Here is a 144,179-nt window from a genome sequence, read left to right as displayed (position 1 = left end):
CCAGTAATGCTGTGGGGTTGGATGGCGCGGTCATGCTTCGGCGGCGGGCACTGAATCCTGTCCTGGCTCCCCTCTGGCAGGCTCCGAGTCCACCACCAAAGAAGGCTACTCTACAGTATTACAAGTAATTTGTTGCTGCAGAGCTATGTACATAATATATATACATATGCACGTGTGTAACACTGTGTGTGTATGTGTGTATATATATATATATATATATATATATATATATACACACATACATACGTGTGTGTAACACTGTGTGTGTGTATGTATGTATGTAAATATATATATATATATATATATATATATATATACACACACACACACATGCGGCCCTCGAATATTTACTCGAAGTGTAAAGCAGCCCCCCAGCCGAAATAGTTGCCCACCACTGGCCTAGATGGTATATCAATTTAGGGGTGCAGTTCTTGTGGGGGAGTAATGGGTTAGCTTTCCACTGGATTCAAAAATGTATTTTGTACGTAGATATAATTACCACTGTGGGTCACCTGGGAGTCTTGTATCCATTTTAGGATTGCATGTATAGCTGTGGTCTCCGTTGGGTGAGGTAGATGAATCTTTTCTCCACTTCAAGAATCACGATGGTTTGTGGAAAGAGATGGAATTTTCCCAATAGGCAGTTCTCCGGTGTTAGGAGAATGAAGGCGGCTGGTTGGATCCAGAAAGTGCACAGTGCAATAATGGCAGTTAGGGGCCTTGAGAGTAGCAGCTACCAACGCGTTTCACTGCCTCTAGGGGCAGCTTTTTCAAGGATATGATATCCTTGAAAAAGCTGCCCCTAGAGGCAGTGAAACGCGTTGGAAGCTGCTACTCTCAAGGCCCCTAACTGCCATTATTGCACTATGCACTTTCTGGATCCAACCAGCCGCCTTCATCCTCCTAACAGCGGAGAACTGCCTATTGGGAAAATTCCATCTCTTTCCACTAGAGATGAGCGGGTTCGGATTCTAGAGATCCGAGCGCCCACGAACTTACCTGATCCGAGGCCGGATCCAGGGAGTTCGATGGTCGCCGCCATTTTTCTGAGTTCAAAACGAGGCCGGATGTAATTTTCCCGCTGTCGGATTCTCGCGAGACCTGGGGATATATAGTTCCCGGCGGTCGGCGCCATTTTCAAACAGGCTGGTGATTTCAGACAGCACGGATGTGTCCGTGGTGTCTGCCGAGCTGAGCTGCTGGGGAAACATACTGGGGGGATGAAATGTTGGGGGGGGGGGGGGATGATTTATGCATAGGGGGCTGCTGCTAGTGCTACATTATTTTAATTAAGCAAAAAAAATATATATTTTTTTTAAATGACTGCTGCCAGTGCACAGTATAAGTCCAGGGTGCCCGCATGTGTGCTGCATCAGTCCAGGGTGCCCGCATGTGTGCTGCATCAGTCCAGGGTGCCCACATTTGTACTGTATCTATCCAGGGGTGCCCACATGTGTGCTGTATTTGTCCAGGGGTGCACACATTTGTGCTGTATCAGTCATGGGGTGCCCGCATGTGTACTGTATCCATCCAGGGGTGCCCACATGTGTGCTGTATTAGTCCAGGGGTGCCCACATGTGTGCTGTATCAGTCCAGGGGTGCCCGCATGTGTACTGTATCCATCCAGGGGTGCCCACATGTGTGCTGTATTTGTCCAGGGGTGCCCACATGTGTGCTGTATCAGTCCAGGGGTGCCCGCATGTGTGCCGTATAATTCTATGGGTGCCCCTTGTGTCCTGTATCAGTCCAGGGGTGCCCGCATGTGTGCCAAATAATTCCATGGGTGCCCCCATGTGTTGTGTATCAGTCCTGGGGTGCCCGCATGTGTGTCGTATAATTCCAGGGGTGCCCCATGTGTCCCATATCAGACCAGGGGAGCTGCCCTTTTTTTTAATGAAAATGAAAATAAGGTGTTTTTTTTTTTTTACTGCAAGGGCTGTTAAATGCGCTGTAGTCCAGGGGTGAGCCAAGAGTGCTGTATAATTCATGGGGTGTTGCTAAGTAAGGTGTGCTGCTCTTTTTTATAATTAAAAGAATACACATTTTTATTTTTACTACAGGAATTTGTCTGCCGTATAATTCCATGCCTGCCGCCATGTGTGCTGTATCAGTCCAGGGGTGCCGCCATCTGTGCCGTATAATTCCATGTGTGCTGTATCAGGTCAGGGGTGCTGCCATCTGTGCCGTATAATTCCTGGGGTGAGCCAAGTCTGCCGTATAATTCATGGGATGCTGCCAAGTGTGCTGTATTAGTCCAGGGGTGATGCTAAGTGTGCCGTATCAGTCCAGGGGTGATGCTAAGTGTGCCATATCAGTCCAGGGGTGAGCCAAGTCTGCCAAATAATTCCTGGGGTGTGCCAAGTCTGCCGTATAATTCATGGGGCGCTGCCAAGTGTGCTGTATTAGTCCAGGGGTGATGCTAAGTGTGCCGTATCAGTCCAGGGGTGATGCTAAGTGTGCCGTATCAGTCCAGGGGTGATGCTAAGTGTGCCATATCAGTCCAAGGGTGAGCCAAGTCTGCCAAATAATTCCTGGGGTGAGCCAAGTCTGCCGTATAATTCATGGGGTGCTGCCAAGTGTGCCATATCAGTCCAGGGGTGATGCTAAATGTGCCGTATCAGTCCAGGGGTGATGCTACCTGTGCCATATCAGTCCAGGGGTAATTCTAGGTGTGCAGTATCAGCGGGTGCCGGACAGGTTCCCGACAGTCGGGATCCCGACAATCATTTACCCGATGTCGGGATCCCGACTGTCAAAACGCCGACAGCCGGGTGCCCGACGGCCACCCGCTATTTTCCCTCGTGGGGGTCCACGACCCCCATAGAGGGAGAATAGAATAGGTGGCTCGCGTAGCGAGCCACCGTGCCCGCAGCGTGGCGAGTGCAGCGAGCCCGCAAGGGGCTTTTTTGCACTCGCCATGCTGTCTGACTCTGGCCAGTCGGGATCCCGACGTCGGGATAATGACTGTCGGGATCCCGACTGTCGGAGTCCCATACCACACCCGTATCAGCCTAGAGGGGATGCTAAGTGTGCCATATCAGTCTAGTGTTTGTGCCGCACTATGGGCCTTATTCGAGTTCACTCTTTCTGACAAAATCCTTCTTAGATGGACAAAACCATGTGCACTGCAGGGGGGCAGATGTAACATGTGCAGATAGAAATAGATTTGGTGAGTTATTTTGTTTCTGTGCAGGGTAAATACTGGCTGCTTTATTTTAACACTGCAATATAGATCTCACTTTGAAGTAAAACCCCACCCAAATCTAATTAGATCTGCACAAGTTACATCTGCCCCACCTGCAGTGCACATGGTTTTGTCCATCTAAGAAGGATTTTATCTGAAAGAGTGAACTCGAATAAGGCCCTATGTGGCTTATCATAGTTACCCAGCTACCTCGGTGCAACCTTTTGCCTAAAAACAATATTGTGAGGTGTGAGGTGTTCAGAATAGACTGGAAATGAGTGGAAATGAATGTTATTGAGGTTAATATAGCGTAGGAGCAAAAAATAAAAAACCCAAATTCTGCGATTTTAGGAGGTGTTTTGCCAAAACCCATTAGAACCCAAAACCTCAAGGTAATCAGAACCCAAAACCCAAAACCCATCGTGATTCTTGAAGTGGAGAAAAGATTCATCTACCTCACACAACGGCGACCACAGCTATACATGCAATCCTAAAACGGATACAAGACTCCCAGGTGACCCAAAGTGGTAATTATATCTACGTACAAAATACATTTTTGAATCCAGTGGAAAGCTAACCCATTACTCCCCCACAAGAACTGCACTAAATTGATATACCATCTAGGCGGTATTATAGGAGCGGATCCTAACCATCACCCACACAGTGGCTTATAAAGGGCCGTATATGAGAGTTTTTATATTCATTATATGTCTATGTAATTTTTATTGTTATCTATATGTACATTAAATGTTTTTTACTTTAATTCCTCATTGGTGAGCGCTACTTTCCTTTCCTCCCCCTTTTTTTCTATATTTAGGGACCTACTCAGTCCCTCAAGTAGCAGCTCTATTTTGACCTCACACCCCACGGCAGCGCCCATCTGACCGCCCTAGGGTGGTCTTGTGTTTGTTAGGTGTGAATGAGTTCCTGAAACACCCCCACTATCCACGTGAGCCCAAAGTGTGGCGAGCGGACGCAGTTCGCGTCCTCCCGACCTGTTCATACCCCCAGTATCCACATCGGCGTGGAGTTGATCTTATAAAGATGAGCCCGAAGAGTGGCGAGAGGACGCGGATAACGAGCGCGAAGCGTGGTGAGCGCAGCCAGCCCCGTGAGGGAACGCGGAATACTTGCCGTGTATTACATGTGCGCTCGATACACTTCGGGCTAGTTTTCCACGTCCCCTCGCGGGGCACGCTGCGCTCGCCACATTTTATAAAATCAACTCCGCTGTGGATAGTGGGGGTATGAACAGGTCGGGAGGATGCGTACTGCGCTGCGATCTCCACGCACGGGGCTGACTTGGATAGTGAGGGTTTGAAATGGCGGCATTTGCCAGTATATAACATGGAGCACTGGCAAATGCATCCTTTATTGTTCATGAGCCGCACTTACGCCCGCACACATCCTTTGTGTGCAAGACGCACGCGTGACCGAACCCCTAACCCTGACCGCCTCCCTGAAGCGGACACGGGCAGGTTTGCTGTACCCTGCCGCACGAATTGCACTTGGGACGAGTTTTGCACCTCGGGAGAGGGGACATTGTGGACTTGCCCCGCCATTTCTGAATATTGGATAGCGGTTATAGATGTCATCGTTTCCACTGATATCCCCTGGGATACCCTTACCCCTACCGCTTGTATTTTATCTGTTATAGATGAGGAATCACTAGAACGAAGCGCTAGACAATATATATTTAATTATTTATTATTTATTAATTAACAGTTTCTTATATAGCGCAGCAGATTCTGTTGCGCTTTACAATAGTAGACAATGATAAAACAAACTGGGTAACAACAGACAGACTTGGAGGTAGGAGGGCCCTGCTGCAAGTTTACAATCTATAGGGACATAGGAGGGAAACACAGGGACAGGCACCAGTAATAGCATAGCAGTCCCACCAAGTTACAAGTCCAGAAGGGAAGCTATATAATACATAAGTGCCTCCGAGGGTTATGTGTGTAGAACTTAAATATGATAGGCTTGCCTGAAGAGGTGAGTTTTCAGGGAACGCTTGAACATTTGGATATATACAATCTCTGCACTATCGCTAAGGAATGCATTGCCAGGGGTTATGGTATATTAGATCTACAATGTCTAGGTCTACAGTCATATGGTTGACCCCTAATGGTCGACAGTGAAAAGGTCGACAGGGTCCAAAAGTCGACAGACAATAGGTCGACAGTGTTTAATGGTCGACATGAAAAAGGTTGACATAGGTCGACACACTGTCTAAGTGTACTGCTGTGCTCGACATGTTTCGGGCTCGGTGTCTCGCTGCGCTCGGCACACTGTCCACCTTTAAACCCTGTCGACCTTTTGACTGACGACTTTTGGACATTGTCGACCTTTAGACCCTGTCGACCTTTTGACTGTCGTACAATAGTGGTCGACCTTATGACTGTCAACTTAGAGTCAATGTAGGATCAGTCCGGATACCATTGCCAGGACGTGGATGGCCGCTAATGGCCCAGTGCTTGCTACTTGGAAAGCTTTTGTCAACAATACCATGGCCCATGAAAAATATATATACAGGGCTAGGAACATAGGCCCTTATTCTGATTGAGTCAGACGGCTGCGTGTTTGGTCAGACGGCCACTGTTTGGTGTTTATGCATGTGCAGAGGCGTATTTGCGGATGTGTGAACGCCTCGCACATCCCAACACGGCGTGAGTTATGTGCAGAAAACCATCAGTCGGAACTATCCGAGCAGGGGGTGGGGAGGGGCATGAAGGGATGTTTGGGCTCATTACCATATGCGCACGCCCTGCGTTTCATGGGCGTTCCCATGAAACCGCTGGCCGTACGTATGGTAATCCGGCCGTGACGCACGTGTGGGGGGCGGACAGCTGACATAGCCTGATGCCAGCTGCCCGCCCATATCCCTGCTTTCATTCGGTAAAATGTCCGAGTGATCTGGAGCACTCGGTGCTGACTGACCACTCGGTCCATCATTCGATGGTCGGCGACCATCGGAGAATGGGGGAGGTTCCCACAGATGGGGGAGGTGTTCGCAAGAAACATCCACTCGCGGTCCATTCGCTCGGTGTCTTACCGCATTTGGACGGTGTGAGCGATCCATACGGTAGGCGGGGCTAAGAACACTCGGTGCCCGCCCGAAATACGCATCCGTCCGATTCAACTAGAATAAGGGCCATAGAACGTAAATTCCACAAAGTCTGGGGTAGATGGCTAGAATCTTCATACGCCACTTGACCTTGAACACTTGTCTTTCTTTATTTCTTCATATTGTCATATCATGTTCACATGTGCACTGAGTTTAATGGTCAGCGGAGCGCGAGGATCCTATTTGTTCTGCCCCTCCGCTGATACCTACATTGTACTATTTCCTTGTTTTTACTCTGTATACATGGAACACATGATTGCTGTGTAATGTTTATAAATGACACTGTACCAATTACACCAGATTTTGTTCATGCTTTATTTGCTTATGTAGGTTAACGTAACTGTTTTTGTCTTTTTGAAAAATTAATAAAAAAAATGTGGCGAGCGCAGCGCAAAGTGATGATGACTCCTAAAATAGGAGTCATCATCACTTTGGATCACCTGGAAACCTAGTCAATTGGAGAAACCAAGGAGCTGAGTCTCAGGTTGGTTATAGATTTGGAAGGACTCCCTCAGGCACATTGTACTAGAAGTGCCAACCATCCCAGGCACCATTGAAACTGCTAAGGGTTAACTTGGCATGATGCAGGATGTAAAGTTTCTAGTAATCCTGTATTGACCTCCGTTCAGAGGTGGGATTCAGCCGGTTGTCAACGGTTCTAAGGACTGCCGTGGACGCTTTAAGCAACTATGACAGCCGGGCAGAGAGCTGCGTGCTGCACGGCTGTATACACAAAGCAGGTCTGCGGCTATTTTTGAATTCTACTGCTGGACCACGAGCCAATAGAAGCTCACAGTCTGGCAGCCAATAAGGAGCGGTAGTGGTGGCTCATTATTGGCTGCCAGGCAGCAAGCTCCTATTGGCTCGTGGTCCAGCGGGAAAATTCAAAATAGCCGCGGACCTGCTTTCAGTATACAGCTGGGCAGCATGCAGCTCTCTGCCCAGCTGTCACAGCACCTTGTGAGCGTCCGCGGCAGTAAGATGTGGCCGCATTTCACTCCCCCTTGACAACGAGCAATTTACTCCCCCTTGGCAACCAGCATGTATTCCCCCTTGACAACGAGCAAATTACTCCCCCTCGACAACCAGCATGTATTTTCCCTTGGCAATGAGCATGAAGCCCCCCTTGGCATCCAGCATGAAGCCCCTGGCATCCAGCATGAAGCCCCCCCTAGCAATGAGCCTGTAGGTAAGTGGCACTTATGTTTTAAATATGTAATGGGCATCATGGTGTGCGGCATAATGTGTAACTGGCATCATGGTGTGTAGCACAATGTGTAATGGGTATACGTGTGTGGCCTTATGGGTAATTGTCATTACGGCATGCGGCTTTATGCGCAATGGGCATTAGGACATAGAATCTGTTGTTAATTTATTTGAATCCCACCACTGCCTCCGTTATGTAGAATGAATCCACCTTCAATCCAAATTAAACTTCCTCAGGCTGCCTGGAGCCAACCAATCCAGGATGCCTGCTGTAACTTGCCATATAAGGTGAGATAAACTGGCAGCCTTTAATAATAAGTCGCCCAATGCTTAAGGGAATCCTAATGTAAACCAAGCCCTACAAAAGTAGACCCAGAGTGGGGGTAATAGAGTTCCTTTCCCCACCATCACTTTCTTTCCTTCAAGCCCAGGACCACAGTTCTTGGGGATTGATCTGATGTAACCATATATTCAATGCTGCCATGTTCCCTCTGTGCACCCACCAGAATGATGACAAATTTGGACACAGGGGAAGATGTATTACACCAACTACAGTTTGTAGTAGCAGTCAAGTGCAAAAGTGGCTCATAGCAACCTGACAGAAGGACAGTTCCTAAAAAAACAGGACTGTCCTACTAAAATCGGAAGGTTTGCATTGCTCCCAGCAGCATTGATAACTACATTGTTGTTGTCTCTCCTACTGTATCCTCCATCCATGTCTTTAGAATCAATACATACATTTATTTATTATCAGTTACTTATAGCACATACATATTCCACTGCGCTTTACAGAGACCACTGCATTCGGCCACTTCAGTCACATTTATTTATTTCAGGTGCCTTAGTATACAGTGTAGATCGGAAGATGCCGGACTCCTTGTAAAAATGGCCACCGCACCATTTTCCTGTCGGTCTGCACATGCACAGTAGAATCTGAGGATTCTAGTGCTCAGACTTTTGCGCTGGGTGGTGCAGCACTCTGACAGAGAGGAGGGTGCCCAAATGGAGGTGGCTGTACGGTCCTCCTTCTTTCTTAAGGATGGTGGCTGACTTGCAGGCTGGATGGGCAACAGGTTCAACCTCTGGCTCAAGTCTGATGCACATGGGACCGCGCATTGGATCCTGAGGGGGACATCAAACACATCTGATTTCTCTGCCCATCCGACGGGTCCAGGTGAAATCGGCCCAAATCAGACAAGTGTATGGGCACCTTTAAAGCTCCCCTGAATTGGAGGTAAGCTTCCCTTCCCTCAGCCAGATTGTATTTTAGTTTATATGAATCCTTTGAGTGTCAAGTGAAGTTGTCAAAATAGGTGTGAAAATTGCTAGGCAAACATTTGTATTCATCATAATGATCTGTAATGTTTACCTTATATAGGAAATATAGGGGGAAATTTACTAAAGGAAATTTGTAAAAAATAGGTGTATTTGTATCCAGAAATACACTTATTTTTTATATTTACTATCCCGAAAATATGGCAATTCGTAGTCGTATTGATGTGCTATCAATACGAATACGAATGGCCGTATTTTCGGGATAGTAAATGTCAAAAATAAGTGTATTTTTGGATACAAATACACCTATTTTTTACTCATTTTACATTTTCCTATGTACTATTACCCGGCCGCGATACCCTATGGAAGCCTATGGGCTTCTTTTCGCCACCCACCGCCTCTGCCGCAACCCCGCTGCCTCGCCGCCACCCCCTCTCCCCCTCCCTTGGGCTTACCTTCTTGCAGGTCCTCCTGGACCCTGGGAAGGTAAGCCCTTCCTCCCCCTAGCAACGCAGCCGGATGTTCTTCCGGCTGCAGGGGGGAGGAGGCACCGGGGACAGCCACGCTGAGCTGTCCCGGCTGCAGGGGAGAAGCAGGCGGCTGGGAGGTGATGGATACCCCCCGCAGACCACAGTACAGGTATTGCGGGGGGGGGCCTCTGTCATTGCACTGCGATGCCAGCCTCATATGTTAGTACATATGCGCTGGCAATGCGGCGGGGGCATGGCAAAGGCCGTGATGTATATTAATACATCCCACACTTAAAGTAATTCTGGCTCTATTATAATCTGTCAAATATTTTGCATTCATCATCTAATTTTTTCAGATGAAACTATTCAGGCTCCTGCCAGTCAGCAATCATGTGTTATGTCTACTAGATCACTAATAGTTAGCCCAGAGTTATGTCTGATAGTCCAGTATCTATTTACAAACACATTGCTCCCCATTTACCGTTGTAGTGTTGCCTGGTTGTGTGTCTGTCAGTGATTAATATTAACCACACCACAACCATTGTGGTTCAGGGTGATGTTACACATTTGAATTTTTATTCCTTCATTTAACTTCTTAATGGTATATTGTTTATCAGTAGCACCACAATGTTTTTAGATTTGGGGAGGGCAAGTTACAATTAAATCTTTTTGCCCACAAATTTCTGAATGTAGTGTGGAGTTACGGAGTCTGGGACTAATTCTCCATAGTTGTAGTTTTGCAAAGATTCGCAAAGCTACAACTGCTGTCACTTGGCAAGACCACCCTGCATGCCGGATTCCTGCGATGCGATTGATCATTTTGCAATCGCATCGGAGAGATGAGAATGCTTTTCTGAATAGCAAAACACTTGAATCTTCACGGTAGCTCCCTGCCTGCGCAGCCTAGCTGTTCCGCAGCAGCTGTGTGCGACATCACTCAGCTGCCACAGCACGCCCTGCAGACCGTCCGGATAATTCCCCACCAACTCCGAGAAAACCTGTAGCCGATTCCCCTAGAACACCTGGGACCTTCCCGAATGGCAGGATAGCATACTATACATCATAGACGGTCCTTTTGGATATGATGTATGGTATGCAATCCCTGCAAGGCCTGCTGGATCCGATAAATCTATAGCGCAGGCCTTGTGATATCCGGCTTCAATCTGGGACCATGCATTGGATCGGAATTGGAGCTGAAACACATGCGTTTTGACATTTTTCATCTCAGGGTCAGGGTCACACCGGGACTTCAAAACTGTTCTGTCCCAATGCGACCCTGCATTTTGCTCTTTCTGGCCCGCTTCAGCAAACCGGCAATATTGGAACCGGCAATAAACAGGAACAGTCGCTTCACCTGATTACAGAAAAAACACACCACTGGAAACAGCGCTTTAGCAAAGTATAAAGTACATTTAATATAATAAAAATTATAAACACACTGAACAATTAAAAATACAGCCTAAAAAAACTGAATTTCTATCCCTTTAGTAATGTAATTAATCCCCTCCAACTTCCCTAATCAGGGTAATGCATGCACGCAATTAGCTTGTTAAATATCCAACTTGGGCTTTTTAATTTCCGTGTTAGAGGTTAGTAGGATTATTAACCTGTTCAAACTGCACAGCAACCCGGCAACGAACCGGTAAGAACCCTGCATTTTTACCGGTTCGTAATCCTGGGTTGATGCTGGGTTGCTTAACGCAGTAAACCCTTTCAGATCACACCTATTACCGAGTCGAACCGAAAACAAACGGCCTGAACCTGGTAATTCAGTGCAGGTGTATAAGTGATATGATACAGGACAATGGAACCATACCAGGGCAAATGTATTATCCTGCGAGTTGTGGCGTGGGGAATTTGAGCTTTAGCCATGAGATTTACAGTAGAAATTATATTTTTAAGGCAGAAACAACTTAAATCTTGCCAACTCCCAGGCTGTTACATTTCACCCACCTTGGAGGCATGAATATAACATTTAGGTGTGTATTCAATGCTTCCTGCGAGCTGTGACAGTGAGCAGGGTTGCCTGCTCGCTGTCACAGCTCGCAGGGTCAGTATTCAACTGACCCCATGCACACGCAGTTTCTCCCTCGCTAGGTTTTTGGAGCGAATGGGAAACGACGTATGCGACCGCTAAAACAGCGAGACTCGCGGATACATGCAGTTGGCTCCCTGCATTAGCCGCGAGCCTTGCTGTTTGGGGGAATCCTCGCTGACCCCTAACAGCAAGGATTCGTCCGGAATGTTTTCGGCGATCCCTGCCGTTTAACCCCCTTGCTGGTCACATTGAACACACCCCAACCTTTATAAACACACTTATGTCATACATTCCCCAACTGTATCAGCGCAGGATACAGTTGGGCCTGAATCTGGTTTACTTGCAAAAGCAAATTCTCTCTCTAATGTACAAAGCCATGTGCACTGCGGGGGGAGGGGGGGCAGATGTAACATGTGCAGAGAGAGTTAGATTTGGGTGGGGTTTGGACTTCAAACTGATATCTATATTGCAGTGTAAAAATAAAGCAGGCAGTATCATACCCTCCAACATCTGAAGGGCAGATATATCGGTACAACTCAGAAAGGGGCATTGCCAAGGGAAGGGGGCGTGGTCATGCCTCCTTTCCTATACTTTCAATGGTACATTTGGAGGGTAGTATTTGATCTGTTGTTTAGAGGATCAGAGCTATAACACGTCCGGTCACTGCTGGCCTTGCACGGTACATTACTCCCGTTACCTCATCTTATACCAAACCCCACAGAGAAAGCCATAGTGCAATGCTTCTTCACCAGGAGAGCACTGGGCATCACCACCATCGCTGTTGCAGCCACCCCCCGCTTATGAAGTGCGGGGAGCCTTGGAGCACTTCCCCTTTATGGGCAGCTGGCTGGCTGCAGTGCTTTGCATGGATGCTCCCCCTTTGCCAGTAAGCTCTAGCGTCCCTAACAGGGCAGCCGAGAGGAATGCCGGGTCCCGGAAAATTTTTAGGGGCGTGGTCTAAGTGTGGGCACCTCCCATACTTAAGACACGCCCCAAAATGATTAGAGGAGGGTGAAAGAAAACTCTAAGAACTGTAATCTCAGCAGCAGCACATGCCTACAGCATGTGCTGTGCTGACAGCAGGCTCAGCATGACCTCTCACGCTGTCAGCACAGCGCATGCTGTAGAAGTGTGTGCTGCTGTTGCTACCCAGGAGGGACGGAGGGGCCCTTCCAGCAAGCCTGGGCCCGGGTAATTAGTACCCGCTCCCCCCCCCCCCCTCTCGACTGCCCTGATCCCTACGTCTGCCAACATTTTTGTCGCTAACCCAATGCACTGATAGTGCATACCTTATCTGTCCTGCTCCATGTCCCCCATCCGGCGCCGGTGCTCTCCCACCCCACAGTTGTACAGCCGCAGCGCCAATATACACTGTGCCTTGTGATTCTCGTGGTGCACCTCTGGAATTGTAGTCCTGTCAGCTGGCTACCCCTCACGCTACCCAGGAAACAGCCGGCAGTGTAGGAAACTACACCTTCCAGAGTCCCCTTGGCTACCTCGGGGGAGGAAGTGCTATTGCTTAAAAACGGTACATTTGGTACAGGCTTTGTTAGCCAGTGCAGGCCTGTTAAAAACCGGTACTGTACCGGCTAAAACGGTACAGTTGGAGGGTATGCAGTATTTACCCTGCACAGAAACAAAATAACACCAAAATCTAACTCTCTCTGCAAAAGTTACATCTGCCCCACCTGCAGTGCACATGGTATGGTTCATTAGAGAGAGAATTTGCTTTTGCAAGTGAATCAGAATCAGGCTCTATGTGAGCAGTGCTATTTTTTTTTCATAATCCTGACTTGTATACACCGGACAGATGGACATGAATAGTACTGAAAATGCATCATACAAATAAAGACATATATCACGCACACAACATAGCACACGCATATAAATGAAACCACGACACGGCTGACACAATGACACAAGTGACACACTGACAGACACACAAGAGGTAGTAAGAAGTGTCTGTAAAACGCTTTCCTAATCTCTCTCATTTATCTTAAGTGGCTGGGTTATTGCTGGGGGACCCCTCTCATGCGTGGCACTGTGTGTGCAGTGGGGGGGCTAGGCGGGTAGCCCCCACTCTCCCAGAGGAAGCATCCAACAGCAGAAAAATCTCATTTTCCAACAAATAGTTTGTCAGAAACTGCAGGACCGGTCATAAATCAAACAGAGGGAGGAGGGGAGGGGTATAGAGATGGAGACAGCTTGTGTGGAGACTCAGAGAGACAGGCAACCCAAGTACAGCGAGAGAGGGTGACAACTGGCCTGCCCTCAGCCTCTCCTCTACAGGACAGGGTTACACTTTGGGACAGAAGATGCACCATATCCTCACCCAATTAATATTACAATTTATTCATTGAGTGCTGGCATTGCTGTGTGCAGTATGAGAGTAAACAGGATTCCGATCCCATATAGAAAATAGACGGGTTTTTATTTATCAGAGTTTTCAATCTAGCAGTATTAAATTTCTCAACATTCCACGCTATATAAGTATAAATTTAGGAAATTCTATTTCACCAACCAGATCTCTGAAATCTCGACTGGTCGTCCGTTCTTTTCGGAAATTCAGTCCCTCTAATAATGTCTGGACAAAATCCAGTGACCCATGCCAATCTCTCTATACTGGACGGACCTGAGAAGTTTGTAGTAGACGTAGATCTCATCACTACTATAAATACTAATAGAGGAGAACCGTATTTCTAGAAAAGACTCTAATCTGCAATCCATGTAGCATTAAATGAACTATACAAAGGGACTAATTAGGAGGACCATATAAACAGATCAATCCCATATTAGCTAATTGTTAACCTTTAATGGAGGATGAACAATTAACCCCAATCCACCAACTGTCTTGTATCTGGTGTATTCAATACAGTCACTTCAAACCCCCCCCCCCCCAAACAGATGGCGCATATAGTTCAAACAATGGACCACAAATGGTCTCATCCTGGGTAATCAGCTTCCGGTACAGTATGGCAACCCAAAATTGTACATGTTAAATCATTTTCATTAATCATAATTAATAAAGTGATTCTATAAGAGAACTATAGTTATTTTGAATTAAAAGCAAAGTTCTCATATTGCCTTTATTGATGAATTTTAAGAAAAGTCGGTAGTGAAGTGCTGCCAAATTCCAGACTCAGTGGCAACCTAGCTGCATGCCTAGGACAGGGAACTATGACACGGAATACAGGACATGGGTGTGAATGTAACAGACAAATTGTAACATTACATAATTTAACCAAGAAGGCAAAGGAAGCTTCCTCATAGTGATGATCATCAATGGGCGTGTGACACCTCCTAGCAGATCATTAGTAATATGGCGCACCCCGCCAGTGACTTACGTGTGTGCGGAGGGATGGCTCGGTGCATTCAGCTACTGGGTTCTGTTACCCTCTAAATGTTCTGATAATACATAATACACACATGATGATCATAAGAAGACCGCGTATTATTACAGTATATAATTGAGTGCCTAAAAAATTTCTGTGGACTGGGTGGCACAGTACTAAGCTGGTTCCAATCATTTCTCGCTGGCAGGTCACAGAGGGTGTCATCTGGAGTATACTCATCTTTATCCGTGCCACTGCCATGCGGTGTCCTACGAGGTTCTATATTATCCACATGCTTTTTGCAGTGCGCATGCTGCCACTGGGGGAAATAATTAGGCGCCATGGCCTTGTCTACCACTGCTATGCAGATGACACACTGCTGTACTTGTCCTTTGCTCCCGGCTCTGTAAACCCAATAACAACCCTAAATGGTTGTCTAGCTGAGCTCCAGGATGGATGAGTGCTAGTTGGCTGAGACTGAATCCTGATAAAGTCCTTATGATAGGGCCTCAACATCCAAGGACAAGACCGCAGCACAGCCACCCAACTGGACTGACACTTGGGAGTACAGAATTACAGAATTCTGATCATGTGCGGAATCTTGGCGTGGTGCTGGATGGTGGCCTGACACTTAAACATCAGATATCAGCCACAATCAAATCCTCATTCTTTCATCTGAGGAACATAAAAAAAATCAAACACTTAATCCCAACTGAAAATCTGCCCAAAGTCATACGTGCATTTGTATCATCTCGTTTGCATTACTACAATGCCCTCTACCTTGGTCTCCCAGCAAAAGAACTGCACCAATTACAGCTGATACAAGTCACAGCTGCCAGGCTGTTAACCAACCAGCCCCGTTCTAGACACATCCATTCTCTACTTCCTTCACTGGATGGCATGGCTGCCCATAAAGTGGCAAATCCTTTTCAAGATCAACTTACTGAGTTTCAAAGCCCTACATGACCAAGGCCCAAGGTACCTGAACCAGCTTCTGATTCTATACTGTCCCACCCGATTACTGCGGTCTGATGGTCAAGCTTTTAGCTAATTCAGCTTTGATTTTATGGTACTCACTTCCCCGCACAGTTCGAGAGGCCCCCACTCTAGAATGCTTCAAAAACAGACTCAAGACTTTCCTGTTTACTCAAGTATTTCCTTCATTCCCTTAAGTATTGTTTATGAAAAGCTTTTCTGTACTTCATTGTTTCTGTACTGTATTACATTCATTCTATCTGTTAAGTGCCTTGAGTCCTATTGGAGAAAGAGCGCTATATAAATACAATTATTATTATTATATGCAATAGTCAGCAATAACAGCCTCTACCATTTCATTATTTGGCATCTTCTATTATGAAGGCAGAACGCCACCCAAACTTACATTTGTAGAGTAACCTCTCTAGAACTGTGGGTGTATGGTTGTTGAGGACCTCCAATACTTGTGGAACACTGACACCCTGGTTATTGGTCTCCGTCAATGGTCAAATCCCCTGATAGAAGCATCATAGCTGCATTGGGTATGTAGAGTAAACAAATCAGACCAAACAGTTTAGGTCATTTTATTTTATAAAAATAACATTGGGTACTTATGTAATATCTGGGCTCCCGTTTTTCTTATGAGACCGCGTCCCCTCACGGGGCTCGCTGTGCTCGCCACGCTTCGGGCACGGTGGCTCGCTGCGCTCGCCACACTATATAAAATCAACTCCATGCGTAGTTGGATAGTAGGAGTATGAAAAAAATGGGGTGTATTTAACATGGGAGCCCAGATAATACATAAGTACCTAACATTGGTATAGTACTATATATGTGAACGTTTTGGGCAACATTTGTGTCTACATGTTGTTTGTACAGATAAACTTAATAAATGCAGTGTTTATACATAAGTATATATGTTGCTGTTGTTTGGTGATTTCTAGATACATGATGGCAACCTGCTTCCAATGTGGCTGCATTCTTCTCTGTCACAGTCTCTTTACCCTTTGTCCCTTCCAGTGGTCAATGCTGATATCCGTCTTCTGTATGCGATCGGCCACAGTGGTCACCCACTGAGTCCACAGGGACCCTCTCTTCTTCTTGACACCAGTGCACCCCTGACATCCCACAGCGCCCCTAGTGGTGATATGGGCAGGGAGAAGGCTCGTGCTGTTGGAGAGGAGAGAGAAAGGAGCCTGAGAACTAGGGGGAGGCGCACAGCTCAGCTGAGGAGTCAGGATTTAATTCAATGCATCATTAACTAGTCCTCTGTATGCACTGTCCCCGATATATCATCCATGCTCAGTAAACAGCCGCCTGACACTGCATTAGCCTGGAAATGAATTCTCACTTTTATAGGGAAATTGCAAATCCGCCAAGAAGAAACAAAAGAGAAGAGTGAGAGAGAATAAGAAGAGATATCTACTGTATGGGAAGGAGAGAGGGAGAGAGAGAGGAAGAGAAAGAGAGAGAGAGAGTGAAAGAGATGTAAGGAATGGGGGGGTAGGACTGAATAGAGATGGAAGGTGAAAGTGAAAAAGTGAGGACTGGTAAAGAACTGGAGGCAGTAGAAACATGAAGAAGTGATAGAGTGAGGGAAAAGGAGAGGGGAATAATAGAAAGGGAGAGACAGGCAAGGAGAGAGAGGGGAAAGAAATGGGAAGGCAATTATCGAAATCATTAGGCGTGGAGTTTCTCCTCCGCGCGCCACAACACTTAATGTTTAACTCTTTCTTTGCTTTCAAGTCCTCTGTACAAAGGTTTTTCCCAGCTCCCATTTTCCCACATACCTGCCAGCAGCGGGATCATATTTCCTCTGCTTGTCCCACTTCATTTCCACCCGCAATAACCTGGGCAGAATGAAATAATTGATAAAGATATTTTAGCACTAATTCATTCATTCATTCAGACTTAGTTTAGTGCATTTGGGAAATAAATAGGAAATTAGGGGCAGACGTGTAACGCACTGCAATGTGGCATGCCGCATGCTTGGGGGGTATGCCTGTACAGATAAACACCACTGGCTTATGTTATATTGGGCTGATTTTCATTTTATGTTAGTTTTTGGGTTTAAATAAATATTAGTGAGTCATCCGCTTTCTGAGCACTTATAATGGGGTATGATTTATATATTGCACAGGAAAGGAAATGGGTTCAAAGAGACGTGAAAAAGGGCGAGCTAAGCACAATCCTTTAGAGGTACGGTTTGTAAAAATGTCAAATAAAATCAAAAATATTCATATTGTTGACACTTGTTATCACCTTATTTCTAATCTGGAAACCTAAATAAAATGTTGTATGCGATATTACTACTGTGATGCCTTATTTTACAATAGACAAACAATATATGGAACTTATATGGTAGAGGTAACCTGTGTCTTTTTAGCTGCAAGTTTTTTAGCTGCGTCTTTTTAGGACTACAAGTCCTGGCATGCTGAGCCAGCTTAAAAGAAAGCAACAGGAGGGTTACAATTCGGGGTCTGATTGGTCTTTAGGCAGCATGAAAGAGGAAAAAAGGTGCCCTAGTGGCAGAACTTGAGTCTCAGGTTCTCTTCCTTAAGGCCCATACACACTGGACGATTTTGAGATGAAAGCAGATCAGTTTTGTCATTTGCGTTGCTTACAGCTCAAAAGCCACTCAATGTGTATGGGCAAGGGATGAACGATGAGCCCTGAATGCCTATGGAGGCGTCGTTCGTCTGCTGGTTTTGCCTCCTGCAGTCACAGCGGCGAAAATTGTTAGGCATACACACTGAGCGATTTTTAAGCCCATCGATTTCAGTGATCATCGCTGTCGATACACGGTGGGCAAAATCGCCCAGTGTGTATGGACCTTTAGGCGTAAATTTACTAAAGATCAATTCTTTAATGTCGAAAATGTGTGATTCATGGTATACGGTCACTAGGTTGACATAGAAAAGGTCGACAGGGCTTAGTTTCGACACACTCAAAAAGGTCGACATGGCTTTAGGTCGACAGGTCGTTAGGTCGACACAAGCATTAGGTCAACATTGGGAAGGTCAAAACATGGGCTGCTTTTTTTGAGCCGGGATGTGCCGATAGGCTGTATTTCATGCCCTACCATACACAAGGGCGTGGAGGGAGAACAGAATAGTATGCCGAGCGCAGTGAGGCACCGTTCCCAAAGCATGGCAAGCTCAGAGAACAATGCAAGGATACAGTGTCCATGTTGACTGTATCGTCATTCGGGACAACATTTTTTTGAAAAACCCTTGTTGACTTTTTGACTGTCGACCTTCCCAATGTCAACCTAAAGCTTGTGTCGACCTAATGACCCTGTCGACATAAAGTCATGTCAACCTTTTGAGTGTGTTGACCTTAAGGTGCCCATACACGTTACAATTATTGTATCCAATATTGGATACAATATCATATCTTATCCCATCTCGGTTTTGCGATAAGATGAGATGAGATCTAGTACAAAAAGTATGTGCTGCACAGGCTATATACTGTAGTACAGATCTGTACTATATAGTCTAAATCGAACGTGTACAAAGCGCCATGCGATTTAATCCTGATTCGATTGAATAGAAAGTAAATTGCACTGTCTGTACACTACTTAAGACTTCACTATCAACCGTCCTGTGACACAAAGGACTGATTACACTGGGGAACAGTCTATCTGCTGCCAGGGATTTAAAAGTCAATTTTGATTAATTATGTGCTCCTGATCATGAATATGACATGCTTATTTTTTAATTGTCTCTAGTTATTAAGATATGCATATGTCTCCTCCCAGCGTTAGTGAGGAGATATGAATGTGTTATGTGTCTCAAACGTGACTACCAGCTACGTCATCACAAATATTATTATTTTATTGTTATGGTTGAAAGAAAGTGGTTGTCAAAAAAGCAAAATCTAAGTTGTTTCTGTTACTTGAGTCTCTGGAATCCAAATCCGCTCCGAACACGGGGATCCAAGTCTAGCTAAGCCGCGGCTTGACTTTTCCCGACAGACTCAGATCCCCATGCAAGGCCAAACAGCGTCTTCCCGGTGTCAGATGCTCACGAGACTTAGATCCCATACAAGTGCACGCTCCGCTGGGGACTCTGCAGATATACTTATTAATACTTTAACTGGACCATGAATTATAAAAATAATATAATATATTATACTGTCCTGGACCAACCCTATTTTTCTTTACTGTGACTGCTAGCCATTGGTGTCACTGCAGTGCTGACTGGCCAGATTTAACCCCACTGTGTGGTGTACGCTGTCACTGCTGGCTGGCAAGTTTATCCCATACTGAATGTACACTGTCAGTGCTGACTGCGAATTTAACCCCATACTGTATGTACATTATCAGTTCTGGCTGGCCATACTTAATTTAACCCCACTGTGTGCATACTGTACTGTGAGTCACTGCTGTCTTACCATCTGTGTATATTACTGTGACTGCAGGCCATACCCCAACTCTGTATGTATACGGCAGTGTGACTATCCTAACTCTGTATACAGCACAGTCACTGCTGTCCGTTTGCTCACAAAAATTCCAAAAAATATTTAATTTTTTTTTAAATATTAAACGTTAAAAGAAATCTCAGAATGGCATAATGAGCATCACGAGGGGAGAAGAGCAGCAAATAGCATTGTCTTTCTGCCTCCTTCTGGTTCTATCCGCTCCCTTATCTGTCAATGTCCAATCAGAAGAGCCCAGGGAGAAAGTCTTTCAGGACCCTGCTCTCCAAGTAACTGGGACACACTGGTACAAAAGGTTCCCACTCTGGCAAATGAATATGCTGGGCCACTGCTGACTGTCCACTGCCCTTACTTTCATATGGATGGTTGGTACCTGTGTATTATCAGGGCGCCCATTACGTAGTTTACGTAGTGGTGTATTCAGAATACCAATACAGCACTATGCTGGCTACGTAAACTACGTAAGTAGCTCTGGAGCTCTAAAAATACACAATGCTTAATATCCCTACTATCCACGTCATACCCCCAGTATCCACGTTGGCGTGGAGCTGACTTTATAAAGTGTGGCGAGCGCAGCGTGACACCGAGCCCGAAGCGTGGCGAGTGGACGTGGATACGAGTCCCCTCACAGGGCTCGCTGCACTCGCCACGCTTCGGGCTTGGTGACTCGCTGCACTCGCCACACTTTATAAAGTCAGCTCCACACCAAAGTGGATACTGGGGGTATGACGTGGATACTGGGGGTATGACGTGGATACTGGGGGTATGATGTGGATAGTGGGGGTAAAATGACTGGTCTATACTTACCCTCCTCCAGCCTGGGCACCGCGTTGATCCCCGCTGACTCACGCTGGGATCCACGGTGACTCCCCGGCAGTCGCATTCAGTCTCCCTGCTCCAGCACTCGCCACGGACGCTATACACAATTAGCGTAGTGCCGCTGGGGGAGCAGGGAAACCATGTGATTTGCCGCCAGCGGCACTACGCTGAATTACGTACAGTGTCCACTGCGAGTGCCGGAGGAGGGGGACTGAACGCTGCCGCCGGTGAGTGACCGTCGCTGCCTTTGGGGAGTAACCGTCATTGCCGCCGGGGAGTCATCGTGGATCACCGCCCGGAGGAGGGCAAGTATAAACCACACCACCTTTCTCCCACTGCTGCCTCCCACTGCTGACGTCGTAGCTTAGCTTACGTTAAAAACGTAGCGTAGCCGGGCGCCCTGATAATACACAAGTACCGGATGGTTTATCTACCCTCTCCCCACTGCTGCTCAGATGGGCCGTTTATTGGAAGAAAGTTTTCCTGAATAGCTACCAAACATTATATATCGCATATATACCTTCCAAATTCTATATAAATTTTTTAATGTTAGTTAATGTGTGTTCTAGCCATGGAAGTTCAACATCGATTAAGATCAATTTTAAATCAATCAACAATGACAAATATAAATACTTAAAAACACCTGCCCACAGTGACCAAAATTGACCTTTTAATAAATATACCGCCATGTGAGGCCACTAGTAGGATATCACCGCGTCTGCTGTGGATTGTGCTGCTGTCAGTGGACTGGATGTGTGATCACAAGCACAATATTGGTGATAACTGTAAGCTAGGTAGTAATATTAATAATAATAATATTTTATTTATATAGCACTCTTTATCCAATAGGACTCAAGGCTCTTAACCGATAGAAAGGATGTACTACAGTACAGGAACAATGAAGTACAGAAACGCTTTTTATAATCTATACTTAAAGAAAATATGGAAATGCTTGAGTAAACAGGAAAGTCTTGAGTCTGTTTTCAAAGGATTCTAGAGTGGGGTCTCTCGAACTGTGCAGAGAAGTGAGTTCCATAGACTCGGAGTTGCACGGTTAAAAGCTCGACCCCCAGATGATTTATAGATGATTTGTAGGAGATTCTAGGTACTGCTAAAAGTCCTTCATCTACAGATCAATTTATTTATGGATCATATATGAAATAAATAAATAAATGTCTCTCACTAATAGAAAAAAACAGTGCAAATAGATTTACTTTATTTTAGTTTTGAAATATTTTTTGATTCTTTATTATTTACTTTTTTATGATTTTTTTTCTCTATCCTGAGATGGCGACAGCAGCACGGGTACTTGCTCCACCACAATGCTTATTACATAGGCTTTCCCATGCAAACATAGCACAAACTGGAGAGTCAGATCACCAGAGTTACCACCAACTCTAAAAAACCCGTCATCGGCCATAACCTTCTTCATATATTGGCTGTACCATGATCTACTGCTGAACATTGCCCTACTGTATAGCCCTCATGTTTTGGCTCTGTTGGATAATGACATCGCAGGGGTAATGGGATAGCTTTGGATTTAGGAAGGTTTTTACTCAATACCAGAGACCAGTTAGGTGTTACCTGATGTTATCCCTTGTTCCCTTCATTCAGGTGTCATTTCTGACACATTGTGAAGTTCAGACAAAAGGATTTTTTTTACAATGTCTGCTAATTAGTGAGATCTAATTAGTGATAGCACATCCTAATAGTGGTTCCTACAAAAAGTTAAGTGAGTTCCATAGATAAGAGGTCAGGTGGGGAGATAGGAATGACAAACTATATAAATGGGATGTGCTGAAAAGAAAGTCTCCCACTGGGCTTTTTATATATAAAAATGGTTTGAACTAGGCCCTATGTGCAGAGATCCAATCGCCCAATCAGCCATTAGTAATAAGTTCTGTCCTATTGGTCAATATCAGGAGTTTCACCAGTGACCCTGGCAATGTGTGTATTATCTGGCAAAGGGCAGTCTTTTATCAGTGCACACTCACACAAAACTGATGGCAATGATTATCCTGATCCTATGAAAAAGGGTTTAGAGAATCTCCCCCAGTATCTGATTGATTGCCCATAGCAACATCACATGTGAAATATAACTCACAACTTAATAAATGTCCCCCTTTGTGTCTTATTGGGGTGGGTAGGCAAGTATTAGGTGCACATAAGTTATTGTTACACACACATAGGGTTTTAGTTATTAAGATGGAAGTTTCAAATGGGATGTTGCCCATAGCAACCAATCAGAATCTACTTCTTATTGATTTAGCACCTTCTAGAATAGATAGAATCTGATTGGTTGTCCAACTGAAGTAGAACTCCCATCTTAGTAAAAAATCCCCACATCCGCAATGTGCTACTGTGTGTTACTGTGCAGACTCCAATATTCCTTTTCTTTAGGGAGGCTTCACGCCCCATCCCAAGATGGCCACCCAAATCACTCCTAAGCTTTTGCGGGAGCTATCTCGAGACTATGGGCTTAACTCAGACCTGATCACAGGACAAACTTGTTCTCAAAATGAGCAAAACCATGAGCATTGCAGGGGGGACAAATGTAATATGTGCAGAGAGTTATTTTGTTTCTGTGCAGGGTAAATGCTGGCTGCTTTATTTTTACACTGCAATTTAGATTTCATTGTGAACACCGCCCACTCAATCTCTCTCTCTCTGCACATGTTACATCTGCCCCACCTGAAGTGCAGCATGGTTTTGCCCATTTTGAGAAAAAATTTGTACTGCGAATAGGTCTGAATTAGGCCCAATGAATAGAGAAATGGTGGGAAGCACCCAGCGACATCGTCAGCAATGGGACATAGCATCACGTGCATACACGCATGCCGATGCCAGTGTGCTGGCTGGGCAAAGAAGCAGCTGCTTCTGACAGGTAAAGAGAAGGGGGGAGGGGGTCTTGTGCCTTCCGCTGTTGTCTGCCTCTGCAACATCAACACCTGCACACACATCATTTCCTATATAATACACCCTTCAGGGGGTGTATCGCACAGTCAAACCTCCTCTTATTGGTGTTTGTTTAATGACCCCTGTAGTTGATAGCTGTGCTCATATTAGTAACACAGCTAAATGATATGGAAAGACGGCATATTTTCACATTTATTAACTGATATTTCGATTAGGACGGCTGCAGAACAGTACATTTGCTTTGGATCTTTAAAGGGAAAAAAGACGTGTATACAAAACTGTACATTTCATTTATATTCAATTTGTATTTAGTATTACATTTTGATCATGCACACCTCATTTAGAGGGGTATTTCAGAGGCCCCTAGAGACTCCTCCACCATTCAGCTCTGAAGAAGGTGTGTTTGCCACACTGAAACGTGTTGAGCCTTTCTCCACCACATCGGTTCCAGAGCAGCCACAACACCATCCACCGTCTCCGTACCACTTCCACCTTGTGAGGATGCCTTGCTAATACGGACTCATCCACTCGTGTGATTTGGGCCCTTTTTATCTTATTCCGGGCCAAGGAATCTCATGAAAAGGGCCCAAATCCCATGTGTTTAATCTCCGATTCCGATGCACGTTCTATGATGATAGCCATCCTGTCTTGATGTTATAGTACATTTTTGTTGTGATGATATTAAGTTGTTTATTCATACCCAGTGAAACTGTGCGCTTTACTATTCCCTCTTTATACATGATCCATGTGAGCTAATGTCACTCCTTCTATGTGAATCATGTATTTAGTAATAGCTATCTAACTTTGTGACTTGACAGCTTTGTGAATATACTGGGCGAAATAAATAGAAATGTCACTGGTCAGAGTAGATTGGTTAAAGTAAGATGACAACTTTGTTTTTCTTTATAAAGCACCAAACTCATCCACAACGAAGCGAGGAGTACATCACACATACAGGTCATTATAAATAATACACCATTTCAGCAGCTACGCAACATGGGACAATAACTTTAGACGACAAGTTTATATTCTTAGAGAACCGAAAAGTTGTCAGAGTGGGATTTGTTACATCAGCTTGGGGTATGAGATCTATTCTTAGATTTAGTTGTCAAACAAATGAGTATTTGGTGAAGTATTTCAAAGCTTGGAGACTGTGACTGTCTGATGAAATGAGAGAGTTCCGGAAAATAGGTGCAGCACAAGAGAAAACCAGGAGGCATAAATGAGAAGTGGTGACACGAGAGGAAGTTGTTGGAAGCACCTGAAGAATAATGAAGAGATGTAAGAAGAGACTGCGTTGAATTTGCAGGCTAAGGAGGTTTCCTATAGCTGTGAACATTTTTCTTATGAAAAAAAAATGTCTTTTTATAAATAAAATTTTTGCCCAACAGTCATTAATGGGCTAATTCAATTAAAACCCCTTTTTTTCACAAGACATATGTCCCATTTTTGGGCGATAACAAATGGGATCCATGATAAGTTTCCGGACCCATGTGTTATCGCTGCTTTAAGGGCTGGTTATCAGGGATTATGCTTTGAGTGCCTTATGTACGTGAAAAATAATCACTAATGTGCCGGTTGTCGGGTCTAATTGGTTGCCCTTCGACTAAGTGAACCCATTAGGGTGGATAATTGGATACCACACTAAGGGCGGGATGCTCTAAACCAGAAATGCGGTAAAAACCCTGTTATCTGGGTTTTTACCGCATTTCTGTATTCTCTATTGCCCCTCTGCAGTGTCAGCGCTGCGGAGGGAATAGCCAGCAACAGCGGGCACTTACCTGAAAAAGCCTATGGGCTTCTTACCGCAGCGCTGTGTGAAGGATCTGTCACGGATCCTTCCCAGCATGCCCCACGGCCGGTCCCAGCACTTTGCGCATGCACAGGCGGACTCCCGAGTCTCAGACCTGGAAGTCCAGCGCCGTGTTCGCAATGCAAGGGACAGCTCTTATCGCAAGAGCTGTCCCTTGTGTTAATAATCACATATGTTACAGCATATGCGATTATTAAGAATGCAAAGCCTGGTGGAGGGTGCGATAAATGTTAGAGAATCTCAACCAATAACTGGAAATGTACACTGTGTACTATGTGCTGTAAGTAACCAGTTTAGAATAAGGGATACATTTACTAAAGCTTCTAAAAAAAGAAAGAAAAAGAGATAGATGATGTTGCCCATAGCAACCAATCAGATTCTGCCTATCTTTTTTTATTGCATCATAGAAAATCAAAGACAGAATCTGATTGATTGCTATGGTTGCTATTGGTAACCTCTAATAGGTAAGAGTTAAGGCCGCCATACACTATGCGATTTGGCCCCGATTTCACCCGATCCAGATGGATCGGGCAGTGAAATCGGACCAAATCGCAGGTTTTGACACCCGGTCCGACCCGATGCACGGTCCCGTGCGCATCGGGCAGTGAAATCGGACCAAATCGCAGGTTTTGACACCCGGTCCGACCCGATGCACGGTCCCGTGCGCATCGGGTCAGAGTCGGGACGTCGGACCGGCTGCACATAAGATAAATCTTATGTGCAGCCGTGGGGACTCTGAGGACACCGGCGAGGGAGGGGGGCGGGAGACGCCGGCGAGGGAGGGGGGCGGCAGGGGGAGCCGGAGCAGGGAGCTGTCATGCTCCGTCCGGGTAGGGGGGGGACACGCCGCTAGTAGTGGGGACGCTGCGGGGGACACACGCGGCAGTGACATAGAGCCGGGCGGGGGGAGCCGGGAGCTGTCAGCACTGAAAAAAAAAAAAAGCCCATACAATGAATGGGCAGCCTGTGATTGGCTGAGCGCTCTCTCAGCCTGTCAGCAATTGGCTGAGAGAGCGCTCAGCCAATCACAGGCTGCCCGTTCATTGTATGGGCTTTTTTTTTTTAGTACTGACAGCTCCCGGCTCCCCCCGCCCGGCTCTATGTTACTGCCGCCTGTGTCCCCCGCAGCGTCCGCACTACTAGCAGCGTGCGTCCGTCCCCCCAGCCGCCTTGCAGCATCCCCTGCCCACCACCTCGATGTCCCCGGCCCCCCTGCTCGCTCCACATTGCAGCTTCCCGGGAGTTGCAAATGATACATCGCATGCGATGTATCATTTGCAAAACTTGGCACATCAAGTGCCAAATCGTTTGTCCCCCTCCCGGGGAGCTGCAGGGGGAAATCAGGTCCGACTTGTCCTTAGGACAAGTCGGACTAATGTATGGGGGCCTTTACACTTGAACATTTTATTTCACTATATAACAAGGTGGACGCAAATTCATTTCACAGCCTTTTATCTCTGTGAGATATGTCTTTTAGCACTGCACATGCACAGGGCATACTGACCAAATCTTAAGGAGGTGACAATGGGGGTGGCAGAGGGGGTGTAGGCACAGCTGAAGTACAGTAAGGGCCGAATCAGACAAAATATAGTGAGTTAGACACATGTGGGTACACAAACCCTGGTGCAACATATGATTGGCTGAAAGCATCTAAATCCCTCCCAATTATGGTAAGAGAAGCGAGGATACTGCTTCCATTCAAGCAGCAGCTACAGCCCCTCTGTCCACATCTGGTTCAAGCATCATGGGGCAGATGTATTAAGCTTTAAAAAGAGACATAGGTGATTAAAAAGTAATAAACGTTCAGCCAATCAACTCCCAACTGCCATTTTTCAAATACTGCCTATAACATAATAGGAGCTGATTGGGTGGATGCGTTTATATCTTTTTTTAAGGCTTAATACATCTACCCCTTGTGTCTTATTCAGCATAATCCCTTGAATGTTACCCAAAGCCCACCAATCAGAGGATTGTATTTTGCAAGATAGTCCTATCGGAGTAGCTACAACAAACCGTAATAAATTGGGTCCAATTTGGCTACAAAATTCCTAGTTTAACTACAATTCAGTACCGCTCCTCTTGGCTGTGAGAGGACACTGACATTGTCACATTAGTGGAAGACACTGCAACTTTTGCTTTATAAATGTGTGCGAGCTTAGCCCAGGTTCCTGTCTAATGTTGGCTGCTGCCAGTTTTATAAATGTCCGTCATACTGTGATATTAATAGAGCTCTTATTGCTGAGTAAAACGTGGATTCCATTATACCAGAGGGTTTTTTCAAAGTCATTGTTTAGTTAAGACAAAGTTGAATTTAATAACATCCCAGGTAGAATTTGGCAAGCAGTGCTGCTCCGTAGAATAAGGCCACGATGGGGAATCAAGAGAGATAGTAGGGTCAGGGAAGGTTAGGGTAAGGCACTGAGAAGGGAGGGTTAGGCTGTGGGATGGCGGGGTACAAGGGTTAGGCGCTAGAAGGGAGTATTAGGGTTAGGTGGGGGGGGAGGTTATAGGATTAGACTGCAGGTAGGGAGGGTTGGGGGGGGCATGGGCTAGGTAATTATACCTATTCCCTCCATTGGTATCTGTATTTTTTCTGATGGAGTGGCACATAATGCAAAGAGGTGCAAGATGGAATTGTCCTTCTTAAAAAAAGATGGCGATGGTGATTGCAGACGCCAGGCAGGAGACAATGTCACTGCATCTTTGTAGGAGCTGGCAAAGATGAGGATGAGGAGCTAAGGAAGAAAATGGATGCTCATAGTAGGCTGAGCTGATGAAGACATCCTGGAGTATTATATGGGCAGGTGTGAGATAATGTCACTGAGTCGTAGTAGGAGCTGGCAAAGACAACGAGGAGGAGCTGAGGAAGAATAATGGATGCTCATAGAGGCTGAGCTGACAAATACATCCTGGAGTATGATAGGGGAAGGTGTGAGATTAGGTCACAGCATCGTAGGGTTGTTGTTTCTTTGGCCCCCACAAAACAAGCTGGCAATGCTCCAAAGAGCTCATAATGCAAAGAAAAGAGGTGCAAAATGAAATTGTCCTTGGGCCTTCCCAACCACCCTCATGTTGCTTAAACAGGACATGCCCAGTTTAATAAACCCATCATTTCATTGACAGGTGGTCCCCCTGGAAAAAGCTGGCCAAGTCCTCATAATCATAGTTAGCTACAAACATATCACCTCCATATTTGATTACTTTTCATATTATGTATCCCTCCTATTACCCTGTAGATTGTAAACTTGCGAGCAGGGCCCTCCTACCTCTATATCAGTCTGTTACTACCCAGTTTGTTTTATCACTGTTGTTTCTAATTGTAAAGCGCTACAGAAAATGCTGCACTATAGAAGAAACTGTAAATAAATATTATAAGAAGAGGCAAAAGGAAGAGGACATTGAGAACAAAACAAGCTGCCAAAGACACAACATGGCAAGGAATGGTTAAGGCCTTGGCCTGTGTGTCTGCCTTTAGTCTTGCTCTAGGTTAACGAACCACATCTTTAATTTATGGTCTCCCCTTATCCCACATGTGTCTAGAATGTACTCCAGTCTGTCTTCACCAGATACTAGTTTTCTACACAGCAGCAGCAGCAGCAGCAGCAGCACCCCTGGACTGATAGGGCAGAGGGACACCGCCACTCAGGGGCGGGCTGGAGCGGGGGGCTAGGTGCCATGTGCCCCCCAGGCCGCTCTATCAGGAGTGCTGCGGGCCGCGGCCCCCTCCTCCACACTGTCGGCGGCCATGTTCCTGTAGGCTTTGAAAACATGGCCGCGGCTACAGGAACATGGCCGCCGGCCTCCAGTGCTACGTGGAGGAGGTCCCGGCAGCCTGTTCCCTTTGATGCGCCGTGGGTGACAGACGCTGGGTGTGGGCGCATGACGATGACGCCGCCCGCCCACCCACCCATGCGTCTGGAGCAGCAGTAGCCAGCAGGCAGGCAGAGGAGGAGTGGACGGGGAGCCGGGGTAATGAGGTAATGACGGCTGCAGGAACTTGGAAGCAGCAAACACTGTAGAGAAACTGGGAGCCGCCGCAGCAGCAGCAGCAGCAGGTGAGGATTAAACTCACATATATATTAAAAAAATGCTGCTGTTTCCTAAAGTGTCCTCTTTTTAATGTGTTAAGTGGGAGCAGCCTGTTGTGTCCTCCTGTTATTATGCAGGGGGAGCAGCCTGTGGTGTCAATAATGCCATGACACCACAGGCTGCTCCCCCTGTATAATAAAAATGCCATGACACCACAGGCTGCTCCCCCTGTATAAAAATAATAATGCCATGACACCACAGGTTGCTCTCCCTGTATAATAAATTATTATACAGGGGGAGCAGCCTGTGGTGTCATGACATTATTATTATTATTATTATACTGGGGGAGCAGCCTGTGGTGTCATGGCATTACTTTTATTATACAGGGAGAGCGGCCTGTGGTGTCATGGCTTTTTTATTATACAGGGGGAGCAGGCTGTGGTGTCCTGTTTTTTTACTCAAGGGAGCAGCCTGTGGTGTCCTGTTCTTTATTTATGCAGGAGAGCAGCCTGTGGTGTCCTGTTCTTTATTTATGCAGGGGAGCAGCCTGTGGTGTCCGGTTCTTTATTTATGCAGGGGAGCAGCCTGTGGTGTCCGGTTCTTTATTTATGCAGGGGAGCAGCCTGTGGTGTCCTGTTCTTTAGTTATGCAGGGGAGCAGCCTGTGGTGTCCGGTTCTTTATTTATGCAGGGGAGCAGCCTGTGGTGTCCTGTTCTTTATTTATGCAGGGGAGCAGCCTGTGGTGTTCTGTTCTTTATTTATGCAGGGGAGCAGCCTGTGGTGTTCTGTTCTTTATTTATTTATTGCTGCTGTAAATGAGCCAGAGTAAATGCAGCTTGTTTGCAGCAACAACCCAGAGTGTACAGGTCTTCCGTCTAGTCATCTTCCTGTTTGGCACATAGGCGTGCGCGAGGGAGGTGCCTGGTATGCACAGACACACTCTAATATAGGTCACCTGCCCCGCTGCAATGCTCAACTATCCAGCTGCCCAGGTTACATACCCAGGCACTGCCTCTTCCCCTTCTGGCTCCACCTCACTTAATTGCGTGACATGAGGTAATGACGTCATGCCACTCTCCGCCCAGCAGAATGGAAGCGCCGCTCAACTGACCTACGCACCCAGCAGAATGGAAGCAGTGTGACGGCCAAAGTAGGCTGCCCGGCTGTATACTCAAAGCAGGTCTGTGGATATTTTGAACTTTCCTGCTGGACTGCGAGCCTACGGTGTGGAAGCCAATCAGCAGCGGCAGTGGTGGTTCCTGATTGGTTGCCAGACTGTGAGCTCTGATTGGCTCGTGGTCCAATGGGAAGTTCAAAATAGCCGCATACCTGCTCTGAGTGTACAGCCCGGCAGCCCACCACTCTCTGCTGTCACGGCGAGCCTCTCTCCCCTATGGCAATGTGCATTAAACCCCCTTGGCTACGAGCATGTAATCCCCCGTGGCAATGAGCATGTAATCCCCCATAGCAACAAACATGTAATCCCCTGTGGCAACAAGCATGAAGCCCCTGGCATCAAGCATGAAGCCCCTGGCGATGAGAAAGAAACTCCTAGCAATGAGCATGTGGCATCATGTGTAATGGGCATTACAGCGCTTTGAGTCATATGTAATGGGCATTATGGCATGTGGCATCATGTATGATGGGCATTATGCTGTGTGGTATCATGTGTAATGGGCATTACGGTGTGGCATTATGCGTTATATGCACCAACATTCATCTTGCCTCCAGGTGCCTGGGACGAACTTACACTACTGGTTCTCTAGTATATACAGACTGCATATCAAAAGTAAAGGCACAATTAGGGTAAGTTCTACAAGTGTACAGTTTGTCAGTGTTAGGGATGATTTTGTCACGGGGCTTCCCTTGGCTTGGTGTGGCTGGGTTGTTGCCTTGGGGTGGCACACAGTTGTTGTAGAGCAGTGGTGGGGAACCTCAGGCCCGGGGGCCGTATGCGGCCCCCATAGCCGGTCTAAGTGGCCCTCCTACCCACCTGGCGGCTTTGCCGAGAGTCAAGTACAGGGGACTTCTTGTGAGAGGTCGGTAGTTCTTTCGAGATTCCTCTTAATTAACAGCAACCGTAGACTGTCAGTCCTATTCAGCGGCAGCCGCCGGAGCATGGAACGGCTGCAGCAGGACAATTTGTAAGATACATTTTTACATATGGCCCCCAAAGGATTTTTCCACAATACAACTGGCCCTTGGCACAAAAAAGGTTCCCCACCCCTGTTGTAGAGTGTGCATTAGCACTATATTTTCTTTGTAGAACTACATTTGTAGCACCTCTTATTAAAGGTGTAATTAGGGTGTGCATTCCAAGATCTCCCTCCCCCATATACCCAATGTTCAATAAGCAATAGATGGAGGTAAGACATGGCAAGTTACATTGAAAGTGCCTAGCAGGATACCCACTGCTTAAATAGCTCAACGACTTGCTCATCCTGACCTTGCCCCTCAAGCACCAGGCCAGACAGCCATCTAGGGCACACTACATAGATTACTTTGCGCGGTAGAGCAATACATAGCCTAGTAACATGCAGGGGGAAACTATAGAGAAAACAAAAAATACAGTATAAGTTGTTCCGTAGACCAAACACCTGTCCACACACAGACCTGTGAGTTATATGGAAGCGCACCATTACAGATGGCATCCAGTCATTAGATGCACAGGGTCTAGGTCAACAGTCAAAAGGTCAATATGGACAAAAGGTCGACAAAGGTTGACATGAATTTTTATGATTTTTTTTTTTTTACAACAAAAACCGACCTGCTGGGCATAGAGGTAGATTATAATGCGAGGGGACGTGGCACACTTAAACAGTGTCCATGTCGACCTATGTCGACATAAAAAACAAAAAAGTATGAAAACCTAATTTTGCCATTTGTTGCTCTTTTTCATGTCGACCTATGACTGTCAACCTGTTAACCCGCTGGCCGACAAATAACGCTACAAGGATCCCAGCTGCCTGGACGCCGCTACCCGAACCCGTTGCTGCACATAGGTGTATTCTTTTGCCCAGAGGCCCACCCTGATGTTAAGATGGCCCTGGATCCCGGGTTACAAAAGTCCGGCCACCTCTGCTGTATATATATATATCTATATATATATATACTGTATATATATATATATAGATATAGATATATAGATATAGATATATCTATATATATATATATATATATATATATATCTATGTATATAGATATATATATATACATATAGATATATATATAGATATATATATAGATATATATCTATATATATATATATATCTACAAAACGATGAGGCCGGCACTCAGGACTGCAGATGGATGCCAAATTAGCTTGCTCCGGTGCCCTCTTTCAAGAGGAGATGTGTCCTCAAGGAATATACAAACGAAATAAGTGGCACTCAGAGGCTGATAAGCGGTGAAGATAACAGGAATATTTATTCCTTGTGCAGGAAAACGTTTCGGAGCTCGGGGGCCCCGTCGTCAGTTCAGAAATGCACTTCTGAACTGACGACGGGGCCCCCGAGCTCCGAAACGTTTTCCTGCACAAGGAATAAATATTCCTGTTATCTTCACCGCTTATCAGCCTCCGAGTGCCACTTATTTTGTTTGTATATATGTATCTATATATAGTATGTAGTGAATCTACCCATCAGAACACACTAGCCGATGATAAATCGGAAGATTGGCTAGTGAAACTAGATACAACAATCTCCACTTTCAAAAAAGAGCTCGTAGCTTTTAAAAAGAATAAATTCGAGAAGGTTAACAAGGACTATGTGGAGCACAAGGTCTATGTGTGGACCAGGGGTTCTACTAAAAATTTCAGAAGGAATTTACGTCAACAACGCCAACCTAAGCGATGGAACTTGGAGACAGAGTCAAGTAGTGAGTCGGCTAGTTCTAACACTGACTCTCAACATCGCCAGGCTTCAAAAAACGAGAAGCGCCCACTGACAGGCGTCCGCACACGAGCAGGCATAGGAAAAGAGAGCGACCCCAGCGTAGGGGTGGGCAGGGGCGTCGGATCAAAAAGCAAAGGGCGAGGGAAGAGAACCTGATATTCAATCTATCAGATAGGACACTGACAGAGGTAGAGGCTCGGGTTTTGAGTTATGGACTTTCATTCGTACCCACTCAAAAGTTTGACGATTTTAGGTGGAAGACAGACCTCCATCGATTACATCGGAATCTCAAACTACGTGATTTCTTCAGCAAAGAGAGTGGTGGGGCTGGCAATGTCCAGGATCCCCAATACGCGAAATTTAAAAAGAAGTCTAAATTCGACCCCTACTCTAATAACACCTCGATTGCAGGCTTCATCAAAGTCCTAGATGCCCAGGTCCAAATATCGGCCCCCGCTGTCACCTCTCATTCTAATCTTTCTAAGGAAGAATGGGGTGCTCTCAAAGATTTAAGATCCTATGAGGACGTCATGATCCTCCCCGCTGACAAAGGCGGGGGGATTGTTCTGTGGGATGTGGAGGCATACAAGAAAGAAGTATACTCCCAGCTCACCAACCCTGTTACATATGACAAGTTGCCGGCTGATCCAACAAACCACTATAAAGTGGAACTTGACACCATTCTCAAGGAGGCGGTCTCCCAGGGATGGATCCCAGTTTCCACACAAGAGTACTTGACTACAGACTTTCCCAGAACCCCCATTATATATTGTTTACCTAAAGTGCACAAGCACCCTACGACTCCACCGGGTCGGCCAATCATTGCGGCCCGGGATTCGCTCTATAGTCCTATATCTACCTTCTTGGACTTCTTCCTTCAGCCAGTGGTGCAAAAATTGCCCACGTATATCCAAGACACCACCGACCTTCTGAATAAGATCACAGCATTTGGTGATGCCATCCCCGGGATGTGGCTATGTGCGTTGGACATTAGTAGTCTGTACACGAGCATTCCCCATCGTGAGGGGATACTTGCGACAGCTAGGATGCTCGAGTCAGATGCCAGCTATACCGGTCCCCCCATCAGCTTCATGACAAGACTACTTGAGCTCACGCTCACCAGAAATTTTTTTCTCTTCAATAAAGAGTTTTTCCTACAGCGGACGGGGTGTGCGATGGGTTCTCCCGTCGCACCCTCGTTCGCTAACATATATATGCACTTCATTGAGCAAGAACTGTTCTTTGATTCAGCATATGCTGCCAACATCAGCTTTTACTGTCGATTCATCGACGATGTCCTGTTATTCTGGACCGGGACTGAACTGTTGTTCAACCAGATGATGAGTGAGATTAATGCCCGGGACTGTCCCATTAAATTTACCCACAATACGAGCCAATCTGCTATCCAATACCTAGATGTCCATCTTGAGATCGAAGGCACTAGGATTGAGACATCGATCTATACCAAACCCACGGACAGGAACACCCTGTTGAGTGCCCAGAGTCACCACCCCCCTTCCCTTATTAAGGGACTACCCTTTTCCCAGCTGGTGAGGGTAAAAAGAATTACCAGCAAGAGTGAAGTGGTCTCCAGGGATCTGGATACCATGAGTGAGAAATTCCTGGTGAGGGGTTACTCGCCTAAGATCCTCGCAGCAGCCAGGTCTAAGGTGGATGGCATTCCCCGCAGTGAACTGTTAAAGAAATCAGCTCCTAAGGGAAACGATTCCGATAGGTTTGGTTGGGTCCGTGATTACAATGAAGCAGACATCACCATCTCAAAGTATTCCAAATTAAACTGGCCAGTTATCCAACGAGATCGGGATCTGAGCAAGCTTAAAGATTCTACCTTAATGCCCTGCTACAAGCGTGGCAGGAATATCAGAGATTGGGTGGTGAACACTGATATTTCTAAAAGGCTCGGCCCCAATACCCAAAGAAAACCAGGAGGGTGCTACAAATGTGTGGGGTGTACCACCTGTCGGGGCATGACGGGTTCCAAAATATTCTATCACCCTCATCTAGGGTACAAGATACAGATAAAGCACCCTGTGACTTGTACATCCACCCACGTGGTCTATCTGATAAAATGCCCGTGTAGCATGTGCTACGTGGGCAAAACAATCAGGACATTTCGCGAGCGGATCGCGGCTCACCGTTCCGCCATCAAAGCAGCTTTAAACAACAAGGAAAATGACCAGCCTGTCGCCCGGCACTTTGTGGCCGCGAGACATACATTAGTCGATCTCAATTATATTATAATTGACCATGTACCTGCTGACCTCAGAGGGGGTGACCGTGGCCGGCGTCTCCTCCAATTGGAGACATATTGGATCCATAAACTGGACACTATGCAGCCCAAGGGCTTGAACGAGCAACTGTCTTATAATATGTTTCTTTAATATGTTTCTCTGATATTTCAGTCATTATTGCCCTGTACCAGCACTGATGTTTTGCTACCCGTTGTTTTTTAGTCCTCATGTTTATTTTTCACTGTATTGGTGTTGTGCACTTATGATACAATCTCTTTCTGCAGATCTCCCTGTTAGCCGGCATCCAGCGGCGTCAGGTTACCTGGCAACCACAGTCCACCCAGGGTGAAGCAGGCGTCATGACGTCTTTACGTGGAGTCAGAGGTCGCCCGCAACCCGGAAGTGGTGTGGTGTACGGAGCGTCCTGGCTGTGGGTGCGGCGAGGCGGGAGGTGGTCTGCGGACACGGTATATAGGTAAGATATGTTCATGTATGTATTGTTGGATGTGTTGGTCTTGAGAACGGAGTAAATTCCGAAACGTCGGCTATTTGACACTGAGTCCCGCTGTGTGGCGTGTTTATTGAAAACCGAGTTGAGTGCTGCTGTGTATCCAAGCCTGTATCTATATATATATATATATATATATATATATATATATATATATATATATATATATATGTATAGCAAATCCTTATTTATGGGTTGTGTAAAGCAAGCTGTGCTGTTGTTATACCTGGAATCATAAAAATAAAATCTGCCTCATAAAGGCATTTTACTGTAATTAACCATTATAACAAATGATTTTTATTGTAAAGTAAATAACAATATTTGCTCTGGCAGCCAGTGTTCCCTGTGCCGTGCTCACCTCTAGCGGCTGTGGCACTATAAGAATCAGTCTGTTCCGAGACAATACACGTTGTCTGTTTACACTTTTGTTTCATCTCTTACCAAATGACTTTACAAAGTGTCCGGGTTATGTGTCCAGTTATTATATACCCACATTGCTCTAAGGTCTTTATAATGATACAGCAGAGACTCTACTGGTCCCTGCAGATGGTTGGATAAAGTGTCTATATTAATTAACTCCCAATTTCCTCCCTTCTTCTTTATCTTTTTAATTAGCCCTTAAGTCTTTCATGTGCTGGCCAGTTGTGGACTAGAGGTCAGATGGTCATCAGTCACTGGCCAAGACACAGGGGCCCATTCAACGTTCTCTCCCATGGTTTCTAATGAGGCCAATTAACTCATTCACTGCTGGGAGCTATCAGTTTACTCCATCATAACTCATCCTCAGAAGATTCTGTTTCTGGAGAAGTGGTTTCACTTTCTGCACCTGACTTCACTGAAATAGTTATCAGTCATTTTTACATTTCCATTTTTCAGCCACAAAAAAAAGTGGCTGGGAAATGATAATAGCTAACTCCAGTCAGCCTGAGTTCTATATCCAGGTAGATCGTAATATCCAATAGTGTTCAGTAATCTAAGCGAAGCATTGATGGTAAAGGTGTACTTACTCTGCATTTGAACAGGTCTCGGGCTTGTGAAATAAGTGGGAACAGGTGGAGAATAAAAAAGTGAGTCTGGGAGAGAGGAAACAGCCATGAAAACAGTTTTTTTTTATACGCTGGACACAGTATGGAATACAGTATTAATATTTAACAGTACAGATGACCTATAGTATACGCTGTTCCAAAAAGTGGATAAGTGGTCATGAAAAAGGTTAAACATATAATAAATAAATACACAAACATAATAGAACCAGTAAGCAATTTCCTAAGCTCACAATCTCCCATTTCATGGTAATGCTCCTGTCTCTTCCTCCTGGCAGCTGCTCTCTGGTCCATTGTGATGTTTGAGGGCTCAGATCCACACATACAATAAATGTGGTAGAAGAAGCTGATACACTGGGCATGTGCAGCAGCTCTGCTCTGTCCCTTACACTGTATGATCATATGAGATACCAGCTATTGTTGTTATAAATAAAGGCACTTGCCAAGAGGAGGCGGGTATCAGGGCAACCAGAAACCCCCCCTGCGTTTTCCTATGCCCCACCACCACCACCCCAAGTAAAATGAGGATAAAGATATTATTCTGTGATTAAATAAAATCAGCTACAGGCATGTGCAAATAAATGATGATTATCCTCTAGCCACATTACTCATGATGCAGGCCACCAGGAGAGGCAGAGGTCAGGACTGATGCTGCAATATATGTAAAACAGATACTGAGAAGATACAAGTAAGTAGAATATCTTGGAGCAGACTGGAATACACTGGAACTGGGGGACAAATTCAGGTTGGGTCGCAGGGCTGCGTTTTCAATTATCAAATGACCTGCATGCATACAGTCCGAAGTGCGTATGTGCGAGCCATTCCTCCGAAGGTAGCCTGGCTGCCCGCAGGGTGTCAGTTATGATCGGGAGCGGAAACGCAGCGTTCCCCGACCTTTGGGATGGAGGGATACTCCCCACGGCCATCCAGACTTACTCGGTGCTGGGAGCAGGGGGGAAAAAATCTCTCGATGGTGACCTGATCTTGCACCCTTCGCAGGCTGGTTTTTTTTAGCCCGAATTCCCTGTAAGCTGCTTTCTACGTTATGTGGCAGCTAGCGCTTTTATGCAAATACCATCCGCCGTAAAGTGCGGCCGGTGTCACAATGATTTGCGCCCACGAATTCAGCGCGGCTAATAGGATCAACCCCTAAGGCTGAATGCTGTGAACCAATACTGTAGAAGGCTTGCTGCAGCATGCAGATTATACAGTACTGGGCTAAAGTGTTGTCCAGGTGTAGGAAAAATAAAGTAAGAATGCTTTAACAATAGAAGTGATAATAGTTTATTTTTTTTCATTTAACAAAATGCAAAGTGAATGAACAGAAGATAAATCTAAATCAAATCAGTATTTAGGGAGGGGGAATGTAATTGGGTGTGAGAATCAGAAAGCAAGAGATTTTGTTAGAGTTCTAGGGTGAGATTTAATAGGATGAGAGATTCAGAAAGTGAGAGATTTGGTAAGAAATCTCCAGGTTTTTTTTAAAAGCGGCAATCAGTTACACTGCAAAACCAAACGGGTTTTGCAGTGTAAATGATTGCTGCTTTAAAAAAAAAACTGGAGATTTTTTTTACCAAGTCTCTCTCTGATTCTCTCATCCTATAAAATGTCACCCTCAGTTTTTTGTGATTTTTTTGTTTTGCTTCTTTTTTTATAGTGCCAATCATTTACACTGCAAAGGCTGATCTTGTCATAAATGATTGCAAACTCTCACAAAATCCCCCACTTTCTGAATCTCACACCATATTATATTCCCCTCTGCCTGGTACACACCAGGACGACGGGTGCCGGACGGCTCCCCGACAGTCGGGATTCCGACAGTCATTCCTCCGACGTCGGAATCCCGACTGCTCCCTCGTGGGGGTCCACGACCCCCATAGAGGGAGAATAAAATAGGTGGCGAGCTCAGCTCGCCACCGTGCCCGCAGCGTGGCGAGCGCAGCGAGCCCGCAAGGGGCTTCATTCCGCTCCCCACGCTGTGCAGTCGGGATTCCGACGTCTGACTAATGACTGTCGGAAACCCGACTGTCGGGCTACTATACCACACCCAGGACGACTAGGGCCAGATCCCCTCAATCTAGATCCAATTCCGACCAATTGGATGTAGATTGTGTGCTGATTGGGCCCTTTTCTGTCCTGGTGTGGACCGATACCGATCCGATGTGCGGTCCCGCGGGTCGGTCGGTCGTTATTCAGATCCTACCTGCTGCAAGTAGGATCTGAATAATGACCATACTGCCGGGTGCGGGTCGCCATCGGATTGGACCCGCTCACGGTGCACATCGTGAGCGGGTCGTGCCCCCCCGCATCATCGTGAGCAGGTCTGAAGAAACACTGACGACCCGCTCACAATGTGCATCGTGAGCGGGTCATCGTGGTGTGTACCCCACATTAGTGTGACCACCCTTGGCATTCAAAACCTGTCTGACATTTTTCAAACACAGTCTGTGACATGGCAGGTAGGAGCTGATTGGCTGGCTGTTTATCACTCTCCATTTTATCACTTTTGAAGCTTAGAGAATCTGGCCCCTTAGCTGTAATGCCCGCCACTGCTTGTTCACCATAGTTATTGTGCCTATACACGTACGAACAGTCTTACACACAATCCATAGGGAATCTACTGTGCAATCGCTTGTAAGCTTCGGGTTCTGAAACACAGGGCTTCCTATCATGTTTTTGACTGAGATTTAAAAGGATTACAATGATTTTACTAGGAAAAAGCAGCCATGAACATGATCAGAAGCACCAGATCTTAGAACCAAGCACTTTGCACTTTGAAGTAGCATTTGTCTTTTTCGTTCATTGGGCCAGATTCTCTAAGCTTCAGAAGTGATAAAATGGAGAGTGATAAACAGCCAGCCAATCAGCTCTTACCTGCCATGTCACAGGCTGTGTTTGAAAAATGTCAGACAGGAGCTGATTGGCTGGCTGTTTACCACTCTCCATTTTATCACTTTTGAAGCCTAGGGTATCTAGCACTTAATCATGCAGAGTCAGACTGGGCACTACTTTGTCATCAAACTATCAATTCCCACCACTCACTCACACTAAATGGTGAATCCCTGTGATGAATTCTTGGGTGTGAGTATAAGTGCGGCTATATGACCATAGTGCTGTGAGCAATAGAAGAGGCCGCAAGGGTTATAAGTCAAGTGGCGTTGTGGGCTATTCCCCACTCTTTATGGGGATAGGATTGCTCCCCATAGATTCTCACCAAAATCTTAATTTTATCAGTTCCCAAGTGGCATTTATGCAGTTTACACAAGATCTTGCTTTGGTGTTTGGGCAGCATCACCACCAGTGGCGTAACTATAGAGGGTGCAGGGGATGCAACTGCTATGGGGCCCGGACTTTTGGGGACCCGAGGGCTCAGCAGGCAATCCCCTGCACCCTCAAGAATGTTTTATTAAGTAGTGCCTTGGCAGTGCCAGTGCCGCCATCCTGTATCTCATTTCTTCCCCTGCTCTAGCGAACCTCCTCTCCGCAGTCTAAAAAGTCAGTCAGTCATGGTTTGCCGGGGCTCAACGTCACTTTCTGGTGACCAGCACCGGCGCAGAAATGGTATAGTGTGTGCTGCTACCGCTGGTTCTGTGTGGGAGTCCCGGGCCTGGCAGCACTGATTACACAGAGACGCTGATGTGGAGATCGGCGCCGCTGAGGAGACCCGGCGAGAATGTATAGGGCTGGCACGGCAAAGGGGACCTGGAGATGATGTGGAGATCTGGTGCCGTGCCACTGCTGGAGGTACCAACAGTTTATACTGAAGGAGGGGGAGGGGCACTGTGCAACCTGTAAACTCCTGCTTACTCTCCCCTCTCTCTCTCTCTGTTATTGTTCTCTGGGCGGGATGTTCTAACATCTGCAACCCTCTATCGCCCCCCTTCACCGGCCACCACATTCTTAAGGATCGCATATGCACTAAAATATGCGATCATTAATGCAAGGGACAGCTCTTGCGATAAGAGCTGTCTCTTGCGATGCGGCGCCGGTGCTGGACTTCCAGCTCTGTGACCCGGGAGTCCATCTGCGCATGTGCAGAGCACGGCGCCGGCCGCAGGGCATGCTGGGAGGGATCCGTGACGGATCCCTCACACAGCACTGCGGTAAAAAGCCCATAGCCTTCTGCAGGGAAGCGCCAGCTTTTGCTGGCGATTCCCTCCGCAGTACTGCCACTGCTGAGGGGGGACAGAGCATACAGAAATGCGGTAAAAACCTGATAACGGTGTTTTTACCGCATTTCTGCTTTGGAGAATCTCCCCCCTCTGTCTTGCACTCTCACTCCAACAGCCCCCTCTCTCTCTTCTTTTACACTCTCTTATGTCACCTGCCCTCTCTCTTCCCCCTCCCTCCTCACTCCCCCTTTCTTCTCTCTCTCTCTCTCTCTCTCTCTTTTTTGCTCTGTCACTGTCAAAAACTGCCTCTTGCTCTTAATGACTCACCCTCTCACTCTGGGGGAGTTTCTCTAAAGCAGAAATGTGGTAAAAACCCTGTTACCGGGGTTTTTACTGCATTTCTGTATGCACTGTCCCCCCTCCGCAGTAACAGCACTGCGGAAGGAATCCCCAGCAAAAGCTGGCGATTCCCTGTTGAAGCCTATGGGATTCTTACCGCAGCGCTACTGTGAGGGATCCGTCACGGATCCCTCCCAGCATGCCCCCCCGCCATCCCCGTCACTCTGCACATGCGCAGATGGACTCCCGGGTCTCTGACCCCGAAGTCCAGTGCCGGCACCGCATCACAAGGGACAGCTCTTATCGCAAGAGCTGTCCCTTGCGTTAATAATCGCATATGTTAGAGCATATGCGGTTATTAAGAATGCGGTGGCCTCGGCCTGCGAAGGGGGGCGAAAATGGGCAGCAGATGTTAGAACATCTCGCCCGCCCTCTCTCCCTACCTCTCTCTCACTTCCTCTACCCCTCACTCGCCCCCACACACTCATCCTCCCGCTACCTCACCTCTCTTCTATTTCTCTCATTCCCCTTGCCCCTTCTTTCTCTCGGCCCTATCTCTTACTCCCCCTCAATTGCTCTGCACCTAGTCTCTTTCTCCTCCTTATCTTCATCCTCATCACCTCTTTCCCCATGCTTTTACCTCTCTCTTTCCTCCCGCTCTCTTTCTTTCCCCCCATATGTCTACCTGGTGCTGTCTCTCCCCCTTTTCTTTTCCCTTTCTCTCCTGCTCCTTGCCCTCTCTATCTGACACCCTCTATTTCTTTGTTTCACATTCCCTCTCTTTCCCTGACAACCCTCCTCTCACCTTTCTGTCCCTGACACCATCTTTGTCTCTCACTCCCCTTTTTTAGCCCCCTAAGGGACAGCGGTACAAGGGGGCCCTTTTAAAATGTTGCTATGGGGCCCCCAAAGATTCTAGTTATGCAAAATAATAAATACCTTTAAAGGTATAATCAGGCGCAACTTGTATTTGTAATCAATCTTTTTTTTTTAAATAACAGTACTTGTTTCCTAGCACGGCGCCCACGATTTAAATCTTATGCCATAATTTTGATCGCATCGATCGCATCGCATGCGATGCGATCGATTCGATCAAACGATGTTAACGCCACCGCCACTATGAATGCCAACCCGATGCATGGCGAGCGCAGCGAGCCTGTGAGGGGCGGAGGTACACGTCCTCCGACGTTTTCATAACCCCACTATCCACGTCGGCGTGGAGTTAATTATACATAGTGTGGCGAGCCCGAAGCGTGGTGAGCATAGCGAGCCCCGCGAGGGGACGCGGATAACGCTGCGCTCGCCACACTATATAAAATCAACTCCACGCCGACGTGGATAGTGGGGGTATGAAAAGGTCGGAGGACGCGTACCGCCGCAACAACATTTCTCAGCACAGCACCAAGCCAGCAGCCGGTAATATAAATTGTATTTGTTTGCAGAACTTACTCCACTACCTTTAGCCACATAGGCTTCTTTGCCACCAAAGGAACATTCAGTTCTGTTTTATTAACATTGCTACAACTTTTAACAAATATTTGGAGGAAAAAAAGATATTGAAACACTATCCATATATATGGGAAGTTACAATATGCCTAAATGGGTCTGAGGCACCCAGAGAGAAATTCATTAATATAATTATTCTAAAAAGGTGGATGCTGTTGCATATTGAGAATTAATGAATGTAACATTTATTGCAATTTTTTAAGGTATATTCAATTTTTGTTTTATTATTGTTTTATTACATATGTGATAAGGTTTCAAATATTATTTTTATAATAATAAATAAAAAAAGTAAATTAGATCAATACAGTGCGCTCTCTGTTTTTTATTTTTTGGATTCTAGTTACGCCCCTGATCACCACCCTGGTCCTACACATTAAGGTTCCTGGAATATTGAAAATTTGACTCTCATGGCAGAATATCCACGATAAATAGGATTAACAAACTTCAAGCCACACCTTGAGAATCAAGCCAAAACCAATTTGTACTGGTGTGAAACTACAATTTCTAGTGGGCCCTTTAATGCCCCGCATGCAGGGACTCCAAGTCCCTGCATGTAGTGCAGGCTTGCTGGGACTCATAGTTCCACAGAAATACACAATAGTTATTTCTATTTTTACACACTTATCATCCTGATGCCCACTGCCCAAGGGGCATCGGGGACAGCCTTGGGCTTCAGTCTGGGCAGGTAGATTCTGGAGGGGGGGGGACCCCTACATTGGGGGGGTCCCCACTTCCCCAGGATCAGGATCCTTGCCCAGGCTGACCGGTCAGGGGGTAAATGCTTTGGCCGGGGGACTTGTATAAAAAGTCTCCCCCCGGCTGTGGCATTACCCTGCTGGCTGGTTGGGCCCGGTGCTGGTTCTTCAAATACCCCCCTACTCGTTTTGTCCCCTGTATTTTGGGAACTAGGACCGGCCCTTGAGCCTGGTGCTGGTTTTAAAAAATCTGGGGGACCCGTATTTGGTTTGCCCCATGATTTTTTTAAACCAGGCCCGGCTCTTTAAACCTGGGGCTGGTTATGCTCAGGAGGGGGGACCCCACACCTTTTTTTGTTCCATTTTTTAACACATAAACGCCCTTTGCTATGTCTCCAAAATCGCACATGTCTTTAAATTCCCACATCATCATGATTCAATTTTGCACATTTTCATGACTAAAAATCGCAGCAAATGGCATTTTTTTCCACAAATTCGCATCTCATTAAATAGTCGAATTCTTCCAAAAATATGTGATTTTGAAAAATGTGATAAGGTGCGGTTTTGGAACCTTACTAAAAATCGTATCCAGTTAAATCTCACCCAGAGAGAGAGAGAGAGATTTTTGAAGTCCGACTCCTTATAGGTTAATTTAATTGTGCTGAGTGTACACACAACAGTGTGATAGCATTCAGGGTAGGTGCAGCACTCTATGGGCCAGATTCTCTAAGCTTCAAAAGTGATAAAATGTAGAGTGATAAACAGCCAGCCAATCAGCTCCTACCTGCCATGTCACAGACTGTGTTTGAAAAATGTCAGGTAGGAGCTGATTGGTTTACTGTTTATCACTCTCTATTTTATCACTTTTGAAGCTTAGAGAATCTGGCCCCAAGTCACCAATATTGCTGGAGAGAAAGGTGCCTGACAGCACTCTGACCACTCCAATCCAGGTGAACAATGTGGGGAGTTTGGCTGGGGCGGTACACCTGTCAAAGCGTTACACAGGTGTCCTAAGGCAAGCTCAGGGAGGACAGAATCCTCCATAGAGCAGAAAGATACAATCGCAGTTTGATTGACATCAGTGTTGTCACACACAGATGCTGTGATGCTAAAACAGCCGGTGCTGCGCCTGCTGGCAGGGGTCTATACTAATCACTGTGTGAGTACAGTGATTCCTGTGATGTGATCACAATCTGATTGTGACCACATTGCTGATTGGACCTTCTCATGCTGGGCAGCCTTGCCCTGTTCTGGGCAGCCACCAGCATGCAAAGGAAAGCAGTTGCAGTTTTGCTATTTTAGTAGCAGTTGAATCAGGCCCACAGTTTCAAGTTCAAGTAATAACACCAGCATAAAAAGACCCACTGGGATGCTGACACTGACATTGGGGCTAATACCCCTACGCCCCTTCCTAATTTTTAGTTTTTCATTGAGGTCTGGATTTATTATACCTGGTAAAGTATCTATAATGGGTGCAGTCTGCGCTGTGTACATGGGCCACGGAGTCTCAGGGGAGCCCACACCGGGCACACAGAGCACCCTTTTGGAAATACTTAACCTCTGCGGCAAATGCAGAAATCGCCATAAAAATGGCACGGCAGCCAGTGTTCCGGTGATCTGCGTATGTGCAGTGGAGTCTGAGCGATCTAGTGCTCAGACTGCATAGCGCAGCGGAGGTTCGTGAATGCGCAGTAGGGTCTCATCACTAGAGTCTGGGAACCACTGCTCCAGGGGCCTTATTGTGGTTGACTCTCTCGGATGCGAATTTGCATCCTTGCGAGTCACCCTAATAACGCCTTGCGAATGGTTAGCCCGCGCCACCCATTTGCAATTGGGGTCCGTTCACAAGGTTTGCGAATGGATGTTTTACATGAACATCCATTCGCATGCCAGTGGGAACTCCCCCATCATCGAATGAAGGCGAAGGCACACGCATATGTAAGGTTGATCCAGCCCACCTTTACATATGCCTGTAGAATTGCAGGGAATTGGGTGGGCAGCTGACATCCCCCCGCACGTGCGCCACGGACTCATTAGCATATGTACGCCCAGCTTTTCATGGGAACGCCCATGAAACGCTGGGCGATCACTTATGATAATGTCCCAGCCCGCACCTCACGCCCCTCTCCACCCCCTGCCACAAGGCGTGCACCTGAGGAACAGACTTTTTGCTGAGTTTGCATGCACCAAGCATATACACATGCGCAGGAATGCTGCTGCACTTGCGCAAAACATAGGTCCATATGCGAACGAGCGGCCGCTGCGAATGAACCAGAAAAAGGGCCTAGATTTCTTATTCTTATTACTCCTCCCACTGCTCCAATTATTCCAGATGCTTTCCCTAATGATCATCCCTGATGCACATTCCTATAACAGATGCAATTTCAGTATGTAAAAGCATATTGCCACCTGGTGACAGTGAGGAGAACTTCATCTTCCAATTGTTTTGGTCACACAGACATCCCCAATGACAATGGGATAATGGTCCTCTTTTTCAGCTACTGGGGGAGATGCACTTATATTCATGAAGATGACCATTTTGTGTGTGTGTGTTTTTAACATATATTTTCATCAGCATTATTGAAATCCTCTCCGTCTTATGCCCTAGTGATGTGCTTCTGCATTGATGGCGCTGTAAGGCACACTGCATGTCCAGTGGAACCTTACTTACTTGTTTACTGCGCATGCGCCCGCTGTCTACTTTTTAGACATGTGTGTGCATTAATTTCTTTAGGACACAACTAGCAACCATCAGTGGAACTTGTTGGCTACTGCACCCATCTAGGCCCTAGAAGCTGGTGCCTCACACATCTCTACGCTGCTCCTTCCCACCCCAAATGCCTTACCCCACACCTCACACCTCACTCTCTCTCTCTCTCCTAGAACTTTGTGCCATACACCTGCATACCTCCCAACTTCTGTGCTGATGAAATAGGGACACTCACGCGGCGAAGCCGTGCGAGCGTCCGAAAAGGGGGCGTGGCATATGCAAATGAGGGTGCAGCTTATGCTAATTATCCGCGACCTCATTTTCATATGAGAATAGACGCTGTGACAATGCCTGCCGCGTGTGGGACAGCGGGACAGGACCCGAAAATCGGGACTGTCCCGCTGTAATCGTGACAGTTGGGAGGTATGCACCTGCCTTCACCCCCTTCCCCTACACCCCAAAAAACCTTACCTGAACACTGTAAATAAAAAAACAATCAATAGCTTCAGGTGGCGATTAAATTGACAGACAGAGACTCCGTGCCACGTCTAAAGCATACTCCAAGCACAGGAAATCAATTTATGGGTCAGTCCTATGGGAGACAAAGCCATGGAGAAAGTCAGTAGAATGCAGTAGTACACGGACGGCACTTCTGCAAAACTTTATTATTGTATATGCAAAGCAAACAGCGGAGACATAAAGGCCAACATAACGCTACGTTAATGCTTAATGCATCTCGTTATGGAAAAGAGTAGTGGGGCAAAACACATCAAAGGCGCGCCGCACAGCAAAGGAGTCGGGCGGTGAATGAAGGAACCTGGACGGATTGGTGGGCGGGCGGTGAAGCCGGGAGGTGGGCGGGCGATGCAGCTGGTGGGAGGGCTGTGCAGCACAGGACGAGGCGTGCTGTGCGGCTATGTGACCTGTGCAGCGTGACCTCTGACCTCGTCATGCTTCGCAGAGCCACACTGCCGCTGGGGATGGGAGAAGGAAGCCGGGCAGCGTCTGAGCACCCATTCAGATGCTGCATCATGTTGTGTGAAAAATATATACACAATTTAATACTTATTCATTTGTGGCCCTCTGTGTTGTCAGCTGGTGGCTAATGATCATCATGCTGACATGATGATGGGCCTATTTTTATGTCGAAGCCTGGAGCTGCAGCTCTATCCACCCCATTATTAATCTGGCACTGCACACATAGTACCCCTTATACACATAATGCCACATAGTCGCACCCCATATACATGTTTCTCCACAAAGTAGATCCAACTGTACACATTAAGCCACACAATAAACCCTTATATACATTATTCCAAACAATAGAAACCCTTGAATATATTATATCACACATTCGTGTCCTGCTCTGTCTGTTTTGCCTCTCAAGTTCCTCCTTTCACAAACCCGCTCCACAGCAGTGCATTGTGGGTGGAATCTGGAGAGACATCATAATGTCCCAGCAGAGATGAAGCCTGATGCACTGCTAGTAATATAGATTGCAGCAGGTGCTATGCAGTGGGGGCATGGGCATTTACAGTTACAGCTGGTGGTAATGGCCACCATTTCCACCCACAGGGTGGCAGCAGCTGCAACACTCTACTTACAGCCATGACTATTCCCCATACACCTAGGGCAGTGATTTTCAACCTTTTTACCTTGTGGCACACTAAATAAGATTTTGAAATTGCCAAGGCACACCATGAGATCTCCACAGGGCAAAACACATTGGCCCCTACAGGGAAATAAACAAACCAGCCCCCATATAAAAAAAAAAACAATCAAACTGGTCCCCACAGGTAACAAAAATGAAATACATTGGCCCTTTACATGAAAGATGAGACCAGTAAATAACAGTTGAACTGGTGGTGGCTGTAAACTGGTTTGGGCGTCTCTAGATCTGGAGGCACACTTGAGAACAGCTCAAGGCACACTAGTGTGCCACGGCACAGTGGTTGAAAAACACTGACCTAGGGCAATGGGTGTGAGATTAATAACTAGAGACAGGATTATATGCAAAAAAAAAAAAAGCTTGAAATATGCATGCAAATATGCATGAAAAATACTTAAAATATGCATGAAAAGTGTTAAAATATGCTACATTAAATAATAAAAAAAGTAATTTTTTAACTTATTTATTTAAAAATCAGCATACAATTAGTTGCAAATAAACCTCAAAAATAGGCCCACAGCATCTGCAGATGTCAGTATGCTGGCTGCTACAGCATACTGCAGCGTCCGAAGCTCTTCTTGCATTAACTGCACGGACCCTCATCTCCAGCGCCGATGGATCAAATGTCAGCATAGCGTGTGAGGGCGGCGCAGTGGAAGGCTTCCTCCCTGCGCCGCATACTCACTGTGACACAGCATTTCCTCCATGCCGCGTGATGTCACAACCCTTCTGCCCGCCTCCTCTGCTGCAGAAGTCTGTCTCTCGGTGTAAAGTCCCAGGCCAGGGGCAGGCAAGGGTTCAGGAGCTTTGTAATGGCATCCGTCTAGACTGACTTTTATCAACATGGATTGGCAGCCTAGAGCAGTGTCAGACATATCGTACATCCAAGGTTCCCCACTCTGCGCACATATTGCCCCAACCTGCACACTCTACCACTACTGTGACTCGTGGGTGGGAAGAGGGCTGGGCCTAAAATATGCACCATCACTAGATTTTAGGTAAAATATGCAATAACCAGTGAGAATGGGCAAAATATGCAAATGCATATGCAAATATGCAAATGCATATAATCCTGTCTCTATTAATAAATATGATTTAAAGTAGTAATTAATATTGGTCTTTAATGATGCACTATATGCCTCAGCTATCCTTGTCATAATTTAAATGGCTAGAAGTTCATGCTGGAACTTGTAAAACCAGAAGTGTCATCATGCCGGCAGAACCTGTAAAAAAAAATGGCAGTACACAGACTGTATTATCTGCTAAACTACTTATTGCTATTACTGTACTGTAACTAACAACTGTTTCGGGCAGAAGTAAGCCATTGGGCACTGTTTAAATAAAATACTGAATACAAGTTTATTATACTTTCCCCCTATCCTGTGATGTCTTATGTCATTATACAATATTCTTTATATGAACGTGTTCTGTAATGATTTTTGGTTTACTCTACTACTATACATGCAAGCTGACAGATCCTGTAGCAAACTGACCTATTGGCTCCTGAAATCACAATAACTCCACTAGATGGCCCTCTAGGTCTTTTTATAAACTCAACATATTTGCTTCAATATTTGCATTTAGACAAAGTACCTTTTCATGTTGTGTTCATATCTTTAATCTGTAGTCTATTACTGGACTATATATTTCTACTTCAGTAGATTTGCAATGTTCATTTGCATATGTTTCTTTTTTCTTGGGCAGCGGAAAGCAGACCTGCCAACCAAAACTATTTCCACTGTGATTGTGACTGTCTCCTGTTTTCCCAAGGTTAATTTGGGCTGAGGTAAATAATTGGTGTAAAACATAGCCGAGGTCAGTGGTTTCAGATGCAGTCCTTAAGGCACCTCCAAGGTCCAGGTTTTGAGGCTAGCCATGCTTAGGCACAGGTGATGAGCTGGGTGAACATTAGGTTTTGGCACGATAACAATATTGTTAACAATATTTTCATGCATATCATTTAGTGTGTATGCACTGTGTCATACCTGGCTTACGCTTATTTGCTGCGCATCGTAGTGACTTGCGGGAGGCGAGTGGCTCGGCGCTGCTGTATGTGTGTCCGATGGCGGCTGTGTGTGTGCGCGGCAAAGTCCAGTGGCGTTTTGGGCAAGCGCCAGGCCGTGCCTGGTATGCACAGGCTGAGCGTCGGCTACACAGGACTACGCCACGCGCGCACACAGCCGACATCGGACACACATACAGCAGTGGCGGGCCACTCAGGAGCTGTTCGCGAGGCCGCATGTGGCCCGCGGGCCGCCTGTTGCCCACCCCTGCTCTAGAAGGTGCTAAATAAATAAGTAGTTTCTGATTGGTTGTCCAGTGCAACATGCCATCTACAATAGAATTTTTAGATTTGGGTGAGGTGTGTTCACACTATAATGTGAATTGCAGTATAAAAATAAAGAAAAATAACTCAAATGTAACTCTCTGTACACATGTTACATCAGCCCCACCTGCAGTGCAGCATGTTTTTGTCTATTTGCCAAAATTATTAAAGTGGTTTTTGTTTGCGTAAGAGCCGAAACTCCATGGGCCACCTATACCCCGAGCCAGGATATGCAATTTGCACTTGTTGAGTAAACCACTTATTGAAGAAGCAAGGTTACAAAATCTCTATGCAAGGACTGAGATGTAACTATTAGAGTCCGTGCAAACTGTAATACCAATTGCTGCTTCCTTATATACCAACACTGGTCACACCATCAAAACATGCAGCATGTAGCTTCTCCACTGAGTATGTCCTCCTATGTGAGCTGTAGAGCGCCTGGGAATTCATCTTTATTTTTGGAGCTTGACAGAGAGATCCTTTGCCATCTTCTTGGACCATGGCTCCTTCCTATATGTAGGAGACCGGATGGTAAAAAGAGAAGCTGGCAGTTCATATATGATTAATAGCACCTCCAAGTCTGACGTGTTAAGTTCCACTGCAATGGAAGTAGCGGCAATAGGGCAGCTCATCAACTTAAGATCAACTGTCTCCACACATTAACAATGAGGAATTGCTCCTACAGTGGGTCAAACAAATATTTGGACTGCCACTGATTGTGCAAGTTGACCCACTTAAAAAAGATGATAGAGGTCTGTAATTTCCATCACTTTAACTGTGAGAGACAGAATGTGGAAACATTGTATGATTGTTAAACAATTTATAGGTATAATTTTGCGGAAAATAAATATTTGGACACCTACCGACCAGCAAGATTTCTGGCTCTCACAGACCTGTTACTTCTTCTTTAAGAAGCTCTTCTATCCTCCACTCGTTACCTGTATTAATGGCGTCTTTTTGTACTGGTTATCTGTATAAAAGACACCTGTCCACACCCTCCAACAGTCAGACTTCAACCTCTCCACCATGGCCAAGACCAGAGAGCTGCCTAAGGACACCAGGGACAAATTGTACTGCTTCACGAGGCTGGGATGAGCTACTCAACAACATGCAAGCAGCTTGGTGAGTAGAGATCAACTGATGGCGCAATTTAAAAAAATTGAAGAAATACAAGATCACTGACCATCTCCCTCAACCTGGGGCTCCACGCAAGGTCTTACCTCGTGAGGTATCAATGACCTTGAGAATGGTGAGGAATCAACCCAAAACTACATGGGGGGCCTGGTCAATGACCTCAAGAGAGCTGGGACCACAGTCACAAAGGTTACTATTAGTAATTTACTACGTCGTCATGGACCAAAAACCTCCTTGCTTCAGTAAGAGCATTGAAGATGGAACGTGGCTGGGTCCCCCAGCATGACAATGACCCCAAACACACCGCCCGGGCAACTAAGGAGTGGCTCCATAAGAAGCATTTCATGGTCCTGGAGTGGCCTAGCCAGTCTCCAGACCTCAACCCAATCGAAAATCTGTAGAGGGAGTTGAAAGTCCGTGTTGCCCGGTGACATCCCCAAAACATGACAGATCTAGAGAAGATCTGCATGGAAGAGTGGCCCAAAATACCTGCTACAAGAACCACAGGTCAAGAACTACAGAAAACGTTTGACCTCTGTAATTGCCAACCGAGGTTATATTACAAAGTATTGAGTTTAACTATTTGATTGTCAAAATATTTATTATTAGAATATACAAATAAATTGTTTAATAATCATACAACGTGGTGTCCAAATACTTTTTTGCCCCACTGTATGTTATAGTATACATTGCTGCTGCCAGAGTCTATTGCACATGCAAATGTCTCTGGGAACATTTTCCCAGTGACTTGTGCTACTGCTGCAGTGCTGACTTGGGACTCTGGAGAGCTATTAATCATGGATGCCGGGTTTGTGGTACGGCCCTCCTGGACCCACTGCACACCCTGAACTCATTATAGATACACCAATGTGGACAAGTGTATAAGGGGAGATAGCAAAGATGTCCCCTTTCCCCACTATTGTTCAACCTTGCTATAGACCACTCCTTAGACACTTTATTGGAGAATATCACTGGTAAGCGATAAGGGTTAGGGAGGTTGAGATAAAGTTTTCGTCATCTGCCGATGACATTCTCCTCTATTTCTCCAACCCTAAAACAGCGATCCCAAAGGTACTCAGCATATTGACTAAATTTGAGGAGGTTTCTGGTTTCAAAATTAAGTACCTTAAAACAGAGGCACTAGCCTTCTTTCCAGAAGGACAACGAGGGTGGAAATATTCCTTCCTATTTCGATGGGCCCAAAATAACTAACGTATTTAGGTATACAGATACCAAGCAGGGGCTGGCTGGCAACTTTTACCCTAGGGGGCAAGTCCAGGGAACGGCCCCCCCTTCCTATGTGGGGGGGGGGGGGGGTTGGCCTATCATAAGGGGACATGGCCTGTACCATGATTGTATTGTGTACCTGCAGATTGCACATTGTGATGCTAATTACACATTATGCTGCACACCTTGATGCCCATTACACACCATACTGTGATGGCAATTACCCAATGCTCCCTACACCGTAATGCCCCATACCATGATGCCCATTACACCGCACAATGTGATGTCCACAGTGCCAGATTTGCCCCCACAGTGCCAGATATTCCGCCACAGGGCCAAAACCACATATGCCCCCACAGTGCCAGAGACACATATGCCCCCACAGTGCCAGATATTCCCCCACAGTGCCAGATACACATATGCCCCCACAGTGCCAGATATGCCCCCACAGTGCCAGAGACACATATGCCCCCACAGTGCCAAATACACATATGCCCCCACAGTGCCAGAAACACATATGCCCCACAGTGCCAGAATTTCCAACCAGCAACTCACCATTGTTGCGGTCTCTCCATATGCTGCTGCTGGGGGGAGGGGGGGCAGGGGAGAGCGCAGTACATGCCCCTCCTGCCCACACCCCAGTCCGGTGAGGCTACTACCGACAGCCCTCCTGCGCTGGCCGCGGCTTCCAGAACACGGCCACGGCTACAGGAAAATGGCCGCCGGCCTCCTGCACTGAGGACATGCAGGGGGGGCGGCGCCCATTTTCCTGTAGCCACGGCCATGTTCTGGAAGCCGCGGCCAGCGCAGGAGAGCTGGAGGAGGTGGACAATGCCCAGGATCACCAGGATGGTAATCCAGCGCGGCCCGCAGCCAGTGACTGGGTAAGCGACCAGGGGGGCACATGGCACCCTGGCCGAGCCCTCCCCTGATACCAAGGCACCCGTCCCTATTGCATGATTGTAACTATCCCCCACTTCTCCAGAAAACCCTTTCGGATTTCTCAAAATGGGCCAACCTCCCCTTAACATACATTGGACGCTGCCACCTTTTCAAGAGCAATTTGATCAAGCCTTTACACCTGGCTGGAACTTAGTCTCCCTGCTACACACCTCACCTAAGACTCTTCCACCCTCATTCAAAAACAACTTTTTACTCAATTCCACGTGCACTGCATGGCGTATTTTGCGCCCTAGATTACATTTACTACAATACAAATCCATATTCCTATCTTTATGGGAAACCCCAAATTTCGCCCTCATCTCACTTCTCCGATATTCAGGGAATGGCATAAACAAGGTCTTTGCTACATATTTCAATTCTTACAACCAGTATCGTTTACCCTTCTAACACGAACCCAACTTCAAGAAAAATTCCCAACACTACAGATACCCTTTCTTATACCCCTTTTACACCAGACTTTGGACCCGGGATATTGCCGCTCCAGTCCGGGGCAGGGCATGGTGTAAATGGGGTGAAAAAAAATAACACGGGTACTGTTCCCCGGGAATCTGACCCGGCAAATGTTCAGGGTCGGACACGGGGCTTATCCGGGGCTCAGGGCAGTGTAAACGGCCATTATCCGGGTTATTTGGTGGGTAGAGGGGCGCAAAGAGCTGATTGGAGCTTCTGCGGCTCTGGCAGATGATGTCATCAGCTGGAGACCCGCACAGGGCGCATGTAGCAGCGCAGCAGCAGCGTTAACGCGCTACCACGCTACAAGCACACTCCAGTCTCATCTGCTGCAGCACACACTGCCTGTGCAGTGTTAACCGCTTTGCCTGTGCAGTGTTAACCGCTTTGGCTGACCCCAAGCCTGATCTGACACACTGCCTGTGCAGTGTTTTCCACTTTGGCTGACCCCAAGCCTGATCTGAGCCATCATGTCCAATACATCCAACTGGTCTGACAAGGAGGTACGTGAGCTCCTGCAAACAGATGAACCGCTGGTACAGGGTATCCACAAAGGCCTGTGTCACCTGGTAAATGATCCTGCAGACAGTGGCAATACCGACTCCAAACAAACAGGAGATTGTGCGGTACTCCCCAGGGGTAGCATACCACCAAATGGCAATGGCTAATCTCCGCATTGGGCTGATGGGCCGACGGTAGTGGGTGGTCTGCATAGTCAGGACTGGTCCAAGTAGATCCAAGATATAATAGAAGGTAGCACGTGACATCCTGAAGTGGGCCATCCACTGCTCCTCCTGAAAAGATTCCACGGTCTGCATGAAAGCTTCTCCGTGGCACCGGTCTCTGACCCAGATCCTGCGATCCCGCATGGTCGTCAGCCGCAAAATCGAGGTAAGGCTGGATGATATCAGCGAAAATATTGGTGCCGAGATCTAGACCTCTCAGCCAAGAATTGTGCTCTCCTACTCCAAGTGTGAAGCAAGTAGCACAGGGTGAGAAGCTGCTTCAAACTCTCTATTGCAGAAAAGTACAGCACAAACTGCAACACAGCTACTCCGTCTGCCATCTTTGCTGCAATGCTGGGAGCAGAACCCACCCCCTCCCTTTTCCCTTTCTTGTGACCTCATCTCAAACAGCCCAAAGGTCCATTTTTAATGACACCAGCAAGGAAAGACAGGGCTGATCCGTTTTCAGTGTGAAAGGGCCTTACCCGGGAATAACCCGGATTGAAGTGCAGTGTAAATGGGGTCTGAGGCAGGGCATGCCCTGGCAATATCCCGTGTTCAATTTCCCGGGTCCGATCCGGTATTCTGGTGTAAAAGGGGTATTACAAGCTTGCAGATATATTAACTCGATAGTGTCTATATTAGGCAGTATAGGTATGTCCACTGACCTTGATAGTACCATACGACACAACCCGGGTTCCCCACTTACCATCTCAAGCATTTATGACCAGACCCGTGTCACATTGAATTTTGAGGGAGACAGAAAGAGTCTGACTAAATGGCAGCGAGAATTCCCTGACATCCCTATGAAATCGCTGGTACTTGTGGAGTATCACGGCTCCCATCGTATTGGCATCGTATGCCATATGTAGTGGCATACGATGGCATGCGATGCGATGCGATGTTTTACCGATTTTTGAGCATTTTTGCTCAAAAATCCTATGCCATCGCATGGCATCGTATGCCATATGTAGTGGCATACGATGTCATACGATGCGATACGATGTTTTACCGATTTTTGAGCATTTTTGCTCAAAAATCGTATGCCATCGCATGGCATCGTATGCCATATGTTGTGGCATACGATGTCATACGATGCGATACGATGTTTTACCGATTTTTGAGCATTTTTGCTCAAATATTGTATGCTATCGCATGGCATCGTATGCCATATGTAGTGGCATACGATGTCATACGATGCGATACGATGTTTTACCGATTTTTGAGCATTTTAGCTCAAAAATCGTGCATCAGAATGCATTGAAATGTGTATTAAAGTAGTGAAATGCCCCCAAATGCCATTTTTCATAGTGCACCACCCCCACTATCAACGTCAACCCGAAGTGTGGCGAGCGCAGCGAGCCCGCGAGGGGCGGCGGTACGCGTCCTACGACCTTTTCATACCCCCACTATCCACGTCGGCGTGGAGTTGAGAATAGAATAGTGTGGCGAGCGCAGCGAGCCACCGAGCCCGAAGCGTGGCGAGCGCAGCGAGCCCCGCGAGGGGACACGGATACCTGTAAAGCCCGCGAGGAGACGCGTATAGCTGTGAAGGTATACGCATCCCCTCGCGGGGCTCGCTGCGCTCGCCTCGCTGCGCTCGCCACACTATTCTATTCTCCACGCCGACGTGGATAGTGGGGGTATGAAAAGGTCGTAGGACGCGTACCGCCGCCCCTCGCAGGCTCGCTGCGCTCGCCACGCTTCGGGTTGACGTTGATAGTGGAAGTGGTGCACTATGAAAAATGGCATTTGGGGGCATTTCACTACTTTAATACACATTTCAATGCATTCTGATGCATTTCGTATTGCATCGCATCGGATGCCATCGTATGGCATCCGATGCGATCGCATACGATTTTTGAGCTAAAATGCTCAAAAATCGGTAAAACATCGTATCGCATCGTATGCCATCGTATGCCACTACATATGGCATATGATGCCATGCGATGGCATACGATTTTTGAGCAAAAATGGTCAAAAATCGGTAAAACATCGTATTGCATCGTATACCATCGTATGCCACTACATATGGCATACGATGCCATGCGATGGTATACGATTTTTGCGCAAAAATGGTCAAAAATCGGTAAAACATCGTATCGCATCGTATGCCATCGTATGCCACATGCGATGCGATGCGATTTTTAGCATACGATCTGCATACGATGCAGGTCGTGGGAGCCGTGATACTCCACAAGTACCAAATCGCTCCTTCTAGCCTATCAAACCTTGAACAAACAACTAGTATCTATGTCATATATAGAGATGAACCAAAAAATTCTGCACAGGGCATATTTTACACCCAAGCTTAAATTTGTGATGGGCAAAGCAGACACATCAGCTTGTTTTAAATGTGGAGCCCTGGAAGCTGACATTACACACTGTTCGTGGTCCTGTCCTATAGTGGGTTCCTTATGGTCAGCTGTTCAAAATGATAGAAATCATGATCTACATCTGTCTTTTACCAATACCAATGTGTGGGCCTTCTGGGGTATAATCCCTGCTGACTCAAGACAGTGTCTGTCCATGGGTGTGGTATAGGGTTCCGACTGTCGGGCTCGCCACCTATTTTATTCTCCCTCTATAGGGGTTATGGACCCCCACGAGGGAGAATAGCCGTTGGCCGTCAGGAAACCGTCTGTCTGTGTTTTAACAGTTGGGATCCCGATGTTGGTTAAATGACTGTCAGGCACCCGTCCGGCACCCCTGTCCATGGTAACTACTCAATAAACTAGAGAAATTAGGAGAGGTTAAGTGAGTCGCACAGAGGTTAATGGATTTCAATGCAAGGGTGGACCCTCCTTATATGAATTCAACACTCAATTAGTGATGGGTATGAGGGTGTGCTACCATAGACACAAAAAGGACATAGTTAAGGGAAAGAAAAGAGTGTCTTTTGTTGGTGCACCTGGAGATACAGTATGGACAGTGTACCTTATTGTGGGGGTAATAAAATCTTATCAGGTGCATGCATGGTTCAATGAGGTCATCATGCTGCATATTGCTATGATATGTCATTCTTGCGGTATTGGAGTTTGTACTGTCGCAAACAAAGATCAGGGACAAAAATAAAGTATGTATTGATGTGCGTCTTATTTTTCCTTTCAGCATCGACAGGGACACCGCGGCAACACTGGACACGAAATGCAGACCAGCCGGCCTGGTGAGCGTGTTGGTAGAGATGGGTAAGTGCGAGTGCTATTCATTATTTGCACACTTGGGTATTGCTCACGCATATATGTGGAAAAGTTGGTGGAGAAAATCGGGAAGTGTACACAGTCCTAAGCCGCTTATGCTGTTATATATCACTCCTCTGTTGCTTCAGCAGTATCCGACATGTAATATGGTTCAATCCGACTGATGGATGTTCCGTAGTACTGAGTGTATTGAAGGTAAATGTATCAGTGATGGTCATTCGGCATGCTCTATACAGTATAAATAGTGTTACTTATTATGGGGGTAATGCGATCTTATGCATGGTTCAATGAGGTCATCATGCTGCATATCACTATGATATGTCATGATAGCAGTGTTAGGGTTTGTGCTGACGCAAACATTGTTGAAGACAAAGATAACGTGTGTATTGATGTACATCTTAGCTTTTCATTTAGCATCGGCTGGGACACCGCGGCAATACTGGACACGCAGCGCAGACCTGGTAAGTATATTGGTAGATATGGGTTAGTGCGTGTGCTATTCATTATATGCACACTTGGGTATTGCTAACGCATATATGTGGATAAGTTTGTGGAGGAGATCGGGAGGTGTACACAGTCCTCAACCGTTCATGCTGTTCTATATCACTCCTCTGATGTTTCAGCAGTATCCGACATGTAATAAGGTTCAGTCCGCTTGATGGATGTTCCTTGTAGTAAGTTATGTGCAGAACGTTGTGTGTTCAGAGCACACAAAGGAGAGGCATGTAAGTTTGTGGTGTTGTGGATGTGAATAACCCAGTTCTGGGACTCATGATGAGAGGGTCGTATGTATTCCTGAATGCCCCGTCTCTTCGAATTTCATTCTTAGTAACACGCTGGTGACATTAGACACCGCGCACACCTGGTAAATGTACATATAGGTGGATACTGGCTGGTACATGGATTTGTTAGTTGTATAATTTGCATATGAGTTTACTGTGAGGCATGATATTTGTGGTGTTGTCGATAATTCAAACCCGGTATCCCTGGTTGACACGTAGTAGAGATGTGTCGACCAGAGTGCGTAACGCTTATCGTGTGTAGATATCTGGTGTCGCTGGGGCAGGTCAAGTGTTTTGTATGGAAATATATATGCTCCTCAAGGATATCTCACATAATTGAATTAATGGGGTGTTTAGGTTGTGGAAAGTATTCCACATTGGTCGACCCAATGGGCAAATGGAAGAATATGAGTAGATTGGATATAAACATCAGTGCTGACAAACATGTTAGAGGGGTGTAAGAGTGGTCAAAATGTCTAATATGTCCTGTCTGTCTTTAATGGAACTCTGTTTGATAATAATCTAAAATTACGAAGTGAAAATAAGTGTCGATAGAGGTGACATAAAAATTGTGAGGGAAGGGGATTCTGATCTTGAACTAGGTATGGTTGTCTAAGATCAATCCTAACAGAGTGGATATCTCATAGTGTCAAAGGCCCAGAATCAATGTGATAATGTGGTAATGTTACGTTGGAAGTGAGCTCTTGTGTGGGGATATTTGGGTTGGAGAGAAAACCGTGAAAAGTGAAAAAATGAAAAAATACACATGAAACAGGTGAAGAGAAAATCATACGTGGTGAAATTATAACCCTTATGTTTGTGCAGAGCCGAATTTCCCATTAGGCACGTGAGGCACCGGCCTAGGGGCGGCACATGTTTGGGGGCGGCACTTGGATGCCTGTGATAGTACTGTCAGCCCAAAATGTACCAATAACTGCAAAATATCCACTGTACTGTACTATATTCCATCTTAAATAGAGTGTAAATGGATAGGACATGCAGATACTGCCCCTATAAACTGTCCTACTTAGTAAACATTATTGTTGTGCCTAGGGGCGCCCTCATCCCTAAATCCGCCCCTGTGTTTGTGGATGCATTGGTCTTAAGAATTTAGTGGGATATGGAGTGAAAATAAAATGATATACACTGAGGATCACGGTGTATGGGGTGAAGGATATCAATTCTGTGTCAGTCCTTTAATAAGTAGATCCCTATTAAAAGGATGAAGTCTCTTAACAGAGAGAGAGAAGTCGAGTGCAGAATCGTGATATAATAGGAAAAAATGGGTCTGTGACCCTGGAGGGGTCGAGAATGTCACACTGGTTGAGAGAGTGGCAGCTCTGTCGTGAGTCATAAGAAAAATACTGTATCAAGAGGCTTTTTATATGAGCCTGTCTAGCCTCATAACTGCATATGAAAAATGCATAATACAGTGTTCTGTAGTGTTCTTATGATGTGTGTGAAGAGATGGAAATACCAGGCAAGACATGGTGGGTATTTAGAGAAAGACCATATAGTTATTCTCTTCGTTTAGACCTTTTGGGGACATGCTCCCCATGAGAAAGATGAGTCTGGTCTCCTGCTTAAGGAGCTCCCTATCCCAGTCTCCCCTTCGGATGCCCAGGGACACCTGAGTCATACCATAGGCTTTGAGGCCACAGGTGCTGCCATGGTGATATCTTAAAAAATGTTTGGCTACCGGAGTGAGGGTTTTCCCTTGCTGTCGGTCCCTCTCCGCGTTCCTGATGCTTGTCAGGTGTTCTGACAGGCGTTTCTTAAGGGGTCTTTTGTTTTTTCCGATGTAGTTTTTGCCACAGGGGCATTGTAGGTTATATATAACCCCTGCGGTGTCACATGTTATGTATTGTTTAATCTTCCACTTTTTGCCGTATTTATCGGTATACCCATCTTGTTGTGTCATATGTGGACATATCTTGCACGTGCCACATTTGAATGATCCTTTTTTCGTGATTTTGGGTTTAGTTGTTTTACTCTCAAAATGGCTGTGGACCAGTTGGTCTCTGAGGTTGCTACACCGTCTCCAACTTATATCAACTCGATTGCCTAAGATTTCATCCAGGTCTTTGTCGGTCTTAAGAATGTTCAGGTGTCTGTTAAGTGTGTCCTGAATTTCACGCCATTCCTGGCAGAATGTCCCGATGAAGCGGATTTTTTCATGTGAATCCGTTTGTTTGCGACTGTTAGGAACAAGTAGGTGTTCTCTGTCGTATCTGCTGGTGTCTCTTCTTGCTTTGCGTACGGATCTCCTACTGTAACCCCTATTTAGGAGTCTGGTATCCAATTCTTGAGCCCTCTTTTCGTATGTGTCATTATCAGAACAGTTGCGCTTGGTTCTCAGGTATTCCCCTTTGGGAAGTCCTTTGAGAACCGGGGGGAAGTGGGCACTACTGTTGTGAAGTAGGGAATTAGTCGCCGTGGTTTTGCGAAATAAATCAGTAGAAATTAGTCCATCTGTCTCGACGCTGATGCGGAGATCCAGGTATTCCACTTCCTTCTGGCTAGTATGGTACGTCAGTCTCAGATTTAGGTCATTGTTGTTCAGTTTGTTGATGAAATCTATGAACATGTTGATGTCCCCCTGCCATATGATGAACAGGTCACAGAGGCACAAACCTCTATACTCAATAAAGGCCTCAGTTTCTCCCCTACCAAGAATTTAGATCGTTTTGAGTGTGAGAAAGATCTCCACCTCTACGTCAGGAAACTCTTGCTGAAAAAATTCTTTAAGAAAAGACAAGAAAACACCATCAGTACAGAGGAACTATGTATGACAGATGACATCACTGACCCCACACAAACCCGCATAGATCATTATTTTGACGGTAATGACAGAGACATGCTCAGGATTCTTGAGGACCTCTCAGAGGAAGGTGGAGATGAATCTATTGACACCCAATGCTTTGATGGGGCAGGAGCCAACATTACCAGACTGAAGAAAAAATCCACTTTTCTCCCTGATGTGTCAATATGCCCACAAATAAGAGTGTTTCTGGAAATGGTCAGCAGAGACCTTGATAAGATTGAGAATAACAAACCCTTTTTCCACTACAACGACAATATTTCTGTGGCAGAGAGGGTAGCACTCAAAGAAATCAGAGAATGGGGGGACACAGTCGTGAAACCCTCCGACAAAGGAGGAAACATTGTGCTATGGGCTACCGATATGTATAAAAAAGAACTTAAGCGACAACTTAGTGACACATCCTGCTATAAACCACTCACTTTTAACCCCACCAATGACTACCTGGAACTATATCAGAAAATTCTGGACCAGGCCAGGCGAGAAGGGATTATAACTAAGTCACAACATGAGTTCTTGGAAGTGAAAACGGTGAGAATTCCAACTCTCTACCTCCTTCCCAAGATCCACAAGTGTGAACAGAACCCACCTGGTAGGCCAATTATATCTGGCATAGGGGGTCTCACGGAAAAAGCGAGTGAGTTTGTTGACTTCCATTTGAGGAAATATGTCACCAGTCTGCCTTCATATGTACGTGATACTATGGACGTCCTCAAAAAAATACAAGACATTGTACTCAGCCCAGACTCTTGGCTCGTCACCTGCGACGTCGAAAGCCTGTATACCAGTATTAAACATCAAAATGGTATACAGGCTGCCGAATATTTTCTCAGTATGGAGCGTGACACCCCTCTTAACTCATTTATTACCAGGCTGCTGCGCTTCGTGCTGCACCGCAATTACTTTGTATGTGAAGACCGCTTCTACCTCCAGGTGCAGGGGACTGCGATGGGGAGCACTTGTGCCCCCACGTATGCCAACCTGTACCTGGGTTGGTGGGAGCGGGAACATGTGTTTACAGAGAATAATGAACAGTACACTGAGCACATCTTAATCTGGCTACGGTACATTGATGACCTGTTCATCATATGGCAGGGTGACATCAACATGTTCATAGATTTCATCAACAAACTGAACAACAATGACCTAAATCTGAGACTGACGTACCATACTAGCCAGAAGGAAGTGGAATACCTGGATCTCCGCATCAGCGTCGAGACAGATGGACTAATTTCTACTGATTTATTTCGCAAAACCACGGCGACTAATTCCCTACTTCACAACAGTAGTGCCCACTTCCCCCCGGTTCTCAAAGGACTTCCCAAAGGGGAATACCTGAGAACCAAGCGCAACTGTTCTGATAATGACACATACGAAAAGAGGGCTCAAGAATTGGATACCAGACTCCTAAATAGGGGTTACAGTAGGAGATCCGTACGCAAAGCAAGAAGAGACACCAGCAGATACGACAGAGAACACCTACTTGTTCCTAACAGTCGCAAACAAACGGATTCACATGAAAAAATCCGCTTCATCGGGACATTCTGCCAGGAATGGCGTGAAATTCAGGACACACTTAACAGACACCTGAACATTCTTAAGACCGACAAAGACCTGGATGAAATCTTAGGCAATCGAGTTGATATAAGTTGGAGACGGTGTAGCAACCTCAGAGACCAACTGGTCCACAGCCATTTTGAGAGTAAAACAACTAAACCCAAAATCACGAAAAAAGGATCATTCAAATGTGGCACGTGCAAGATATGTCCACATATGACACAACAAGATGGGTATACCGATAAATACGGCAAAAAGTGGAAGATTAAACAATACATAACATGTGACACCGCAGGGGTTATATATAACCTACAATGCCCCTGTGGCAAAAACTACATCGGAAAAAACAAAAGACCCCTTAAGAAACGCCTGTCAGAACACCTGACAAGCATCAGGAACGCGGAGAGGGACCGACAGCAAGGGAAAACCCTCACTCCGGTAGCCAAACATTTTTTAAGATATCACCATGGCAGCACCTGTGGCCTCAAAGCCTATGGTATGACTCAGGTGTCCCTGGGCATCCGAAGGGGAGACTGGGATAGGGAGTTTCTTAAGCAGGAGACCAGACTCATCTTTCTCATGGGGAGCATGTCCCCAAAAGGTCTAAACGAAGAGAATAACTATATGGTCTTTCTCTAAATACCCACCATGTCTTGCCTGGTATTTCCATCTCTTCACACACATCATAAGAACACTACAGAACACTGTATTATGCATTTTTCATATGCAGTTATGAGGCTAGACAGGCTCATATAAAAAGCCTCTTGATGTCACACTGGTTGAGAGAGCTGCCACTCTCTCAACCAGTGTGACATTCTCGACCCCTCCAGGGTCACAGACCCATTTTTTCCTATTATATCACGATTCTGCACTCGACTTCTCTCTCTCTGTTAAGAGACTTCATCCTTTTAATAGGGATCTACTTATTAAAGGACTGACACAGAATTGATATCCTTCACCCCATACACCGTGATCCTCAGTGTATATCATTTTATTTTCACTCCATATCCCACTAAATTCTTAAGACCAATGCATCCACAAACATAAGGGTTATAATTTCACCACGTATGATTTTCTCTTCACCTGTTTCATGTGTATTTTTTCATTTTTTCACTTTTCACGGTTTTCTCTCCAACCCAAATATCCCCACACAAGAGCTCACTTCCAACGCAACATTACCACATTATCACATTGATTCTGGGCCTTTGACACTATGAGATATCCACTCTGTTAGGATTGATCTTAGACAACCATACCTAGTTCAAGATCAGAATCCCCTTCCCTCACAATTTTTATGTCACCTCTATCGACACTTATTTTCACTTCGTAATTTTAGATTATTATCAAACAGAGTTCCATTAAAGACAGACAGGACATATTAGACATTTTGACCACTCTTACACCCCTCTAACATGTTTGTCAGCACTGATGTTTATATCCAATCTACTCATATTCTTCCATTTGCCCATTGGGTCGACCAATGTGGAATACTTTCCACAACCTAAACACCCCATTAATTCAATTATGTGAGATATCCTTGAGGAGCATATATATTTCCATACAAAACACTTGACCTGCCCCAGCGACACCAGATATCTACACACGATAAGCGTTACGCACTCTGGTCGACACATCTCTACTACGTGTCAACCAGGGATACCGGGTTTGAATTATCGACAACACCACAAATATCATGCCTCACAGTAAACTCATATGCAAATTATACAACTAACAAATCCATGTACCAGCCAGTATCCACCTATATGTACATTTACCAGGTGTGCGCGGTGTCTAATGTCACCAGCGTGTTACTAAGAATGAAATTCGAAGAGACGGGGCATTCAGGAATACATACGACCCTCTCATCATGAGTCCCAGAACTGGGTTATTCACATCCACGACACCACAAACTTACATGCCTCTCCTTTGTGTGCTCTGAACACACAACGTTCTGCACATAACTTACTACAAGGAACATCCATCAAGCGGACTGAACCTTATTACATGTCGGATACTGCTGAAACATCAGAGGAGTGATATAGAACAGCATGAACGGTTGAGGACTGTGTACACCTCCCGATCTCCTCCACAAACTTATCCACATATATGCGTTAGCAATACCCAAGTGTGCATATAATGAATAGCACACGCACTAACCCATATCTACCAATATACTTACCAGGTCTGCGCTGCGTGTCCAGTATTGCCGCGGTGTCCCAGCCGATGCTAAATGAAAAGATAAGATGTACATCAATACACACGTTATCTTTGTCTCCAACAATGTTTGCGTCAGCACAAACCCTAACACTGCTATCATGACATATCATAGTGATATGCAGCATGATGACCTCATTGAACCATGCATAAGATCGCATTACCCCCATAATAAGTAACACTATTTATACTGTATAGAGCATGCCGAATGACCATCACTGATACATTTACCTTCAATACACTCAGTACTACGGAACATCCATCAGTCGGATTGAACCATATTACATGTCGGATACTGCTGAAGCAACAGAGGAGTGATATATAACAGCATAAGCGGCTTAGGACTGTGTACACTTCCCGATTTTCTCCACCAACTTTTCCACATATATGCGTGAGCAATACCCAAGTGTGCAAATAATGAATAGCACTCGCACTTACCCATCTCTACCAACACGCTCACCAGGCCGGCTGGTCTGCGTTTCGTGTCCAGTGTTGCCGCGGTGTCCCTGTCGATGCTGAAAGGAAAAATAAGACGCACATCAATACATACTTTATTTTTGTCCCTGATCTTTGTTTGCGACAGTACAAACTCCAATACCGCAAGAATGACATATCATAGCAATATGCAGCATGATGACCTCATTGAACCATGCATGCACCTGATAAGATTTTATTACCCCCACAATAAGGTACACTGTCCATACTGTACAGAGCATGCAGGATGACCACCGCTGATACATCTACCTTTAATATAATCAGTACCACGGATGCAATTATTGTGACATAATGGACAGCATACACACGGGACGATCTGCCTACATACGAGTAGACCTACAGCACGTCCAGGCAATAGCCAAACCCCACAGTTTAATCATACGCTAGTGTCTTACTCAATAAGAGCCGCGTCTCTCTCTGTATAATGAATTAATATCCCTTTGCCAGTGACATCATTGCTGAACGGAGACTGTGACTTTCCGACTGTACGGATTGAAGCATGCACGGCGGTAGCCCACGGCTCTCCCTCCCGCTGCGAATATTAATACAGTGGTAGCTAGATAGACTTAGAAACCCACATGGGTATATCACTTTATAATTTTGTAAGACAGCGCAGCCAAAGGAACAGGGATTGCCAAGGCAACCCTGATAAACAAACTGAAGGACACTGCGCTAAACATAAGTGTTTGAAAATCACTGAAAGTAGGTGTAGACAAATGCACAATACATGACACCCGCATGAATTGACCAATAGTGATCAACTTGAATCTGCATACTATGAATATTCATGGAGGAACCGGTACTTAAGGAGCTTCCGGCGGCTTGCCCGGTGGTCCTGAGGAAGCTTTGTTGCGAAAGCGTACGCTCGACTACTCTACACACCTAGTGTGTCTAATACCCCACTCTCCCTTCCCCATTTATAAATTGTATATTTTTAACCTGTTGGCTGCGTTAGGCTTACCGTTGGACACGGAGCCTAGAAAATAGACACGGAGACGGTATCTGGCGCCAGAACCGTCAGTGTCCCTGTTTACTCTCAAACCACTTGAGCGAGGAAGTGCACACAGGCTCTCCTCTCACACTGCTCAGTGGGGGAATTACAGGACGTGGTACTACTGGCTCCAGCAAGCCTGCAGGAGCGCTGAGACGGAATTTTACCCGTGCTCAGGCGCTTTCCAGCGGCTGCTAGAAAGAGCCCAGGGTTAATTGCAACATTTAATACATATTAGCAACATCCCTGATCCACGTTATATTCAAACGGGAATATACCCTTTTTTTGAGCCACACAGGCTAATAAAATTGATTGGGATAATAGACAGTGGGGTTTCCACTAGGTGTAAGGATTTTCATCCTTTTTTATCTCACTACATGTTGTCTTATGTCTTGTCAATTCCTTTTTATATTCGCAAACTATTTTAATAAATTAAATAAAAGTGACGTTTTATTATATATCTTTATCTCCAGGTGCACCAACAAAAGACACTCTTTTCTTTCCCTTAACTATACTCAATAAACTAGCTGCAGCGGCCAAAAAGACAATATTATCCCAATGGATATCCCCTGAACCGGTATCGAATACCTTATTATTCCCTAGGCTATCTTACTTATTCACTATGGACTGGTCTGAAGTCTCCCTGCAAAAAGAAAAGCGAAAAAAAAATTATTTGACACTTGGTAGCAATATATTATAACTCTACCCCCAGAAACTAAAACACTCCTGCAACAAAATTTCCACCTTACAACATGGTATAATTCAACCATGCAGGCCAACCCTTTTAAATAACTGGGTATGTCATATCTTAAACCCCTTTCATATTGCATGATGTAAAGGTATATTGCAGTTTAAATTCCATTTTGTACCTTTCAGATTCAACCCGTTTCACCCATAGAAAGCCATACAATGTCATTTTAAATGTTTTTTCCCTGCTTGTGGGCGGGATCAAGTGTGGTTATCATTTGTAGCAAATACCGTTTCTGAGCTGTTCAGACTGCAGGGAAAACGGCTCAGAAACGTGTAGGATCCTGCTTTTAACACGTGTCAAAATACCGGTTTTCTGTAACCGGTAAATTGACAATGTAGCTTTCACATTGCAGCTGGAACCGTTTTAAAGCACTAAAAAAACGGCAATATACCATGTTACAGCTGCAATATGAAAGGGGTATTACTTTCATGTCTGAAGGTAGTTTGTTAGATTATATCAAATTGTACTAAAATTCATTATAAGATAAATATTTATATGTTTTCATAAGAATGTAATATCTAAATGTACGTGCGCATTTTTAATTTTTTATTGTAGGTATATTGTGTTTTTTTTATTATACATTTTGTGCTAGATTTGTGTGTCTAGGGGGATTGTATAATAAATATGTTATACTTAAACATATGAATCCATTTGATTGAATAATTTTTTGGTCGGGCCTATGGTCTGTCTAAGAAATAAATACTTTTAGCATTTTATAACGAGGAGTAAATAGAACTGTGTGTCCACAGCATTACCGTGGACTAGGTATACCTTCCCACAGTGCCCACCACCCAATTTATTTATTTATTTACAGTTTCTTATATATCGCAGCAGATTCCGTTGCGCTTCACAATTGTAGACAGTGATAAACAAACTGGGTAACAACAGACAGAGTTGGAGGTAGGAAGTCCCTGCTGCAAGCTTACAATCTATATGGATATAGGAGGGAAACGCAAGGATAGGCACCAATGGGCGATATGTACTAAGCCTTAAAAGTATTAAAATTAAAAGTTCTAAAGTACCAGTCAATCAGCTGGGAGGAGGGATGTGTTCAGCACAGCCAATGATTGTCACTCACACACACAGCAGGTCAGGCATGGTGTAGTATGATTGGATAGCTACGCCTATGGTTTTATATATTATTGATTAAATCTGATAAACCTTGCTGTGTGTTATCAATTTTTTAAAACAATGTGTAACAGTCCTTCCTGGTAATGTAAGAGTTACCTGGCCTGAGACACTATGTAGAGTACATATGTGAAATGTTTGCTGGACACTTGATAAGAGAAGATTTTGAAATCTTTTTCAAATACCAGAGTACTTGAGAGAACACTGAGGGAGATCTCATACCTTTGTGTGTGTCTAGCGTGGGTAAAATACTAATGATATCATTGTATATAATGTCAGTTCTGAGGGGGCAGGGAAGGCTGCAGTATACAGTATATTCCTGTATGTATGCCTGTATGCTAAAAACATAGAAACATATAATTTGATGACAGATAAGAACCACTTGGCCCATCTAGTCTGCCCCTTTTTTAAACCTATTACCTCAAACCATATTTGATCCTTAATTTTTTTGTAAGGATATCAATATGCTTATCCCAAGCATGTTTAAATTGCTCTACTGTATTTGCCTCTACCACCTCTGATGGGAGGCTATTCCACCTATCCACTACCCTTTCCATACCTCCCAACTGTCACGATTACAGCGGGACAGTCCCGATTTTCGGGCCCTGTCCCGCTGTCCCACCCGCGGCAGGCATTGTCCCGCTGCGGGGGGTGGCAGTTGGGAGACCCCCCAATCTAATAGAATAGATGCTGTGCGCATGCGCACAGCGTCTATTCTCGTATGAAAATGAGGTTGTGGCTAATTAGCATAAGCCGCGCCCTCATTTGCATACGTCCCGCCCCCTTTCCGGGCGCAGACAGTGAAAGTCATTAGATGTTGAGTGAGTTGTGTATGGATTTGCCGCTAGCCGCCAATCAGTGTGATTTTCGCAAGCCTTGTACAGGGCGGGTTCTCACTCTGCCGGGACGGTGTCTATCTGACCGCAGGGCTCTGCGCTTTCACAGAGTAGCAATAAGGTCTGAATCAGGCCCATAGTTTTGCCCATTAGAGAAAGATTTTGCTTTTGCGATGCGTGCTCAATCAGACTCTATATTCCCACATAGGCACAGTGTTTGATGCAGAAACCTTTTAGTAAATAAGTACAATTTATTTATATAGCGCACTTTCTCCAACAGGTCTCAAGGCGCTTTACAAGCATCAACACCACGCACGTAACACATAGGATGTAGGTAGTACAGCAATTCACACAGACATAAAAAAAAGTCTTGGATACTGTGTAGTATACAATCCCACCAAGATATTTATTTATTTAGTTACAGTTTCTTATATATCACAGCAGATTCCATAGACAGTGATAAACAAACTGGGTAACAACAGACAGACTTGGAGGTAGGAGGGCCCTGCTGCAAGCTTACAATCTATATGGGTATGGGAGGGAAACACAAGGACAGGCAGCAGTAATAGCCACCAGCTAATCAGCTCCTAACTGTCATGTCAGAGGCTGTGTTTCAAAAATGACAGGTAGGAGCTGAATAGTTGGTGGCTTATCACTCTCTATTTTATTATTTTTTCAAGGTTTAGTACATCTGGCCCTAAATAACTTGTGCACAGACACTGTTCTGCCACTGCTTACTGCAGACATACAGGACACCAGTGAGGCATACAGTGAGCGGGTCAGTGTGCAGGGGTAGCAGAGACTTGCAGGGTGAGTGTTGTGTGGTGACATAACATTGGGAGCTGTATAATACCGACAGTCCCGGCCAGTGAGCACAGTGGGAGTGGTACCTTAAATCTGGGAGTGCCGCCTGCATCTGCCACCCCTCCTGCCCAGGTATATAGAGATAGCAGTTAGGGGATGAATCCTGTTACAACTAAACATGGAAAGAACACGCCTGAGCCTGTTATGTCTCCTGTGCGTGATTGCAGGTGAGTGATTCCCCCTTATCCTAGGATGCTATGCTGGAGATGTGAGGAGAGACATGAGCAGTGTAATGATGAAGACAGGTGGTGTCCTCAGGCTGCAGAATGCTGTACACTATCAGTTACTATTAGTGCATATGCCTACATTCTCTACAATAATTACAGTACATTACAGTTATCTAGAAGACTATGTCCATCACTATTATAAGTAACAGAATTAAACATGACACAAAAGGGGCATACACACCTAGAGATGTGTGCTAAGCAATTTACTAAGCTATTTAGGGTAGGCGATTTCCTGCTACCCAGATCTCCCATGGGGAGCACATACACGTGCGGAGATTTGTACTAACCAGGGTAATAATGGTTCAGAATCAGAGATTGTGATCAGTATCTCTGGGTTACTCAGAATTGAGCACAATTCAGATTTCATACTGCACATGCTCTATGGACGAGATGATGTATAGCTTTTAGTTATGTTATTTAATTATTTGACTTCCTATCGAATCAAATATATTACTATTGTCTGTGTCACCAGCAGTCAGTGCAGTGTAGTGATAAATGAATCCCTGTGTAGGGCAATAGGCCCTATCACCTTAATTTACTCAAGTAACATTCCATTGGTGCAAATGAGTCTGACTCCTTACTGATGGAACGCTAGTGCTGTGGGTTTTATCTCCCCCAGCCTCACTGGAATGTCACTTGTGTAGTATAAAACAGGTATCTGCTTTATCGCTGATTAGCCAATGGTGCCATCTGTACAAAGAATAGAGTAGGGCTATCACCTCACCAATGTGCTGTATTGGACATCTTTGTGTTTTTTGCAAAAAAAAAAGTAATCTTGCCATCTCCCCCATGGGGTAAGCAACTAATGCCGGTCATACATTATGCAATTGTTGGCCTGATCTAAAGATTATTGGTGGACTGGGCCAGTAATCGCACACTGTATTGCTGCAACTGATCAGCTACCATTGGATGTTCTGGCACGCTGCAATCTTCTACAAGGTTGGCTGATCAGATCATCCGTCACAGGGGAGGCACGCGGAAATGTCTCTTTCCCATGGGAGGTACAGAGATATCGTGTATGGTACCATACGCTGTGAGATATCTCAGAGAACGGCCACAACATCTACTGGCTTTCAGGCTGTCAGTGTCATTTTATCTGACATGGCATTACTCACACTAATATATCCAGAATAAGAGTTTGTGGATGAATACAGCATAGTATATTACAGTACATTACTGAACTGATGCCATTATTATAGTTCTTCTCTTAAATCCTGGAATAGCTGCGTCTGGGAAGGTTCTGGTGAAGGACCCATGTGCCCAGGGTCCAGAGTTCTGGTGTCAGGACATGATGACGGCCGCTCAGTGTGGAGCAGTGGATCACTGCAAGCAGAATGTGTGGAATAAAGGAGAGGTAAGATCTGAATGTTGGCGATTCACACTGTGACAGTGTGAACACGTCGACAGTCTGAGAATGCTGATATAGTATCTGACACGTTGACCCACGCTGACATTCTAGTGTGGACATTATGACATGGCTGCCTACCTGACCCTCTCCATGAGGGAGACGATGCTCTGTTCCTGGTCTTCCCTGGTAATGTGATTGCCAGCACCTGTGGTGAAACACCTTTCTTATCAATTACCTAGCTCCCCACAGGTGATGGTAATCATACATTACCGGGGAAGCCCAGGAACAGAGCATTTTCTCCCGCATGGAGAGGGTCAGTTAGGCAACCCTGCATTATAAATGTCAACATGATTAGTGTCAACCATGTGACTGAATCTTCTCTGAATTATAATTTATACCCCGTTCTCACTGCTGCCAAATTTCTGGGTCTAGCATGTAGACCCGGGAATTTTCCTTTTAACAGGGGTTTTTTGGCAGTGTGAACGGGTCGCATATCCGGATTTCATACACAGGTAAAACCCTTCTTTTTACCCGCGTCTGAGATCCGGATATGCAGACACGGGTTGACCCGTTCACACTGCCGAAAAACCCGTGTTTAAAGGCAAATTCCCGGGTAGAACTTCTTCACCCGGGAATTTGCCTTGCAGTGAGAACAGGAGTCCAGCTCACCAGTCCCCGGCATTTTAATGCCGGGTAAAAGCCGTGTATTTCTCACTCGCAGTGAGAACACGGCATAAGGTAACTTTGCATATACAGGTGGAGTATCCCTCATCCAAAATGCTTGGGACCAGGAAAATTTTGGATAAGGGATTATTCCGTATTTCAGAATACTTTTATATTTCAATGATGTATCCTGAGGTATCTGGCATTTATGTTGTACAAACACATCAAACACATGAAATACACACAAATATATTTTGTTTGTGCATAAAACAAGGTTTCAAAACATGAATCAAAGTTTTGGTACTGTCTCAGGCACAGTTACAGTGCCAGTTACATATCATGCCCCCAGTAGTGCCAGTTACATATCATGCCCCCAGTAGTGCCAGTTACATATCATGCCCCCAGTAGTGCTGTTACAGATGTCCCCAGTAGTGCCAGTTACATATCATGCCCCCAGTAGTGCTGTTACAGATGCCCCCAGTAGTGCCAGTTACATATCATGCCCCCAGTAGTGCTGTTACAGATGTCCCCAGTAGTGCCAGTTACATATCATGCCCCCAGTAGTGCTGTTACAGATGTCCCCAGTAGTGCTTTTATCAAGAATTTTTTCCCCCACTTTCTGGAATGTATGGCTATCGGAATAATTTGGATAATGGATATTTGGATAAGGTATACTCAACCTGTACTACAGTAGTAGTCAGTGGTGGCTCCTGCTGCAGCCCCACCAGTTAAAATCACAACTCCAGAGACACAGACAGACCGCACCAGAGCTCCGGTACTTCCCCCCACTGGCAACACCCCCCACCTCCGGAGCTCTGCTGCTGGCAATTAGCTCCACCTTTTAAAATGTGCCAGTGAATGAGTGCACCTGTGCACCTACCGGGTGACCTGGAAAATGTGCACTGTTGGGGGTCCTTGAGGACCGAGGTTGAGAACCACTGGTTTACACCACAGTGCAAGCTGCTTATTTAGGCACTTATACCTCTTGTATGAGTTTCACAATCTTGATCCGTACACAACGCTGCCATCCTCGCATCTTTTTCCGATACCGCATTTGCCACTTTATGCTAATCCCACTACAAAGCCCTTACCTGGTTTACATCAGTGCACCCCAATATGCAAGGGCTGTGATACTCACTCACAGCGTCTACAGATTACCATCTGGTGCTTCTTTGGATCCGCCATTCGTTCTATGGCAGCTGCAGTTTCTTAGCCTCCGAGTGGCCTCCTATGTGAGCAGCTGTGCATCTCTGTATGCAAACACTGTCACTGACATGACAGCAAAATGACAGCGCCATTCCCATAGGACATAACCGGCGAAATGTAGTAGGGTCCGAGGTGCGGGATGCCAGAAGAACTCGGATGAAGTGGTAATACTTTACAGAGCCGGTATCCAGCACAGTTGGCAAACTTGGACCCTATTACATTTCACCGTACATTTCTCCCTGGGTCATTTAGCCACCCGTTACCTCCCAGTCACCATACATTACATTTCTATACTTGATCTGCCACTGTATGAACAAAATCAGGACCTGTGCACAGATGAAAAACAGGGCTCCAGTGCCGAACAAGGGAAAAGTGTTGGGCTATAATGTAAGCACTGATTTATATCATTCCTGCCACCACTCTGTGTGGAGTTTGTATATTCTCCCCATCTGTTTTCTCTGGGTACTCTCCAGTTTTCTCCCATACTCCAAAAATCTATGACTAGATTAATTGGCTGGGTACTTGTGTACTATCACGGCGCCCATCGCATCGCAGACCATAAGGCATGCGATGCGATTGGCACCCGATGGTATACAATTTAAAACTGTATACCATTGTATATGGCATACAATGCCATACAATGCGATGCAATGCGATTTTAAATTGTATAAGCACCCTAATGGGGGTTTACAATGTTAAATGCACTCCCACGCCACCCCCAGTGTGAACATGAACCCGAAGCGTGGCGAGGGTACGCGTCCTCCGACCTTTTCATACCCCCACTATCCACGTTGGCGTGGAGTTTATTTTATATAGTGTGGCGAGCGCAGCGTGCCCCGCGTGGGGAAGCGTAATACATGTAAAGTAATACGCGTCCCCTCGCGGGGCTCGCTGCACTCGCCACACTATATAAAATCAACTCCACACCGACGTCGATAGCGGGGGTATGAAAAGGTCGGAGGACGCGTACCGCTGCGCTCGCCACGCTTCGGGTTCACGTTCACACTGGGGGTGGCGTGGGGGTGCATTTAACATTGTAAGCCCCGATTAGGGTGCTTATGCAATTAAACATCGTATAGAGGGCTTATGCAATTTTAAATCGCAGTGCATCGGGTGTATGGCATGCGATGCGATGCGATTATATGGTGTGCTACCAAATATCGTGGGCGCCGTGTACCATTGGCTGTAAATGAAAATGAACCCTGGTGTGTGCCTGTGGCAGGGAATATAGATTGTAAGCTGCACTGGGAAAGGGACTGAACGTCTAACATTCTCTGTGGAATATGAGTGCACTCTGGTAATAAAAAAAATAAACATAATTTGTCCCAATTATGTCCCTCACTCACCCTGTCTCTCGGTCTCTTTCCCCGGACAGGAGACCCTGTGTGACCAGTGCAAGCAGATTGTCGCAGTGATGCTTAACATGGTGAAGTCATCATCTATCCAGGTAACAGGGACAAAGCAGCTGTCACACTGTGAACTAAGAACATACTACTTTTAGTGACCCTGTTCCTGCTCCCCCGCATTTAATCATACTTGCCTACTTTTGAAAACTAGTTTCAGGGAGATTATAGTTGGTAGCAGAATTGTCCACAGCACCTCATTGAGGGGGCGTGTCATGCTCCTCCCAAAGCGCGTGTCTAGTTCCATATATGGAGAGATTGTGAAAAGAGATTGTGAACGTGGCACCTAGAAGCGTGGGTGTGCACTGCGACATCTGAGAGGAATATTTTAAAATTACTTATATCCAAATGTAGATGAGCCCCAAAGCCGTTAGTAAGAGCTACTATACTTGCTAAAGAAAAGCCACTGATCTGTGTCAGGGATTGTTCATCTATTGTGTTTTACACGTGGTTCCATATAAATGGCCACAAGAATGCATGTAGCCATAGGGATCATTGTGTTTTATCACCAATGCTGGGAAATGGTGCTGATGATTCAATGTAAATGTATCTACAGTATCTCTCATTCCTTTTTTCCCCAAAAATGTAACAGCTACATACAGTAATGTGGGTTATGTGAAATGAGGGAGATTACTAGACTAATCAGGGAGAGAGGGAGACTGCTTCTATTTTAGGGAGTCTCCTGCAGAATGCAGGAGTGTAGGCAGCTATACATTTAATTAAGGATATTACTGCCAGCTCTGTGGTGTCTGACATAAGAGCAATATTGTATTTTAGCAGGCCCAGCATGCAACATTGTGCTATGGCAGTATACAGTATTGTGCAGTATTAGAGACTTGAAATATGTATTAAACATGTATATCATGTCTGCAGACATCCATCAAGAAGTTCCTGCACAATCAGTGCACCCACATTCCTGTGTCCGCTCTCATTGATCAGTGCTTCCAGCTGGTGGAGGAGTATGAGGGCATTCTCATCAGCATCATGGAAAGCCAGATTGTAAGTAGCATCCATGTATTCAATGCTTTTTGTGAGCAGTGCTGACTACTCGCTGTCACAGCTCGCAAGGTCAGTATTCAACTGACCTTCCTGCACCCACCGTTTCCTTGTCGATGGGTTTTTACAGTGATGTGGAAACGGGTGTGCGGCTGCTAAAACAGCGTGGCTCATGGGTAAATGCAGCGGGCTCCCTGCATTAGCCGCGAACCTCGCAGTTTGGGGAATCGTTGCTGTCCTCTGGCGAGGGACGATGGTTTTCAGCGATCCTCGCCGTTTAACCCCCTAGCCGGCCGCTGACTCTTTTAATTTTTAGAAGCTTTAATAAATATACCCCTAAATCTTGCCATACACTACTTGTATGTATCCCAGCAATGAATGGCCCTTCGACCCCCCTTGAGTTGACCGGACCTTCTTTGGTGGCAGGATCGCATGCGAAACATTGCACACAGTCATTTCACATGCGATGTATCGCATTCAACCCCATTCCCCTCCGACAGGATAGGGATCCGAGTCAGACATTGGACCTGCATGCAGGTCCGACCTCCGGATCCCATCCGATGTGCACGGGACCGCGCATCGGATGTCAAACATATATCCGATTTGGGCCGATTTCTCGGCCCGAACTATCTGATTCAGGTCAAATCGGACTAGTGTATGGGGGCCTTTAGACTTTGGATCCGGCAGGGCTGAAACAGCCTGTAGCTAGATCATTCCAGGTTTTACTGGATTAGACCAATTTGCAACTAACCAAAACAACCACAAAAACAAAGGTGGAGCGCTAAAAAACTGGATCAATTGGTTATTTGTCAAAAACAATATATAGTATTTATTAGTAAAATGTATAATTAATTGTTATGGTATAAAAACTATATACAACAATCAATAATGGATTTGGTACTTGTTTCCTAGCACGGCGCCAGCGCTAAAAATTTTATCCATCGGGACCCCCCGAAATCGTGTCGATCGCATCGCATGCAACTAAATCGCATGCGATGCGATGGACGCAATTTTTCCATTGTAATCAATGTAAAATGTTCCCTGAGACCCGATTTTACATTGGCCCCAATGTTAAATGGCACCCAGACCCCAATTTTTATTGTTTCCCAACACTGATGGGTCAAATGCCCCCCCATTGCTAACGTCACCCCACGATCAACGCCAACTCGAAGCGTGGCGAGCCCACAAGGGGCGGCGGTACGCGTCCTCCGACCTTTTCATACCCCCACTATCCACGTCGGCGTGGAGTTGATTTTATATAGTGTGGCGAGCGCAGCGAGGGGACGTGCATTACTTCACAGGTATTACACGTCCCCTCACAGGGCTCGCCACGCTTCGGGCTCGGTGGCTAGCTACGTTCGCCACATTATATAAAATCAACTCCACGCCGACGTGGATAGTGGGGGTATGAAAAGGTCGGAGGACGCGTACCGCTGTGCTTGCCACGCTTCGGGTTGCCGTTCATCGTGGGGTGGCGTTAACAATGAGGGGGGGGGGGGCATTTGTCATGTAAAATACCCATAAGGGTGGGTATGCAATGAAAAAATCGGGTCCATTGGCCCATTTAACATTGTTCCCTATGTAAAATCGCGTCCATCGCATCGGTCGCATTGCATGCCTTAACTTAAGGCATGCGATGGACGCGATTTTTTAATTGTCGGGGAAAAGGCTAAAAATAGCCCTGAAATCGCGTCGGCCGCGTCCATCGCATACCTTAACTTAAGGTATGCGATCACCTACGACGGGCGCCATCACCTACGACGGGCGCCGTGCTAGGAAACAAGTACCATGGATTTTCATATAAGAGTGATGAAAAGAAATGTGGGTAGAATACTTAGTGGTATGGAGTCCCGTGAGCAGTCCTTGTTTGGAAGTTCAGGGAGCACCTACTGATTTTATCACATTGGGCCGTCTTGGTTGTTATTGGACACCACGTTTCTGGAGATTGATTTGGCAACTTGTCACCCTTGGGCCAACAGCTGAGATCCATCTTTATTTTTGGGATTCCACCACCTGCACACTGCGGATAACAAATACGCACCATCGTTGATGATACCCCTAGTCCAACTGGGGCTCACATATTGGGGCTTACCCATATCCTCCAGCGTCACGAAAAATCCAGCAAGGTTTATGGACACTTAATTTATCCAGCTGTAATATGGAGTTACCCAAGGGATTATAACACCTCCAAGAACTTCCAAACAAGGACTGCACACGGGACTCCATACCACTAAGTATTCTACCCACATTTCTTTTCATTATTCTTATATGAAAATCCATTATTGATTGTTGTATATACTTTTTATACCATAACAATTAATTATACATATTACTAATAAATACCATATATTGTTATTGACAATTAACCAATTGATCCAGGTTTTTAGCGCTCCACCTTTGTTTTTGTATATCTGTATTTCTTTAGGGGTTTGACACCCCTAGCAGGAGCAGCTTGACATCACACCCTATTAGGCACCTTTTTACTTTTGGCCATGAAGCTATAAGTTAACCCCCCCCCCCCCCCCCCTTCCTTTTTACACAACCACAACAAGATAATAATGCAGAACTAGCACCTGTTGCCCAGAAAGTGGTGGCAGGTGGTAGATGTGGAAGTAGGAGCATCGGTCTTTGACCAGAATTCTCTATAACTTTGGAAAGAGGACCAGTGTAAAAGTTCCCCATGTCAGCCAATCAGCTTCTACCTATAATTTTATAGAATGCACTTAGAAATGCATACCCTCCAACATGACCCATTCCATTAGATACAAAATGCTCTGTTCCTGGACTTCCCTCTTAATTTATGATTGCCATCACCTGTGTTGAACCTGTCATACAGGTGATGGCAAACATATAAGTAAGAGGGAAGTCCAGGAACAGAGCATTTGGTATCTTATGGAATGGGTCATGTTGGAGGGTATGAAAATGCTACATCATAACTGGTTGCTATGAGGAAGGTCTCCACGGGTTCACTTTTCCACTCTTTTTACTCATACTTGCTTGCCTACCTGACCCTCTCCATGAGGGAGAAAATGCTCTGTTCCTGGAGATCCCTGGTAATGTATGATTGCCATCACCTGTGATGAGCTAGGTAATTGATGAGAAAAGTGTTTCACCACAGGTGATGACAATCCTACATTACCAGGGAAGTCCAGGAACAGAGCATTTTCTCCCTCATGGAGAGGGTCAGGTAGGCAATTATGTTTTTACGGCTTCATACATAATTCCCAAAGGACGCTGTGCACACTAGTCAAAGAGAGATTTGCTTTCGTTTTCTTACTCCATGCTATAATGAAAGCTCAATTCGGACTGGTTGCTATTGCCAACATCTCCTTTTCAGAGCTTAGAAATATTATGTTGCACAACAAAACAATGTAGGGCAAAGCTTTCACTTATAATGCACAGCATTAATTGTAATAATGTGATGCTTTGCTTGCAGAACCCCATTTCCATCTGCTCTAAAATGAACTTCTGCCCTTCTGAGCAACACACTGACTGGAGCCCAGAGATGCCAGGCAGCCTCATCTTGGAAAGCATCTTGCCTCTCGTCCACGATAGTATTCATACTATCCATGCAAAGGCAACGCAGGTGACATAACCTCAACATCTTTTACCTATTAAAATTCACTTGTCACCTTCCCAGAGAAAGTAGCTACTGTGTGCCCTGAACCAGAATGCAGCCAATCATTTCCTCAGGAACTAGAGACGCCATTGGTTCAGCCCACAATGGCTAACTCTACTGCATATAGGTGACAGAGAGAGCGAGAGAGAGGGGTGTGAGTGTGTGTGTATATATATATATATATATATATATATATATATATCAAAAAAATGTAGAGAAAGTATACATTGTTTTTACCTGTAGCTTGCACTTTATGTTTATACCAAATAATACCCACCTGGAAGCAGCGTGTCTGGTGTGCACACTGTACTACACCCCTGACCTGCCAAAAGTAAAATTCCTAGTATGGTGACGTCCAAATAAAAGTTATCACTTGCACATGATCCACAGATAACCTTTTAGTCCAAGATTATACAGAATATTTCTGTGTGACAAAAATACATTTCTTTCATTAAGTATATAGACCACAGGCAGTCCAATGTCATTATATTACTGTATTTTGGGTACTAGATAGACCCATTCCATAAGATACCAAATGCTCTGTTCCTGGACTTCCCTCTTACTTATATGTTTGCCATCACCTGTATGACAGGTTCAACACAGGTGATGGCAATCATATATTAAGGGTACTAGTTGATTAATAACATTATATTGCTGTATTACTGTAATTCATTTGGACTGTAAATCACTATTTTCTTGTTTTGTTCTTTTGCACATCTATGTATTATCAGGTGCTGCAGAACCCTTGTGGCGCCATATAAATAAAAGATAATAATAATAATAATAATAATAATAATAATAATAATAATATTACTGTATTATGGGTAGTAGATTAATTATCTCATTTTATGGCTGTATTATTGGCAGTAGATGAATACTGTAATCTCATGATGTTGCTGTATTACTGTGTTTTGGGTACTACTTGAGTATTTACCACTGTCTGACAGAACATGAAGGAAGACTGGCCCATTCCGAAGCCAATGTGCTGGATGTGTAAATCTTTTCTGGCAAAATTTGAGGCAACATTCCCAAAGGTAAATCTCCTCCTACACAGACATACAGAAATCTCCCACCAAACAAACTTCCATTCATGGGGGTACATTTACTAAAATGGGAGTTCTATTGAAGAAGGGATGTTGCCCACAGCAACCAATCGGATTATACTTTTTAATTTAGTACCTTCCAGAACCTTGATACTCCAGCTGTTGTTGAACTACACATCCCAGCATGCCCTGCTACAGTTTTGCTATTTGGTCATGTTAAATATGATGCAAAGCATGCTGGGATGTGTAGTTCAACAACATCTGCAGTGTCATGGTTAGCCGTCAAGGTTCTAGAAGATACTAGGATAGAATCTGATTGGTTGCTATGAGCAGACAGTAGACATCATCTTATTAAATTTACGCCATCTTTCTCCATAACCATCAGAATGGTTGGCTGCGATGGGCACATCACAGGGCGAACTGAAGGGACATATGTGATATTCTAACTTATGCAGAAATCATAGAGAATGTGCGTTATACCATTTTGCACCTGTACCCCTATCTGACTGCCACCTTAAAAAAATCAGAGTAACCATAAATGGTATTAAGGATAGATTTATTATAGCGGCGTGTTTACACTTCCTGCTTCGCCTCATTAGCGAGGTGAAGCAGGAGACCGACAAGATGTATTAACATCTTGTCCGCCAAAACGGGGGAGCGCTAACTCCCCCCTCCGGCGATGTCCCCTCATGGAGACAGCGCAACAGTTAACACTGATGCGCGGTCTCCTTCCCCCCCCGGCCGGCTCACTTCGCTATGCCTCCTGCCCCACACCGCCGCATGTTAGACACCCGCTCAGTGGGTGTCATATCAGGGGAAGCGCTATCCCCTGCCATAACGCACGGGGATAGTGCATATTCCCCTGATCGCCGGGTCATAAATCTACCTCACAGTTACTTGAGAGATGTTCTGGTCCTTCAGAGAAACTTTGTTCCCCAGGCACGGTGAAGTTGAAGGTCCGGGCCTGGAGTCCACTTAAACTCTGCTATAATATTCTCGACATTGTCCGGGCCCAAAAATTGCCTATCTCCACTGTGTACAGGGCCCAAGAACATCTGCAGTCAGGTTATAAAGCAAGGTAATATGACCCCTGAGATGTGAGGCTCTCACTGTACCCCTTACTGTGACATGTACTGTTTGCAGAGCGCCATTGCAGAGGCTGCATCAAATCTATGCCGAGTCCTGCCAGGGGCAATTTCCGGGGTGTGCCAGTGCTTGGTTGAGAAGTATACAATCGTTATAATAGATACCATACTGGGAAAACTGGGTCCGAAACTGGTGTGCGGGCTGTTATTCATGTGCGTTACAGAGGACAACTGTGCGGCCGGTGAGTATTGTTTATTCTATTTATACATGTATGGCAATCTTATCAGTTATTACAGTATGGGGGATGTGGGGGTGGTGGAAGCACCGGGGTACATGGGAACACCCAGCTTTTCTTGGGCATCCCCATGCAAACCCTGGGCATTTCCATGCAAATGTGGCAGTAATACAGTGTGCTGTCATCACATGATGACAGCCACCCGCCCGGTCTTCACAGAGTCCACAAATGTAAGTCAGTTTCCACTGACATATCTGCGAGCCCAGGAGAAATCACTCGATGTGCCTACCATCAAATGATTACTCCTGCTGCGGGCACCTGTGAGGAGATGTTTTCATAACACAACCCCTCGCATGGTTGCAAAGGGATACGGCGGCGGCGGGGGGAACTGGGCAGGGCGGCACTCTGGGACTTACCGAATCGACCAGAATCAGGTGCTGTTCGCTGCTTCCTAGACAACAGATTTGCTCAATTCTACTTAATTATTAAATTATTATAATAATAAGAATTTACAACATATAGAGCACCGATGTCAAGTGTCCGTTAAAGATTAAAAGACCATTATTAAGTGAATTTATAACTGGTTACTACACTGAGCCAGTGACATACATAAGAAGTGTCAGCTGCTGGCACGAAGGAACAGTAGTTTCTAACCAGTGAAGTGTGGTAACAAGTGAGCACTATACAACCAGCCAGAGAGGCTGCAATTGCCACCTCCATCTCTCATGCAGGTGTGGTATAAATGACCCACAGTCATTTCTCCGACGTTGGAATCCCAACTGCACAGCGGGGGAAGCGCAATGAAGCCCCTTGCGGGGCTATTTTATTCTCCCTCTATGGGGGTCATGGACCCCCACGAGGGAGCAGTCGGGAATCCGACGTCGGAGGAATGACTGTCGGAATGCCGTCCGGCACCCCTCTCATGCTGAGGCACGTACATTGGCTATGAAGATGTTTGGTTTTGGTGTTCCTTCTACTGTACATAAATGATACATCTCACGTTTGTACAGGCATGATCCCAGACCCGGAGTATGATGGGACCTGTGATATGTGCCTGACCATCACTTCCATTGTGAAGCCTACAAGAGGAGTAAACATGACGCAGGAAGAAATAAGTGCTGTTCTGTCCGGAGTGTGCACTGACTCGTTGGACTGGCAAGAGGTGGGCAATGAGTGACATTTGTCCTGGCTACATATACTTATACGGACAATGACACAGATTGAGTCTCCCATATCCAAAATACTTGGGACCAGATTTATCAGGATTTTTCCATTGTTAGCAATATTTGCATACCAAAAATGTGATATCTTGTGGATGGGACCCAAGTATAAACATGAAATGCATTTATGTACACACCTTATACACAGAGCCGGAAGATCATTATATACAAAATATTTAAACCCCTTCAGTGGTAATCCCGAGAATTTTCCAGGCTATGCTCCAGTGCCCAGACTTTCAAACCCTGAAAATTCTCGGGATTAGCTGATGTTTAACTACACATCCCAGCATTCCATGCAACAGTTTTGCTATTTGTCCATGCTTAAACTTTTGCAGGGCATGCTGGGATGTTTAGTTTAACAGCAGCTGGATTCCCAAGGTTCTTCATCACTGGTATAGGCTCTTTAAACATGCCCTAATAGCAAACCCTGTCACAAATGAGCAAGAATACAAATGGACAGCATTCAGCACAGAATACCATGATGTCTGCTGCATAGTATGCACACAAGTTGTAAAAATAAAATATTCTCCTAGTTCATTCCTTGCATATTCAGGGAAATGTCAGAATAATGCAGAACATAGCTCTGCCACTACCTTCAGAGTGACATTTGTTACTACAAAACTGTGCTGCAGGTCTGGCCAAGAAAGACACTATTCAAATATGCCAGTGACACAGTGCCCCCACATGGCCAAACCCCAATACAGCACTTAAGAACATAGCCTCAATAGTATGCTTCAGAATACACAATGGCCCTTATTCAGACCTGATCGCAGTACAAATTTGTTCTAAAAATGGGCAAAACCATGTGCACTGCAGGTGGGGCAGATGTAACATGTGCAGAGCGAGTTAGATTTGGGTGAGTTATTTTGTTTCTGTGCAGGGTAAATACTCGCTGCATTATTTTTACACTGCAATTTAGATTTAAAGTTTCAACACACCCCACCCAAATCTAACTCTTTCTGCACATTACATCTGTCCCACCTGCAGTACACATAGTTTTGCCCATTTTAAGAACAAATTTGTACTGCGATCAGATCTGAATAACCCCCAATATTACAGTATGAAGTGCCCTTTATATACTGGGTCCTTTTCTGTCTTCTCAGTGTCATGCGTTCCTACAAGAACACAGGAGACCACTATCTGAGCTTCTCCTCAAGCCCTGGGATAACAAGATGACCTGCCAGGTATGTAAAGGAAGCGGATATTAAGTTTACATGGATAAATGAACAGGTCATAAACATTGGTCTCAAATTGTTGTGGAACTAAAAGGCAAAAGCGATCTAGAACTTGTAGTACCACAATAGTTGGAGAGCCCCAATCTACATAAACTTTAGAATAAAGAAAAGCTACAACTTTAATTATTGTGGGACAACACCGAACAATCCTTATTTCTACCCACAGGCAGTCGGTGCCTGTCCAGCTCCATCTAAAACCACCCCAGAGAATTCTGGGTGTACAGCTGGACCAAAATATTGGTGCCAAAGCCTGGACACTGCAAGAGAGTGCAAGGTGGGTGTGGAAATAGCTCACATATAACCACAATAATACTTGGGGAAATTAAATGCTAACAGACGAATACATACATACAATGTAATAATTTTTTATTCTATGTTTCAGGCCATTGGACACTGCCTTGCCCACGTATGGCATTAAACAGCTGGAGTTGCAAATTACTCTATGAACACCTTCATCTGCCTACAACATCTATAAATCGATGTCAGCATAAATTCTATTTCCAGTCCGATGTTGAAATTAAAGCTAGCATGATATAAACTATAAATAAAACGTCTTTATTTCTTGGTGTAAAGGTTTCAAATTAATTGTGATACAAACAACTATGTATTAAGCTATTAATATGGGGTGTAGTTTGTCACATCTTCCCACAATAGACACTGGGGTGTGTGGCCCCATTCCATGACATGGTATTCCAGATATTACATAGAACAGGGCAAGGAGAGCAAAGATACTGTCAGCTTACATCATGGAACTAGTTCTTGTAAAAGTCAAGCACCCTGAGGAACATTTATGGAAATTGTTGCAGACGCTACCATGGAAACAAAATTCTAGTAAACACGCTAAAATGTTTCAGTGCCAATTCCAATCATCATTAAAACACCCCCCCCCCCCCGCCCCCCCCTGAATTTTAGGGGGATTATACATAGGGGTATATTCAATACCAAAAGGGTGAGCAAATAGGGGAGCCATTCCAAACGGACTCACTGGCAGTTGGTGTTTCTGCCCTATTTGAATTTTAAACTGTTCTGCAGCCCCGCATCTGGAGCTGCTAATGTTGATGTGTACATAACGTCGACAGTAAATATTTTTAGGGCCTGGTGTAGGGATAGGATAGACTATGAATGTCGAAACTCTGAATGACGACTCTTCATACCACACCGTGTGAATTTATCAAGCAGCACAGAACAGTCAAAAAGATTTAAGAAAACAAAAAAAGAATATCCAGTGTGACAAAAATTGGAGAATATTCATTTTATTTAGCAAAAAAATAAAATAAAATCACAGCAGAATATAAATCACTTAAATAAAAGTGATATTTCATCTACAAAAATGGCCTTTACACATTGCTAACAAGAGCAGGCTGTCACAGCTACAAGTGGCACATTCAGTCATACTCTGCGCAATGTTTAACCACATTGTATGGAATCAGTCCGTCTCTGCTCAGTGTTCGCTCCAGCAGCAGCACAACCCTATGGACATTAGAGGATCTTCTGTAGCATATAGAAATGCCAGTATAAGTCTTTCATTGGTGCAAATTATACAGCACTGACAAAGCATGTTTGGTGAGTAAGTAGAGACTAACCAAGTACCTGACTAATACAGACAAACTACCCAGGATTTTAAAGCCGGTTAAATCCTGGGTCCATTCCATTTACTAAGATCCCGGGTAGAGCTATTCTGACATACGCTAGTCCCGGGATTATGCGCGTGCATGTGAAAAATCCCGGGATTTTTGCATATGTCTGAAAGGGTATCATAAAAAAGGAACACAACAGAAATGTCTACAGAGTCGCAGAGAAGTCACTGATTACATTGGGTTAATCAGTGCTACATAACTGCAATGATTACCATACCTGCTTACTAAACAGCTTTGCATGGTTACCAGCAACCGAGTCCATACAGAGAATAATAATCACACGGACAGAAACGCATCTAGGAGGAAACAGGTTTAATCCACAGGGACAACAAAAACATATAATCCACTGTTACTCCTTTTATACTTTATCTATAAAATGTACACACGGTTATACTGCGCCAAGGATCAGCAATGCAAAGTGAGCTCTGCAGGGAACAATCAGGGTGGAAAGCTGCGAATGGTCGTCTCATTGGTCTGGAGCATTTAAAAACCAGTGGTCTGTACAGTTCTGGCTGTGTAAGGGTTAACACTCCACACCCAATATCATGGTCTTGTTTCAAGTGTGTGTCCATCTCTCCCCCAAAAAGAGAGAAGGTTGGTGTGGTGGTCTTATCATGCTCCCTCCTGGTTGTGCTCACTGTCTTCACGTCTCTTCCATATCTGTTGGTGGTGAAATAACAATCATTACCCTGTGAGATACCCAGCAGGTGAGGTCAGAGGGACACCATGTGGTGCTCAGGCGTACATGATCCAGCTTGCAGAATTGAGGAACCAGCTGCTGGGTGTCTCCCCAGAACTGCTGGGGTGCTGGGCAGGAGGATTGCTGTAATAGTATAACTGCTCCTGCTTCCCACCACTATATGCACTGAGTGGGTAGGCCGTCTTATACAGAGAAACCATTACAGGTCTCCCACCACAAGTAACATTAATTAAATTATTTTTTACCAAGAGGAAGTGAACCAGGCGCTAATATGGGAGGCTTCTAGGCTAGGTTTGTAAAAATAGCAGCTGCTTGGGTGTGGCTATAGTGAACCACAAGAGGTACACAATGCAAACAATATATAAAGCAGCGCTGACAAATTTACACAGATACGTGGGATTGCCTGTATATTACATACAATTTATTAAACACACATACACACATAATTGTTGAATGAATAAAGACATTTTTTTAAATTTAAAAAAAAAAGACAATCTCCTGTTTTTAGACCATAATAGTGAAAATCTGGCGAATTTATGTTCCTTCCAAGTTTTAATTTTTTTAAAGCAATCTGCTGTATTTGTTAGGTTTTATCTCACCATCAGATGGTTTTTAAGGGTTTCTGGCTTGTGGTCCAAAGTCCTCACTAGTGTGCGGCTGTGCACAGATGGTAACGGGGCCGCTGGAGGGTACTGTTATAGGAGCCTTTTTTGCCTTCCCTTGAAGTTGTGGATGTGTCCTTTCTGTAGATGGATGACAGCTCCGATCACACCCTTTGCTGGGGTATTGAGAATTTACTTGGAGGTAATGTTATACGCCAGGATGGAAATCAGGTTCTGGGTCATGGAGGAGATCCCTCTGGTAGCAAATACGGACGCGTTTCGCTGAGTTAGGTCAGCTTTTTCAAGGCGAAACGCGTTGGTGGTTTGCTACTCAGGACGCCAGGATGGAACCTGATTTCCATCCTGGCGTACAACATTACCTCCAAGTAAATTCTCAATACCCCAGCAAAGGGTGCGATCGAAGCTGTCATCCATCTACAGAAAGGACACCATCCACAACTTCAAGGGAAGGCAAAAAGAGGCTTTCAACAATTATTATTTGTGTGGGTTTAATAAATTGTATGTAATATACAGGCAATCCCACTTATCTGTAAATTTGTCAGCGCTGCTTTATATACTGTTAACATTTATTAAATAACTGTCCCTTTTGGGAAAGTATAAAATGGTCTATAGACAAATAACAATTTGTAGTTAGCAGTTGCCACAATACACCTGGAATGTTTACACCACTTCTCAAGGGGAACACACTGTATGTTCTGTTATAAAAGAGGCACAAATCCTAGACATCTTCTCCGAGATGTATTACCCAATCCCGTGCTCCGCAGACTCACCACCCACACCCCTCCGTGGCCTCACATCTCTCTCAGCAGGCTGAAGTATGGATTTCTTCTCTCAAGAGGACTTGGCAGCCCCCTTACATTACTTGCACAGGAGGAGTAACCTCACCACTTCTAATCCTAAGCCAAAGTATGCAGCAGCCCCTGCCAGTGTTAATGTTCCCATAACACAGATCGGAATGAACAAGAAATACCAACCTGAATGTAGGCTTCTGACAGCGTGATCATCTGGGGCAGGATGTCCGTTACCTGCAAGTCTTGCATCTCATACCATTTCCCGGTGCCCTGAACACAGACAGATTGTCAGCGATAACATTACAGAACACATATCTGCTTGTGTGAATATGACCAGTATGAATAGGATGGCAGCAGAATTACTAGGATAAATGGCACAGTAATTATCAACCTGTCGCAATGCAACTATACTGTACCTTATGTATAACATCCCCTAAACACACACACTATCTATAAATGTAACATTGACTCTCCCTGTCCACATATGAACCATCCTATGAGGGGGTGTATCGGACATCTAGTATAAGTAGCATGATGACTCCAGGACATTTCTGTGAGCAGGTCTCAGCCAGGGAACCTACCAATCAAAATCCCCAAAGCTCATAGACCCAGCATACACATTTGTGTTACTGGATCTTAAATAGTGATGGAAGGGTGAGAGGAGCCAAGGGTCATTGCATTTAGATTACAGATAAGGGCCAAGGAAACAGTCATGGTGTGGAGCCTCACGGGAGTACTCACATGGTGAAGGACATGGATGCGGTATGAGCCCTCGTTGGGTTTCCCATCATGAACTATGTTAGCAATGAGATCGTAAGTGGTGCTCTTGTGCACAGCCTGGAACTCCTCAGCCAGATACTCGCGTAGATCCACGTTCCTGAGAGGGGTGACAAGAGGCATTAGACAGCCAACTAGGACATGAATCCTTTATCATCCTCAGACACTCATTTTAGAGTCATAAAAAAGGCATTAAGTCATATCTCTAATAACTGAGGCTTACCTGAATCAGTATCTAGTCTTTATTAAGGGGCATTAAATGCACATTGAGAACTGCATATTACATAAATCCGGTGCACTATGCTGCTCTATAAATACAGCCACACAAATAGTACTGCTCTTCTTGCACTGCACTCTGTAAGGTTCTGTAGTAAAGCTGCGATTACACTTACGTGATGGGGAAATTCACAATGGTCGGGTTTTTCTCCACAAAAAAGTTGTTCTTGGTGAAACGTTTAATGCAGAAGATCAGGTATGGCGGCAGCTTAGTCAGCTGGAAGCGCTTCAAGAAATTTTCTTTGTAGGTCTTGTACTCCTATAGGGACAATATCACTTACTAAGTTACCCTCAAAACTCCTTATACCAGTGTGCATGTATAACATAACATTGGACAACCACTAGAGGGAGCAGGCTCAGTATCAGCACAGACAGTAGTCTAGTATAGGCAATGGTATAGTTACATAGAGCAAGTGTTCTCCTCATAGTTATTAGGATACGCTCTGCAGCTTTTATCACACAACACAAAGGAATAGAAATATCTGTTTTAATAGCGAAGGGTCACTGTATATATGGAATGTAGAAGTGCAGATGGTGTAATGGTTAGCATTACTGCCTCGCAGCCCTGAGGTCTTGGGGACGGGACATAATAGGGTATGGGAATCAGGAAGTGAGATTTTGTAAGAGTTCTCCCAATTTTTTTTAAATTGGCAAACATTTGCACGGCAGAAGACATCCTGGTTTTGCTGTGAAAATGCTTGGTGCTCTAAGAAATAAAAGTATGAAGTTTGTATGTTCTCCCTGTGCTTGCCTATGTGGCCTCCGTGTTCTCCAGCATTCTCCTATAATCTGAAAATCTATTGGTAGGTTCATTGGCTCTCAGCAAAGTAAACTATAATGTGTAGAGGGGATTAAAACATACAGACTGTAAACTCCTATAAATAATAAAATAAGCGAAGTGAATGGATCAGTATCACAGTGCCCACTTTCACCCCATACACAGTAAAAAAGCCGCAATCCTGAGTCTACAGTTCAGCTGTATTGGCTGCATCCTCACAGTAGGCTTCCTACAGAATTAGATTTCTGTCTAATAGTGACGCAGAGGTACCGCCAATGATCATTAATCAGCGAGGTCAATGCTTCCTACACAGGCTACATAACAAGGAAGCACAGATATACTGCAACATATGACCACGTACCTTCTCAGTGTTGCCATTGAACTTGCCAAGGATACTGAAGAGCGGCACCTGTGGGATGATGAGCTGCTCTTTCTCATCCTTATAGAGGGGGGCAGTAGGCAAATCCAGAGTCAGGTACATGAAGGGAGACTCCAGGATTTTCTCCTGGTACTCCTCATTATGCAACAGCTGCTCCTTCTCCTCTGCTGGCTGGGGAGAGAACACAATAGTCACGTGACTGGAGAGACTTAGCCACAATCTACTGCAGGACCCCAATATACCACACTGACAACATCCTCTGTGTCCCTTCTGTTGTACACGTGATCATAGGTGACAAAGTGGAAGGAGGTCACAAGAATTACAGAGCAAACAAACAAAATAACAAATCCAAATGGAGAAAGGGTGCTGTATGTAATAGGGGCAATGTGTTTTCCCTTTACAGCAGGCATAGGGAACTTTTGGACCTCTAGCTGTTGTTGAACTACACATCCCAGCATGCCGTTACAATTTTGCTATTTGGCCATGCTAAAACTGTAGCAGGGCAGGCTGAGATGTGTGGTTGAAAAATAGCTAGGAGGTCCAAAAGTTCCCCATCCCTGCTCTACAAGTGTGCAGAAATATTAGCTTAAAGAATGGATAAATCTTACCAAATCAGGATGAGGCAGCTTCTTTGTGAAAATCCTCATTGATCCCTGGAACACATCGGTTACAATGGCTGAAAGAAGGAGAAAGAATTGGATAAAGCACAGTTGGATAAAGCAATCTGCCCAACTGATGAGTGAAAAACAAAGGCAGGCAAACACAATCAATTCAAATGCCACAGGCTTCAATATCAGTGAGGTGAGAAGGAGCCTGACCTGCCGCACCTCACATCTCTGATCAAAGATCACCACATTTCCATCAGTATATACTGCAACACATTTATAGAATGCCCGCAGATTCATATAGTGTTCCCTCTAAGCATATTTTGCAGGGTTTACAACCTCAAAATACACCCTGCCCTTTTTGTATGTGGCACTGTATGGTCTGTCTCACTGCATCTGTCAGTCAAAGGACAGACCATCCATAATTGTTATAAAGTCAAATATATAGGGGGGGGGGGGGGTATAAAAAATAGAAGGCAAATAGAAATCAGTCACAAATTAGCATAATGATGGGCATTATTATAAGCCTGCCCATTGCGCCCTCTGTCAGGCAGGTCCCTAGCACTACTATGGGACAAGTCCAGGGCATAGGACCCCCCCATGCCTACTATGGTCCATTGTGGTGTTAGGGACATGCCCGATAGCAGTCATCTGAGTGCAGTGAGCAGGCCCATAATAATGTCCATCATTATGCCAAGAACTTCTTAAATGTAATATAGCAATATTATTAATAGGTTGAGCATTTGTATTTAGAGTGTGCACCTGCACTCTTCTTCTGCTGGCTGCACTACAAGTCTCAGCAGGTAGCACCGCACATTGGGCCAGATTCTCTAAGCTTCAAAAGTGATAAAATTGAGAGTGATAACGCACCAGCCAATCAGCTCCTGTCTGACATTTTTCAAACACAGTCTGTGACATGGCAGGTAGGAGCTGATTGGCTGGCTGTTTATCACTTTTGAAGCTTAGAGAATCTGGCCCAGTGGGTGAAATTTACTAAGATGTGAAATACACTTCACAGGTCATGTTGCTATGGGCAACCAATCAGAATCTACTTCTTATTTATTTACCACCCTCTAGAACCTTGACACTCCAGATGTTGTTGAACTACACATTCCAGCATGCTCTGCATCAGATTTAGCATGGCCAAATAGCAAAACTGAAGCACAGCATGCTGGGATGTGTAGTTCAACAACAGCTGGTGTGTCAAGGTTAGCCATCAAGGCTCTAGAATATAGCAGATAGGATGTGATGGTTGCCACTAGCAACATGACCTGTGAAGTGTATTTCACATCTTAGTAAGTTTCACCCATTATGTTTAGGGTGTGCAGTCTAGGGTCCCTCCCCCTACAAAATCATTCACTGTCGGGTTCTGCAAAATGTAGAACTGCAATTATTATACCACGGGGCAGACAATTTCCACAAAATAAAAAAATAAATTATAGTCTGACAGATCTCTCCTCTCTATTACATTAGCCAAAGGCCAAAGTGACTAGCATTGATCGTCCAGCACACAGGAAAACAGCACCTTCCGCTCTATGGGCTGGTGGGCCACAGTTTTGCTGTAAAGGCCTGCTGGTATGAAACTATCCTTAGTGCACAGTTCTTTACTCTTTCTAACAATAATCTCCATGTTCTAGATCTATAGAAGGATTAGAAGAGTGGTCACGTACTTTTTTTCTTCTTCTTTGTGCCCCCAAGAGCAGAGTTTAAAGCGTTTAAGAACCAGGATAGAAAGTCCACGCCATCACCTACACAGGAGACAGATGTGAAAAGTGTTCAATGTAAAAGTGACACGTTGTCAGACTCTGGGATCAGGGAGGTGCCGCGGAGCGCTTCTCTCACCCTGCTTGGTGATCTGGAAGTTCTTCTTGCTGCACAGGACTACAGCCTGTAGCATCTCATGGGGGGAAACATGGGCCTTGAAGTTTCTGGGGTTCCACAATTTGCGCATCAGCTCTCCAAATCTCTGCACCAATAGGAACATTATATCACCTGGCGGGCGCTGGATGGTACGGTAATTTTCTTCCTCTAAAAAGTAGTTCCTCAGAGGTGGAACATTGGATAATGCCTGGAACCAGAATAAGAATACATCTAGTAGTCTGATTCCCTGTGAAAAAGCATGACAATTCTGTAGCACGGACAGTGTAATGGTCAGCATTACTGCCTCACAGCACTGGGATCATGGGTCCGATTCTCACCATGGCCCTAATGGTGCAGAGTTTGTATGTTCTCCCCATACTTGTGTGGGTTTACTCTGGGTACTCCGGTTTCCTCCCACAATCCAAACATATACTGATAGGTTAATTGGCTCACAACAAAATTAACCCTAGAATGTCTGTGTGTGCGTGTACATGTGGTAGGGAATATAGATTGTAAGCTCCACTGGGGCAGGGACTGATGTGAATGTTCAAATATTCTCTGTACAGCGCTGCGGAATATGTGTGCGCTATATAAGAAACTGTTAATAAATAAACACCACACAAACAAGACGAAACAGAGCATCTGATGGAATGTTTCCCCACCTGTAACACAGCATTGGCGTAATCATTTGCTTTGATATTATTAAGCCCCACAATTCCTGGAAGGTATGTGGTCCCATCATAAGCTCGGGAGAGCTTGGCCTGTTTATCCAAAGTTCTGATTAGAGCTTGGGTGAATGTTGGCTTCAGTACATACTGTAAGTATCAGACAAGTAGACATTTGTTAAAACAAAAATTCAATAAAAATACATCCACTGTAGAGGCACGGCAATTGGGCAGGCAGCGCCGACAGGAGAGGGCCCCGCAATGGGCAGGCAGCGCCGACAGGAGAGGCCAAATACAAGTAAAACAAAAGAGGAACTTTGTCAAGGTATAATGTCATTTTTGTCTTCAGATTCTGTAAATTCATTGATAATATTGTACATTGTATTTTCTTTCTGGTTTCCAATGAGCATTTATACAATAGACTATTTGCCCTTATGTGTGACATAGGTCTGTTTACCCAGTAAGAAACTCCATGTAGTAATCAAACTCAAAATGTTTATCCTGTACACAATCCTGGTCAACACATACCGTTATATCCTCCAATGAGGAGTCTATGATCTTGTAGTTATCTGGAAGGCAATAAAACCTTAGCGTGTGAAGATTCAGGAAAACGTGGTGACTAAACTGGACGCTGTGGATGTAGGCATGAGATTTCAACCCGCGACCTGCCAGTTAGAATAAAGAATAACATCAAATCAAAGCTCTGTTACTCTCTCTAGAATGTATATCCACACATAATGCGCCATTGCCAGTACTTACCCTGGAAGTACTTCCCGCAGACCAGACAGGCATACACATTGATGTGCGATAGTGAGATAGAGCAGAGCTTCTCAAAGTCAAAATCCAGGAGACTCCTGTTATTGAGCGGGGTAGACACAGAGAACAAGTGTCAGCACTTCTAGCTGTAGACCACAATAGCAGACACCTGCCTCACCTTCACACTTACCTATTGATTGTGTCCAAATAGGGGCAGTGGCGGCTACGTCTGTCTTCAGGCTCATTGCGCCACTGCTTCACTGCAACTGCGAGAACAAATGCCTCAAGGTCATACCATGTAGTTTAATCACTGTGCAATAAGAGAACTTGTAACATTTAAGATACAATAAGAAGATATAAGTGTAGTTTGGTTGTGACTTGAGAAAAATAGGTTTTCTGGCTGTTATTTATACTTTTGAAGGGGGGGGGGGGGGCAAATCTGAGGTGGAAAAGTGGAGGTGCTGCCCACATTTTACAGAATGTCCCCACAAGAAGGTTTCTTACACTTGCCCCTATTTGGCTGCTGTAAAACTACATTATTGAATAGTATACCATGCTGGGATAAGCACTGCCTGAACAACTGGAGGGCCATTGGCTTCCTCTGGTCTTTATAGTGAAGTGCACCAGGAACCCTCAGTAGGGGCTGCAGCAAACAAACAACCTGCCTGCGCATAACATTGCAAGGCCAGATAAGACGTGAGCACAGAAAGTGGCAACGTGCAGCTGACAACTTTGATGTACGCAGTGCTTAAAGGAAGGAAGTTGCAGGTAGAACACTGCGGCAGTGCTGGCTGCACGAATACTAAGCGGTGATACAAAGTAAATATAGCCTGCCGCCTCGGGCATTGAGAAAATTTATAACACGTCTACGTCCCCGGGCGTGCAGGAAAAGTACAAGCCCCAGTGTAGCGACTCCTACCCTGCTCATCATCCGGGTTATCCTCCGCTTCCCGTTTAAGCCGCTTCTCCGCACTCATGTTTCCCACACACCGCCGCCGTGTCCGCTGCTGCGTTCCAAGCCTCCGTACTGCCCCGGGCCCCGCCCCTCTCCCCCGATTGGATAAAACTGCGACCACAACGAGGCTTGCCACGCAGAAATATTTTGGTTTCTGATTGCGTGAGAGTGTTGTGTACGAGTCACCAATCAGCGTTAGCCGCAACCACAGGAACCAATCAACGCGTCGAGTGCCTCTTAGTGGGCGATCTTTAACTAAATCTCAGGCCCAGGGGGGAGACTGAGTGGGACGGTTACGGTCGGGGGGTGGAGGCGAACCGGCCGGGGCGCGGGGCATGGAGGAGGAAACGGAACGGCGTGGGAAAGCCGGGCCTGGCGGGCGTCTGGACATGAGCCACGGATTCGTCCATCATATCCGTCGGAACCAGAAAGCTCGGTGGGAGATCTCGGGAGTCACTCTGTGTGTGTTGCACTGATTGCAGTCAGGGGGCTTCAAGCACAGCAAGGCGTGGATGGAGGGTGTTGAGGGGCCACACCGTAACTAGGGGTACCGGTCAGAACTGGGGATTGATGACTTTAGGCCCAATGTTATGAGATTTCAATGCTAACCACTGTGCTACCCTTCCTCCCATTTGCTAGCCTGGCCTCTGCAGCATATGGGCAGTCTATGCTCCTCTGGTCACCATATCCCATGGTGGTGTCTAATACAACTGTGTACACCTAATGCGTAATTGACTATTCAACACCCAGTGAAGGGAAGGGTTTCTTCACACTAAGGGCAGTTCAATTATGGAATACTCTGCCTGTTGTGTTGCGAGACTCAATGGGTACATTAAAAAAAAAAAAAAAAAAAAAAGGCTTAGATAATTTTCTAGCATAAAAAAAGTATACATGGTTATAACCATAATTTATTATATTGTATTTAGTTAATAGGATAACCATTTTGGGTAGTTGAGATTTAAATAGATAGGCAGTAACCTTATCTGGGTCATTTACACTGCAGGAGATCTTATAGGTTCAATGTTACTCCGGTGGTTCCCAAAATGGGAGCCTGGGTTAGTTGTCCAGGACCAATTCAAATTATTTATGCCTAATGCAACAGGCAAACAAAGTACTTGTGACTTAATTATTTGGGCAAACTCTTGTTCCTCCTGATATAATTGAACCTAAGGGTGACCTAAACACAAATTACTTAATGTAATATTTGTTGATTTGTCTGATATTCTCCAGAAGAAACTATTTACCTAGGGGTTCCATGAAAACAATTCTGGTTCTAGAGTACCCATATTCAAAAAAGTTCGTGAAGAGCTGGACTACTCTGAGCCAGGCTTATAGTTGTTGGTGTATATTTAGCTAGTATTTGAAATTGTTAAACATTTTTATTGCCACACTTAAAATATATATAATTTATTTTTTATTAGAGATGATTATGACAAGGAAGTAAAGCAGGCTAAAGAGAAACAGAAGAAAAGGTACACTCCTGGACCCTCCCGACCCAAGAAACCAGACCTCCAGGTGTATCACCCACGTCAGAGAGGTGAGATTGGTAATACCAGAAGTTTATACAGGAACCACTTTATGATGTGAGCATACTTCTCAAGTTCATCTACACACATTGGCATATATTCAATGCCGTGGGTGAGCGGTGACTGCCAACAGGACTTTTTGCTCGCAGTCACCGCTCACCCTGTCAGTATTCAACTGACCCCCCTCATTCGCAAATTCCCCCTCGCTCCGTTTTTTGAGCGAGGGGGAATTTGCGAATGTGCCTCCAAAAGCTGCGAGAGCCGAGGCTAATTACAGCGAGTTTGCTGCACTAGCCGCGGCTCTCGCAGTTTAGGGGAATCCTCACCGTTCTGTGACTGCGAGGATTCCCCCGGAACGTTGCATAGTGCGAGCGGCCGGCGCGGGGGTTAAACTGCGAGGATCACTGGTTTTCTGTGATCCTCGCAGTTTAACCCCCTCGCCGGCCGCTCGCACCGGCATTGAATACTCACCATTGTAGATGAGGGCTATTTGTGATGGACTGTTACCTAATTCTGTGGCCTAAAACTCTGCTCTCTGGTTCTTAATTGTTAACATGCAGCATGGTGGAAAACCAAACCCTTTCTTCGGTGTGTACACCACCTCAACTGGCAGATAATCCCTTTTTATTAATAAAATCCAATTTTTATGTTCTTCAAAGTTACCCGCTCTGGTACACAATGGTATTACTGGCCTCTTCTCCTATACCAGATGCCTTCGCTCTACCGCTGGATCTGGACTGAAATACTTTGTCTCCCGCACAGCGCACCTTCCATTGCCTGTTAGGGATCGGAATGATTTCTTGCCACCCTAAAACTTTTGAAGTACTACTTAGGAAAGCAATGTGAGTTCTTAGTTCAGTTTATGCCCTGTCCTTGATAACTATGTTATGGATTTGTTTTCAGTATATCTCTGCTTTAATCTTCAGCACACTTATTTTTACAGTTGAAACTGTAGGACACATCAGTGCTGTACTTTGGCCATTGATCAACTAAGTTATTGAAGGGACTAATGTCAAAATGAAGCTAGAAATATCTAATCTAGGCTGTACAGGCTTATGAGCAAACAATATATGTTGTGTTCTACCTAAAGTGCAATATTTCTAGTCCTTTTTCTACACCTGCTGACGTTGCTTGTAAAATAATACTTTTTGCTAATGATGGAATGGGATCATTGGATAGACATACATTAGGTCGACAGGTCATTAGGTATACACAAGCATTAGGTCGACAGTCAAAAGGACGACATAGGGTTTTTCTTTTTTTTTGCCCTGAATGCCCTGAACACAGTTGTCATGAACAATAAAAAAGTGCACTGCGTCCCCTCGCATGGCTCACCATGCTTCGGGCACACTATTTTATTCTCCCACCACGCCATAGTGCAGGGCATGATGGGATGTGTAGTTCAACAAAATCTGGAGCGCCAAAGGTTCTCCATCCTTGCCCTAGTGGACGGTAGGGCATGAAATGCTGCCTGTCGGCTCAACAAAAAAAGTGAAAAACCCCCATGCCGACCGTTTTGACTGTCAACCTAGTGACCATATCCCCTAATGAGATGACTATCTAATCAGATATTGGGCGGTATTCAATGTGAATACCGGCGACGTGCAGCGAATCCTGTTTAGGATTCGCTGCACATTTTCCATGGGTCGCCGCGTTTCGGAGCCTCGCTGGCTCTGGTATTCAACGAGTCAGGGGCTCGCTGCTCCTGACCGGCGAATATGAGCTCCTGCGGCGAACGCCGCAGGGAACCTGAGGACGGTGGCAGGCAGGGAGATGGAAGTCTCCCTGCCTGCCCCACAACGTTTGTGGGGGGGAGGTGGGCTCCCCGGGTGCCAGGCAGCACAGGCTGGCCCCCGGGGGTGCCAGCAGGGGACCGGGCATATTCACTACACCCGATCATGAATGTCTAATGATCGGGTGAAGTGAATATATGAATGGCTCGGCTCCGGCGCCCCCTGCTGGCTGGTCAGTGTAAAAAAAAAAAAAAAATAATATATATATTTTTTAAATTAAATATATATTCATGTGCTTACAGAACATGAATAAAAATAGCATGCCCCTCCTCAGAATAAAATTCCTGATTTTTTGACACCAAATGTAAAAAACAAAACACTTTATTTTAAAAGTTCGCATTCCACTTCACCATAAAAAGATAGCGATTGCTACTCGGTGAATCATGGCGAAAAAAACCTTCAAATGTATTTGCCATCTGGTCATTGAATAGGGTGATTCACCGTTTTAGTAAAAAATTTGCCAAACAGCACAAATTCGCCATAAAAACATGGCGAATCAGGCTCATTGAATACCGCCCATTGTCTGTTGAATTGTTTGAATAAGACTGGCTATAGCGCTGTAAGGAATAGGAGTATAGGGAGGAGACATAGCTGCATATGGGTAGCAGATGTATAAGGTTTCCTGCCAATGGTCCCTCACCTTAGGAGAGAATACGCATCAACCAGGATATATTAACCAGGATATATATCTCCTTTGTGAGTTCTTAGACCAAGAGTAAAGCAGTAACTTGCTATAACTTAAAGATTTTCTATCTTTTTATTTTTATAGATTGCAACAGTAATGCTGGCAGAGGTGTCAGGGTGGGTGGCAAATTATTTGGTCAACAAGTCCATTATTCTCCCTTATGTAAAATACTTTTATCACAATGGGGCAGATGTATTAAGCCAGGTGAAGTGATAAAGCAGCTGCCAGTCACTAACTGTCATCTTTAAACCCAGTCTGTGACTTGGCAGGTAGGACCTGATTGACTGCTGTGTTATCACCTTCCACTTTATCCAGGCTTTATACATCTGGCCCAATCTAGCATATGTTGTACTTTGTGTTCTATATCACATCTCAGTGAATGTTCCTGTGCTTCCTCAGGTAGCGGGCACCGCAGTTCAGATCTGGTTGATGATGGGATGAGTGAAAGTGATTCCAGTACAGACCCGGAGCAGCTTGGGAATCAGCTCTTCTGCCTGGAGTTTGAGGCAGATGGAGGAGAAATCACATCCATTATTGTGTATGAGGTATGTTATTTTGCCTGCAGTTTCAAGTGGGGAAATTTGTTGAACCCAATAGCTTGAGATATATATATATATATATATATATATATATATATATATATATATATATATATATATATATATATATATATATATATATATATATATATATATATTCTAAAAGGAGGCAGAAAGAAGGCGCTTCATGGTGCAGTATTTTGATTATGAAAATTTATTAAGAATAAAAATTCCAAGGTACAATTAAGCAAAGACTCGTACCATGTGTAAAAACACTGTGGACTGGGTACCACAAGGCTTAGGTTATTAAAACCAAAGGCAAACTGCTCACACTGTACCGGGACCTTGGTAACACTCGAAACGCTGCAGAGCTGGCTTGCACGGAAGCGTATGAAGGAGAACCACGTCCAGGGAACCAGTGATCAGAGTTGAAGGGTATGAGATAACCCCGTTTATAAACTAGGTTTGGTATTGGTATACTGTATCGGTTAACATCAAATGAATTATAAGTTCGCTATCTTTTATTGATCATCAGCTCTATATTATTCATGCCTCAGGTTGAGTTGAAATGTGGTTATGTGTATATATTTTTCATGTGTATAATAATTGTGGCTGATTTTTGTATGCTATATGAATGAACTATGTAGCTTGAAAACCAATTAGGCTATTTTTATGATGTTTTTTATGATATGCTTCACATGAACATAGCTTCATATGTGTTTGTTCCTGATTTAGAAATCCTATTTCCTGGGTTTGGGAGTAATTGATATGAGATTTTTAGCTAGATCAACGTATGTTAGCTAGCCGATCTGGAATGTTTTGTTGTGCTGTTTTCTTGTGATGTGATTTTATGTTAATTGAGTGTTTTTTATACTTCAATCCAAGAGGTAAAACTGCTCGCACAAAGTATCCGCACCAGTGGTACATTAGATTTTTATTTATATATTTTTTATTTATTATATTACCTAATATATTTTTTCCACGTCAGGGCTAATTCTATTGCCCTCTTTTCATATTTGATTGTATGTCGCTCGTATTTAGTACAGAGATCAAGTTCTCAAATTGTTTTGATATGTCCCATTGGCTAGTCGTACAAGATACACTATATGTGTTTTTGTTTATATTTGTCACCATGGTAGCATTGGCCAAGCACCGCTCTGGTTCGGGTTTAGTTATGGCCGCCTCCGGCAGCGTATGGCTAATATTCCTGCCTGTCACTTGAGTGACGTAAATCCTTACACCATCCCCTTGACTTGCGGGGTCCAATACCGCACTGTATTTTTTCCGTTCGCGTCATTTAGATGACGCGTTATATGTCTACCTGCCTTCAGGCGAGCGGTGTCCAATACTATTTGAACACTCCCGGTCCGCGTCATTGTGACGATGGATGACACACCCAGTGGCCTGCGTCACTTGGCTGACGCGTCACACTGGTACCCGCCCGCTTACTAGCGGTGTCTAATGCTAACATGTTTTTCTGTCTATGCCATCTGATCTATGCAGGTCACACCCACCCGCCCTCTTAGTTGCGCCGTCCAATACGGCTTACTTACCTGGTCTTGAGTGACAGGGATAGTTCCTTATATTCTAGACGAGCGCACGTAGTAGCCACGCCCTCTGACAAAGTCCGCAGTGACGAAACGCGTCAGGGCGTGGCCTACGACGCTCCTTCAACTCTGATCACTGGTTCCCTGGACGTGGTTCTCCTTCATACGCTTCCGTGCAAGCCAGCTCTGCAGCGTTTCGAGTGTTACCAAGGTCCCGGTACAGTGTGAGCAGTTTGCCTTTGGTTTTAATAACCTAAGCCTTGTGGTACCCAGTCCACAGTGTTTTTACACATGGTACGAGTCTTTGCTTAATTGTACCTTGGAATTTTTATTCTTAATAAATTTTCATAATCAAAATACTGCACCATGAAGCGCCTTCTTTCTGCCTCCTTCTAGATCCTTTTGCCCTGTGGATTCCAGGGATCTCCATACAGAGAAAGAAGTAGCTGCAAGTTTCATGTGAACTTTGGTGCTATTATCCCCTGCTTTACTTAACAGTGGACGTTATATACTGGTATACTATTGACTGACATTCAGGGCGCAGTTTATCAAATCTCTCTCCATATATATATATATATATATATATATATATATATATATATAATATTATATACGTGCGCCCTTTAATGTGAGCAGCTACTCTATAAACCAGTGGGAGGCAAAAATGGAAAATAGGAACAAGAAATATAGAGAGCGCTTTCACCACCTAATATAATTCTCACCAATAATACTGGTACATGATACAGTGACCCAATACAATGTATGATCTTAAAACCAGAATGCTTTATTAGAAGATCCACATATGGACATTGTTTCCTTTTCGGAATGCGACATCAATTATCCGACGCGTTTCGTCTTACATCAGGGGTTTTACAATTAGTATAATATTGGAACGCTTCAAATGTGTATGGAATATCCAAAACCTTCTATTAAACACCTTTTGAGGTGTAATAGTTCAGTAGGTGTTGGCTGTTATGGCCTCCCCATCAGTTGGGTAAATTCTGGATCTCAGATATCCGATGTTTTGAATGTAAGGTAGAAGTGTCCACAGGTATATGAGATGTCCACGGCCTTCTTAGTACACCTATCTTTGGTGCAGGTATAAGATGTCTTAATTATTAAAGGACCATCCCATTTCTGAAGTACTGACGACCAGATCTGTGTAGTACTGATGACCAGATCCACAATATCCGATGCTCAGTAGTGAAGTGGATAAGATACGTGTGGGTGTAAGCTGTAGACAGCTCAATTTCTGGTGGAAGCAGAAAGTGCAGCCAGTTCAGTTTGCACTTTCTGCTTCCACCAGAAATTGAGCTGTCTACAGCTTACACCCACACGTAGTGGGGGTATGAAAAGGTCGTAGGATGTGCACCGCCGCCCCTCGCGGGCTCGCCACGCTTCGGGTTCACGTTTATAGTGGGGAGTGACGTGGGGGTGCATTTAACATTGTAAGCACCTATTAGGGTGCTCATACAATTTTTTATCGCATCCCATCGCATTGTATGCCATATACAATGTCATACAATTTTAAAATTCCATTGTACAACATCGCGCGTTATCGCATACCATCGTATGCCTTATGGTATGCGATGCGATGGGCGCCGCTATAATACACAAGTACCAAAAATTCATTCGGAACCATGGTGCATAAGCATTTGCTGGAGTGATAGTTTCCCCTGGTAAAGGGATTGTTAAAAATAGAAATCGTCCTTCGGGATCATTCCATTCATGTAGAATGGAGTAAGGGAATTTATTAAACAATATTAGAACTCATTGGGTCTTAGTAGTGAAGGATGCACTCCTAAACTCACCCACCCATCTGGTAATCTTCAATGGATCTCTTGTAAAAAAAAAAAACACATCAGGGCAAAATTTTCAATATGTCTGCTTAACTTGGGGGAATATTATGGCAATGCCTTAGAGCTGGCATGTCCATACTATGGCCCTCCAGCTGTTGTTAAACCACAAGTCCCATCATGTCTTGCCACAATTTTGCTATTAGGGAATGCTAAAACTTTGGCAAGGCATGCTGGGATGTTTAGTATCACAACAACTGGAGGGCTGTAGTTTGAAACACTCAGATACTCTAGTCATGCATGTCCAGCCTTGAACACCGGGGCAATGATTTCTGAATCTGTAGTTCTTGTGGAATTTAAGCATACAGCCATGCAGTTACCATAGCCATTAGCGGTAGAATGAGACTGAAAATCTCAGTGACTTTCAACGTGGCACATAGGAGGCCATCTTTCCCACATGTCAGTTTCTCAAATGTCTTCCCTGCTGATGCTGTTAAGGTGATTTTGCAAAAGTCCAGGAGCAGCAAAGTAACAGGTCGCAGGATGAGGCCTCCAAGTACTTAGCATGTATCAACTAGTTTATCCTCACTACAGAGTTTCAATCTACCTCTAAAAGGAACAACCACGAGAACTGTTTGGAGCTTTATGGTTTGGTTTTCTATGGCCAAGCAGCCGTATGCAAGTCTCTGATCACCATGCACTGTTCCAAACCTCAGCTGTAGTGGCAGTAGATGCAGGGAGAAGGCTTCCTGTCTGAAGTGTATGGTAAAGCTTGGCTTACAAGAAATAAACGATTATGGGGGGGGGGGGTTTGAATGCACACCCAAGATACATGTACATACATATCTGGATTTGGGGCGCGGCTCCCCTTGGGTTGGTGTGGCTGAGTTGCTTTCAGGGTAGCACACCCTAATATTTATTTAGCACTATTTATTTTCCACTAATATATTATACTTTCTAGCACTTCACTTTTTAACCTCTAGCTTCTGCTACTTTCTTATTAATACACCTTTAGCTTAGTTTTTCACTTATGTGCTGCCCTGGGGTGACTGGCCTATGCCGGCCTTTTCGGGGTTCCGCGCCCCAGATTCAAACTTAGTATTAGGGACCCACCAGAAATGAGGCCACCGTGAAGCTGGTTGGTGGGCAAATATTTCTTGGCCAATTAATATACCAAGAGCCTCTATTATTGATTAATAATATGGAGTGTGCATCTGCACCATGTATTTTTCTTTGAAGAAATAAACCATCCCAGACCATTTTCATTTTGGTTTAGCCTTCACATGGAAATGTTAGTGCCACAGCATACAATTCTACATTCTAAAAAAAAAAAAAATGTGTTTCTAACTTTCTGGCAGCAGTTTGGAGAGAGGCCATGTCCTGTTTCAGCATAATGGTGTCTCCGACCACAAAGTTTTTGATATGGCAGAACTAGTCTCGCCAGTACAAATCTCTGATCTCTACATAATACAAAACCTTTGGGCTGAAAGGGAGTTTGAAGGCCAATCATTTTCGGCCAACATCAGTGCAATATGAATGCCCTCAGCCTGGTTCCCAAATGTAGTGGAAGTGTTTACAGCAGCAATGGGGAAACTGACTATATTAAAAATCATTGTTTTGGAATGAGCCGTTGAAAAAACACACATGGGTTGATGTTTGTGTGTTGACATGTAGTGTGTGTTTATATATGTGTATATAATGTCTATTGGTTACCTGTATTCTACCGTACTAAATACAAAATTATTTTACTTACACACAAAGCCATAAACCATACTACATCAACATACATATCTTCTCTTATTTCAAAATATCATTCAACACAACCTCTACGCTCCTCTCAAGATCTGCGTCTCTCACCCACACTCCTTACTCGCTCCCATTCCTGACTGCAGGACTTTCTTCAGGCTGCTCCCACCCTGTGGAATGCCCTCCCAAGCACAATAAGACTCTCCTCCAGTCTCCAAACCTATAAGCGTTCCCTAAAAACTCATCTCTTCAGGCAAGCTTATCAAATTCCAGAACCAGTCACGGAACTTTGCATTCTGGTGGAATTGATGCAATAAAGAATACAGTATCTATCCTTATGTATCAATACCCATTTCCCTATAGATTGTAAGCTTGCGAGCAGGGCCCTCCTACATTTTGACTGTCTGTAAATACCGTTTGTTGTATCACTGTCTCCTTTGTAAAGCGCAACGGAATATGCTGCGCTATATAAGAAACTTAATAAATAAATAGTGTCCATTTGTCTCCGAAACACTGCCATCTGTTGGCAGTGAGTGTGCATGTTTGATAGAGAAAGAGATGTAGTTTCAAACACAGAAAGTAGCTTTTGAAGCTTTTGCTTCGAGTGGGCTTACTGTTCTAGAATATGTAGAGAAACAGCAGAATTAATTAAAAAAATATATATATATATATTTTTTTTTGTACTTGTAGGATGATGATGCTGAACAAGTAGCAACAAAAATCTCAGTCCAAAACCAGCTGGAAGCCAGGATGAAGGAGGCACTCAAAAGACGTATTCAGGAGGAAATCACCAAGAGAAGAGTGCACCGCTGAATTTTTTTCCCCCATATAGTTCAGTGTAAATGCTCAACTATTATACAGGGCTGGGTATTGTCTTGTTTTCGATTGTGAAAAATGAAAGGGACAACCGGATGAAATGTGGCCATATAGTATGGAGAACCTATATTATTAACCCATAGCTCTGCATCAGTCAGAAAGGTGGCTGTCTCACCAGCAGTGAAGAATATCCTCATGCCCTCTTGTATTGCCTGCTACGAGTGCAGTAAATGAACTACTGCAACCACTTTTGGGTGAAACGGGGCTTTGGTGCAGTAGTGCCTTACGTACCATTTGTGGATTTACATGTTTTAACTTTGCAGTGACTTTTTTTGCTCTTTATTGTAAGTATTTATTGTTTCGCTGACAGTATTTTATCATTGACCCAAGATTCCCTGAAATGAACTAAGGGTGGTCATACCATGCAGAGGAAGATCAGAGACTCTGCAGAGGCCTGCTGGGAAATGTATTTCTGCAACAGCTGAAATAATACACATTGCTGAAACCACAAGGCTTGTTTAACAAGTCAAATCTCCACATAAGCATTGAAGAGAGAAGAGTGGGAACCTGCTTAATCTGCCTATTCCTACATCCCATAGTGCTCACAGTGCTAAGAACAAAAATGAAATTCTTTTGAAAGTGCCATTTTCAAGTATGATTTCCTCATCCTTGTATACCGAAGGTAGATCATAGTAAGGCTGAATAAAGACTTAAGGGGCATACACATGGGGTGATTTCAGACCCTTTTCTAAGTGATTTGACTAGATTGCTTAGAAATGAAGCACGTTGTCATCGACAGATTAGATTTATACTGCTTGCAGTATAAATCTAGTCCTCACCATTGTTCTCTCACCAGAGAACATTGACAGTGTCAAATCACTCTGCACCCATGGTTGTGTGCTGAGCGATCTGTGCTTGTAGTGCTCAGCATGGAGGTTAGTAGCACCGTATGTACGTTGGTTTAAGGCATGACGCTTTTTGTATGTATGTATGTATGTATATATCTATACAATATTACTTTCAGCAGCCAAATACTAAATACCTAGTAGCAGATGCCAGAACCTGTCTCCTGCAAACCAAGCTTAACGGTCTACTATTGCTGCATACCTCTAAAGTGACTTTTTGTTATGAGTATTATAGATAATCTTAGGATTTGTGATGGTTTAAGTGTATTTTCATGGGGGACACTGGAAACACAATAGGGTACAGTGTGTGGAGCTAGGCACATGGAAGCTTTAAAACAGGGATGGGGAATCTTTGGCCCTCCAGCTGTTGTGGAACTACACATCCCAGCATGCCTTGTTACAGTTTTGCTAAGTTGCCTGCTACAACTGTTGCAAGGCATGCTGGGAGTTGTAGTTCAACAACAGCTGGAGGGCTGAAGGTTCCCCATCCCTACTTTAAAAGCTTAGACACATAACACATAGACGGAACATATACTCTGTGATGCGTCTATGACCTGCCGGCTGCTATAAAGATGCGGAAAGTGACTACCTAGTCACTTTGCCGTATCTGTCCCTAGTCAACCTGCCGGCTGACGCGTACCCCGTCTTTATAGTGGTCCACCTATATATGTTGTTTAGGTTCTGTAATCACGCCCCTTTGTTTTGGTATGCCCTTAACCCAGCCCATTATGATAATTATGTTTATATATATCGTGTCAAAAGCCCAAATCGGGAGAGTGTGTACGGTGGTACAATCTTTCTCTTGAGACTGTTTGGACGGGAGTACATCGGACGTCGTAAGTAAAATTGTACAGGTGTGTACGCGCGTGATTGGCTGTTGTTTGTGGACGGTCCGACGGGAGTACGGTCGGCCGAACGGTTGCAAGAAACAGGGATTGTATATATGTGTACCCAGCTTTAGTCTCTCCCTCTCCTCAGGCCATTGCTGCCTGGGAACTTCAGTGTTGTTAGGAAACCTCCTGGAGCCTATTGTCATTGGTGTGTCATAACTAAACTGTATCAGTGTTGGTTATAATATTGTGTAATTGGCCAGTATTACAGAACTTTTCATATGTGATACATTTAAAAAGAAATGTAATACTGTTCTACAAATCAACAGAAAACATGGAGTGAACATGTAAGCTTCAAACTTCAAGAAAACGTTATTCTGTTCTCAGGAAAGTTTATGTATAGGTACTGTGTGAATAAAATCAGTTACTTTGTACAGCTGGGATTGTTATGTGGATTATTTAGCATTCCAATATTTTCTATAACACCTATATTGCAGGGTTTGTAGGAAAATACATTTTGTTGGAATATGTTTAAAAGACACCAAGTGATCTACAATAATGACAGTAAGTATATCTGCAGTCCCAACATGGACAGCTTAAATGTGAGTTATTTTATTCAGAAGTATAAGTGCCACTATGTAATGAATGGGGATAGGTGAGTACCAGGCTATGTCTTTGCATAGTATTTCTAATACTGTTTATGTGAAATGTAAGGTTATGTCTGACCAAAACAAATGTACTTCTATATAGTTAGGTCCATATATATACAATTTGACACTTTAGCTGTTTACCAAAACCTATTTAAGGTACTGTAGTGTGCCTTTAGTAACCATATTTATTATGTAACAATCAACTCATTCCCATTGACATTGGAGGAAAGGTTTAGGAATTTCACCCTCTTAATTTTTTGAAGCGATCAAAAATAATTGGACAATTGACGCAAAAGCTGTTTGGATAGTCTGGGATATTCCTTTTGGTATAACAATTAAACAGGCAAAAAACTCTGACATTGATTCCAGCTAGCACATGTAATGGAGTGTGGGATTTTGGATGAGATTGCTATATTTTTAACCTTGCACTCAATTAAAAGGCTATACCAGGTTGGTTTTTCTCATTCTAGATATCTCACCATCAGATTTAGGGGGGGTATTCAATGTAACATAGTAATTAAGGCTGAAAAGAGACATTAGTCCATCGAGTTCAACCTATCTAACTTGTAACTACTGACTTGAATAAGTCATATCTATAGGATTTCCTTAGTGGCCAAAAATGCATCCAGTTTTGATTTCAATTCATTAACAGTAGTTGCTGTAACCACCCTCACCGGCAATGAGTTGCAGACTTTTACTGCTCTAATGGTGAAGAATCCTCTTCTTAATTCAGTACAGAATTTCTTTTCCTCGAGCTTCAGTGTCTGATGATATTTCCAACAGTGGAAATTTTGTCAATTAAGGTATTCGATCCCAGAGGGGCTCACCTGCTACCACCCCGTCTCCCTGTGGAGGCGAGTCTGTATTGTTGGAAACGGGGGTGGATTGACAAGTTTGCGGCCGTTTTTGTCCTCGGACTTTCCAACACTTAACATCCAGCAACAACATATACAACAAGAATAAACAGCGTTTTAAAAGTGAAATGACAAGTGAATCCGTAAGAAGAAGTTTAATAACACGTGTAAAGGGTTCATAAAACTGAAATGCAATTATTATATAGACATAAGGGGATTTTTGTAAGAACTTACCTTTCAAACCCCTTTCTCTAAATCCATCCTGGTGACACAGCTAACCTTGGGATGTAGGAGGGTCCGCAGGAGCCGAGGCACCTATGCTGAAATCCTTTGGAAGCAGGCTCCTCCCTTCTGCATCCCATCATGCTTCAGTTCAACTTCTAAAGCACACTAGGATACATAACTCAGTACAATGCCCGAACATCTTACATGCACAATCATATAACCATAACATGACACACATGAAAGGTATAACTTACTGAGTGTAAGGGAGGGATCGCTGTGTCACCAGGATGGACTCAGAGAAAGGGGTTCGAACGGTAAGTTTTTACAAAAATCCCCTTTTCTCTTTCGTCCATCCTGGTGACACAGCTAACCCTGGGACGTTCACGAGCCGTCATTTGGGAGGGTACGCTCAGACTGACAGTTCTTACCACTGCCCTTTCAAATGAAGCGTCCTCAGACGCAAACTCATGGAACCTGTACAATTTGGTAAAGGTATGAACAGAGGACCAAGTGGCAGCCCTGCACAGCTGCTCCGCTGTAGCCCCATGACACACACCCCAAGAGGAAGCAACTGACCTGGTGGTATGGGCATTTATCTGAGACTGAATAGGTCTACCTACCTTGGTGTAAGCAAAGGCAATTACTGACCTTGACCTGGTGGTATGGGCATTTATCTGAGACGGAATAGGTCTACCTACCTTGGTGTAAGCAAAGGCAATTACTGACCTTAACCACCTGGCAATGGTCTGCTGAGAAGTAGGCCTCCCTCTCTTATGCACATCATACAACACTAAGAGCAAATCCGTTTTGCGGATGTGCTTTACCCTTTCCACATATGTTTGCAAGGCGCGAACTACGTCCAAGCTCTTTAATTTGTCCCTATTCTTAGCCCCGTCAGGTGGGGAAAACACCGGAAGCACAATCTCCTGGTTTAAATGAAAGGAATAGACAACCTTAGGTAGAAATTTAGGAACTGTTCGCACACAGCCCTATCTTCATGAAAAATTTAATGTGGAGACTTTCAGGACAAAGCTCCTAGCTCCGATACACGCCTCGCCCAAGCAATGGCTAACAAAAAAAAAAGTCAATTTCCAAGAAATAAATTTAAGGTCAGCTGACCTTAACGGCTCAAAAGGAGGATTCTGTAATACTGACAGAACCAAAGACAAATCCCAAGGTGCCACAGGCTGCCTATATGGAGGTTTATGTCTGGTTACGCCCTGTAAAAAGGTTTGAACCTCAGGTAACAGAGCTATCCTTTTCTGAAAGAAAAAGTTGCACCTTTTAAGGACTGCAACCCCAGCCCAGTTGAAAATCCATCCTGAAGGAAAGCCAATAATCTAGACACCTTGAATCTAGAAGTGTGAACCTTCTGACGTTCACACCACCTGATGTAAATCTTCCAGACCCGATGATAAATTGCAGCAGACACCGGCTTACGAGCCCTTAGCATAGTCTGGACAACTGCGTCAGGAAACCCCTTTTTCTTCAATAAGGAGGTTTCATAAGCCAGGCTGTCAAATTTAGACAAGCTAGGTACAGGGGCCCTTGCCTTAGATGAATCCTGCCGCAGAGGAAGCCGCCAAGAGTCCGTCGACAATCTCACCCGTGGAATCATAGGAAACTGGGGAAATATGTAGACCAGGTTGAAGTGCCACGTGTCTCAGGACACACTCTGACGCCGGAAAAAACAAGTGATGCGTTCCAACAAGCGCACTTCCGGAAACGGACCCACGCTGCCGCATCACTTGCTTTTTCCGGCGTCAGAGCGTGTCCTGAGACACGTGCAAGGACAAGCACTCATTGAAAATCTGGAACGGACTTTACCTACCCACCTTGCACATTGACTATGTATATTTTATGAATTTATGCATGTAAATCTGTATATATTTGTGTCTGTTGGATCTGTGTAACTTTTTTAGTGTCTTGTAAATTAGATATTTATATTTTTATGTTTATAGTTCAACCCGGTTTTGATACTCTCCCTAGACCGGGGCAGGATTGTTCCCACCCCCGTATCAAGGTTTGGGTATAAAAACCCCATACTGGGACACCATTATTACACCCTGAGGAAGGATTAAATTCGAAACGCGTTGGTGTGTATGGAAGGAGACACAGACAACTCTTGGATAGACCCTTGCCATCGGTCCCACCTGCTCCCTACTCAATCTGGATGAGAAGGTTTTGTGGTGGTAATCCAGAGTTTTCTGTTCCCCATCCTGTTCCCATTTTTAGATTTTTTATCTGTATTGGAAATACTTTTTTATTCACAATATACCGTCCAGTGTTTGGAAAGCACGGCACTCGACTCTGGGGACTTATTATACCAGCTGGGACATATTAAAGAAACCCCTATGTGAACATAGGGCATTACTACCAGGTCAGTAATATCTGTGACAGAGTGTATGTGTGTCACAGAGAATTGGAGCCTCTTAAAGAAACCGTGATGTGCATATAGGGACCCACCATCAGGTCAGTTGTAATATCCCCGTGTTTGGATAGAAGTGTACAAGACCCTGTGAATTTGAGCCAGTAAAAGATACCTTTTTGTGCACATAGGGACCAACACCAAGGTCAGTGTGGTCCTATAGGATACCTACTCGGGAACACCGGGCATTTAATACTCATCAGATCCAACCAGCGCTGGGAAGCTACCCTCTATTTTTGTTTTTGGTATATGTATAAAGGAGTGGTGCTCCTGGCTAGCAATCCAGCTGCGGTTGAGAGCGCTGTATAACTGAGAATCTATCCTGTTTTCAATGTATAATAAAGTTGTTATTAAAAAAAAATGGTGTGGTGTGTGTATATATAATAGGTGTCCATAATGTTTGCATACCCCACTCCCATATGAGCGGATAAATGCCCTGTGCATAAAGGCTTCTTTAAAATTATTTTCATAACCATTCTCCAAGTGGAAAGTGATCAATAAATGTTGTACCCCAACTCACATGCAGTGGCGTAACAATAGCCCCACAGACCCCAAGGTGGCAGGGAGGCGCTGAGTAAAGTGTGGGCGCTATAGTTCCACTGCTGCCTGCCATACCCCCATTGCAGCTTGCCGCCAGTCCCTCTTTAAACGGGACATGCAGATCTACTTGTCTGCGGTCCCAGCGCTTCTCCAGGCTCGGCTCCTGTCCTGCTGCTATTAAAATCTCCCACTCTGCTGATTTCAATAGCAGCAGGAGAGGAGCTGAGCCGGGAGAAGCGCCGGGACCGCAGAGATCTGCATGTCCCATTTACAAAGGCAGCAGCGGAATGGGGGTACCTTTTTTTTTTGGGGGGGGGGGGCTATTTATGAAGTTATGCCACTGCTCACATGTGTGGTCAGTCGCGTAAGTTCATCACAGTTGCCCAGAGGCAAGATGTGTATTAGTCCCCCCCCCTCCTCCCACACACACAAAAAACCTTATGTAAAATATATATACTGTGTACAGTATATACTGTATGGTCTGTTATGAAATATAAATATATATACACAGTATATATATATAGAGAGAGAGAGAGAGAGAAGACATATATTTCAGAACTCAGAAGTGTTTTTAAAATTGCAGGGGAGGAGAAGTGCCCACTTGGGAGCAGGAGCCCGGCGGCAGATGACTCCATTGTCTCCCAGAGTTCTGCCTCTGTGTGTGGTATTCAAGATGTATAAAAGTATATTTTTCTAATTCATAGAGAATAGATATTCGGCATACCACACTCACGGCATGTTGTAGCTTGTACGTTCACATAAACTTGTTATTATTATGTTGAACAGAGTGTTCCTCCACATTGATTTCCTTGCAAAGAGTCCAAGAGTCTTCAGTAGATAGTCAACGCATTTGCCCCCCCCCCCCCCCCCCCCATTTTTTTCTTTTGAAGCTATAATGCACATGCAGTCACACCATACAGTACTTCTAAGCATTTTGTGTTTACCTTGTTTTTTTTTATGCACTTTCCACTTGTCTGTATTCCGTACTTGCCTACCTGACCCTTTGGCCGGTTTCACACACTCCGGCTCCTGCCGGACGGTGAAATCCTGCACGGCCCGGGAGCCGTGCCGCACACATTAGTTGTGAATGGACACTATTGTGTCCATTCACACGGGACGGCCACAGCCCGGCCGCACGGCTGCAGCTGGAACCCGCCACTGGAAGGGACGGCTGCCGGGCTGTGGCCATCCCCTCCATGATAAACTAATGTGTGCGGCGCGGCGCGGCACGGCTCCCTGGCCGTGCGGGATTTCACCTTCCGGCAGGAGCCGGAGTGTGTGAAACCAGCCTTTGAGAGAGATGTTCTGTTCCTGGACTTCCCTGGTAATGTATGATTACCATCACCTGTGGTGAAACACCTTTCTTATCAATTACCCAGCTCCCCACAGGTGATGGCAATCATACATTACCAGGGAAGTCCAGGAACAGAGCATTTTCTCCCTGAAGGAGAGGGCCAGGTAGGCAAGTATGCTGTATTATATCGCCTTCTGTATATTTCTCTCCATGATAGTGTCTATCACTGAGACAATGGCACGCTGTTTTACACCTCACCGTTGCCTTTACGATGTCGATGTGATCAGTTCGGTTTCCATGACTACTGCTGTGTAATGGCTACAAGCCCCCTGCCTGCCTGTGTGGGACTGTGTATATCTATCCTCTCTCAGTGGAGTATGTGTCACGTGGCTTTCCTGGAGGAGGAGGGGGAGGGGCTATTACATAGGGAGCTGTTTACAATGAGTACACGCAGTGACGTCAGGTGCGCCTTCATTCCAACATACCTATGAACGTCACGACGCTGTTGCGATTCTCGTTACCTGTTACGCTACGCTCTCAGCGCAGGGTCTGCCGGGTATTGTAGTCCCGTCTGTGCTGAGAGCCATTGCGCTCAGCCCTCTCTGTACTACAACCCCCGTCAGCCAGCGCGCACTAAGGCAGTTTAATGAGTTGAAGGACTGTTCGGCGGAGGCTCCGGGGGACCAAGGGGCAGCGGGGAGCGGGTGTGTATACCGTGGGGGGTGTGAGCTGTGTTGTCATTGTGTTTTTATGTATATGTGTGCACACATGCGTCTACCGCTGTGACTGCATATGTGTATATGTCCTCAGTGTGCTGTGGATGTATGTTATGCTGTGTGTCACCCGTGTCTGCATTGTGTGCGGCGTATATCCTGCCGACTGCCATGTACTGCAGGTGTGTTTACATGTAAGTGTATAGTAGTATGCGGTTGTTGGTGTGTTAATACAGGATTAGCCCAGTTGCCTGGTACACAGATGGGGGCAGCATGGGGTAATCTCCTGCTGCACGGAGGCAGAAATGTACATTATGATTATGGCACCACCGGGCAGATGCATTGCCCGGGTCCTGTGCACAGTATCACAGCTTGCATCCACATACACGATGGCAGTCCTGCTGCTGCCCATCCTCCCAGCAGCACACACACATCTGTGCCCTGCTCCCCCAGCTGGTGGCTGTAGTAACAGTGATGTGGCTGGTGGGACACAGGCAGCCCTTTATAGGGATCAGTAGTGATGTGTGCACCCTGTTAGGTGAGATTAATACCTGACACAGGCACAGTAATGACACTGTGGATGACAGGGACCTTGGTTAGTAGATCATTTGTCCCTCTGATGTGATAACATATGGCGCACTGTCCCTTGTGTAGTCCTGCCAGTAGATGACCACAATATGTTGTTAATCTTTCGGTCTGGTTCAGTCCAGGTCGACTTAAGTATAATATCCCGCAGCAGTGGGGGGTATATACGGGGTGTTTTTAAATTACAGTAATTGTGTCATAAGTCATCATTAATTATAGCTGTAAATTTACTGTCCATTATTAAACCTTACATAATGATTGCATTTCAGCGTTACTTAATAGCTGCAGCCAATCCTCCTTGCTAAATAGGATACACTGATCGCAAGACAGCTTATGTTATCAAATCCATGTGAAGATAGGGCGCTGCTTAATACTTGCTATTGTGATCTTGTTATTTGTATATATATATTCAGCACAGCCGTATTTTCCCACAGAATATTAAATTACAAGATTTCTATATTGGTTATCCTTAAGTAAATTTGAATACACTCCTAAAAATAACTTGGTACTTCCTTATCATTGCGGCCACCGCTTACGCCAGTTACGGTAGCCGCTTTCAGAATAGCATCATTGTCCCCTCACGGGCTTGGTGGCTTCGCTCGCCACAACTTTACTAAAGATAATAGATGATGGCGTGGTGCGCAGTATGCTACGCAAGTTCTGTAGCGTAAGTGGTGGCCGCAAAGATGAGGAAGTACCAATGTATCTGTCTGGAAGGAAAAAAAATTGAATAATATATGGGACCATATGACAATGAATTATTCGCTCTGAAATGCTATCTAAAAAAAAAATCAGACAATGCTTGTTCAGACAAACTGGTTAAATCTGTGTGATTTAACAAGTTTATCCAAACAATCTTTTTTGTCTGTTTTCCAGCATTTGGGACTACATACATTACCTGATTTTTGTTCCCACAGATTGGACAGATAAATATTTCGGTGTGCACACAGCTTTAGAATAGGACTTTCAGGCACACATTTCCCAAAAGATTATTTTTCTCATTTGATCATAATTTAAAAACCTGTTGCCTCATGTTTATGGGCTCACCTCTTTATTCTAAGGTTGCACACTATCAATTATTGTTCCAGTCAAAGTACATATTGTTGTAACTTCCTTATGCTTCAAAAGTTTAGTACATACTAGCCAAAGTTTGTATTTGTCCGGGCAGTTTTCTTGAAAATCGGAGGCTTCAGTATCTGAGCAACACTAAGCATTTTTTACATGTCTGCCCACTCGAAAAAATAAATTAGTCCTGAAAATATGTGGGAAGTCTGGACCGATTATTGAGAATGCGCCCACACTGCGGGACAGTGAAATTAGCAACTTTGTTTCTCCAGCTTATCGGCAAAACTCCAAAACAATTGCTCATAAACACTATACAATAAAACAGGCAGAGGACCTGATTATTGGTACAATGGTATATTGGGTACCTAACTTAATACTCACATATACTTGCCGCTGACTATCTTCCTCTTCACACATACTCTTCATAAGAAAATGCACACCTCCCTATATTTCAGTTGCCAGCCACTGACCTTAGTATATTACTGTAAACAGTCATTTCCTTGCATAGTATTTTTTCCAATATCTCCAGTAGTTTATATAATTCTGAGCTATGGTAAAATTATTCTTTGTTCCTAGCCACTAAGTATGTGAAGAATAGAGAAAGGTAAAAATGACAAATTAGGAAATAATGCACTTAGACCCAGTACACACTACAGCGATGTCAGGACAAATCGCATAGTGTGTTTACTTCCAATTCGCGCAGTCATTAGCAATGTCTTTTGGTTGGAAGATATCGTTAGCCGAAGGACGGAACAGTATGTCATTCCTTCCTTAATTTCCGTATGGCCTATATCCGCTGCTCCAGCCTGAAGGTAGTATTGCCAATGGGTATGGTATAGCACACCGACAGTCGGGATCCCAGCAGTCATTAGCCCGATGTCGGGATCCCGACTGCCCGGACTCAGACAGCAGGGGTAGTGCAACGAAGCCCCTTGCGGGCTCCCCACACTGCCGACACAGTGGCTCGCTGCGCTTGCCACCTATTCTATTCTCCCTCTATGGGGGGTCGTGGACCCCCACGAGGGAGAATAGCCAGTGGCCATCGGGATCCCGAGTGTCAGGGTTTTAATAGCCGGGATTCTGGCGTTGGTGTAATGACTGTCGGAATCCTGACTGTCTGTCAGTCATCCGGCACCCATTGCCGACCACCTGGACATTTGGCAGGCACTGTAGTGTGTACCCAGCCTTAGAGGCGTGTAAATAGCATGTGTAGGTCAGTCTTGTAGTTTTTCTGGTGAATCCTGTAAAAAGCACAACAACTTTGAAAGACCGGAGACATTAATTTGGGGCATTGCATAGATGGGAAATGTGTTCTCTCCAACCATTTAACACATTCTGATAACCTCAAATACTTTACTTATGGCCAGTTCTAACCATCTGTACTGTCATCCAGTCTTGTTTACTACATTTTGGAGGTTCAGGGTATTTTCCCCACTTTTTCATGCGCTTGCATTATGTATTATACATATCAGTAGTAGTTCTGCCCTAAGCCCCAAGGACAATAATCACATGATACCTTTTATTCCAATAATAGCTGCCTGTTACATGATAACCATGCCCTGCGGCTTGTTAGTGCAAACATAACAATATAGATTCCCCTTCTTCTATTCGTCATTTTTTCATACATTTTCTCACAGTATGTGTCTTTAATGCTGAAATATCAGTAGTAACAAGCTGACGTTTGCACTTTCTCATTATGTGTAATCCTTCCCACTGGTTAGTAATTTCTCTCTTCTCTCACACAAGCAGTCAGTGAAATGTCCCTTGCTCTGGTGACTAGTGCCTGCTGATGGTGTGCTGGGGAGATTTCTGTGTGGCCTGCTCGTCCCCCTCCCTTGACCCCTGGACCTGCCTCACTAATGACTGGCTGGATTGTCCTACCCATCAGCCTGTCTGCATTTTCCATCCCTGGGATATGGATAGTGTAAGTACACCTGTTTTCTGCAGATGGACTCATTTTTAAATTGCGTTTATTTTTGGGAATTGTAGAGTAACACCCAAAACAACAGAATAAGCACAAGACATGACAAACATGCACAACTTGAAAAGAAGGGGTCTGGAATAAGGGCCTTATTTTGGTTCATTCTTTCTGACAAAATCCTTCTTAGATGGACAAAACCATGTGCACTGCAGGGGGGGGCAGATGTAACATGTGCAGAGAGAATTAGATTTGGGTGAGTAATTTTGTTTCTGTGCAGGGAAAATACTGACTGCTTTATTTTTACACTGCAATATAGATCTCACTTTGTAGTAAAACCCCACCCAAATCTAATTCTCTCTGCACAAGTAACACCTGCCCCACCTGCAGTGCACATGGTTTTGCCCATCTAAGAAGGATTTTGTCAGAAAGAATGAACCAAAATAAGGCCCTATATGAGGACAGGAATAAAAAGGAAAGTAAACCATAAATACGAATAGAAGAGACCATATCAAAACATAATGTACAAAGCTTAGCGTGTTCCGTGACTTACAATTCAGAAGGATGGTTAGAGGACATGACAAGGAGAGACTGAGGCAACCATATACAAATAGCCCATAGGTATACAAACCACATATGGCATAGTGAGGAGCTGACTGGCCACTTTATCATTTCACAGAGCATAATAAATATTGGGTTATGGGATAAGGGGCTGGGTTACGGGGCTGCAGCTGCTATATGTAAAAGTAGTGTAGTGAAGTTATCTGCTTAGTGCATGGGTTTTTAATAGGCCAGACTTTAGTATGTTATGCTATCCACACACCAAGTGATATCACTGGTGAAACTGAAAAACCCACAGCCACACAATGACAGCAAAACACAATAATATTGATCATTATTGTGCATGGGGGTAAATGCTCTCAGAAGATAGGCAGCCAGCGTTACTTGTTAGGAAAGGAGATGAGGTGTGAGAGTAGGGTGGGTATTACTGTACAAGTGATTGCCAATATTAGTGCTTCATTTGCGTTTGTTTTTTCCCCCAGGTATGCAATGGCTGTGGTGAACCATCATGTTTGCCCCGTGGAAAACTGGTAAATAACAGGCTTACATATTCACTCTCTCTCTCTCTGTTACGCTGATATGTTTATTGGGCATTGTGATTTACATCCTATCCTGGAGTTACCACATTTTGCCTATCCAATCTTTGGGCCAGATGCACTAAGCTTCAAAAGTGATAAAATGGAGAGTGATAAACAACCAACCAATCTGCTCCTGCCTGTCGTTTTTCAAAAAACAGTCTGTGACATGGAAGTTAGGAGCTGATTGGCTTATCACTTTTGAAGCTTAGTGCATCTTGCCGTGTATGAGCAGTTTCATAGTCCTGCATTTGCTGTTCATCTCCAGCAGTGGTATGCACTTGGTGTACTTTTATCGCATCTAGCCATGGGTGTTCCCAGATTTACTCTGTCCTTTCAAGTTGAGGGTCAGGTTCCAACCTTCCTCAGATGGAAATTAGCATCTAAAGGCCCCCATACACTATGCAATATGAGAACGATTTCACCCGATTCGGATGAATCGGGCAGTGAAATCGGCCCAAGTCGCACTTGTAGACATCCCCTCCGATCCGATGCGCATCGGATCGGGGTCGGGAGGTCAGCCCAGCCCCGGAGCCGTGCGGGGGACAGCAGCGGGCGGGGGATGCAGGCTATAGAGAGCCAAGCAGGGGGAGGCTGCATATGGCGCCGGGCTGGAGGAAGCTGTTGCGGTGGGGTGACAGCAGGAGGCGAGCATGGAGAACTTGATGACATGACGCTGGCTGCCGGGCAGCGGCGGGAGCCGGGAGAAACCGATAACTTTAAATAAAAAAAAACGTCCATAGAGAGGACTAGCAAGCCATTGATTGGCAGAGACCTCTCTCAGCCAATCAGCAATTGGCTGAGAGAGGTCTCAGCCAATCAATGGCTTGCTAGTCATCTCTATGGGCGTTTTTTTTTCCAAGTTATCTGTTCCTCCTGGCTGCGGCGCTGCCCGGCAGCCAGCGTCATCAAGTTCTCCCTGCTCGCCTCCCGCTGTCACCCCACCGCAACAGCTTCCTCCAACCCGGCGCCATATGCAGCCTCTCCCTGCTCGGCTCTCAATTAGCCGGCATCCCGCTGCCGTCCCCCGCACGACTCCCTCCTCCTGCAGCTCCCCGGGGACTGCATATGATAAATCCATGCGATTTATGATATGCAAACCTTGGCACATCAAGTGCCTAATCGTGCTTCCCCCTCCCGGCGAGCTGCAGGAGAAATCAGGTCCGACTTGTCCCTAGGACAAGTCGGACTAATGTATGGGGGCCTTAAGTGGGGCTGTTTATCATGCTATATGCTCTCTAAGGCAAACTATGTCTCCGGTGACATTTCCTCTGCACAAATGACGTTATTATCTGTATGTACCAGGTCAGGGCTTCTCATCAGACACACAGCTCAGGCATTGGCAGGATCTGGCCTTTTCTATTGCTCATTACACATTATGGGGGAACCCTTTATACTCTCCTGTTGCCCACCTTAATCAAAGCTCCATGTGTAGCACAGCTGCTGTACAAGATTGGGAACTCTTCTCTAAAGTAGGCATTATCAGGCAACACAATGGAATTTTCCAAAAGCTGGAAAGGTATTGGATGAGGAAAGCATGACTACCTCTAGTTATATTAGAGACCTAGTGTAGAGACAACAGGAGTGCCTGCATATGTACCCACAAGTGTAACACATCTCTTACAGGACGTACAATGTGACGTGCTCCGATGACAACACTAAGCAGGGGACACCTAAATCCTGCTGCACCTTAGAGGATGTCCCCCTCATCAGGTGATTGCTCACCCTGCCTCTATTTAACCTCGTCGGGGCTCTTTAGCCCCCTGTTGCCTTTGTTTTCTACCTTAAATGTATATAAGTACTGACACCATTGTCTTTACCTGTCTAATCAGTAAGTGCGGGACATACCCGCCTGAGAGCTGCCTCTTCAGTCTGATTGGAAATGTTGGTGCTTTTATGGGTGAGTTGTCCCCAAGAATCCTCCTATCTGTTCATTGTCCATAATTTCCATTAGCATACTTCCCTATTACCCTCACTGACATCCGCTCCCTTTCCCTCCTCCTACCGCACTTATCATACCCTTCCCATTGCCATCTCTCAACCCAAACACTTTACTTTTCCCCATCCATCCCCTGCCTCTCTCAGCCCTGTGTCCTCTGTCCCTCCCTTCTCCCTGACTCTCCTTTCTCTCAGTGGTGATGATCTGTTTGCTGAGATACAGCCAGGTCATCGAGCTAAGCCACAGCTCCTGGCTGAACACTGTTGCTTTGATCGCCGGCTGCACCAACGCGGCAGGTCTAGTCATGGTCGGAAACTTCCAGGTAAGAACACCGCACCACAACTTTAGGTCTGTATAATCGTTTTGGTATTAGATCCGTGGGCTCTTCCATTTTGTATTGTTCTTCTGTAGCGCATCCGTTTTATATTGAATATTCATCTGTCTAGACTCTATATCAGGCATGTTCAAATTATGGCCCTCCAGCTGTTGTGAAACTACAAGTCCCATCATGCCTTGCCACAGTTTTGCTATTTGGGAATGCTAAAGCTATGGCAAGGCATGCTGGGATGTGTAGTTTCACAAACAACTGGAGGGCCTTAGTTTGGCCCATGCCTGCTCTAGATCATAGTCATTGAGTTGTCCTTGTTTGACAGGTGGATTATGCAAAGTCTCTCCATTACATCGGCGCAGGAGTGGCTTTCCCAGCTGGTTTGCTGTTCGTATGTCTCAACTGCATCCTCACGTACCATCTGGCTGCTAGCGCTCTAGACTACTGGGTGGGACACCTGCGTGTAAGCCTGACCACTGTGGCCTTAACATCCCTTGTCCTGAGTATCCTTCACAGAACCAGTATTTCATGTATTCTGGTGAATAGTATGCAGGCAAAATGTATTGTGTATATTCGGGTGTGTTTTATGCTGAGGAGGTGGAACTGGGCTGCTATATATCTGCTAGGGTAGAAATGAGTGAAATGCATTTTTTGGAGTGGAGGGCGCAAAGGATTAGTAGAAAAGCAAAATGACTAATTGGCTGCTTGCAGGGTAAACTGGTTGTTTAGAGCAGTGGGCCTCAAATGCGGTACTCAAGGCACACCAAAAGTCTAGGTTTTATGGCTTTCCCTGCTTATTCACCGATGGTATAATCAAGCTGACCGAGGTGCAAATGAAGTCACCTGTACCTAAAGGCCCCCATACCCTGGCCCGATTTCTCCTAAGGACAAGTCGGTCCAGTTTGCCCAGAGCCCCACGGCAACTCTTGATGTGCCACATTTACATGCAATAAATCAAATGCGATTTATTGCATGTAATTCTCCCGTGGAGCTGCTGCGGGGGGGGGTCTGGCCAGGCGGTGGTGGTAGTGGCAGGCAGCGGCGGCTGGAAGGCTGGAGCTTGCGTAGCGGCATTGTGCTGGGCAGCGGGATGTGGCTGCTGAATATTTTGAAATGACTGGCTGGACGTTTATTGGCTGAGCCTCTCAGCCAATCAACGTCTGTCCAGTCATTACAAAATATTCAGCAGCCGCATCCCGCCGCCCGGCAAAATGCTCCAGCCGCCACTACCTATGAACTGCCCACCACACCACCTGCTGTGCATACCCCTCTGCCTGCCCCCCGCCACACGGGGAAGGAAGTCCCAGGTCGGGTGGTTGGATGGGCAGCAGGTCCGATCACCTGCTTGGGTCGGATGGGGACATCAAACTGAGCCAATTTCATGGCCCGATTCATCGCAGCCGACTGAAATCGGCTCAGCCTGGATAGCCGTAAAGCGTGGACTTTCGGTGTGCCTTGAGGACCTAGGTTAAGTACCACGGGTTTAGAGCATTGGAAATGTTTGTATTGGATTGGAAAAGGTTACATTGATGAACTTCTAGTGTGTTTCCCTTAATTTTGTGCTCAGGCGGCGTATTTTTCATTCATGAAAGCTTCCTCCTTCAGCACTTGGCTGCAATCTGCGAGTGGATATTTGTCCTGGACATACTGGTCTTCTATGGGACGTTTGCCTACGAGTTTGGCTCCGTTTCCACCGACACGATCATGGCCGCTCTTCAAAGCACTGCTGCCCGCAGCTGCAAGTCTCCTGGAAGCAGCAGCACATCCACTCACCTCAACTGTAATCCTGAGCGGATTGCCATGATATGAGGAGGATGGAGTGGGGGGCAATGGCCCACCAATCCCTGACACTCAGGATTATTTTTAAGACTTTTTTTTTTTTTTTTTACCAAATATAAGAATTGTAAGCCAATTTTAACTCTTTACAGTCAGGCAGGCATATAATAGTCTTGACTGACAACAAATGGGTTATATAAGACAAGTATTCACAGATGCTCACTTTTATTTTGTTTCTCCATGTGTGTTTTCATGTCTAACACTTTTTGGGGGAAATTATAATTTCATTTTTTTTTTTTTTTTTCTTTCTTTTGACTGGTGGGTGTATTTCGAAGTGCACCAGCTGCCTACACACAGTGGAAGAAGCCACTCTGTGGACTGAACCAATATTCATATGGTTGCAGTATATTTAAGAGGGAACCAGTTGTTGACCCCTTTCTGTGTATTGGTACAGCCCACATGATGCTTTCTATGTGTTTGTGTGTTTAGGCCACTAATGTATCTGGGTTTTGCTGTAGGGAGACACCATGTGGTTTTCTGAATAACCGTGGGACGTGGACTACACACATAGGGCAAAAATAACACATTTGTGAGCTGAAAATAATGGTGCTACGCACAAAGTACCTCTGGATTGCTGGTGATGTGTTTTGTATAGGGATACTTGCTGTTCATATGTGGATGATGTAAACAACTTATTATTTACCACAATGATACAGATATCATATTCCTGCTACAAATCCGGATTGCTGACAGACAATGTCTTGGTCGACAATCCACATCACAAGGTTGACAGGGTTGGGATAATTTGGTCTACAGCATGATGGTCATTAGGTAGACCCCATTAGGTTGACACGGTTCTAGGTCGAACGGTCATTAGTTTGACAGGTCATTAGTTCAACAGTGTCTAGGTCAACATGGGTTTTTTCACTGTTTTTGACCCGAATGTCAACACAGTCGACATGGACACAGTTTAATGTGCACCGCATCGCTCGATGCACTCGCAATGCTTCAGGCGCGGTGCTTCGCTACTCTCGGCACACTATTTTATTCTCCCACCACGACCTATTGGATGGTGGGGCATGAAATACTTCCTGTCGGCACATGTCTGCTTTAAAAAAAACAGTAAAACATCCCATGTCGACCTAGACACTGTCGAACTAATGACCTTTCGTCCTAGACCCATGTTGACCTTTTCCCATGTCGGCCTAATGGTGTCGACCTACTGACTGTCGACCATCATGCTGTAGACCAAATGACCGCATCCCGGTTGACAAAAGTTTGACATTTTTGAGGATTTTTATATTCATTTTTGAACTTTTTCATACTTGACCATCCACGTGGACTCTGTCTGGGAACGGTATAGTGCCGAAATCAATTGAAGCGAATCGATGCACCTGACCAAAAAGTTTACGAGCGGAAGCAGTACACTAATTAAGGGTCCAAGTGCTCAGGTGTTGACAGCGACACCAAAAAAAAAAGTGAAAACCGCTCCTCCTTTTCAGGTGTAGAAATTTTTCATGCCGACTTTTTGAATGTGTCGACCTAGACCAGGCATGGCCAAACTATGGCCCTCCAGCTGTTGTTAAACTACAAGTCCCATCATGCTTTGCCACAGTTTTGCTATTAGGGAATGCTAGGGATGTGTAGTTTCACAACAGTTTGGCCATGCCTGACCTAGACATTGTCTGTGAGCTATACCACACCCAAAATTCAGTAGCACGGTGCTATTAGCTCATTATTAAGAATAGAGAACAGGCTTTTATTTGTACATTGCAGGTTAAATTAATGCAAGTAAATGTGTGGTTTCTAGGAGTTAGATAATGATGCAAAGCACTTTGTTACCTCGCAATTTCCATGTTCTCTTTTGTTTTATTTTTGGTGTTGTACGCACAGGCTTGCCACAGTATCCCTCATTCAGGACACCTATGGGAAATGCAGGCTTAAATGAAATTCATCCAGCCACAGTATTGGTGTAAACCAGGCCTGGCCAACCTGTGCCTCTCCAGATGTTGTCAAACTACAAATCCCATCATGCATTGCCACAGTTTTGCTATAAGGGAGTGTTAAAACTGTGGCAAGGCATGCTGGGATTTGTAGTTTCACAACATCTGGAGAGCCACATGTTGACCTCTCCTGGTGTAAACCATAAGTGTCCTGGATGTACCTGATATGATGGTACAGTAAAGCCTGAATATATGGGAATTTTTGTTTTTCTATGTTGCGGGTTTTGTCCAGAATAAGTAAGATAACCTCTCACACAGTATTTTTGCAATAATGAATCAGCGTGCAGTACCCAGATCAATCACAAGGTGTAACAATGTGATACTCAAGCAAGGCAGGGACAATGTACTGTTATGTCACCCACCTCAGGGTCATGTATCCACAAGCCTTAAAATTGTAAGTGTACGGCTTTGTTTTCTTTTCCTGGAGGGCGACTGTTGCTGCCTCCGCTGGGTGTGGAGGACTCTTCCTGTCTGATACTGTTACACTTCCTCACTGCCAATTATCACATACAGGAAATCTTGGTTCAGCAGGGCCAGAAAATTCTCCAGTATTCCAGGGGATCCACACAGTTGTACATGCTGCTCTAATAGTGGACGTCGCATTACAGGATAGCTCCAGGGTATTATAAATATATTATTTTCTATGTGATCCTCAAGGGGTTTTTTTTTTTCTTTTTTTTAACTGTTAATAAAAGTGGAATTTTACCAACTTTTGTGTGGAAAATAATTTTTTACATTCCTAAGATGTTGCTAGGGTAAAAATATGATTAACTGGTCTAATTGTGGAAAAGCAACTAAGGCGGCCATGTTGGATGCACTGTATTACCTTGGGTGGAATAGGTCACGACTAGAAGAGATTGGTGGTTGCAGTTTCCTTAAGCTAGAAGTAGCTTAGCTGTGACATTCATATATTTTTCATCCCTTCCACGAGCGTACCAGTTGAGGCAGCCATGTTGGGCACGCTATGAAGATTACATGGAGATCAGCTACTATTGAGCTGGAGCCACTTCCCCCTCCTCAGGTTCTGGTGACTCCGTGGTTCTCTACTACCGGCAGTCCATTCCTGGTACTCGACAGAAAATTAATTCTACCACCTCTCCAGGAGCACTTTAAGCCTTGGCTGGACCCCAGTAGACAGTCGGAGGCAAATGTTTACTGCCCATAAGCTGTGTACACATGCATTCAAATGGTTTTGAGGACACTTTCAATCTGCATTTGATTCGATGCGCGCTCCCGTTTTCTCAAAATCGAACAGAAAAATCTACTGTGCAGCCAAGGAAATATCAAATTCGATCCAGTAAATCGAATGTGTACAATGCCCCATGAATGCAAATCGAATTTGATATCTAATGCAAAAGTACAGATCTAATGCCAAATCGAATGGGAAGATATAATGCCAGATCTAATAGAAAATCGAATCTACAGTAACATCGAGTCAAAAGCAAATCGAAGCGCGTGTACACAGCTTAACTACTATCTGCCCTCGTAAGACCTTCCTTGTACAATGACATCTTTGATCCATCATCTGGACAGAACCTGTCCTTGATGAGGATCTAAAGGAAAAATAATCAACAGATCCATTTTCTTAATTGCTTTGGTTCTGGAAAGCTACATAAACTGCATTGACAGGAGCCTGTGTGTGCAGTCATGTTCTCACTGGGGTGTTACAGACACAGCCAAGAAACAAACCTGTTTTACCTTTCTTTCAAGAAAGGCCGTGTGCCGGATCAGTGGGCGAACTGCTTGCTCTGCTGCTGCTGATGTGAGGGATAAAGGGAATAACATTGATGTAAGATACTTGAAAGGCTCAAAGAGATCAGCGCTAACACAAGATAATGTGAATCCATTGGGTAACACAACCCATACTGATTCTTAGGGCGGTATTCAATGACCTGAATCGCTGGTCACAGCGATTCAGGTATCACATTCGCCAGTCAATCGCCGGTTTTTTGACGGCGATTCGCCACGCGTAGGGATTCGTCTGAAGTCGCCGGGACTAGCTGTGTCACCCTATTCAACGTGGCTGAGAATCGCCGCCCCCAACGGCGATTCTCAGCCAATCCAGCGTATCTGGTGACTGGGTGGAGGGCGGGTGTATATATTCCCGCTCTTCCATCTAATATATAAGTGACTTCCCTGCTGCGCAGCTCTGCTATTAGCTTTCAGCAGGGGTGGAGTGAGTTGCTGCAGCTAATAGTTCTCCCTGAACACGTGCAGAGAGCAGAGCCTGGAGCGTGGAGCGGAGTGCATATTTTCTTTTGCAGGTGAGTATTGTGATGTGTTTGTACTGCAATGCTATGGGGCTTTGTTGTATGGGGTGGGTGAGTGTTTGTTTGTTTGCAGTATGTGTGCCCCCCGTTTTTTGGGGGGGTTTTAAACTTTTTTTTGCTTGAGTGTTTTATTTTTTTTTTTATTACTGTGCTTGGTGCAATGTGCGGCCATGCTGCATGCTTGTTTGGGGTGCCGGAGTGTTGTGGTGGGTGCCCTTCATGCTTTGGGCGTGGTCGTGAGTCCCCATTTTAAAATGACTGCAGCCAAAAAAAAAGGAAAAAAAAAAAAAAAACCTGCAGCCATTTTAAAATGGGGGCCCTGGGTCACGAACATAGCATGTCGGGATCCCCCCCACTACACCCCAGCATCCCTGACAAGCATGCCTGCACCTTGCACCCCACTTGGGTTCGCCTCGCCCCTAAGTGTCATTTTCACAAAATTGCCTGTTTGGGGTTTTTTTTTAGTGTGGATCATGTGTGGGTGCCATGTGCGGCCATGCTGCATGCTTGTTTGGGGTGCTGGAGTGTTGTGGTGGGTGCCCTTCATGCTTTGGGCGTGGTCGTGAGTCCCCATTTTAAAATGACTGCAGCCAAAAAAAAAGGAAAAAAAAAAAAAAAACCTGCAGCCATTTTAAAATGGGGGCCCTGGGTCACGAACATAGCATGTCGGGATCCCCCCCACTACACCCCAGCATCCCTGACAAGCATGCCTGCACCTTGCACCCCACTTGGGTTCGCCTCGCCCCTAAGTGTCATTTTCACAAAATTGCCTGTTTGGGGTTTTTTTTTAGTGTGGATCATGTGTGGGTGCCATGTGCGGCCATGCTGCATGCTTGTTTGGGGTGCTGGAGTGTTGTGGTGGGTGCCCTTCATGCTTTGGGCGTGGTCGTGAGTCCCCATTTTAAAATGACTGCAGCCAAAAAAAAAGGAAAAAAAAAAAAAAAAACCTGCAGCCATTTTAAAATGGGGGCCCTGGGTCACGAACATAGCATGTCGGGATCCCCCCCACTACACCCCAGCATCCCTGACAAGCATGCCTGCACCTTGCACCCCACTTGGGTTCGCCTCGCCCCTAAGTGTCATTTTCACAAAATTGCCTGTTTGGGGGTTTTTTTTAGTGTGGATCATGTGTGGGTGCCATGTGCGGCCATGCTGCATGCTTGTTTGGGGTGCTGGAGTGTTGTGGTGGGTGCCCTTCATGCTTTGGGCGTGGTCGTGAGTCCCCATTTTAAAATGACTGCAGCCAAAAAAAAAGGAAAAAAAAAAAAAAACCTGCAGCCATTTTAAAATGGTGGCCCTGGGTCACGAACATAGCATGTCGGGATCCCCCCCACTACACCCCAGCATCCCTGACAAGCATGCCTGCACCTTGCACCCCTCTTGGGTTCGCCTCGCCCCTAAGTGTCATTTTCACAAAATTGCCTGTTTGGGGTTTTTTTTTAGTGTGGATCATGTGTGGGTGCCATGTGCGGCCATGCTGCATGCTTGTTTGGGGTGCTGGAGTGTTGTGGTGGGTGCCCTTCATGCTTTGGGCGTGGTCGTGAGTCCCCATTTTAAAATGACTGCAGCCAAAAAAAAAGGAAAAAAAAAAAAAAAACCTGCAGCCATTTTAAAATGGGGGCCCTGGGTCACGAACATAGCATGTCGGGATCCCCCCCACTACACCCCAGCATCCCTGACAAGCATGCCTGCACCTTGCACCCCACTTGGGTTCGCCTCGCCCCTAAGTGTCATTTTCACAAAATTGCCTGTTTGGGTTTTTTTTTAGTGTGGATCATGTGTGGGTGCCATGTGCGGCCATGCTGCATGCTTGTTTGGGGTGCTGGAGTGTTGTGGTGGGTGCCCTTCATGCTTTGGGCGTGGTCGTGAGTCCCCATTTTAAAATGACTGCAGCCAAAAAAAAAGGAAAAAAAAAAAAAAAACCTGCAGCCATTTTAAAATGGTGGCCCTGGGTCACGAACATAGCATGTCGGGATCCCCCCCACTACACCCCAGCATCCCTGACAAGCATGCCTGCACCTTGCACCCCTCTTGGGTTCGCCTCGCCCCTAAGTGTCATTTTCACAAAATTGCCTGTTTGGGGTTTTTTTTTAGTGTGGATCATGTGTGGGTGCCATGTGCGGCCATGCTGCATGCTTGTTTGGGGTGCTGGAGTGTTGTGGTGGGTGCCCTTCATGCTTTGGGCGTGGTCGTGAGTCCCCATTTTAAAATGACTGCAGCCAAAAAAAAAAGAAAAAAAAAAAAAAAACCTGCAGCCATTATAAAATGGGGGCCCTGGGACACGAACATAGCATGTCGGGATCCCCCCCACTACACCCCAGCATCCCTGACAAGCATGCCTGCACCTTGCACCCCACTTGGGTTCGCCTCGCCCCTAAGTGTCATTTTCACAAAATTGCCTGTTTGGGGTTTTTTTTTAGTGTGGATCATGTGTGGGTGCCATGTGCGGCCATGCTGCATGCTTGTTTGGGGTGCTGGAGTGTTGTGGTGGGTGCCCTTCATGCTTTGGGCGTGGTCGTGAGTCACCATTTTAAAATGACTGCAGCCAAAAAAAAAGGAAAAAAAAAAAAAAAAACCTGCAGCCATTTTAAAATGGGGGCCCTGGGTCACGAACATAGCATGTCGGGATCCCCCCCACTACACCCCAGCATCCCTGACAAGCATGCCTGCACCTTGCACCCCTCTTGGGTTCGCCTCGCCCCTAAGTGTCATTTTCACAAAATTGCCTGTTTGGGGTTTTTTTTTAGTGTGGATCATGTGTGGGTGCCATGTGCGGCCATGCTGCATGCTTGTTTGGGGTGCTGGAGTGTTGTGGTGGGTGCCCTTCATGCTTTGGGCGTGGTCGTGAGTCCCCATTTTAAAATGACTGCAGCCAAAAAAAACGAAAAAAAAAAAAAAAACCTGCAGCCATTTTAAAATGGGGGCCCTGGGTCACGAACATAGCATGTCGGGATCCCCCCCACTACACCCCAGCATCCCTGACAAGCATGCCTGCACCTTGCACCCCACTTGGGTTCGCCTCGCCCCTAAGTGTCATTTTCACAAAATTGCCTGTTTGGGGTTTTTTTTTAGTGTGGATCATGTGTGGGTGCCATGTGCGGCCATGCTGCATGCTTGTTTGGGGTGCTGGAGTGTTGTGGTGGGTGCCCTTCATGCTTTGGGCGTGGTCGTGAGTCCCCATTTTAAAATGACTGCAGCCAAAAAAAAAGGAAAAAAAAAAAAAAACCTGCAGCCATTTTAAAATGGTGGCCCTGGGTCACGAACATAGCATGTCGGGATCCCCCCCACTACACCCCAGCATCCCTGACAAGCATGCCTGCACCTTGCACCCCTCTTGGGTTCGCCTCGCCCCTAAGTGTCATTTTCACAAAATTGCCTGTTTGGGTTTTTTTTTTAGTGTGGATCATGTGTGGGTGCCATGTGCGGCCATGCTGCATGCTTGTTTGGGGTGCTGGAGTGTTGTGGTGGGTGCCCTTCATGCTTTGGGCGTGGTCGTGAGTCCCCATTTTAAAATGACTGCAGCCAAAAAAAAAGGAAAAAAAAAAAAAAACCTGCAGCCATTTTAAAATGGGGGCCCTGGGTCACGAACATAGCATGTCGGGATCCCCCCCACTACACCCCAGCATCCCTGACAAGCATGCCTGCACCTTGCACCCCACTTGGGTTCGCCTCGCCCCTAAGTGTCATTTTCACAAAATTGCCTGTTTGGGGTTTTTTTTTAGTGTGGATCATGTGTGGGTGCCATGTGCGGCCATGCTGCATGCTTGTTTGGGGTGCTGGAGTGTTGTGGTGGGTGCCCTTCATGCTTTGGGCGTGGTCGTGAGTCCCCATTTTAAAATGACTGCAGCCAAAAAAAAAGGAAAAAAAAAAAAAATAACCTGCAGCCATTTTAAAATGGGGGCCCTGGGTCACGAACATAGCATGTCGGGATCCCCCCCACTACACCCCAGCATCCCTGACAAGCATGCCTGCACCTTGCACCCCACTTGGGTTCGCCTCGCCCCTAAGTGTCATTTTCTCAAAATTTTCTTAAGGTAGGTTAATTGCACAGTAAAGGTAAAAAAATGTAAAATTAATATTGCTATATCTGTGTTTATATTCCACAGGAATGTCTCATCGGACAAGGACCGTGGAACCCCTTTCCCCTCTTCTTTCTATTTCAGGTGAGACGAGTCCAGTGGAGATGACTACAAGGGAGGAAGATGGTGATAGGATATCCACAAGTAACCCTGGCCGGCCGGTGCAGGACGACATTGTGCATGGAGATCGAGAAGGAACACCTCAATCAAGACAAACAACTAAAAGGAGAAGGACACAGGTAACTTCTTTAAAACTTGATGAATAGACAGGTTTCGCAACAACGCACTAGCGCGTATTTTACCCTAAAAGTGGGCGCCGGGACCCATTAAACAGTGGCCACCGGACGCCGATGACTGTAGGTTTTATATATTTTGCTGCTGCTGCGCATCACGAACCCTGCATGAGAGCAGGTTAACTTTTCAAACTCTGCATCCTAAGTCCACTCTGCTGTTGAGAGCAGTGGGGAGGGGTGGGGGGTGGGGACAGGATAGGATGCTGTAACAGCCGCTCTCAGCAGAGTAGATCTGCGCACTGTCAGGGTGGCGGGGTAAAGGATGATGCAAATGTGACTTAGATCAGCGTGTCAGCTGGTCCAGTCCCCCGCCGCGTTGATAGCCTGCTCACCTACTCTGCTGCCCCCCCCCCCCCCCTTGGCAACCAGTGTGAAGATCCCGGGATCATGCAGCAGCGCAGCGCGACTTAAGCCTCACGCAGAGCCCCGGGGTCACTCCTAGTTCCAAAGATTGCACAGGAATAAACAATAGCAAAGATACAAAAGTATTACCTTTATTTTACACACGGGTTCTACATGTAAAATCAGCATTTAAAGTCTATATACATTATATACAGAAAGGTCATCAGTATTATTCACGTTATCAGAACCTTACCATGTTATCCTTCAGATTAACATCAGATGGCCAGGACACGCTAGTCCACAACTCCCAGCGCTGACGCTCGGACACTTCTCTGCCTCTCTCTCCCTGCAAACACCCACTTAAATCCCAAAGGCACCCCTCTCCACCACCCTCTGGAATTTTTAACCCTTCCTATGCTGGGTGCGGTTGCATGATATATAAAGAGGCCCTTTGATCCCAGAACCAAAAAATATACACAAACTAAACAGATTCTAATCTAAGCTTTTGGTCGCTTCTAGCCGGACCATTTGACTCTAGATATACAGTTATATTCTTTAGGTATTAAGCATTCGGGAAGACTGCCATAATTAACTTCATTGTAGCAAATCCCTTATTCATGCTACCATCACAGTTTACTAACAACATAACCAGGAGGCAGTGACGTAACCACGGGCAACGCTTATCCTCCCAGTTTCTCTTGTGTTCATAAAACGCTCTTCTTGCCTTCATATGCATATGTAGCAGTATGGGATACAGTATACAAAGCTTAGGGAACATATTACAGCCATTTACATAACATGAGGGAATATTTCCCTCCAGTAGCACACATACTCATCCTAATTGAATAACCTGTTTGGATTATTCAGTATAACATCCTATTATTGTCCGACATACAGCCCTGTGATGTCCCCTATATACAGCAGTCTGGGGAACCCAGCTCAGATATGAATACAGTCCGTGATAATTTCCGGTTATCGCCGGCATTTTGCAGTTCTCTTTGCTGAAACGCAGAAAGATGCAGGCGAACAACATATGACGGAAAGGGGCGTGGCCAAATACTTAATACATCATGAAGTTAATGTTTAATATATGCTAAATCTATGTGTAATTTTGCTGACACTGTTTGTTTTTTAAAGGCTACAGACAGAACACTGGACGAACAACCCAGTGGTTCTGGGGTCCAACCACCCGTAGCGAGAAAGAAACCTGGCAGGAAAAAAAAGGTTCCCCTAGACCAACTTGCCGAGGGAGAAGAAGAGAGCATCCCGTTCACTACTGCAGAAAGCAACGTGCTGGTTGAAATGGTCCACAAGTTCTATGACCAACTGTGTGGACAAAGAAGACAGGAAACGAGCAGTAGAGAGCGTAAAAGAATATGGGCCTCGATTGCAGAGAAGGTTCATTGTTTTTTTTTAATTAAAATAAATCCATTTAAAAAAGTGCATTATTTGATTGTTTATAATGTGATGTTTTGCATCTTAGATTACAGCAGTGAGTGGCAACGTCAGGTCGATCGACAAATGCCACAAACGATACAATGATTGTCGACGGCACACAAAACGGAAGATGGGCCAAGTCAGGCAACATCTAATTGGGACTGGAGGCGGACCACCATTACAAGTTTCATGGCAGCCGTGGGAATGAGCCATCCAGGAACACATGAATCCAATCATGGTGGAAGGTGTTCCAGGCTCTGTGGAGTCCAATGTCCGCAGAGCAGAAGTGTTGAATGCTCTGGAAGCGCAAATTCCACCTGCGCAACGAAGAAGACGGAAGACAACACCTGCAGAAACAGCACCTTCGCAAACTCAGGAGCAGGGTAATTATTTGTACTACTTTGCTCTCTCTAAAATTATATTGCAATGTTCTAAAATGTATATTCTCATTTCAACAGTTGTCGTTGCTGAAGATCGGACAGAAGACACCCATGTAAGCCAACCGGCTGAAGAACCGTCAACACAGGAAGAGACCATCACCCTTGATCTGTACTCGATCAGTCAGTTTGAATCGTCCATTCAAACAGAAGACACCTCTCAAGGATTTGAAGACAGCAGCTTGCAAACCCCACTGGGTGAAGAAGGATCTACAGCAAGTGGAGGATTGGCCCATCAGCTTCCAAGTTATCATCATTCCATCCAGGACATCGAGGAAGCGTCTGAAGAGGAGGAGGAGGTGGATCCCACCAGACCACCACTGATGGATTGTAAGCTTTTGCCATTTGTTTGTAACCTTGTGGTTTTTTTTTATTTTTTTAAAGATTACATTGTGTGAAATTGATAAAATTTATTTATCTTGTCCTTTTTTTTTATAGCCGGAATGCAGCTCGTGGAGGACATCCAGAGAGAACAGGCTCCAACGCGCGTCCATAGAGTCCGGCAATTGGCATCTGAAATAGAAGATCATCAGAACCAGTACCGGATCATGATGGAGCAGAGGATGACAGCCATGGAGAAGCATCTTGAAACACTGGCCACAACGATGTCCGACATCGAGCGAAGACGCCAGGAGGATTGGGCCGAAATAGAGCGAAGACGGCATGAAGACTGGGTGGAATCCGAACGCAGACGTCGAGAGGATAACCAGGTGATGATGACCGGGATCTACAAGTTGGTTGAGAATGCAGCGTGTCAACAGGAGACCCTGAGACAAATTTCCACCTGCCAGACACAAATTGCGGCAAGCTGCATGATGATCGCCAGTTCCCTGCAGCGGAGATACAATCCGGACAACGTGGGACAACCAGCGAGAGCCACCCCTTCACCGTGGATGCCACCATCTTCATCAAGTCGGCATCAGGAGCCTGCGCATCTCCAAACATCGTGGGCTGGATCTTCTCAGGCATACCAAGGCTACGCTGGAATGTATCCACCTCCTCCACCCTCCAGCCAAAGACCAAGGACGCCACCACATCGCACATCTCCTGCTCGAGCTTCAACCGCCCAAAGGCCGGGACCGGCGGAGGAGGACCCTGCACAGTGAACACGGTCGTATATTTCCATTTATTTTACATGTTGTTTGTTTTTATGTTAATATACAAAGCTTTCTTTTCTCCTACTTTCAGTTTGTCTTTTCTTATGATTATTTAACCCTTGCAAATTTTTTCTACAGCTGTGTTCACTAAGGAGTTGGGCGTAACAGTTATGCAATGCATGCGCGTGCATGCATTGATAATTGTTGGGAAATGATGAAAGCTCCTTACATATGGTGGATGTAATAATGGGCCATAAAAAGAGCAATCTGATCCCACATTTCTACCCTTGTAATGCAACCTTTAAACCATTTGTAAATATTTATCAAAATTACACCCAGTGCAAACACCTTTTTTTTTTTTTTTCATTTTTTCAGGGTGCAGTGCATTGGAAATTGATTTTGAACTCCTAAAATCCAAAACGGGGAGAATGCCAAAGCTACATACCTATTGGTGAGTAATACCCAAGTGCACCCTCTAATCTATCTTGTCCCCAAATCTTGTCCCTTGTGCTAACGCCCAGACCAGGCGCATTTGAAGTGTGGCTGGCTTGTGCGTTACCACAACCCTTACTCTGCATCCGGTGCCCACAACTTGCAAGTCACATCTTGTCCCTTGTGCTAACGCCCAGACCAGGCGCATTTGAAGTGTGGCTGGCTTGTGCGTTACCACAACCCTTACTCTGCATCCGGTGCCCACAACTTGCAAGTCACATCTTGTCCCTTGTGCTAACGCACAGACCAGGCGCATTTGAAGTGTGGCTGGCTTGTGCGTTACCACAACGCTTACTCTGCATCCGGTGCCCACAACTTGCAAGTCACATCTTGTCCCTTGTGCTAACGCCCAGACCAGGCGCATTTGAAGTGTGGCTGGCTTGTGCGTTACCACAACCCTTACTCTGCATCCGGTGCCCACAACTTGCAAGTCACATCTTGTCCCTTGTGCTAACGCCCAGACCAGGCGCATTTGAAGTGTGGCTGGCTTGTGCGTTACCACAACGCTTACTCTGCATCCGGTGCCCACAACTTGCAAGTCACATCTTGTCCCTTGTGCTAACGCCCAGACCAGGCGCATTTGAAGTGTGGCTGGCTTGTGCGTTACCACAACGCTTACTCTGCATCCGGTGCCCACAACTTGCAAGTCACATCTTGTCCCTTGTGCTAACGCCCAGACCAGGCGCATTTGAAGTGTGGCTGGCTTGTGCGTTACCACAACGCTTACTCTGCATCCGGTGCCCACAACTTGCAAGTCACATCTTGTCCCTTGTGCTAACGCACAGACCAGGCGCATTTGAAGTGTGGCTGGCTTGTGCGTTACCACAACGCTTACTCTGCATCCGGTGCCCACAGCTTGCAAGTCACATCTTGTCCCTTGTGCTAACGCACAGACCAGGCGCATTTGAAGTGTGGCTGGCTTGTGCGTTACCACAACGCTTACTCTGCATCCGGTGCCCACAGCTTGCAACTCACATCTTTTCCCAAATAGGTTTTTGATACCAATTTCAAAACTTTGCTCTCCTTTTTTTCAGGTTATACCGACGGTAAGGATGAAGAATTGACACCGGGAAAGTCTTTACCATGGTATTAATTTATTTCGGAATTTAACATGTGAAAAAAAGTTAAATAAAGTTTTTCAAATATATTGACTGCTTTCTTGCTTCTGAATGTTATTAAAAAGGTATCAGATGAGTATTATTCCATTTTTCAGTTGTGAACCATTTTCTTTTGAAACGACTGAAAAAAATGATAAAGGGTCAGTGTCAGATAAATATTAAGGTTTTTTTTTTATTTTACATGCATACAAGCTAGGAGTTTCCAGATTGGTGCCGGTTTACACCAAGTACTTTTTGGGTTTATATTTCACTGATACTCCTATTTCTAAGCTTTTCCTTAAATATGTCATTCTTGCCAAATACACCTAAATAGATTTCTGAAGGTGTCTCAGTGAAATATTGGGAGCAATCCCCGCCATCTCATAACAGTAGTGATTGATCCAAAAAGCGAATTTCTGGGCCTATTACAGGGTGATAGTTTCAGAAAGCAAATGATTTTGGGAGAGTGTTCTCATAGCTTAGATAACTTAGATTTGACCATATAATTGATTGATTTATCACTATTTTCAATAGTTTAAAAACTCTACCAAAATCAAACACAAACTCAAGCTAGCTATATTCCATTTGACATGAACTGGTTTCATGGACGAGAGGTGAATAAACATGTAAAATTTATTGATGAGAAACAACATTACTTAACACCTTGCACGCACATGACAGGTACAGCCTTTGGTCCTGCAGGTCCTGTACACTTTAGGGGTTCACCCGCTGGAGACTTCCCCGTCCAGAGACCAGCAAAAGAAACTGCAAAGAAGAAAGAAGGGGTTAATGATCGGTGACTGTCTCCTATAGCCTCCCACCACCAGTCCCCCACGTAGTTCCATACTCACCCCAGATTTGGTTTTAATGAATGTGCTCGCACATGACAGGTACAGCCTTTGGTCCTGCAGGTCCTGCAGGTCCTGTACACTTTAGGGGTTCACCCGCTGGAGACTTCCCCGTCCAGAGACCAGCAAAAGAAACTGCAAAGAAGAAAGAAGGGGTTAATGATCGGTGACTGTCTCCTATAGCCTCCCACCACCAGTCCCCCACGTAGTTCCATACTCACCCCAGATTTGGTTTTAATGAATGTGCTCGCACATGACAGGTACAGCCTTTGGTCCTGCAGGTCCTGTACACTTTAGGGGTTCACCCGCTGGAGACTTCCCCGTCCAGAGACCAGCAAAAGAAACTGCAAAGAAGAAAGAAGGGGTTAATGATCGGTGACTGTCTCCTATAGCCTCCCACCACCAGTCCCCCACGTAGTTCCATACTCACCCCAGATTTGGTTTTAATGAATGTGCTCGCACATGACAGGTACAGCCTTTGGTCCTGCAGGTCTTTTTCACTTTAGGGGTTCACCCGCTGGAGACTTCCCCGTCCAGAGACCAGCAAAAGAAACTGCAAAGAAGAAAGAAGGGGTTAATGATCGGTGACTGTCTCCTATAGCCTCCCACCACCAGTCCCCCACGTAGTTCCATACTCACCCCAGATTTGGTTTTAATGAATGTGCTCGCACATGACAGGTACAGCCTTTGGTCCTGCAGGTCCTGTACACTTTAGGGGTTCACCCGCTGGAGACTTCCCCGTCCAGAGACCAGCAAAAGAAACTGCAAAGAAGAAAGAAGGGGTTAATGATCGGTGACTGTCTCCTATAGCCTCCCACCACCAGTCCCCCACGTAGTTCCATACTCACCCCAGATTTGGTTTTAATGAATGTGCTCGCACATGACAGGTACAGCCTTTGGTCCTGCAGGTCCTGCAGGTCCTGTACACTTTAGGGGTTCACCCGCTGGAGACTTCCCCGTCCAGAGACCAGCAAAAGAAACTGCAAAGAAGAAAGAAGGGGTTAATGATCGGTGACTGTCTCCTATAGCCTCCCACCACCAGTCCCCCACGTAGTTCCATACTCACCCCAGATTTGGTTTTAATGAATGTGCTCGCACATGACAGGTACAGCCTTTGGTCCTGCAGGTCCTGTACACTTTAGGGGTTCACCCGCTGGAGACTTCCCCGTCCAGAGACCAGCAAAAGAAACTGCAAAGAAGAAAGAAGGGGTTAATGATCGGTGACTGTCTCCTATAGCCTCCCACCACCAGTCCCCCACGTAGTTCCATACTCACCCCAGATTTGGTTTTAATGAATGTGCTCGCACATGACAGGTACAGCCTTTGGTCCTGCAGGTCTTTTTCACTTTAGGGGTTCACCCGCTGGAGACTTCCCCGTCCAGAGACCAGCAAAAGAAACTGCAAAGAAGAAAGAAGGGGTTAATGATCGGTGACTGTCTCCTATAGCCTCCCACCACCAGTCCCCCACGTAGTTCCATACTCACCCCAGATTTGGTTTTAATGAATGTGCTCGCACATGACAGGTACAGCCTTTGGTCCTGCAGGTCCTGTACACTTTAGGGGTTCACCCGCTGGAGACTTCCCCGTCCAGAGACCAGCAAAAGAAACTGCAAAGAAGAAAGAAGGGGTTAATGATCGGTGACTGTCTCCTATAGCCTCCCACCACCAGTCCCCCACGTAGTTCCATACTCACCCCAGATTTGGTTTTAATGAATGTGCTCGCACATGACAGGTACAGCCTTTGGTCCTGCAGGTCTTTTTCACTTTAGGGGTTCACCCGCTGGAGACTTCCCCGTCCAGAGACCAGCAAAAGAAACTGCAAATCCCGCTGCTTGTAGGTCCCTCCAGAAATTATCAAGCAGGAATAGGCTGCGGAAAATAAAAAGGGGTTAGTGACACCTCACAGGGCCCAAACCCTCCCCTCCTTCCCCCAGCTGGAGCGATACTCACCGGGTAACTGCACAGTAGCCCATGGGAAAGGCATCACGCACCCACACCTGCCAGCAGCCCTCACACATCAGGGGTTCATCCGCTGCACACAGGATCCAGCTGCTTGTAGGGCCCTCCAGAAAGTATCAAGCAGGAATAGGCTGCGGAAAATAAAAAGGGGTTAGTGACACCTCACAGGGCCCAAACCCTCCCCTCCTTCCCCCAGCTGGAGCGATACTCACCGGGTAACTGCACAGTAGCCCATGGGAAAGGCATCACGCACCCACACCTGCCAGCAGCCCTCACACATCAGGGGTTCATCCGCTGCACACAGGATCCAGCTGCTTGTAGGGCCCTCCAGAAATTATCAAGCAGGAATAGGCTGCGGAAAATAAAAAGGGGTTAGTGACACCTCACAGGGCCCAAACCCTCCCCTCCTTCCCCCAGCTGGAGCGATACTCACCGGGTAACTGCACAGTAGCCCATGGGAAAGGCATCACGCACCCACACCTGTCAGCAGCCCTCACACATCAGGGGTTCATCCGCTGCACACAGGATCCAGCTGCTAGTAGGTCCCTCCAGAAATTATCAAGCAGGAATAGGCTGCGGAAAATAAAAAGGGGTTAGTGACACCTCACAGGGCCCAAACCCTCCCCTCCTTCCCCCAGCTGGAGCGATACTCACCGGGTAACTGCACAGTAGCCCATGGGAAAGGCATCACGCACCCACACCTGTCAGCAGCCCTCACACATCAGGGGTTCATCCGCTGCACACAGGATCCAGCTGCTTGTAGGTCCCTCCAGAAATTATCAAGCAGGAATAGGCTGCGGAAAATAAAAAGGGGTTAGTGACACCTCACAGGGCCCAAACCCTCCCCTCCTTCCCCCAGCTGGAGCGATACTCACCGGGTAACTGCACAGTAGCCCATGGGAAAGGCATCACGCACCCACACCTGCCAGCAGCCCTCACACATCAGGGGTTCATCCGCTGCACACAGGATCCAGCTGCTTGTAGGTCCCTCCAGAAATTATCAAGCAGGAATAGGCTGCGGAAAATAAAAAGGGGTTAGTGACACCTCACAGGGCCCAAACCCTCCCCTCCTTCCCCCAGCTGGAGCGATACTCACCGGGTAACTGCACAGTAGCCCATGGGAAAGGCATCACGCACCCACACCTGTCAGCAGCCCTCACACATCAGGGGTTCATCCGCTGCACACAGGATCCAGCTGCTTGTAGGTCCCTCCAGAAATTATCAAGCAGGAATAGGCTGCGGAAAATAAAAAGGGGTTAGTGACACCTCACAGGGCCCAAACCCTCCCCTCCTTCCCCCAGCTGGAGCGATACTCACCGGGTAACTGCACAGTAGCCCATGGGAAAGGCATCACGCACCCACACCTGTCAGCAGCCCTCACACATCAGGGGTTCATCCGCTGCACACAGGATCCAGCTGCTTGTAGGTCCCTCCAGAAATTATCAAGCAGGAATAGGCTGCGGAAAATAAAAAGGGGTTAGTGACACCTCACAGGGCCCAAACCCTCCCCTCCTTCCCCCAGCTGGAGCGATACTCACCGGGTAACTGCACAGTAGCCCATGGGAAAGGCATCACGCACCCACACCTGCCAGCAGCCCTCACACATCAGGGGTTCATCCGCTGCACACAGGATCCAGCTGCTAGTAGGTCCCTCCAGAAATTATCAAGCAGGAATAGGCTGCGGAAAATAAAAAGGGGTTAGTGACACCTCACAGGGCCCAAACCCTCCCCTCCTTCCCCCAGCTGGAGCGATACTCACCGGGTAACTGCACAGTAGCCCATGGGAAAGGCATCACGCACCCACACCTGTCAGCAGCCCTCACACATCAGGGGTTCATCCGCTGCACACAGGATCCCGCTGCTTGTAGGTCCCTCCAGAAATTATCAAGCAGGAATAGGCTGCGGAAAATAAAAAGGGGTTAGTGACACCTCACAGGGCCCAAACCCTCCCCTCCTTCCCCCAGCTGGAGCGATACTCACCGGGTAACTGCACAGTAGCCCATGGGAAAGGCATCACGCACCCACACCTGCCAGCAGCCCTCACACATCAGGGGTTCATCCGCTGCACACAGGATCCAGCTGCTTGTAGGTCCCTCCAGAAATTATCAAGCAGGAATAGGCTGCGGAAAATAAAAAGGGGTTAGTGACACCTCACAGGGCCCAAACCCTCCCCTCCTTCCCCCAGCTGGAGCGATACTCACCGGGTAACTGCACAGTAGCCCATGGGAAAGGCATCACGCACCCACACCTGTCAGCAGCCCTCACACATCAGGGGTTCATCCGCTGCACACAGGATCCAGCTGCTAGTAGGTCCCTCCAGAAATTATCAAGCAGGAATAGGCTGCGGAAAATAAAAAGGGGTTAGTGACACCTCACAGGGCCCAAACCCTCCCCTCCTTCCCCCAGCTGGAGCGATACTCACCGGGTAACTGCACAGTAGCCCATGGGAAAGGCATCACGCACCCACACCTGTCAGCAGCCCTCACACATCAGGGGTTCATCCGCTGCACACAGGATCCAGCTGCTTGTAGGTCCCTCCAGAAATTATCAAGCAGGAATAGGCTGCGGAAAATAAAAAGGGGTTAGTGACACCTCACAGGGCCCAAACCCTCCCCTCCTTCCCCCAGCTGGAGCGATACTCACCGGGTAACTGCACAGTAGCCCATGGGAAAGGCATCACGCACCCACACCTGTCAGCAGCCCTCACACATCAGGGGTTCATCCGCTGCACACAGGATCCAGCTGCTTGTAGGTCCCTCCAGAAATTATCAAGCAGGAATAGGCTGTGGAAAATAAAAAGGGGTTAGTGACACCTCACAGGGCCCAAACCCTCCCCTCCTTCCCCCAGCTGGAGCGATACTCACCGGGTAACTGCACAGTAGCCCATGGGAAAGGCATCACGCACCCACACCTGTCAGCAGCCCTCACACATCAGGGGTTCATCCGCTGCACACAGGATCCAGCTGCTTGTAGGTCCCTCCAGAAAGTATCAAGCAGGAATAGGCTGCGGAAAATAAAAAGGGGTTAGTGACACCTCACAGGGCCCAAACCCTCCCCTCCTTCCCCCAGCTGGAGCGATACTCACCGGGTAACTGCACAGTAGCCCATGGGAAAGGCATCACGCACCCACACCTGCCAGCAGCCCTCACACATCAGGGGTTCATCCGCTGCACACAGGATCCAGCTGCTTGTAGGGCCCTCCAGAAAGTATTAAGCAGGAATAGGCTGCGGAAAATAAAAAAAAGGGGTTAGTGACACCTCACAGGGCCCAAACCCTCCCCTCCTTCCCACAGGCGGAGCGCTACTCACGGGATAACTGAAACGTAGCCTTGGGATAGCAGCCACGCAACAACAGCGGCAAACAAAGAACCGTAGAAAACCGAAGGAACAACGGCAACAGGCCAAAACACTAACGTGCCCAAACGGAACTCTAGAAAACATAAATTAATGAAAAGTGTTAAATATCATATAACTAATCAAACAAGCCACAAACTTTGGACTACAAATACTCACATTGGGCAAAATATGACCGGATGAGTCGAGCTCTCGCGTCCACTCGTTCATTCATACCGGCGAGCAAAGCTGTTGAAAGGTCCCCATGCCGGAAAACCGCAGCATCCACGGTCACCGGCAAACGGTTTGCAATGCAAATGTTGTGTAAAATACAACAAGCATTAATTATGCCGCAAACCTTTGCCGGTGAGTATAAAAGGGCTCCGCCGGTCATGTCTAAACATCTAAACCGGCTTTTAAGGACACCGAAGGTTCGCTCAATTACAGCCCTCGCTGTCGTGTGAGCCCTTTGGTACCTTTCAGCAGCTTCGCCCACAGGATCAGATAATGGGGTCAGGAGCCAGTCCTTATTGGGATAACCCGCATCACCTATGGAAACCAAAAAAAAAAATATTACATTATTAGCAATGTCTGGATTTCAAGACAAATCAAAACCCCCCCCACAGCCAAAAAAAACATACTACTTACCTAACAGCCAGCCGTCCGGCATTCGGCCGTGCTCGAAATCGGCATACAGGGCGGACTGGCTTAAAATGAACGAGTCGTGGGTCGACCCAGGAAAACCCACAAGGAGGTTGGTTATTTTCATTTGGTGGTCGCAAACCACCTGAACGTTCATCGAGTGGAAGTGTTTTCGGTTCCGAAAACATTCCTCTGATGCACGCGGTGGTTTGAACGCCACATGGGTGCAGTCGATCGCGCCCAAAACACTGGGAAACTTCCATTTTGAGAAAAAGCCAAATTTGATCTCATTCCATTCGCTGTCTTGATCAGGAAATT

General features: G+C 45.5%; 5 protein-coding genes and 2 long non-coding RNA genes across 14 annotated transcripts; 4 read left to right on the top strand and 3 right to left on the bottom strand.

Annotated features, from left to right (window-relative positions):
- The first annotated feature begins 70,933 nt into the window (after nucleotides 1-70,933).
- SFTPB (surfactant protein B) lies at nucleotides 70,934-85,604 on the top strand. The gene is made up of 11 exons (XM_083180243.1): nucleotides 70,934-70,982; nucleotides 72,242-72,396; nucleotides 75,635-75,706; nucleotides 76,536-76,661; nucleotides 80,095-80,244; nucleotides 81,225-81,311; nucleotides 82,464-82,647; nucleotides 83,652-83,803; nucleotides 84,965-85,045; nucleotides 85,263-85,370; nucleotides 85,479-85,604. Exons 1-11 carry the CDS (start codon nucleotides 70,934-70,936, stop codon nucleotides 85,512-85,514), a joined length of 1,200 nt encoding a protein of 399 aa, XP_083036369.1. The 3' UTR covers nucleotides 85,515-85,604.
- A 1,424-nt stretch (nucleotides 85,605-87,028) lies between these two features.
- On the bottom strand, nucleotides 87,029-96,019 carry USP39 (ubiquitin specific peptidase 39). The gene is made up of 13 exons (XM_083184653.1): nucleotides 95,863-96,019; nucleotides 95,134-95,209; nucleotides 94,947-95,041; nucleotides 94,716-94,852; nucleotides 94,185-94,337; nucleotides 93,505-93,730; nucleotides 93,333-93,410; nucleotides 91,666-91,733; nucleotides 91,040-91,228; nucleotides 90,017-90,159; nucleotides 89,589-89,724; nucleotides 89,031-89,117; nucleotides 87,029-87,393 (listed from the first exon to the last, which is right to left on the bottom strand). Exons 1-13 carry the CDS (start codon nucleotides 95,918-95,920, stop codon nucleotides 87,346-87,348), a joined length of 1,494 nt encoding a protein of 497 aa, XP_083040779.1. The 5' UTR covers nucleotides 95,921-96,019; the 3' UTR covers nucleotides 87,029-87,345.
- A 110-nt stretch (nucleotides 96,020-96,129) lies between these two features.
- C4H2orf68 (chromosome 4 C2orf68 homolog) lies at nucleotides 96,130-108,519 on the top strand. 2 transcript variants are annotated; one of them, XM_083184654.1, is made up of 4 exons: nucleotides 96,130-96,358; nucleotides 97,320-97,435; nucleotides 100,302-100,447; nucleotides 106,221-108,519. In XM_083184654.1, exons 1-4 carry the CDS (start codon nucleotides 96,234-96,236, stop codon nucleotides 106,341-106,343), a joined length of 510 nt encoding a protein of 169 aa, XP_083040780.1. In that variant the 5' UTR covers nucleotides 96,130-96,233; the 3' UTR covers nucleotides 106,344-108,519. The 2 variants fall into 2 exon arrangements, with proteins under 2 accessions (XP_083040780.1, XP_083040781.1); XM_083184655.1 differs by having other exon boundaries at nucleotides 96,157-96,334.
- A 6,114-nt stretch (nucleotides 108,520-114,633) lies between these two features.
- TMEM150A (transmembrane protein 150A) lies at nucleotides 114,634-126,244 on the top strand. Of its 4 annotated transcripts, none has more exons than XM_083184649.1 (8): nucleotides 114,634-114,776; nucleotides 118,185-118,359; nucleotides 119,397-119,444; nucleotides 121,116-121,202; nucleotides 121,322-121,389; nucleotides 121,623-121,750; nucleotides 122,082-122,259; nucleotides 123,324-126,244. In XM_083184649.1, the coding sequence occupies exons 2-8, from the start codon at nucleotides 118,295-118,297 to the stop codon at nucleotides 123,563-123,565; spliced, it is 816 nt and encodes a 271-aa protein (XP_083040775.1). In that variant the 5' UTR covers nucleotides 114,634-114,776; nucleotides 118,185-118,294; the 3' UTR covers nucleotides 123,566-126,244. The 4 variants fall into 4 exon arrangements, with proteins under 4 accessions (XP_083040775.1, XP_083040776.1, XP_083040777.1 ...); XM_083184650.1 differs by having other exon boundaries at nucleotides 114,683-114,776; nucleotides 118,182-118,359; XM_083184651.1 differs by lacking the exon at nucleotides 114,634-114,776 and adding an exon at nucleotides 114,835-114,979 and having other exon boundaries at nucleotides 118,182-118,359.
- Nucleotides 126,245-131,672: 5,428 nt separating this feature from the next.
- Nucleotides 131,673-137,756, top strand: LOC146075428 (uncharacterized). Of its 4 annotated transcripts, none has more exons than XM_083184646.1 (5): nucleotides 131,673-132,123; nucleotides 133,657-133,917; nucleotides 134,003-134,723; nucleotides 134,832-135,941; nucleotides 137,017-137,756. In XM_083184646.1, exons 3-4 carry the CDS (start codon nucleotides 134,180-134,182, stop codon nucleotides 135,497-135,499), a joined length of 1,212 nt encoding a protein of 403 aa, XP_083040772.1. In that variant the 5' UTR covers nucleotides 131,673-132,123; nucleotides 133,657-133,917; nucleotides 134,003-134,179; the 3' UTR covers nucleotides 135,500-135,941; nucleotides 137,017-137,756. The 4 variants fall into 4 exon arrangements, with proteins under 4 accessions (XP_083040772.1, XP_083040771.1, XP_083040774.1 ...); XM_083184648.1 differs by lacking the exon at nucleotides 131,673-132,123 and having other exon boundaries at nucleotides 132,536-133,917; nucleotides 134,003-134,339; nucleotides 134,415-134,723; nucleotides 137,017-137,754; XM_083184645.1 differs by lacking the exons at nucleotides 131,673-132,123; nucleotides 137,017-137,756 and having other exon boundaries at nucleotides 132,533-133,917; nucleotides 134,832-136,076.
- LOC146075429 (uncharacterized) lies at nucleotides 137,057-138,396 on the bottom strand. Its single transcript, XR_014473573.1, has 5 exons — nucleotides 138,358-138,396; nucleotides 138,149-138,271; nucleotides 137,931-138,062; nucleotides 137,743-137,844; nucleotides 137,057-137,221 (listed from the first exon to the last, which is right to left on the bottom strand). It is a non-coding gene; the product is annotated as an uncharacterized LOC146075429 (long non-coding RNA).
- Nucleotides 138,397-138,611: 215 nt separating this feature from the next.
- Nucleotides 138,612-139,089, bottom strand: LOC146072603 (uncharacterized). Its single transcript, XR_014473211.1, has 3 exons — nucleotides 138,994-139,089; nucleotides 138,776-138,907; nucleotides 138,612-138,689 (listed from the first exon to the last, which is right to left on the bottom strand). It is a non-coding gene; the product is annotated as an uncharacterized LOC146072603 (long non-coding RNA).
- Nucleotides 139,090-144,179: the final 5,090 nt, after the last annotated feature.

The sequence above is a fragment of the Crinia signifera genome, chromosome 4 (assembly GCF_055691185.1).
Source record: "Crinia signifera chromosome 4, ASM5569118v1, whole genome shotgun sequence".
NCBI lineage: Eukaryota > Metazoa > Chordata > Amphibia > Anura > Myobatrachidae > Crinia > Crinia signifera.
The sequence above is the reverse complement of the archived record's forward strand: the minus strand, read 5'-3'. Positions and strand labels throughout refer to the sequence as shown.

Excerpts from the sequence above, each read along its gene's own strand:
- SFTPB (XM_083180243.1), top strand. The coding sequence starts at position 70,934 with ATGGAAAGAACACGCCTGAGCCTGTTATGTCTCCTGTGCGTGATTGCA. Across the intron at positions 75,707-76,535 it reads TGAAGTCATCATCTATCCAG|ACATCCATCAAGAAGTTCCT; the intron begins GTAACAGGGACA and ends TCATGTCTGCAG. Across the intron at positions 81,312-82,463 it reads TTGAGGCAACATTCCCAAAG|AGCGCCATTGCAGAGGCTGC; the intron begins GTAAATCTCCTC and ends TACTGTTTGCAG.
- USP39 (XM_083184653.1), bottom strand. The coding sequence starts at position 95,920 with ATGAGTGCGGAGAAGCGGCTTAAACGGGAAGCGGAGGATAACCCGGAT. Across the intron at positions 95,042-95,133 it reads TATTTGGACACAATCAATAG|GAGTCTCCTGGATTTTGACT; the intron begins GTAAGTGTGAAG and ends GCTCAATAACAG. Across the intron at positions 93,731-94,184 it reads ACGCCAATGCTGTGTTACAG|GCATTATCCAATGTTCCACC; the intron begins GTGGGGAAACAT and ends TTCTGGTTCCAG.
- TMEM150A (XM_083184649.1), top strand. The coding sequence starts at position 118,295 with ATGACTGGCTGGATTGTCCTACCCATCAGCCTGTCTGCATTTTCCATC. Across the intron at positions 118,360-119,396 it reads ATCCCTGGGATATGGATAGT|GTATGCAATGGCTGTGGTGA; the intron begins GTAAGTACACCT and ends TTTTTCCCCCAG. Across the intron at positions 119,445-121,115 it reads GTTTGCCCCGTGGAAAACTG|GACGTACAATGTGACGTGCT; the intron begins GTAAATAACAGG and ends CATCTCTTACAG.
- C4H2orf68 (XM_083184654.1), top strand. The coding sequence starts at position 96,234 with ATGGAGGAGGAAACGGAACGGCGTGGGAAAGCCGGGCCTGGCGGGCGT. Across the intron at positions 96,359-97,319 it reads GAGATCTCGGGAGTCACTCT|AGATGATTATGACAAGGAAG; the intron begins GTGTGTGTTGCA and ends ATTTTTTATTAG. Across the intron at positions 97,436-100,301 it reads GTATCACCCACGTCAGAGAG|GTAGCGGGCACCGCAGTTCA; the intron begins GTGAGATTGGTA and ends GTGCTTCCTCAG.
- LOC146075428 (XM_083184646.1), top strand. The coding sequence starts at position 134,180 with ATGAATCCAATCATGGTGGAAGGTGTTCCAGGCTCTGTGGAGTCCAAT. Across the intron at positions 134,724-134,831 it reads CAGACCACCACTGATGGATT|CCGGAATGCAGCTCGTGGAG; the intron begins GTAAGCTTTTGC and ends TTTTTTTTATAG.